This window comes from Balaenoptera acutorostrata, chromosome 7 (assembly GCF_949987535.1).
Source record: "Balaenoptera acutorostrata chromosome 7, mBalAcu1.1, whole genome shotgun sequence".
Classification (NCBI taxonomy): Eukaryota; Metazoa; Chordata; class Mammalia; order Artiodactyla; family Balaenopteridae; genus Balaenoptera; species Balaenoptera acutorostrata.
Window position 1 is genome coordinate 45766846 of NC_080070.1, and position 144179 is coordinate 45911024.

At 41.4% G+C, this 144179-nt stretch overlaps 2 protein-coding genes across 2 annotated transcripts; one reads left to right on the forward strand and one right to left on the reverse strand.

The window, feature by feature from the left end:
- Positions 1 to 16550: 16550 nt before the first annotated feature.
- Positions 16551 to 80362, reverse strand: AVL9 (AVL9 cell migration associated). The gene is made up of 16 exons (XM_057549691.1): positions 80031 to 80362; positions 62020 to 62140; positions 60222 to 60307; positions 57533 to 57604; positions 54332 to 54421; positions 53570 to 53636; positions 52054 to 52094; positions 50884 to 50922; positions 46326 to 46395; positions 38186 to 38724; positions 30958 to 31096; positions 29167 to 29382; positions 26792 to 26909; positions 24454 to 24507; positions 23867 to 23955; positions 16551 to 21549 (listed from the first exon to the last, which is right to left on the reverse strand). Exons 1-16 carry the CDS (start codon positions 80121 to 80123, stop codon positions 21434 to 21436), a joined length of 1950 nt encoding a protein of 649 aa, XP_057405674.1. The 5' UTR covers positions 80124 to 80362; the 3' UTR covers positions 16551 to 21433.
- Positions 80363 to 86667: 6305 nt separating this feature from the next.
- Positions 86668 to 89851, forward strand: LSM5 (LSM5 homolog, U6 small nuclear RNA and mRNA degradation associated). Its single transcript, XM_007175233.3, has 5 exons — positions 86668 to 86823; positions 88013 to 88108; positions 88394 to 88421; positions 89115 to 89187; positions 89588 to 89851. The coding sequence occupies exons 1-5, from the start codon at positions 86778 to 86780 to the stop codon at positions 89618 to 89620; spliced, it is 276 nt and encodes a 91-aa protein (XP_007175295.1). The 5' UTR covers positions 86668 to 86777; the 3' UTR covers positions 89621 to 89851.
- Positions 89852 to 144179: the final 54328 nt, after the last annotated feature.

Below are 144179 nucleotides of genomic sequence, written 5' to 3' on the forward strand. Positions count from 1 at the left end.
CAAACGATTTAACTGAAGCCAATGTTAACCCAGCAAAAACCATGGATACAACTCAAACTGCTCTTTGGCTAAGGAAATTTCTTTAAAAGTTAACTATTCTTTAAAAACTCAAACCCAAGCTGCACAGGTGTAACTTTAAGAACCAACAACTGACCCTTCCAGAAACCACAGCAGTAGTTCCAAGTGTTTTGAAGCTGGGGAACATACACAGAATCCCTGTAAATCGCACATACACATCAGTAACTTCCTGATAAAACTGTACTAATAGTTTGCTCTACTATGACTAAAAAAATAAATCAAGCAGGTACTACAGTTCAGCATTTAAAAGACTTCTATGCCTATTTTTACAAAGATGCTTGGGCTGAGACATACATTTGGATACGTGAAAACAAACAAGGCTTGAAATGTGGTTTTATGTGAAACCACTTAGAAGAACTCAGTTAACCAAAAACTAAAAATACACAACAGATAAATAGGAATTTATTAAAACCACTGTCTCTAACAATATAAAAATTAAATATTAAGGCATCTTTTACTCTCATCTTGGTGTATGCAGCAAAGAGAAGTGTTTTAAATAGGAACCAGCACTTCTATTTCAAATGCTTTCTAACACATTTGGCAGATTTTTTTTCTTTCTCCTATTCCACATTCCATTGAAAGCTCTCATGATCAAACACCATGACCCAAACCAAGAGAAAAGTATAAACAGACATTGACTTATTAAAAAGCAGTTCACCCTTGAAAAATAAAAAGGAACTACAAAGAATATTCTGTATAGGGAATTTCCTGGCGGCCCAGTGGTTAGGACTCAGCGCTCTCACTGCCAAGGGCCCGGGTTTGATCCCTGGTCAGGGAACTAGGATCCCGCACGCTGCGCGGTGTGGGGTAAAAAAAGAATTATGCATAAAGTTCAAATACTAGTATTTAAATTTCTCTGAAGCAATTTGCCCTTCAGTAATTAAGAGAAAGAAGGGATGAAGACTTAAAGACGAGAAGCCTATTAATATGGATCACGCTGTGGACTCGTTCACTCGTAGTCTGCTCTGTTGAGATGAGAATTTGAAAAGGGCTTCATACTCCCTTAAAAAAAAAAAAATCACATTCACCAGAATAAGATCATTTAAATTAACACTGATTATATATAATTCCCCATATTTGTCCACTTATGAAGCTCAATTTCTTCATAAAATATACTAAACAGTAACATTTTCACCTTTTATTAAGGCAAGTTTGGGACTTTATGTTTGTAGAGTAACAGGCCATAGCATGTAATCTTGCCAGCCCTCCTGCCCCCATCAAGTGTGAATGTGATCAAGCCTCTACACCCAGCTACCAACCTATGAAACTACAGATGTTAGAAGAACATGTTAAATTATTTATGCCTAAAGGATCCAATCAGCAAAATCCAGATCTTGGAAAACTGTACAGGACAAATGACCCAGTTTCTTCAACAAATTGGAAAAAAATACAGAGTTGTAGAGGAGGAACCTATGGTGACTTGAAAGATTTATCAACTAATGGCATTGTGTAGACTTTAGTTCAGTACCAATTCAAACAAACTAAAAATAAACATGGCTCCACACAAACACTTGTACATAAGCAATTATTCATAATAGCCAAAAAAATGGATAAACAAAGCCTGGTAAATCCATACAAAGGAATATTATTCGGCCACAACAAGGAATGAAGTCCTTATTCATGTTACAACAGATCAACCTTAAAAACTTTATACTAAGTGAGGGTGTTACCGAACCAGGTTTGTTCTGCCGGATGCGCAGAAAGTCAAAATGGTGAGACGCCGATGTTTGCAGCAAAGCGAGGAGACGGGAAGACAAATCTCAAACCTGCCGTCCCAAAGGCAAGGGGCTCAGGTATTTATGGGAAAAAGAACAAAGAAGCAGGGCAGTCCGAGGCGTGGAGGAAGAGGAAAGGTTATTGGAAAAAGGTGTGATAATTGTTCTGGGCAGGCCTCTGCACGTTCAATATGTCACAAGCAGATGCTCCCGCATGCCCAGTTGAAGGGTCAGTGGTCCTATCCAGTCCTAAGCAGCTCGGCTCAAACCAGACAGAGCTGACTCTTGGCTCAACTTGAAGCAGAGGCAGCTGACTCCAAGTTCCTGGAAAACACCTTGGGCAAACATATTGTTTAGGCTACATGCTGCTTGGAGGACCTGAAAGTCTTAAAACCTTGATTAGTGAAGGCAGGTGACGTGGATTGCACCACGGTTTCAAATGAAGCCAAACATAAAAGACCACATATTGTAATTATTCCACTTATATGAAATATCCAGAAGAGGCATACCCACAGAAATTAATTTGGAAATGGGTAGTGACTGCTAATGGATACAGGGTTTCTTCTTGGTGTGATGAAACTAGTGGTGATGATTGTACAACTTTGTGAAAATACTATAAACCACTGGACTGTACACTTTAAAAGGGTGAATTTTATGGCATGTGAATTGTATCTCAGAAAATACAGCATTCATGGGACAAATGGAAATTTGAATAATGACTTGCTACTTGATAATATTATCAATTTATATATTAAAAAATATTTATTTTTTGAGATACATTCTCAAAAATTTACAGATGAAATACGATGCTAGAATTCGCTTTAAAAATAATACAGAATAGGTGGGAAATCATTATTTTGAGTAAGGATTACATCAGGCAAGAATCATCAATGGATTCTGTAATGGTCCTAACATATGCCCACCAATTCTTTGATATTCTCCCTTCAAGAGTTGGAACTTTAGGGAATTCCCTGGCAGTCCAGTGGTTAGGACTCAGCACTTTCACTGCCAAGGGCACGGGTTCAATCCCTGGTCGGGGAACTAAGATCCCACAAGCCGCGTGGTGTGGCCATAAAAAAAAAAAAAAAAAAAGAGTTGTAACTTAAAAAAAAAAAAAAATTGGAGCTAAATTTCCCTTCCCTGGAATGTGGGCTGGACTTGGTTCCTCACTTCTAATGAGCTGACTGTAGTGGAGGTGACAGTGTGTGACTTCTAAGACTAGGTCACAAGGCTTTGCCCTCTCCTTGCCCTCTCAGGGATCACTTGCTCTAGATGAGGCCAGTACCATGCTATGAGGACACACAAGCAACCCCAGGGAGAGGCCCGTGTGGCAAGGAACCAAGGCCTCCTCAGTTCCCACTAACTAAGATCCCATAGGCTGTACGGTGCGGCATTGAAAAAAAAAAAAAAAACGCTCTGAAGAACACAATTGACAAAACTGGAATAAGAATGGTACAGTAGATAAAATTATTGAGTCAATGTTCAATTTACTGAGGTTGATAATTATACTATGGTCTATAAGAGAATATCCTTATTCTTAGGAAATACACAATGAAGTATTTAGGGATAAAGGATTGTGATGTATGTTGCCCTCAAATCATTCCCCCAAAAGAGTGTGTGTGTGTGTGTGTGTGAGAGAGAGACCTACAAATGAAGCAACTGGAATAAATGTTAATAATAGATGAAAGTAAAGGGTAATGGGTATTTGGTTTTTTACTATTTTCATTTTTGCAACTTATATGTAGGTTTGAAATTATTTCCAAATAAAAACTTTAGAAAATCATATGGAGGGCTTCCCTGGTGGCACAGTGGTTAAGAATCCGCCTGCCAGGGGACACGGGTTCGAGCCCTGGTCTGGGAGGATCCCACATGCCGCGGAGCAACTAGGCCCGTGAGCCACAACTACTGAGCCTGCGCGTCTGGAGCCTGTGCTCCGCAACGAGAGGCCGCAATAGTGAGAGGCCCGCGCACCGCGATGAAGAGTGGTCCCTGCTTGCTGCAACTGGAGAAAGCCCTCGCACAGAAATGAAGACCCAACACAGCCAAAAATAAATAAATAAGTAAATAAAATTAAAAAAAAAAAAAAGAAAAAAAAGAATCCGCCTGCCAATGCAGGAGACACAGGTTCGAGCCCTGGTCCAGGAAGATCCCGCATGCCGCAGAGCAACTAAGCCCATGCACCACAACTACTGACCTGCGCTCTAGAGCCTGAAAGCCACAACTACTGAGCCCTTGTGTCACAACTGCTAAAGCCTGCACGCCCTAGAGCCTGTGCCCTGCAAACAAGAGAAGCCACCACAATGAGAAGCCTGTGCACCGGAACAAAGAGTAGCCCCCGCTCACTGCAACTGGAGAAAGCCCGTGCACGGCAACAAGACCCAACGCAGACAAAAAAAAAAAAAAGAAAAAGAAAAAAAATCACATGGCAAAAATATTCTATGGGAGGGAGGAAAATAAGTGAGGGTAAAGATGAAATAAGATTGACTATAGGGGACTTCCCTAGCGGTCCAGTGGTTAAGGTTTCCAACGAATGGGTTGTGGGTTCGATCCCTGGTCGGGGAGCTAAGATCCCACATGTCTCAGGGCCAAAAAACCAAAACATAAAACAGAAGCAATACTGTAACAAGTTCAATAAAGACTTTAAAAATGATCCACATAAAAGAATCTTAAAAAAAAAAAAAGATTGACTATAAATTGATGAGTACTGAAGCTGAGTGGTTTATTATAAAAAGCTTAGGAACTTCCCTGGTGGTCCAGCGGTTAAGACTGTGCTACACCCAATGCAGGGGGCCTGGGTTTGATCCCTAGTCAGGGAACTAGATTCTGCAGACCTGGCACAGCCAAATAAATAAAAAAAATTTTTTTAAGAAAGGAAGTTTATTATCTTTCCTGACTACTTTTGTATGTATTTGAAAATTTCCGTAATGAAGGTAAACAACAATGAAGCGACTGAACTTGAAGATCCCCTATGTCTCTCGGAGTTCAATGGTCTTTTTGAGCGTGGTGGGTTATGGATGATGTGAATTTGAGTTTCACCTTCGTTCAAGTTTTTCCTCCAAAAATTGGGGATAATAATTTCTACTAATAGGATTATTAACTTTATATTACACATGTCAAAGTTGTTAGCACATTTTCTAGCATATCCAATTGTTCAATATGTGTCAGTAATAATTATTACTATTGGATGAATAAGTGAAATATAAAGATTAATTTCCACTTGAGGTTAAAAGAAGTATTGTCTTCGGAGTTTGCTGTTAAGGGATTAGACCTGCATAACCACGATCATTATAGGCATGAGGTATTGGAATAGGTTCACCCTGGGTGCTGCGGAAAGAACAATGTCCTTATAATTAATTAGGTTGACTCCTATGTGTTAAGAAATTTTTTTTTTAACAGGATGTAACAGAGTCCTCTATTTACCCAAAATATCTTGTACAGAGCCCCCAGTAAAAGTACAAGACATAAAACTAGGCTTTTCCATCATTAAACAAAGGACTGGTGGAATCAAGCCTGCATTAAAAGTTGTGGTAAAACACACATAAAATTTACCATGTTAAGTATTTTTAAGTATACAGTTCGGTGGCATTAAGTACATTCAAACTGTTGTACAACCATCACCACCATACACCTCCAGAACTTTTTATCTTGAAAAACTGAAACTCTGTACCTATTAAGCAATATAGCTCCCCATTCCTCCCTCCCCCCAGCCTCCGGCAACCACCCTTCTAATTTCAGTCTCTGTGAGTTTGACTATTCCAGGTAACTCACACCAGGGGAATCAATAGAGTAGTTGCCCTTTTGTGACTGGCTTATTTCACTGAATGTAATGTTCTCATGGTTCATCCACACTGCAGCATGTATCAGGTTTCTTTCCTTTTTAAGGCTGAATAATATTCCATTGTACGTATATGTATCCACCACATTTTGTTTATCCAGTGATGGACACTTGGGTTGTGCACACCCCGTGATGACTGTGAAAAATGCTGCTATGAACCTGGGTGTACATATATCTCCGCCAGTCCCAGCTTTCAATTTCAAGCTTGGATGTTTACAATCTGTGGGAGAAAGTTATATTTTAAATTCCTCTTACCATCTGGCATTTAATTTGTTTGTTTGATGTGTTTAAGTGACCTGTAAGGGGACAATGATAATGCTTTTCCTGATAAAATACTAACATGAATGGTCTTGACCTATTCATAATAGCTAAGCTTCCGTTTCATTTCAGGTGAGTTCCTTCATGTGCAACACTACTCACATGACTACTGGAAAGTTATTTCTATTGGAGGGATTTGAAATAGCAACCTTGTTTTAGGCTTTGGATGCTGGGTGAGGATGGGGAAAACTGAAGCTGGTCAAGTTCATGGGAAAGGGCCTGGTTTCTCTTCAGCAAAAAAGTCTTCCTCTTTGAGGCCTGAGAACTGTTACTTGCTCACATTTGATTTTCCCCGTGCACCCCTGTACAATGCAACTTCTTCCCTCTTTCCTGGAGGGTTACATAATTATGCAGCTCGACATCGTGGGTCTTTTTCCTCCGGACAGTACTTTCTGGAACTGTTAGATTTCCAGATGAGAACTGTTTATTCTGGATCAGACTTAATTTGGTCATCTGAATTCTCTTGGGTATGGAGAGTTTTTCTTACCCTTGGCCTACTTTTTGTGGTGCTAAATATCCTCTTACAGTTTCACCAAGCACTTTGTAAGACAGAAAGAGTTGAAAGCACTGCTTCTTTTGCTTTCTCAGTTCCTCTGGCTGTTTCAGTGCGTCAGTTACATGGTGCTTCTCCGTAAGCCACAACCACAGAGGAAGGAAAGGAAGGTTTTGTTCATGTCACAATGCAAATCAAGTGCCTACTATGTGCCGTGCTCCAGTCCTCATAGTTCATTACAAAACCGGAACAGTAAGGATGGTGATGGAAATACATTCAGGGTCCAGCTGGGGGAAAAAAGGCACTGAAGGCCTGAGAGGCTCTAATTCCCATGCAGTGTGCTTGTATTCTGTGCCCTGGCACAGTTCAGAAGCAGAAAATCACCATTGTGTTATTGACCTCATATATCAACTCATTTTTCCATGTTCCCATAGCAACGTGGGAGAAACTGAGAAAAGACATAGGAAAGAGGAAGAAGAAACGCAGGGGAAGCAAGCTGGCCTCCTGCTTCCTCTGTATACTTCAGTAGGTTCTGCATTCTCCTCTTCTCCTCGTTACCCCAGTTTCCACAGTGATTGTTCTGACAGCTGTCAAATGTGACAATGAGCGTCGCACTCACTAGTATAACACTGAAGCATCATAACTCAGTCCTCCTCTGTTGGTTGTTCCCGGTTTTTCATTTTTCACTATAATGAAAAATGCTATGACAAAGAACTCCATGCACATGGCTTTTTTTTTTTTGCCTTTTGGATTATTTCCTTGATATTAACTCTTAGGAATGGAATGCCAATCAGGCTTGGGGGGGATTAAGTCCGTTTACACTGAGTTGGACGCTCTCCTGATGAAGGTACAGGGTCATAAAAATGTTCATGCCTGCGTTTTTGACACTCCTTAAAAGTGCATCTCGTTGAAAGCAATGAAATAAGCGTTAGCTTAACATTCAAACACACTCAAAAAAGAACTCAGCTGGAGTGTGCAGGAACTCGATACAGTACAGGAAGCACTGCGTCATGGAGACCTAAATAAGGAAGGAATAAACAGTCAAGTGCTGGGGAAGGAATCCTCTTCAGTCAGTCATCATCCGGGAGGATTTTGTTGGAGCAGCTTCCCACCTAAGAGAGGATGTGAAAACCACCAATCTACCTCCTTTCTTTTATTCAGAACATAGGCCCAGAGAAGTCTTTTTTTAACATGCCCAAGGTCACATAACAGTCTAGGACTGTATTCTGCCTTCAGCTTTTGGGGTTCTCTGTACAGAAATGCTGTCCTAGTAAGTAAGGGAAACTGAGGTAGCGACTGGAACCCAGGGGAGGAGGCCCTGAGGGAGGCGGCCCACATGCTTCCTCGGGCCTTTCCTCTCTCCTCTTCCCGTCTCTTTCCCAGCCTAGAGGGATGAGAAACACCATCTTACATCGGCTGGTGGAGTGTTCATTTTATTGTTATCCTTTATACCCTACACATTGGATAAAAATTCATTTGAATCTCTTCAGTTGTTGATTTGTAAAGAATTAAAAATTGTTGAAAGCAAATGTGTATTCAAAGCTAACTGCGTATCAGATACACTGCCCGTGGGTGTGCTTAGGAAATTCACACTTTCCTTTTATATCCAATTATGCTGTTCATTTCTGGTCCCCCCTCCTCGAACCCTAGGAATTCACACCATTTTCTTCAATTTCCTTTCATCTGTCTGTGGATTGTGACCTTGCAGCTTCCAGTTACATATATCTTCTCCCTTCTCCGAAAGTCACAAATCAGAACTGTCCGTGCATCCAGTGTTTACTAAGGGCTTACTACGTCCCAGGCACTGTTCTAGTCCCTGACGACACAGCAGTGAATAAATCAGAAAGAAATCCCTCCTCACTTTCTATGGGGGAAGATGGACAATAAACCAATACGAACACAAATAAATGCATCGACAACCCATTCATCATCTAAACCCACCGCACCCATGGGAAACCCAAGCTTCAGAGATGGTGAGTAATAAGCAAGTGTGGGTATTGATTTCAAACCCAGGCCTGTCTACATCCAATTTATGAGATCCTAACTTGTAAGCTACAAAGCCCTGAGCAAAAGCAAAGACTGATGCTGATTACTGTTGCCAAAGTCTAGCAAAATGAAAATGCAGGCACTTTTTTTGGTAATTTTCACTTGTCAGAGACACCAGCCTTTTTGGGTTTGCAGTTTTCTTGCAAGATGTGCCTGAAAAATGGAAACCATACTCCTTCCATTGACCATGCCTACCTAACTCCAGAAACAAATTACAGTTTGAAATGGTTGGGGTTTTTTATGATTAAAAATTTTAAAAATGTGTCTTATGTGTACAATTTGATTTTAACTATGTACAGACTTATGAAACCACATAGATCAAGTGAAATAGTTGATTTTAATCAACACTATGCTTGGCCTTGATATCTGTCACAGCTTGAAAGTGGATAAAGTATCTTTTGGTCCCCAAAGAAAACAACTTGATGTTTCTGTTTGAAATGCTTTGTTTTGTGAAGTTGATATAAAAGCAATTGCACTTTCCAAAACTTTCCAGCCTACTTGATGGAAAGTAGTTCATACTCCTGACCCTGGGAATGCAGCCACCTCATCCAACAGAAGTCCTCAACATACAGATGACCCCTTACAGGTACTTCTTTTCCTTCCTGTATCGGCGGGGATTTCCCCCCTCCTCACTCTTTTCCTTAATCCTTGTATTCTCACCAAGAGTGATCTCCGGTGGTTTCTATACTTCTCAGGTTCCTTCTGGCTTTAGCATCCCCAAAGACTGTTCTCTTCCTTCTTTCTCCTCTGTCATCACCCCATAACCCTTCCTAGGCCTATACTCACTGACCTGCTCTTCTGCATCACAGGCCACAGGCCCCCCTAGGGTGGACTGAAAATCTGCTCTTATCTTTACTGTCTCTACTCAAAGTCTTACCATCTTCACTCAAGGAGCAGTGTGAATGCCACCTCCTACAGGAAGCCTTCTCTGATTGTCCTAGCTGAAAGGACTGCCACGGCACTTTACTGGACCTCTCAAGACACTCATCACATTTTTCACTATCAAATTTTTTTATCAGATCTCCTCTTGTCTCCTGGAGCCCCGACAGCATCTCACACACAGCAAGTGGTTTTGTGACTGAATCTTGACTTACTCCTGCTGGGGCTGTGCAGACAGGAGCTATGTTTTCAGCTGTCAAGTTGTAAGTTACATTCTTCTGTCTGTTGTGTGGAGCATTTCAGTTCTCTAGCACCTTCTACTATACTTCGGTACATACTCTGGCTCTCTGACATTCAGGCTTTTATGAGCTGAGACACAGCTCCCACAAACAACATTGTCCATTTAGGAAACCTGTTCTGCATTCCCTAAGAATTGTATCAGAAACCTGGGAAATACAATCTGCTCTTCAAGTGAGAAAAGTCACAGAATTTAACCTGATAACTTAAAAGGAAACAAAAAAAACGTTTTCCAACCAGGAGTAGTGACTAGTATCCTTCATTTCCAAGGAGACCCAAGAAGAAAAATTCTAAGGATTCATTAAGCCCAGATGCTCAAAGGAGTGGAATTAATGGCACACAAAATAAAAATGTTTTAAACTTCGAGTCCCAAAATGCAGGATCTATCACTAATAGAAAAACACACTTTAAAAGTTGTAAAATATAAGATTTTAAAATTTCAGGGACTTCACTGGTGGCACAGCGGTTAGAATCTGCCCGCCAATGCAGGGGACACGGGTTCGAGCCCTGGTCCGGGAAGATCCCACATGCCGCAGACAAACTAAGCCCGTGGGCCACAATGACTGAGCCTGCGTTCTAGAACCCACGAGCCACAACTACTGAACCTGCACGCCACAACTACTGAGCCCACGTGCCACAACTACTGAAGCCCACGTGCCTAGAGCCCGTCCTCTGCAACAAGAGAAGCCACCACAATGAGAAGCCTGCGCACCGCAACGAAGAGTAGCCCCCGCTCGCCACAACTAGAGAAAGCCCGCACACAGCAACCAAGACCCAACACAGCCAAAAATAAATAAATAAATTTATATGTATTAAAAAAAAGATTTTAGGGGCTTCCCTGGTGGTGCAGTGGTTGAGAATCTGCCTGCCAATGCAGGGGACACGGGTTCGAGCCCTGGTCTGGGAAGATCCCACATGCCACGGAGCAACTGGGCCCGTGAGCCACAACTACTGAGCCTGCGCGTCTGGAGCCTGTGCCCCGCAACGGGAGGGGCCGCGATAGTGAAAGGCCCGCGCACCGCGATGAAGAGCGGCCCCCGCACCGCGATGAAGAGTGGCCCCCACTTGCCACAACTAGAGAAAGCCCTCACACGAAAGAAATAAAAAAAAAAAAAAAAATTTAAAAAAAAAAAAAAAAAAAGATTTTAAAATTTCAGTCCTTGAGCTTTTAAATGACCATAAAGTGGGTGACACACAAAAAATACTAATTTATCTTCATCTGTTAAAACCTTACCTGGAATTTCCATTTGTAAGGCATTTAGTGGGAGTGAATGATCTATCGAGGGCACTGAGGCTTTGGCGTTTAACAGATGATCTTGTCCGAAGAACCAATTCAGGATTCCTGCAGCTGAAGATGGTGCAGCGTAACTTCTGTCTCCGTGGTTTCTAGGAAGTGCTGCTGACTGACTGTTTTCTAGGGCAGAGCCAGGGGGCAGGTGGAAAGGCTACTTTTCAGATTATCTTCTGTCCTACTTTGGGCTAATCATTCCTCAGCGCACATGGCTCATCTGGTAACGTTGATCAGAATAAACATTTCATGGATTAGATCACATATAAATGAAAGTCCGGATGTTAACTGCAGATGGACTTTTGAACATACGAAGTATTCCCTTCCTGCTTGTAAACTTCAGGAAGAAAAAGTGAGTTTCACCCAGGTTTATCAACATGGTGGTGGCGGCACGGGTGTCTTGTGTCTCCCCTTTGCCAAAAAGAGTAACTTCAGCAGATGCTGAAGTGTCCTCCATGCTCTCCCAGCACCGCCCACAATCACTTTAGAGCCGCTCCTCGTCCACAAGCCCCTGCTAGTCTAATGGCTGGGAAAATCAAAGGAAAACAGTTCTCAGGGTGACATCAGGGTGACTGGTTTTTGACTGAGGGCTGGGTCCATAGGAGTTTTGTTGTTGGGCCCATTGTTTGGGGCAAATGGGATTGAAAGCTGTACAAAGCTAAGAGATTGGGCCCTTGAGGAAAAGGAAGGCAGTGATTGCTGAGTTCAGAGAAACATCACTAGAGCTAATGGTTGTGCAAATACAGTGGCGCCCAACCCAGAATGAACTCTCTCGAATGCAGCACCCAACCTGCCACTTGCCCTTGGAGAGCCCTTTAAGGTTTTCCCCTGACCTTTTAGATCAAGTCCACCCCCCTCTGCCAGGCTGACAGGGATCTCTTTTTCCAAACCTGGCCATATCTTACAGCCTCATCTCTTGCCCATCCCCCCTTGCCATTTAGGTTCCAGCCACACCAAAGAACATTCACTGCTTCCCAGTCTTTGCCTATGTTGTTCTCCTAGGCCCTGGAGCCCTCTGTATCTAAACCCACCTCACTCCTAAAACTATCACTTAGCCTTCAGGGGAAGAGACATCTACTCACCCCTGTCAAAAAGGAGCTGGCCAACATGCTGTGCTCAAACACACTGGGCTGACCTTTGACCCAGCCTCTTTACCCTCTATGGTAACCATCCATTCTCCCCCTGCTATGTGGGTGGCATGTAGAGTGGCATGTACTGTGTGTGTACACAGTAGGCACTCAAATACTTGATGGGAAGAAGGTAGGGTTTAAAATGCAGTGTGAGGGACTTGGGTTAGTTTTGAAAGTGACTTCCCAGGGCAAGTAGCCAAAGATGTATACATCTTGGATCTCTGGAGGCCAGTGTGAGTCTCTGCTTCGGTGTTAGAAGTCCTTAGGGCTTGTGGCTGCCCAGGACAGTTCTGGACATACCGGACATTTATGTGATTGCTAGACTTGGAGAACATCAGCCCTTCAAAGTAAAAAAAATTGGGTTCCTTCCTCTGTCTTCAAAAACTCATGCTGAGGCAAAGTTTTGCACAGGATCTGTAACAAAATGAGAAAAATAGGGACAAATTAAACTCATACAACACAAAGAGTTACTAATTTGATTTAAAGGATTCTCCTTTACTCTGACCCTATGCTCTTCCCATGTTTTGGTATTAAAACGTCTTTGTAAAAAGTGACAGTGATAGAGAAAGACAAATATCATATGATATGGTTTATATATGGAATCTAAAAAACTGATACAAATGAACTTATTTACAAAACAGAAATAGACTCACAGACATAGAAAACAAACTTACGGTTACCAAAGGGGCAAGGGGACAGGGGAGGGATAAATTAGGAGTTTGGGATTAAAATATACACACTACTATATATAAAATAGATAACCAACAAGAACCTACTGTATAGCACAGGGAACTCTACTCAATTATCTTGTAATAACCTATAATGGAAAATAATCTAAAAAACAGTGCATGTATATATATATTATATATATATATATATAAAACTGAATCACTTTGCTGTACACCTGAAACTAACACAACATTGTAAATCAACTATATTTCAATAAAAGGTTTTTAAAAACCAATAATAAATAAATAAAATAAAAATAAATAAATAGAGTCCTTACTTGGCAAAATAAGAAGTGCCAAAACTTTCTAGCCATGTTGGGTAGGGGAGGAGGGGAGTGGGGACTGGGAAAGAAATTTCACGTGAAGAAAGCCCTAAATGTGAAAGGCAAAACTGAAAAACTCCTAGAAGATTATACAGAATATCCTTATGACCTTGAGGTAGACAAAAGTTTCTTAAATAAAACACAAAAAGATATGATTTCCTCTGATCATAAGAGGAAAGATAAATTTGACTACATTAAGAACTCTATTCATCAAGAGACCATAAAGAATGAAGGTAAGTCACAGAATGAGTATTTGCAACACACATAATTGACAAAGAAATAGTATCCAGAAATCTATCTACCTATCTATATCTATCTATATATATAGAGATTGATGTATACACACATACATACACACTCATAAAATTAAAACTCAACCAAATAAGAAACAGATAACCTAACAGAAAAATGGGTAAAAGACGAATAGGCATTTCACAGAAGTGGAAATCTAAATAGTCAATAAGTAAATTAAAAAGTACTCAATTTTATTTGTACACAGGGAAATGCAAATTAAAACCCACCACGAGATACCATCTTATACCCATCAAATCAGGAAAAATTTAAATTCCTGGTGATACCAAAGCACTGGAGACAAAGTGGAACAATGCTGTTCTCATTCCCTGCTGGTGGGAGGGTGAAATGGTATCATCCCTTTGAAAAACAGGTTGGCATTAACTAACAAGTTCGAAGAGACACATATTCCCATGACCCTGCAGTTTCATTCCCACATTTATACCCTAGAGGAAACGTGCACAGGTGCACTGGGAGATGCATACTAGAAGGGTCAGAGCGGCACGGCTCTTCACATTAGCTTCAAACCAGAAACAGCCGATGCCCACCCATAGCAGACTGGATAAACCGTGGCGCAGTCGTACAGTGGAACAGCTTATAAAGCAGTGAAAGAGAATGATCTCCTACAACCAAAATTAAGCAGAAAAAGACAATACGAATGGTGTGATACCGTTTATACAAGTTTAAACACAGACAAAAAATAACAATGCTGTTTGGGATACATACGCAGGAAGGAGGAGGTCGAATTATAAGGAAAGGATTATCTCAAAAATCAGAAAACCAAACACATCTGGAGAAGGAAGAATTATGATCTGGGAGAGACACAAGGGGCGGGGCATTTTAGGTGCGGGCAATATCCTATTTCTTGCCTGGGTACTAGTTGTGTGATTGGTTAAGCTTAATGTATACGTTTCTTTTCTGTATGTGTATTTCGCACTTAAGTTGCCCATCCCTTTCTTAGAGTTTTACTGGTTGAAAATTTCCAAGACGGAAGCACCTATTTGCGAGGTGCTCAATAAAAGCTGAGTCCAAGTATTTTAGAAAGAACTCAGAGTAGCCCCAGGGGAGACTTTGAGAAGCAAGGGAGGCTAGAGCTGACCTTCAGTTAAGTGTCTATCAGGGGTTCTCTCAATAATGCTTCTCCAACAACTACAGGGGTGGGAAAGCGTGACCACAGCAAAGGTGTCACTTAGCCAGGGGGCTTGTGGAGGTCAGGGTGTCAGGGGAGAAGTTTGGGATGTTACTGTGTGGTGGACCCTGAGTGCCTGATTTAGGAATCTGGATTTAATTCTGTAGACAGTAGGTAGACTTGGAGGATTACCATGCAGCAAAGGGGCAATTAAAAATACCCTAATGTCTTAGGGAGATGATTCTGGGTGTGAGGGGTAGGGCGGACTGAGAGTAGAGAAACCAATAAAGGCTCAGGCGTAATGGACCAGGAATGACGCAAGTGAAGTCAGAAAGAGATGGAACGAAGACGAGTTACTGAGGAAGAACAGTAAGAACTTAGTGACTGAACAGACTTTTTCAAAAACTTATTTTCTGTTCTTTCCCAGCCCTTCCATTCTAAAGCTAACTCAGGAGAGACTCTGCTTTACAAGGACAAGTGGCTGGAACCACACAAGGTCAGAAGAGGACGAGCAGACACACTGATTTGATGCCGAGAACCCGAGTGAAGGCTTCAAAATTCCCTGCAACTACCTGAGAGTATTGCCGGGGCGGGGCGGGGCGGGCGGCGGGGGCGGGCAGGGAGGACACAGAGGGTGGAGCCTTTTCAGCAGCAGCAGAGTTGTTTAATGGCAAGCAAGGAGTTTTTAACTTTTCATTATGGAAATTCTCAAACATACGTGACACCAGAATAGTCTAGCGAACCCCTGTGTACTCATCTCCTGGCTTCAACAATGATCAATATTTTATCGAGTGGCTTTCGCCATTTTCCCACCCTCCACATCAATGTGCCCCAGGAGGGAAGCCAGGTCTGGTGAAGGGTAAAACATATACACATTTAGAAACATCTGAATCTTAGTTTTTGTGTTATGCTGGGATGTCAGTGGTTCCACAGCAGGTATACATGGGATCAAGAGCAAAGAGCACGACCATCTGGCTTTCCTGCCCCGGACACTGCCTGGCCTCTGACTCCACAGCCACACGAAGCGTGTTACCTGTGCTGGATGACTAGACCTTAGCCGCCTCGACTGCAGTCGGCTGTCAGTCACGCGACTGGAGGGTCATCTGGGGATTTGTCGACTGTGAACTTGGACAGATCAGTCCTGCTGCAGAGAGGTTCCCCAAGCCTGTGATGACCACAGGAGGAGATGAGCCCTTCACAAAGTGTCGTTCCTGGGAAGAAACTGGCTCTATAATCATGCTCCTTCCAGATGTGGCCAGGTTTGATCACTGCAACTCCCATCCTATCAGAATGAAGAGCAGGCAGCTCTGACCTGGGAGACGATGAGGGACCATCCCCTCACCACGGCAGAGCCTGAAGCGCAGCTGGAACAGGTCCTCGGAAAAGGGAGATGTTGGCGGCGTCCAGCTCTACTGCCCGAGTCACCTTGTCAGCTCCAGGCAGCAACAATCCACGCTGTAAGAACACTGGAACCTTAAATTTAACCCTGTACTCAAGGCAGCGCACATTCCTGGGAGCAAAGACATTTGTCTCCTTCTTCTGTGAAGCTGTTTTGCAAAACAGCTCTAAGGAAACCATGGTACATGGAAATACATATGTGAAAATGTGCTAGGAGTCCTCAGTGGAAATGTCAAGGTTATTTTGAAGCTCACCAGTACGGATGGAAAAATGGGTTGCTTGGGACAACATCCTAGTCCCCTGGGGATTTCTGTCCGTGAGCATGTGACAAGACGTTACTGCACGACCAAACTCCGTTTGGTTGTACTTTGTGCAGCCCCAGGCACTAAACATTCTTGCTGCAAGGGTCACCACCTCACAAACTGAAGCACCACCACAAGTATTTTCAAAATGAGAGAGTAAAAAGAACGAGCAATGAGTCCTTTAGTTCCGCTGGTTTCCTAATAAACGAGGCTGGCCCTTCTGTCCAACTGTGAAGCAGGCCAGAAACCACACTGACAACATGAAGGGTACTTCTAGAAAAACAGGCCAAGTCCACTGTATGCAGGACAAACAGCATAATTTTATTCTCATTTTTCCTTAAAATAAAGATACAGTAGAAGTTTTACAGTTCAGTATGATTGGATGTCATTTATAATTTTAACATTTTTTAAAAAACAAATGACAACAGAAACAAAAGACTAGTACAAATTATAAAACTACTAGAGCAAAGAGAAACTACCTTTCTGATCAAAATATGTACCACAGCTCTAAACTTCCTAAGAAAACTTTCTAAGATTTCTAAGCTAAACTTTCTTAGAAAGGGGTTTGTGGAAAGCCTTTAATCTCAAGTATTTAAACTATTCCCGTACCCACTAAATGCTTTCACCAACTTGTTAATCATATGCTTCCTAAATTTAGGAACCAGTGATCAAGTGGCCTGAAACAAGTCTTGATCCTATATTTCCAGCTATAAATTATTAATATTTCAAGAAAACAATATATTTCCTAAGCACGTAAGTTTTCTAAAAACTTCAATTACCTTTTCTGGCTCAGTACCTGACTGAAATGTTCAAATATTCATATTGCACACAAAAAAATTTGAGCAGCATACTATATGAGTGTGAGAAGCTGATGAAAAATAAGATTGAGGAAAATCCCTAAGTTGTGTCCCATTTAACATGATTTAAATATATAGTTTCTATATCTTTAATTAATATTAAGTAAAAAGGTAATCTTTAGAACAACACAGAAATACAAATGCATTAGCGTTTTACAAAATATATTCAACCCCTTATACGTGCAACAATCTTTTAGTCTTGGAGCTGCCATACAAGGGAGCTAGTTTGTTCTCCTTCATATGAAAGCAGGAAGTCATGTGTACAAAGTTATTTATATGAGAAGAATAAAGATCCACATTCCTTTTCTTTGTCCTTGACAAATATTTATGGAATGTTGGAAATGATGAAAAAACAATTCCAATGTTATGAAGTCCAAAGACTTGGAATGAAAAAACTCGTAGTGGCACGCTGAGCTACACGGAATGACAATCATCTTCTGGAAACTAGGGTTGCGTTCTCTACCGTGTTTAGAGGCTACCACAGAACTGGGTGGAAAGCCCATGAATGCTGTGCCACCTCTGGTCAAACAATCAAAGCATGCAAATGTCAATGCCATCTCAAGAGTCCCAACCAACTCCCTGATAAAATAACAGGCAACACTTACCGGCTACCAGCCTAACAGGCTACTTTCCCAAACTGCTGAAGCAGATAAAAGTTCAAGGGGTTCAGGATAAGTCCACTGGCCCCTCACAGGGCTGTGCGCTCCTAAACTCATCACCAGGCCTCAGGGAAAAGGACCACTGGCTCTAACTTCCACAAAACAAATTAAAAACAAGAACTGCCTGCCAGGGAGATAAAGTTAAAGCCTCGTTTTAAAACTTGTAACTAGCAGATGAAAAATTTAAGTTCTTCATAAAAGAATTCTTATAACCTTTAGCATATTAAATACTGCTCTCGGGCTTCCCTGGTGGCACAGTGGTTAAGAATCAGCCTGCCAATGCAGGGGACATGGGTTTGAGCCCTGGTCCGGGAAGATCCCACATGCCGCAGAGCAACTAAGCCCGTGTGCCACAACTACTGAGCCTGCGCTCTAGAGCCTGCGAGCCACAACTACTCAGCCCACATGCCACAACTACTGAAGCCCGTGCTCCTAGAGCCCATGCTCCACAACAAAAGAAGCCACCATAATGAGAAGCCCGCGCACCGTAATGAAGAGTAGCCCCCGCACGCCGCAACTAGAGAAAGCCTGCGCGCAGCTACAAAGACCCAACACAGCCAAAAATAAATAAATTTATACCAAAAGAAAAAAAAAATACTGCTCTCAAAGTACTTTCATTCAGATTTTAAAGGACCTTGTCTCTCGGCTTTGCAACTTCTCACCTCTCCCTTCCTAATTTGTTTTCTCCTTGCCTTTCTAAGTAAATTATTCTAAAAAAACAACAACAACAAAAAAAACAAGCTTAATATAGGACTTGGAAAGCAAGATACGGTTGAGGAAATCACGTCATATGCTCTGGTTTGCTGCCCAAAGATATAGCTGCTGTGTTTCTTAAAGCAAAAAGTAGAAGAGAACAGTATTTTAGGGCCTGGGGGCTAGTAAATCACTAACAGATTTGGGGATAGACTATTCATACTGGCTATGTGAGCCAAATGCAGATGCAAAATAACCCTAAGCCATACTGTGACAGGCAACTTTGCCTATTCACTTAACTCAGGACACTTGGGCCAGCTCAACCCTCTTTCCTTTACCTATGTCATCGTCATTACAGTGCCTAGTAGGAATTAAAGCACACCAGGGACTTTTTCCAAACACTTTTTTTAAAGTCACCTGGCAGCAGCGAGGTCTCCACCAAGCTATGGATACAGTCTGTGTTGCCTGGCACACTCTGAAAAAGCCCGGCTGACCCTAGCTCCCTCGGGCCTATATAAACGCACTCAGTTCTCAGGCAAAAACACTGTGGCCAAGCAAAGCACACACCTTTTCCAGGGACTTGTCCGAAGACAGCCACACCAGTGTTGGCTCCTATTGCTCCCAGAGCCAGTGGCTGCAGGAGGCTACTGCTTCCGGGCTGGATGCTGGGCTGGAGCCCGGAACCCAAACTTGAAGCACGTAGGCTCCCGGGACCAGGGGCCAGGCTTCCTGCCTGCGACTGTGCTGGCTGCCCCAGGGCCCCCCACCAACAGTGCAATAGCCTGCACTCCCTGAAGACGCCCATACCTTCTAGAACCTGAAGGAAATAGAGTTATGGTCTTTTGACCGTTTCTATGACAAAAGTTCTATCTTCTGAAATACTCACTTTATGTTGAAAGCCAGTTAAAAATGACCTCTGTTAAAATAAGAGTTGAACTCTTAACCAGAAACATGAATAGAAAGTTCCATTAAGGTGTATATAAAATAGGGAGTGATACTAAAGCAAAGTTAAATTTTATGGAACTTGTTTTATTTCAGCGGGATTCCAAAGTGGATTGGACTTCTTTGAATAGTGAGAGATGAGAATTCACCCCAATCATACAAGCCATACAAACGAAAGGAGGAACCAGCAGCGTGCTGGCTGACCGCTCACAGCACTTTTAGCGCCGTGAACAGCCCCGCAGTCGAGAGTAGCAACTGCGCACCGATGCGCTATCACACTCTACCCAACAATGCGGTCTCACCAAACAATAAGATGTTAGTCTCAGTGCAACTTTAAAGTACCTTGTAAAGTTTTGCTTGGTACTACTTTCTTCTCTTCAAATAGTATTTCCTGAGAAAGCTAACTTTCCTAGCAGAAGTGGAATTAATAGAGTTCTCACAATAAGCCCTTTACCTTGAGTTATTATACTCAAAGGGAAGTATGCTTTTAGGTGTGCAGGACCTGTGTTAAAATACAAATTGGAAAATTTAGGGATATTTAGATTATGTCCCTATGTTTCATTTCACATGCCCTAGTAGTGCTTCTTACACAAACATTTCTTAAAGGATAAATCAAATATAATCAAGCGTCCTCCCTAATTAGGTCCCCGATTTTCTCTATACTCTTCATATCAAATGTAGATTATACTCATGATGTATTTTCCAAGTATCCTCTGTTACTGAAAAAGCAGTCTGTCGCCTGTAAGTACTCCCTGAGAACACCCATCCAAAGTCCCCTTGAAAAGCAAATGAGAGCTGAGCCTGGCAGCCACATGAGGTCTAGTTGTGTAAAAATCTTCAGTAGTGAGCACACCTGTGTCTAAAATGAACCCAGGTGTCCTTCATGAAACATGACTGATGTCATGGCTGTAGTTTTCTTCTCTTGCTTTTCTAAATGTGAGCCAAGATGAGATTTCTATTTAATATTTACAGATCATCTTGCTTTTCTTTCACAAATACTTTTGGAAGGGGGTAGAGATTGATTACATGAGGATTTTCTATCAGGGAAGTAGGAAGGCCAAGCGCCCTGAAAAGCTTTATGAAGATTAAGACAAAGAAAAAACCTGTAAGTCTGTAAACACCCAATGGAAAACTGTTCAAAAGAAGAAATAGAAGGCACAAACTCTGGGTTAAAAAAATGCATGTAAAGATTGCAACATTACTACAATCAATAGAACTAACACCTAGATCTTTAAAAGTCTTGCCCTAAATACACACTCAGTTAAACTGCTTGAACACCGCTATAACCGTCACCATGCTATTTCTTTGCACATCTACTTGAACAATTAGGAAAAGGAAGAAAGCACAGTGACACTCCTTGATACCTCAAAGCAAGTGCTTAGGATTGGGAATGAATAAATTAAAAGCACAAAACAAAACACTCCATCCTCAGAACTACCACCTCAGACTTCCACGGTTTCTAGGAGGAAGTGAAGTGATAAATGTGTTTTGTGGGTAGAAAACCAACAAACAAAAAATCCTCATATAACTCAGCAAGATAATAATGAAGGGCTGGATTATAGGGCCCCTTACTGTTAAATGTAAGCACATTTTAGGGCCCATTTTAGAGAAATTAAAATAGTAATATAACTTAATCTTAGCACATATGAATATCCATCTGGATATTCAAACAGCAACAACAGAACAAAATCTACACCAAGTAAAAACTTTTCTAAAGTAAACAAATGTATAATATCAGAACTCAAAATTCATTAGAACGTTCACTGTGTTTTAATCAGGCTCAGACTGAAATAAAAGTAGTCAATTTAAACCCCAACCTGGGAAGCCGTCCCTGCTACGGTTGTGGTTTCGTCTTTTCAGCATCCCGTGACATTCATTTACACAGAGGGCAACCGTCCATGTAAACAGTTCGACCTATCGGTCCCTGCTGTGGACCTGTGGTCGATGAAGAGGAACAGTCTGGGAGCAGCAGACAGACAGGGGACGCTTAAACCTAAGAAAGCGACAGCAGCTTCTGGGTGGCTTGCTCCGCTCAGGGTTTCCCGTCAGGCAGCTCAGTGAGACTCTGTGGAGTGGAACTGGTGAAAGTAGAAAGCCATGAAGACATGGCTGTCTTTGCACTGGAAAAAGCTCCTCCAACTGACTGGCCTGAATGGAAAGAAGGGGAAAAACAAAAGGAAAAATGTCTTCACTTTTGTTAAGAGACACTGAAAAACCAATGTTAATTAATAAATGTTAATTAACTGCAACCGACATGCTAATAGTTACTAAAATACCATTTACACTTCTAGTTTCAAAATAATCCCTTACCATGGGAATGTCTAAGAGGAACTTGGATAATGCCCGGGTGTAAGACCCTGCTCTCCTAAGCATTTTGAAAATCTTGAGCAAACTCCTTCCTTAATACCCACTGTGCCAGGCCAGTGGTTCTCGGCACTGGCTGTGCAGCAGAATGACTTGGAGAGCTGAAAAAGTCCTATGAGCTCTCTGTACCCTAAATCCAAGTTGATAACTAAAAACCACCTGCAGGGAAGAATTGTTAGGCTGCTTAGGGAAATTTGTTTTTGTCATCTAAAACGATGTTGCATCAAATGAAGACACACAGAGCTCTATCTGCCTGAGGTCTGTTTTGTTTTTAAAAGCGTTATCTCAAAAGCTGGTGTTAAAGTGAAATTATTTAAGTTGAATCATACATATTCACTATTCTTGAAGAAGGGAGTGTGGAAGAAGAGAATAGGCCTTAGAATTTAAATATCAGCAGCATCACTAAAAATTAACTAACAACTGACATCATATAACTATGATGTAGAGTTTTCCTACTTTTCCATAGTGATGGGGCTATGTGCCTTGTGTTTCTCTTCTAAGACGAGTGTGTGGAGTAGTTCTCTCACCCTGTCTATCTCTGGATATACAGGACGTTAGAGCTACGAGGACCCCTGCATAGAGATCACTTAGTTCTGGGGCTTTTGAATTGTGTCCAGTAAGGGTTAGCCAGGCTCTCTCAGGAGCTAAGAAAAGAGACGGGTCCTATTTTCAATACTGATATGACAAAGCAAACGTAGCCAAATGTAAATAATCAGTGAATCTGAGATAACTGGGAGTTCCTTGTACACTGTTGCACAATTTAAGTTTGAAATAATATAAAAATAAAAAGCTAAAAATATAGAAAAGAGGGAACAAGAAGTTTCTTTAGAAAGGATATGGAATAATCTTCAAAATATTTTAAGTGAAAAAAGGTACAGAAGGGTGTGTACAACAGCATGCTACCATTTGTCTGGCTTTGGTATCAGGGTAATACTAGGCTCAGTAAATGAGTTGGGGAGTATTACCTCAACCACTACTTTCTGAAAGAGTTGGTATAACAATAGCATTATTCCTTAAACGTTTGATAAAATTCATAAGTGAAGTCATCTGTGCTTAGATTATATTTAAAACCTTGTGGCAAGCTTTTAAATTTTAATTCAACTTATTTAATAGATATAGGGCTATTCAGATTTTCTATTTCTTTACTGCATTGGTTTTGGCGATTTGAGTTTTTCAAGGAAATTGTAGATTTTACCTAAGTTGTTGAAAAATTGACATAAAATTATTCACAATATTCTTATTATCCTTTTAACTTCTGTAAGATCTATAGTGGTGTCCCCTCTTTCATGCCCAATACTGGTCATTTGTATCTTCTTTTTCTCTTTATTAGTCTAAAAGGTTTCACTAATGTTGTTGATTTTTTCATAAAAACAACTGTTGGTTTCACTGATCTTCTTTATTGTGTGATACTACCTTAAAAGACGGCAGCTCCTAATGCCTACTTTATTATTATGGCTCTCTACTATTTATAAAGAACTGTTGGCTGGGACTTCCCTGGTGGCACAGTAGTTGGGAATCTGCCTGCCAATGCAGGGGACACGGGTTCGAGCCCTGGTCTGGGGAAGATCCCACATGCCACGGAGCAACTAAGCCTGTGTGCCACAACTACTGAGCCTGCACTCTAGAGCCCAGGAGTCACAACTACTGAGCCCGCGTGCCTAGAGCCCGTGCTCCACAACAAGAAGCCACCGCAATGAGAAGCCCGCACACTGCAACGAAGAGTAGTCAGTCCCTGCTGGCCGCAGCTAGAGAAAGCCCGTGCGCAGCCAAAAATAAATTAATTAATTAATTAAAAAAAAAAAAAAAAAAAAGAACTGTGGGCAGCTCAGGGAATGGAGGGAAAACTCCAGAGAAGATTGAATCCTGGTAACAGAACAGATAGGACAAAATTTGCTAAACTTGGTTTGACATTATCTAGTGCCACAAGAATTGTTTTAATGAATAAGACCAAAATTTAAAACAAAAACTTCTGTATTTGACCATCTTGCATTATTATGTGATACACAGATCTCTACAACTTTATGTTTTTATCAATGACATATTGAGCATAGAGAAGAGATGTGTTATGATTCCAATCTGTTCCTGCCTAAGACATCCTTACCAACAGCTTTTCCTGTTTGCACAACATTCCGACTCGTTGTGACCATGACGTTTCCAAGTTTTTTGCCACGTTCACTGTTTTGAACAGAACTGAGTAAAGGAGAGAAATGTTAAGTACAATATTAAAAAATCCCTCAGGTATACATTCACCACTCCATAACCACCCCTCAAATCAGTACTGAGGAAAGAAGCTAAATAATTCATTATTTGTTATGCATCAATTAATTTACTAACATTTTAAGCATGTGAATTTTCAGAAAACACTAAAAGAATATGCAGATGAGCCAAAAAGTGGTAAGGGCATAAGGATGTATGCTTAACTCTCCCTAGAGTCACAATATGCTAAAGTAACTTCACCAGAATAAAAATGGCAAATCCGGCTATTAGTTCACACCATTCTCCATGAAACAGCAGTGTTTTCACTTTGAAACATACACACTGCTGAGCTAGAGAATGTTATGCACATATTTGGTTACTATTTGAAGCACAAGTCTGTGAAGTAGAGAAAAACAATTCCCAATTAGCAATGAAACACATGGCATAAATTCAGACGTAAGAATGTTCCTAGTATTTTCCCTAAATACTCACTGTGAGAATCTTAACTTCATGTCTGACACTGAATACTGGCCTTGGAAAGGATGGCTGTAAAACAAAGTTTGAGTTTAGACTATGCGTATTTCACCAATAAAGCTGCAACACAGTTATCAAACGGAAGAATCAGGAAACCTCGCAGGGGTGACTCAGCTGGGTGGCAGTGCTCCAAATGCGATATAGGAAACAGGGCTTTGATCACAGCTCTCCACTTAGTTACGTAAGTCCCTCTGAGCTTATGTCCTTGCTTGTAAAATAGGTGTGCTTTTTTTCTTGGGTGGGGATGGTTTGTGTTAGTGCTGCCCTAATGTTCTGATTTACCTGGTCTGGGGTGGGGCCCAAGCACCGACATTTTAAAATCAGGCAATCTGATCAACTTTACACTATTAAACAAGGCATCAATAAATATTCAAATTCTTATCTCACACACAGGGGTCTCTCTGTCAATGTCTAACAAAGAAAGTGACCCTAGTGAAATTCGTAGCCAATTATTGAAATATCAAAATGCTATTTATGGCTTTTCAAATGACAACAAATTGATATATTGGCCATATTAAGCATATGTTAACAACTCCTCTTTTTCTGGATTTCTGAATGACCGGTTGGAAAGAAGAGAGAGATTAGTTCATCATTTTCTATTCCTGCAAACGCTGTGCTTAAAGGATGAAACATGCCTGCTGCTTTTAAGGGAAGTCAGAGGACTACCTTCTCCGATCTTTAGGAGTTGAAGAAAGGGTTTCATAGATCTCAAACCTTACATTTAGTTTTGAATATTTCTAAATTATACCCCCTGGTGACAGCTGAAGACTATCATTTCTTGTTTTGAATTTGGTAAAAATATTGAAAATCTGCTGATGGTCATATCTGCATAATTTCCCTACCTTTTTTTTTTCTGGTCCTTTTCTTCAGCTTTCTCCTCAATGTAAGTAACCGCCATTTATTTACATATTTTTAAAAGTATTGTTTTTACATTCCTTTAAAACACATTCCAGCTAATCCTCATATGGACCTGCAACACAGTCTGTCGAGCTGCTTCAAGTTAAAGGCACTACAGCAGACGCAGGGGCTGAGTAAAGATCTGACCAGGCTAAAGGTCAGAGTACCGGGGAGGAGACCAAACTGTGAACGGTCACTCCCCCAGCACTGCCACAAGGAGCGCCGCCAGGCAAACAAACTCACATCTGTTTCCCCTCATTACTCTTTAGAACACAGACCTTGTGGTTAGTGAGGGAGAAAACTCTGAACTCTTAGTCCTTTCATTTAATACCATTAAAACGCTTGTGCCTTTTAATTCTCTATGTTTTTACCACACCCAAATGGCAACATAGGTTTCTGCTACAGCCCAGTATGAGGATTAAATTCCCCCAAATCGGTCCTGAACCTACTCATTGTTCTTGATAGGTACAAAGCATTGGCAGACATGTTCTCCCAAACCCTGCTTCCTTACAGATGCTTCTGCAAGTTACTATGACATAATTCCTGGTTTTTGTGTTTGTAGCACCACTTAAATCACATCCCCAGTTGAGCTAAGTTTACCCTAGTTCCCAAATAATATGGTAATCAATACTAAGTTGATTTTTGTCAGATTCTCACCGAGAAGTAAAGTTTAGAATACAAATGAAAACAAACGTTCAGCGTATACTTGTATTGTAAATAAAAAATTAAATTTTTTAACTTAGAAAAGAAGTTCCCAAGATGTACGCATTATATTAATTGATCTCCTTAGACGCTACTCTGCCATTCACATAGTATTATTTCTTAATGGCCCCACTCCCCAGCATGTTTAAATGTCTTTTACACGGGATAAAGTCTTTGCCCAGCAGTCGACACTGTGACAGGTATTAAATTTTGTTGGATCTTAGAATCTGACGTGGAAACTGCATCAGATTTGACTGCAAATCTAGGAGTTCAAATATTAACTTTAGTTGTTCACACTTCATATTATAAAATAATCTCTCAGTTTTAACCAGTGCTATTTCCCTCAAGGCTTCTGTCTCGCTTGACCATTCTGCTGAGGCACAGATCCAGGGAAAGGGAGGGAAGAATCATGAGGTAGGATCATCCTCACAGGCCAGGACTTCGTCTCCAAATCACGCTGGAAGCTGGGAGAAATGTTAGTGCTTCCAAAATGCCCTGTGCTTTGTGGGTAAGAAGTGTGAATAGGGAAGCAGTTTTCAGCTGCTTCTCTGTACTTGGGAGCCTTTTTATACAAATCTACTCAGGGAGATTCTTGAAGATATTCACAATATCATCAGAGTTAAGATATGATTTTCTTTATGTTGGGCCACACTTACTAAGTGAACCACCTCTATCAACCTTCAGAGGATGTGCTTACTTCGGATTTATTTCTGCAAGTGCTGGATGCTTGTTGCTGTTCCAGACCCTGTAGTTGTGAGTGTTCTTCCATGCTGTAACAAAGGTCGTCCCATAGTCTGATAAGATCTTTTCATTATCTGTCAAGTAAATATTTGAAAGTTGAGCTGGACTGTAGCCAGTCAGGGATGTAAAGATTAATAACCAAAACCAGTAAAGAAATGGCTTTAGCCTCCCTGTCCCCCTGCTTTCTTGGGGAGACAGCCTACCAGATGTCAGGAATCTTGGGTCTAATTCCAGAAATCCTGTTAAGAAGCAATGTGGCCTTTGGTAAGTCGCTTACTCACTTAGAATTTCATTTTTCTTACTAGAAAATAAGGGGGTTGAGCCAAATATTTTCTAAGGTTCCTTAAAACTCCAAAATATTTCCAAGTTCTCCTTACCAAGGTAAGGAGGCATCGTATTATTTATTAAAATCTATAGGCTCGACAGTGGGTTAAACATACTGATGTATACACATGGAGCAGGCAATTAGGGTATCTTTTCATCTTTTCACAAATGCCATTTTGCTAAGAAAGGCAATTAGAAAGAATACATTAATTGGTTCTTTTTAGACACTATTTACTTTTCTTTGCCTCACTATTAAGTGAAACTTACTCTTGAGTTTCCATGCATTTCACAGTCAAAATACTTAAAATAACAAGGGGATTTTCATATATTTAATGCTTAAAACTTTTTGGCTTTATCACCATCGAGGGGAAGCTTCAATGCGGAGCGTTTCTTCTACTTGGAAGAATAGAAAAGGTTTCGAGGACTGATTCAAATGGCTATTGCTTCCTATGTTAACTTCAAGTTGCTTGCTTTGAGGGTGAAACGTGACTTTTTTGCTGGGAGAGGAAGAGAAGGACTAACACGGTTCTGTATGCAGCATAAGGAAGTTCTTTTAAGAACTTACTCCTCAAACAGCTCACTGGACTGAATTTCCGTTAAGAGCTTGGGCCTGAGCCAGACTTCTTGGGCTGAAGTCCCAGCTCAGCCTCTTACCAGGTGGAAGAGCAAGCTATTTAACCTCTCTATGCCTCACTTTCTCATCTGTAAAATGAGGATGACACAGTATCTACCTCTAGGATTGCTGGGAAGATGAAATGAGTTAGCAGATGTTAAGTGTTCAAAAAAGGGGGTGCTGCATATGTTACACGTTCCCCCCAAAAGTTAGCTACTATGTATTATTCAGTGCTCACAGCTACCGGGGCAAATATTTTTAAGAAGTAAATTAATTACTCAGGAAGCTACATGGCTGGTGGAGACTTGGGTTTTCTTACTAGATAAACTGAATGATTCTGGGTTAGAGGATTTAATTTTGGGGTCTCAGCTGCTACAACTATAGAAGAGACAGACATTAAAAAAAAAATCCCATTAGCAAATAAGGAGTCGCTCTGTTAGCTTTCCTAACGAATGAAGAACATGCCCGAAGCTTAGGTTTAAAACTATATATACTATGTGAAGAACTAACCTGGAAGGTGGCAGTGGTGAGGTTGATTTAAAAATACTAACACAACAATGTGAAGGTACTTAATGTCACTGTGGAATGATACACTCATAAATGGTTATGATGGTAAATTTTAGGTTATGTGGATTCCACTACATTTTTTTAAAAAGCAACTGCAAAATAGTTGGATAACTGAAGAGAAGGAAAAACAAAAGCTCTATACTCCTTTAACACCACCACCACTAAAGCTACTGAATATATGCTAAGTGTCCAGAGTGATAGGTGTCCATGGTGTGAGAGCTCATTGCAGAGCTTCCTTTTCTCCTTGTATATATTCTTTTCTATGGGGAATGAGATAATTTTAACTCAGGAGTGCTCCTATGTTTGCCTGTTCCATTTTAACCACTTAATAGGGATAAAATTTCTCAGAATGGGGGATAAATTTGAAGGTCTAATCACTCAGAATGTGATTTTCAATGATTTCTATTTTTTATTTCTCTTTTCACCCATTATATATCTTAACATGTAAGCAGTGTTTATAAATAGCACTCAAATACTGATATATCCTTCCATATGGTGGAACACTAAGGGGCCATGTAAAAAGTGATGAAGATCTGTACTTACTCTCTTCATAATATGTTTATGTTTCTATTATAAAGAAAAACTAAGTTATAAAAAACATGAAAAATGGGATCCATGTTTGTAAAAGGACTACCACAAACACCACAAAACTAAAATCCAAAACACAGGCTTAGAAAAAGGTCTAGAAGGATATAAAGTACTCAAAATGCAAAGAGTAGTTAAGTCTGTATAAGGGAGTGACAGGTAATTTATCATAAACTTGTTTCTTATGAAATTCAAAACATCGTAAGAGTTACAAAATGAGAAAGAGGCTGTGAGCTCCTTACCTAACTGCAGTGTGGCGGCCAGCAGTGCATGGATGTAGACTGCAAACTGGGCTCGAATCCATTCGTCGCCTCCCTCCCAGCCCGTGCCATCCAGGAAGACATCATCCCGGTTCTCGGTCACATGCCTCACTAGGTAATCTGAGAACCTTAGGTCTGCAGTGGTTGGGTTAAGCAGCTTCCTGAGTTCTGGATCATGGATCTGGATCAGAGCTTCTTCTACCTAGAGGGTACCCAGGTATAAGTCAGTGTCTGGGCATTCACGCAGATATCCATGCCACACTTTAAAGAGTAACTACTGGGGAGTTGGAGCTGGAAATAAAAAATATGAATAACAGCATTCTCAAAAGGTGAGCCTAAGAAAGAGACAGGTTTTTTACACTGAAGTTTTTTTTTTTCTTTCACTATTTTAAAAATGCTCATTTTCTGTTCTTAGAAAATATATGCATAAATATTTAATCTTGAATTATAAAAGTAATTCATGTTGACTAAATATTTTGGAAAATATAGAAATGTATAGTTAAAATCACCTTTATCATACAAACAGAAATGAATACAATTAAATATAATTCCTAAAAATTTTTCCTTTGATTGCACAGATACTTTGGAATATTTTTATTATGTAATACTTGATACAGAAAGAAATATATGTAACTTACAGGTTAGTTTTAAAGTATAATAATAAAACAAATACCCATGAACTTGCCAACCAACTTCAGAGCTAGAATGTAACCAATAATGTTGAGAAAACTCTGTGGTCCTCCCATCTGTATCCTCCTGCCTTGGAAAGTATATGTATTTTTCTCCCTCAAAATTGGGATACATATAGCTTTGAATCCCAGATTTTTCATTTATTGTATTATAAACGTTTTCCCAGGAAGCACATTCTGGTACTTTCTGTTAGAAACTACAAAAACCTTAGGGTGGCCGAAATCACCCTCACACATTTGTAAAAATTAATTGTAAAATTGAACAAATTATTTAAATTTCTTATATATTAATAAGATGTCAAATATTTATCTCTAGTTCCTTCCTTTTGATAGCGGGGCATATTAAACAAGCTAGAAGTATTTAAAATATTTATACGATAAACACATTTTAATTGTGAGACTGTAGTAGGACCAGATTGCCTAGGTAGGAATCCTGGCTCATCCAGTTAGTAGCTGTCTGATCTCTCTGTTCCTTACAGACAGTAACAATGCCTATTTCAAAGGCTGTTATGAAAACCAGACCAGTTCATACACCTAAGGCGCTTAGGATGCCTGGCAAAGGAAGCAATTATTACCACGATTAGTATTATTACTATGCCCCAAATTCCAATTAAGAAAGAAGAATCAGAAAGAGAAAAACAAATACCATATGCTAACACATATATATGGAATCTAAAGAAAAAAACAAAGATTCTGAAGAACCTAGGGGCAGGACAGGAATAAAGACACAGACGTAGAGAATGGACTTGAGGACATGGGGAGGGGGAAGGGTAAGCTTGGACAAAGTGAGAGAGTGGCATGGACTTATATACACTACCAAATGCAAAATAGATAGCTAGTGAGAAGCAGTTGCATAGCACAGGGAGATCAGCTCGGTGCTTTGTGACCACCTAGAGGGGCGGGATAGGGAGGGTGGGAGGGAGGAGAAATGGGAATATATGTATATATATAGCTGATTCACTTTGTTGTACAGCAGAAACTAACACACCATTGTGGAGCAATTATACTCCAATAAAAATGTTAAAAAAAAAAGAAAGAAGGAAAACAGACCAGCGGTGTCAAGGACCCACACTCATATGTAAACCTACTTCCACAATGGCATCACTGAGGTGCTTCTGTTGTCGAAAAAGGATGTTAGTAGCTCCAGCAACAAATCCTCGAATGGTGACATCAGAGAGAAGATGATGCTGCTGCAATGCCATATAAGGCAAACACAGGTACCCCTATGAATTACAAGAGTAACAGAAAATATTAGAAAAGTAAAGGAACAGCCACGTCTCTCGTCAAGCCTAGAGAGCTAATAGTAGGAAAAAAAACTCCCCATCTTTCCCCAACCCCACACCATTCCTAACACAGCTGATCTTTGACTCAATACAATAATATTCCAATAATAACAACCATAGGTCCTGACTGTATTAAGGCCAGTTAATTGCTAAGCTTCTCCATGAATGGTCAATCTTGGCAAAGTGGTCTACCATGAAGGTTGTCTTACTTGACCACTTGTTCCTCAGCTCAACTTAAAAGCCTCCACTGTAACTAACAAACCGAATTTTTTTTCATTTAGGAAATGAAGTATTAAGCCCATTAAAAAGTATGTTGGGGCTTCCCTGGTGGCGCAGTGGTTGAGAATCTGCCTGCCAATGCAGAGAACACAGGTTCGAGCCCTGGTCTGGGAAGATCCCACATGCCACGGAGCAACTAAGCCCATGAGCCACTACTACTGAGCCTGCGTGTCTGGAGCCTGTGCTCCGCAACAAGAGAGGCCGCGACAGTGAGAGGCCCGCGCACCGCGATGAAGAGTGGCCCCTGCTTGCCACAACTAGAGAAAGCCCTCGCACAGAAACGAAGACCCAACGCAGCCATAAATAAATAAATAAATACTTTAAAAAAAAAAAGTATGTTGTTTAGTAGAAAGCTGTTTGTTCTTCCAGTAAAATTTTAAAACACATGCATTTGCACATAACCAGCAAAGTACTATTATAAGAATAGCAAACACTGCATAGCAATTATTTTATTGTCCTATTGTTTAAAATTATGCAACAGTATTTTAAGACACTTGCTACTAAATGTTTAAAGCACAAATGACAGTGGCAGTAGTGTATTTAATTAATTTCCATTTGAATTGCATTTGAAAATACCATTGCCCTGAAAATTATACTTTAACCACCAAGCCACAGCAGGGAGTTAAGTGTACAGAAAGCAGCCTATATCCTGAAAATAAAGGTGTTAGCACTGGAGTGATGCACTGAAGGAGGAAATGGAATTTCTGCTGAAAGATTCTGTATCAAGATAGATTTCCAACTAGTGGCACAATTTGCATGTGAAGGCAGGAGGGAGGACTTGCTGAAACCCTGAATTTGTTTCAATCAAGTTTGATGACAGTTTTATTCATTTATTTTTTACTCTCACCTTTTTTTAAGAAACACTGACTATAGTTATCTGGATAGTGTCTTGTTTCCCTCACGAGACGAATTTCTCGGAGGGCAGGGGGCACCCCTTCTGCTACTGCATGTCCTTCCGTGCATCTACCATCTGCCTTGTACCTCACAGCTGGTTGTTATATACTTAACATGAGAGAAGACTTCCAAAAGTTGGAATATATGTCTAGAAACCTGGTTTTATTCTTCTTCTTGACAGTGTCTTCCTCTGCTCTATAATATGCCAACTAATAGAAGCAGCAAAAATAAATCTATGTCTATGCATTAGACATATTCAGTATATAGTGCTTCTCAACCCACACCCTCTTGTGACTAAAGGTGGAAAGTAGCCCTGGTCCTTATGCCAAATCACTCAAACAGCTGGTGCAAGGCTCACAGGTCATGCTTTACTTTGTGTGCTATGTATTAAAAACAACAGGCTCCCTGCTCCCCAACTACCTGTTTCTAAACATAAATACTACAGTATTGAATGCTCTTTCAAACGTGATATGGACCCCAGAACACCCTACTCCCCCAACTAGGCCTGAGAATCCTTCTGATAAAGGCACTCTCAGAACTGCCAATTTTTACAAAGATTGATTTAATTGCTCATAGTATTGCATTTCATAACTGATTCTGTTAGAGAAGAAAAGTCTACTGTCAACAGCGGAATTCTTGGCTAAGTCTATAACAGCATGAAAACTAAGAATGTGTTTTTTTAAAAAAAATCAATAGTTCAAAGCTTTTTTAAAAAATGAAACAAATATTCCCTAAAATATTATACATATATATATTCTTTGACCCAGCATTTTACTTCTCATAATTTATCCTACAGATATACCCGTTCATGTGTGAGATTTGTAAAAAGTTATTTATTGCAGCATTGCTTATCATTGCAAAAGACAGGAACCCTAACTATTCATGAACAGGGCAATGAATAAATGTTCTTCTATATGATGGAACACACTGCAGCAAGTGATGAAGTTCATCTCCAAGGAATATTTTGCTTAAAAAAAAAAAAAAAAAAAAAGACATAGATAAGGTTGGTTGCCACTGGAGAGAGCAACTGAATAGCAGGGGATGGAATGAGAGAGACTTTTTATTATAGATGCTTTGGAACCTTTTGAATATTGAACCATGTGAAAGTATTACATATTTATAAAGTTATTTTAAAGAGTAGATCAAAACGGCCTTAAAATTTTGCCATCATTACTTTTAACGATGGTCAATTTAGCCTAAATCTTTTAAAGGTCTTCAGCGTCTGGTGGCAGCAAGAGCCTGGGTACTTTCACATAGAGCAGCCTCTACACCCAAACTCACCATGGCTTTCCACTTTTCTAGAATGCTTTAACTTCCACATTTGGAGCTGCAGTATATAATGGTTTAAAAAAAAAAAAAGAAAATTGAAGAGATATTTGCACACCTATGTTCACAGCCACACTACTCAAAATAGCCAAAATGTAGAAGCAACCCATATGTCCATCGATGGATAAATGGATAAAGAAAATGTGGTATATACATACAACGGAATATTATTCAGCCTTGAGAAGGAAGGAAATCCTATCATATGCTACAACATGGATGAACCTTGAGGACATTATGTTAACTGAAACAGGACAGTAACAAAAAGATACATGCTGTATTATGATTCCACTTATGTAAGGTATTTTAAAGTAGTCAAGTTCATGGAAACAATGATGGGTGCCAAGGGCTGGGGTGAGGGCAGAATGGGGAGTTGTGGTTTAAAGGTTATAGAGTTTCAGTTTTGCAAGATGAGAAACTTCTAGACATCTGTAGTACAACCATGAGAATACACTTAACACCACTGAATTGTGCACTTAAAAATGGTAGAGATGGGGCTTCCCTCGTGGCGCAGTGGTTAAGAATCCGCCGGCCAATGCAGGGGACATGGGTTCGAGCCCTGGTCTGGGAAGATCCCACATGCCGCAAAGCAACTAAGCCTGTGTACCACAACTACTAAAGCCTGAGCTCTAGAGCCTGTGAGCCACAACTACTGAGCCCACGTGCCACAACAACTGAAGCCCGTGTCCCTAGAGCCCGTGCTCCACAACAAGAGAAGCCACTGCAATGCGAAGCCCACGCACCACAATGAAGAGTAGCCCCCGCTCGCCGCAACTAAAGAAAGCCTGCGCACAGCAACAAAGACCCAACGCAGCCAAAAATAAATTTAAAAATAAAAATAAATCTTAAAAAAATGGTAAAGATAAATCTTATGTTGTTTTTTTTGAACCACAATTAAAACTAAAAAACAAATAACATCAAAAAACACACCTCAGCTTGGTAAATCTGGCAAACCTGTTGTGAGCTGATCTGCTAGAGAGCTGCAAAAGCATAGTGCCTTCTCCATTGCGACTTGGGAAGGGCTACAATGCCATCAGGACCAACTGCCATTTTCTTATCTCTCCTCTGTTCAGGGATGACAAGCATGTTCATGAACTGGAAGCCTCCATACTGCAGGGATGTCAGTTCTCTCCAAAATTTTATCGAGCGTTTAAAGGTAATCTCTCAAAATCTCAACCTGTGTGAGTGAGAACTTAAGTTGATCCTAAAATTAATGTGGAAATGCAAAGGGCTAAGAAACTCTTAAAGAACAACAGCAAGAGGGGAAGCCTTTTCTCTGCCTGACACGACATACATGGTAATTAACACAGTGCAGGACTGACACAGGGATAGACAGATACACCAATGAAACAACAAAAAACACAGAGACAGACTCCCTTTCTCAACCACACACAAAAATTAATTCCAGGTAGATAAAACCCAAAATGTGAAAGTCAAAACTACAAAGCTTTATGTCCCACAAATCAGTGACGACAAGGGAAACAATCCAGAAGCTTTGAAGAATGAGTACACAAAGGGAAATCCAAATGGTTAAGAAGAACATGAAAAGATGCTCAACCTCAATAGTGACTACTGAAAAAAAATTACAAACTAAGAGCCAGAAGATACTATCAGATTGGCTAAATATTAGGAACTTTGACAATAACAAGTGTTGGTAAGAATGTGAAACAATGGGAACTCTTAACCACTGCTATGGGAATGTAAACTGTCACAACCACTTTAGAAAACAGTTTGGAATTATTCTAGTAAAGCTAGCATACCCATACCCTGTAATCCAGTATTCCCACTTCTAGGTACTGAATCCTAAAGAAATGCTTGCATGTATACAGCCAAGATTTCTGAATAAGAATTTCATAGAAGCATTATTTGTAGTAGCCAGAAATTGGAAACAATGTAGATCTCCATCCACAGAATTCGTAAGCTGCAGAATAGCTGAAAACAGAAAACTACAGAGGAATAGTAATACACAACTTCATGCAAAATTACAGATGAAACTAAGAACAATGTTGAGAGGAAAAAGAAAAAGTATAGTGCCACTTAAATAAAACTAAAAAACATGCATCCATTACTTTTTAGCTAGTCACGAGTTATTTGTAGGTTCCCTAAATCTGAATATGATACTCTGTAAGCAAGCAAACCAAATATAAACTCAGAAGCAATACATAAAGCAGTTTAATACATGTGGCAGAAAAAAATTTTGGTTTCCAACTACATATACTTTTAATTCTTTCATATATTTGTTTTACTAAAACAGTTACAAATTGTGGGCTTCCCTGGTGGTGCAGTGATTAAGAATCCTCCTGCCAATGCAGGGGACACGGGTTTGAGCCCTGGTCCAGGAAGATCCCGCATGCCGTGGAGCAGCTAAGCCCGTGCACCACAACTACTGAGCCTGCACTCCAGAGCCCGTGAGCAACTACTGAGCCCACATGCCACAACTACTGAAGCCCACACGCCTAGAGCCCGTGCTCCTCAACAAGAGAAGCCACTGCAATGAGAAGCCCACGCACCACAACAAAGAGTAGCCCCCGCTCGCCACAAATAGAGAAACCCCATGTGCGGCAATGAAGACCCAACACAGCCAAAAATAAATAAATAAATAAATAAATTTTTTTAAGATGCTTTTTAACCTAGTTCTTCTGTACAAGTATTTTTAACATCTTCAAGAGAAAAAAAAGAAAAAGCCTAAAGGCAATTCACTTTTCAGTATATTCTGTATTTGAAGGCTACTGACATGAAAGAATCAACAATTGTATTTGAAACTGGGATTAAACAAGTTAGATTTGAATCATTACACAATAAAACATAAAACCAAAAAAAAAGTTTAATTTACCATAATGATGGTGGTAAGCCCATCATATACGCAGTACTGGTATAATGGACACAAAAAGAATATTCTGCCAAACAGTTTATTAACAGCACACAGAACACGTTACCATTGCTTTAACTCAGCAACCTGGCAGACAAAAACAAAATCCCTCCCTCTTGATATCTCCACAGTGATAAAAATTAGAGTGGGTGGGTGAAGCAGCAAAGTAAGGGCTCCAAAACGTACAGGCAGTCATGACACTCACATATGAGTTCAGAAAACCCACAGTTTGTGGCTATTGATTATACTCAGTAGTTTGAGAGCCCTGAGTTTTCTCCCCAGGCTCCTGAATCCCAGTTTTAAGAAAATGTGCATTAGTTCAATCATGAAACCAATTAAGATAATTTCAGCATCCCCTAACAGGTCACAAAATGAACAAAGACAGCATTTTCTGTTAACTATTCAGCCAACACTGACTTGGGGCAACTACTTATTTGTAAAACTGAATAAACCCAGAAAGAATTTATCATATAGTGGAAATACATGTTCACGTCAATACTATCCATTTTCTTTTACTTCAGGCATAAAGCAAGGTATTTACAGAAAACATAAAACATTGCTCTAGTTGCTGGACAGATGTATCTGTCTTTCATGGTAGATTGCAAGACCATGGTTGCAAGAATTTAGAACCTAGTACGAGCCTAGCACATAGGAAGGCAATAAATACTTTTTGACTAAAAAATGAAACGGGGGACTTTGCTGGTGGCACAGTGGTAAAGAATCTGCTTGCCAATACAGGGGACACTGGTTCGATCCCTGGTCCGAGAAGATTCCACATAGCGTGGAGCAACTAAGCCCGTCTGCCACAACTACTGAAGGTCGTGTGCTTATAGCCCGTGCTCCACAGCAAGAGAACCCACTGCAATGAGAAACCCACACACCACAATGAAGAATAGCCCCTGCTCGCTGCAACTAGAGAAAGCCTGCGCACATTAGTGAAGACCCAATGCAGCCAAAAATAAATAAATAAATAAATAAATTTTACTTAAAAAAAAAAAAAAGGGATTTTTTTTCTTCTGCTCCATTTTGAAAAATAATTCATGAACGGCAATAAAATAAGGAGTTTCTCCTGAGAAACTCCTGAGTAGGATGAAAAATAAAAAAAACCCAAATGTCGCTTCCAGAATCCTAAAATATTCCTGACATTAAGAAATGATATCCTAGGACATAAGATGCTGGCTCAAAGATTCAATTTGATTTACTACGTTGTGTTTAAGTTAAATCACAAATACATTTTGAATGTTTTTTCATAAAAAGATTAAAAAATAGTTTTTAGGGCAAGTTAACCAAAACACTATATTATATCTACGAGGGGTACTAATATTTAAGTTAGCCACCTAAGCTTTCTTGTTCTTACAAAATTGTAGTTTTTGGAATTGTCATATTTTAATATACATTCATTTAATGTAATCAAGACTGCCTCCTCCCCCACCAAAGATAAACCTGAATAATTAAAAACAGACCAAATACAGTGATTGGTGACCTCAAAATCCCCTGAATTAATTCTCTGTAGCCTTACACTATGGTCACAGATGCCACAGCACTGTGTATTTTACAGTCAAAGAAAAATTTTCAGACTGAAAATGTGTTTAACACTAAAAGTTAAATTCTAAAAGGATTTTGTTATATCCTTAAGGGCCTTAATAAAGGATTTTAAACCCTACCTTTGTGAAGATGGCCAGGGGCATGCCATACCGGTCCTCTTCCAAACCGGAAATTAGCCCTGGTATCAGGACTACCTGGCCTGTGTTAGCTTGAGGTTGTACAGTAATCGGAGGACTGTCTGAGGGCAAAGACTCCTTTGGAAATGAGTTTGTCTGTTCCGATCCCACCTGTTCTCTTTCTTTCAAGGAGGAGTCCTCTAAGACACTAGGATCCAAGGTCTCCCAGTCACTTTCTGAAGACTCTGGAGATGGGCGAGAAGGAGGTTTCAAATATTGATTGCTGTCATTGGGTTCCTGTCCTTCACTGCTGTCATCGTCTACCTGGAACAAAGGTTCTTCAGTCTTGATGGCAGCATCTCTTCCATGGTTTCCCATCATGATTTTCTCGACAGTTCCCAAGTTGGTATTTGAAATGTCAGGAGCAGGCATAGAAACAAATTCATCTTCAGGGGGATTACTTTCTTGAAGCCCAACATCTTCAGACATACTCTTTCGGGGTCTATACTGAGAACTATCACTGAGACCATGTTCAATCATGCCTAAAACATACAATATTGGAGAACAGTTTGGCTTATAATAAGGTAAAGGAAAAACAAGAGTTGTATATTCTGCTTTAAATAGTGGAACTCCCTTGAAGTAAGTCAGAAAGGGAAATACAAATATCGTATATTAACGCATATATGTGGAATCTAGAAAAATGGTACACATGAACTGGTTTGCAAGGCAGAAGTAGAGACACAGATGTAGACAACAAATGTATGGACACCAAGGGGGGAACGTGGGACATTGGGGTGGTGGTGGGATGAATTGGGAGATTGGGATTGACATGTATACACTAATAATGTACAAAGTAGATAACTAATAAGAACCTGCTGTATAAAAAAATAAAATAAAATTTTAAAAAATACAAACAAGAGTGGAACTCTCCCATAAAAATTTTAATAAGCTATGCTCGCACAAATTTCAATGAGAAAAAAAGAGAACAGAGAGCAGAAGCAAGAAGAACTACAATCCTGCAGCCTGTGGAACAAAAACTACATTCATAGATAGACAAGATGAAAAGGCAGAGGGCTATGTACCACATGAAGGAACAAAATAAAACCCCAGAAAAACAACTAAATGAAGTGGAGATAGGCAACCTTCCAGAAAAAGAATTCAGAATAATGATAGTGAAGGTGATCCAGGACCTCAGAAAAAGAATGGAGGCAAAGATCAAGAAGATGCAAGAAATGGTTAACAAAGATCTAGAAGAATTAAGGAGCAAACAGAGATGAACAATACAATAACTGAAATGAAAAGTACACTAGAAGGAATCAATAGCAGAATAACTGAGGCAGAAGAACGGATAAGTGACATGGAAGATGGAATGGTGGAATTCACTGCTGTGGAACAGAATAAAGAAAAAAGAATGAAAAGAAATGAAGACAGCCTAAGAGACCTCTGGGACATTAAACGCAATAACATTTTCATAATAGGGGTCCCAGAAGGAGAAGAGAGAGAGAAGGACCCGAAAAAATATTTGAAGAGATTATAGTCGAAAACTTCCCTAACATGGGAAAGGAAATAGCCACCCAAGTCCAGGAAGCACAGAGAGTCCCATACAGGATAAACCCAAAGAGAAACATGCCGAGACAAATAGTAATCAAATTGGCAAAAATTAAAGACAAAGACAAATTATTGAAAGCAGCAAGGGAAAAACGACAAATAACATACAAGGGAACTCCCATAAGGTTAACAGCTGATTTCTCAGAAGAAACTCCACAAGCCAGAAGGGAGTGGCATGACATATTTAAAGTGATGAAAGTGAAGAACCTACAACCAAGATTACTCTACCTGGCAAGGATCTCATTCAGATTCAATGGAGAAATCAAAAGCTTTACAGACAAGCAAAAGCTAAGAGATTTCAGCACCACCAAACCAGCTCAACAACAAATGCTAAAGGAACTTCTCTAAGTGGGAAACAACAAACCCAAAACAATTAAGAAAATGGTCATAGGAACATACATATCGATAATTACCTTAAATGTGGATGGATTAAATGCCCAACCAAAAGACAAAGGCTTGCTGGATGGATACAAAAACAAGACCCATATATATGATGTCTACAAGAGACCCACTTCAGACCTAGGGACACATACAGACTGAAAGTGAGGGGATGGAAAAAGATATTCCATGCAAATGGAAATCAAAAGAAAGCTGGAGTAGCAATACTCATATCAGATAAGATAGACTTTAAAATAAAGAATGTTACAAGAGACAAGGAAGGACACTACATAATGATCAAGGGACAAATCCAAGAAGAAGATATAATAATTATAAATATATATGCACCCAATATAGGAGCACCTCAATACATAAGGCAACTGCTAACAGCTATAAAAGAGGAAATCGACAGTAACACAATAATAGTGGGGGACTTTAAAACCTCACTTACACCAATGGACAGATCATCCAGACAGAAAATTAATAAGGAAACACAAGCTTTAAATGACACAATAGACCAGATAGATTTAATTGATATTTATAGGACATTCCATCCAAAAACAGCAGATTACACTTTCTTCTCAAGTGCGGATGGAACATTCTCCAGGATAGATCACATCTTGGCTCACAAATCAAGCCTCAGTAAATTTAAGAAAATTGAAATCATATCAAGCATCTTTTCTGACCACAATGCTATGAGATTAGAAATTAATAAAAGGGAAAAAAGCGTAAAAAACACAAACACGTGGAGGCTAAACAATACGTTACTAAATAACCAAGAGATCACTGAAGAAATCAAAGAGGAAATCAAAAGACACCTAGAGACACATGACAATGAAAACACAATGATCCAAAACCCATGGTATGCAGCAAAAGCAGTTGTAAGAGTGAAGTTTATAGCAATACAAGCCTACCTCAAGAAACAAGAAACGGGCTTCCCTGGTGGCACAGTGGTTGAGAGTCCGCCTCCCAGTGCAGGGGACATGGGTTCAAGCCCTGGTCCGGGAAGACCCACATGCCACAGAATAACTAAACCCGTGTGCCACAATTACTGAGGCTGCGCTCTAGAGCCCACAAGCCAGAACTACTGAAGCCTGTGCACCTAGAGCCTGTGCTCTGCAACAAGAGAAGCCACCGCAATGAGAAGCCCGCGCACCACAACGACGAGTAGGCCACACTCACCGCAACTAGAGGAAGCCCACGTGCAGCAACGAAGACCCAACGCAGCCAAAAATAAATAAATTTATTAAAAAAAAGAAACAAGAAACATCTCAAATACAAAATCTAACCTTACACCTAAAGGAATTAGAGAAAGAAGAACAAACAAAACCCAAAGTTAGCAGAAGGAAAGAAATCATAAAGATCAGAGCAGAAATAAATGAAATAGAAACAAAGAAAACAACAGCAAAGATCAAAAAAACTAAAAGCTCGTTCTTTGAGAAGATAAACAAAATTGATAAGCCATTAGCCAGACTCATCAAGAAAAAGAGAGGACTCAAATCAATAAAATCAGAAATGAAAAAGGAGATGTTACAACAGACACTGCAGAAATACAAAGCATCCTAAGACACTACTACAAGCAACTCTATGCCAATAAAATGGACAACCTGGAAGAAATGGACAAATTCTTAGAAAGGTATAACCTTCCAAGACTGAACCAGGAAGAAGCAGAAAATATGAACAGACCAATCACAAGTAATGAAATTGAAAGTGTGATTAAAACTCTTCCAACAAACAAAAGTCCAGGACCGGATGGCTTCACAGGTGAATTCTATCAAACATTTAGAGAAGAGCTAACACCTACCCTTCTCAAACTCTTCCAAAAAATTGCAGAGGAAGGAACACTCCCAAACTCATTCTATGAGGCCACCATCACCCTGATACCAAAACCAGACAAAGATACTACAAAAAAAGAAAATTACAGACCAATATCACTGATGAATATAGATGCAAAAATCCTCAACAAAATACTAGCAAACAGAATCCAACAACACATTAAAAGGATGTTAAGTGATCAACACCCCCATGATCAAGTGGGATTTATCCCAGGGATGCAAGGATTCTTCAATATATGCAAATCAATCAATGTGATACACCACATTAACAAGTTGAAGAATAAAAACCATATGATCATCTCAATAGATCATCTCAAAAGCTTTTGACAAAATTCAACACCCATTTATGATAAAAACTCTCCAGAAAGTGGGCATAGAGGGAACCTACCTCAACATAATAAAGTCCATATATGACAAACCCACAGCAAACATCATTCTCAATGGTGAGAAACTGAAAGCATTTCCTCTAAGATCAGGAACAGGACAAGGATGTCCACTCTCGCCACTATTATTCAACATAGTTTTGGAAGTCCTAGCCATGGCAATCAGAGAAGAAAAAGAAATTAAAGGAATACAAATTGGAAAAGAAGTAAGACTGTCACTGTTTGCAGATGACATGATACTATACATAGAGAATCCTAAAGATGGTACCAGAAAACTACTAGAGCTAATCAATGAATTTGGTAAAGTTGCAGGATACAAAATTAATGCACAGAAATCTCTTGCATTCCTATACACTAATTATGAAAAACCTGAAAGAGAAATTATGGAAACACTCCCATTTACCACTGCAACAAAAAGAATAAAATACCTAGGAATAAACCTACCTAAGGACACAAAAGACCTGTATGCAGAAAACTATAAGACAATGATGAAAGAAATTAAAGATGATACAAACAGATGGAGAGATATACCATGTTCTTGGATTGGAAGAATCAATAATATGTAAATGACTATACTCCCCAAAGCAATCTACAGATTCAATGCAATACCTATCAAATTACTAATGGCATTTTTTACAGAACTAGAACAAAAAAATCTTAAAATTTGTATGGAGACACAAAAGACCCCGAATAGCCAAAGCAGTCTTGAGGGGAAAAAAAACGGAGCTGGAGGAATCAGACTCCCTGACTTCAGACTGTACTACAAGCTACAGTAATCAAGACAATATGGTACTGGCACAGAAACAGAAATATAGATCAATGGAACAGGATAGAAAGCCCAGAGATAAATCCATGCAGCTATAGTCAACTCATCTATGACAAAGGAGGCAAGGATATTCAATGGAGAAAAGAGTCTCTTCAATAAGTGGTGCTGGGAAAACTGGGCAGCTGAATGTAAAAGAATGAAATTAGAACACTCCCTAACACCATACACAAAAATAAACTCAAAATGGATTAGAGACCTAAATGTAAGACCGGACACTATAAAACTCTCAGAGGAAAACATAGGAAGAACACTCTTTGACATAAATCACAGCAAGATCTTTTTTTGATCCACCTCCTAGAGTAATGGAAATAAAAACAAAAATAAATAAATGGGACCTAATGAAACTTAAAAGCTTTTGCACAGCAAAGGAAACCACAAGCAAGACGAAGAGACAACCCTCAGAATGGGAGAAAATATTTGCAAATGAATCAATGGACAAAGGATTAATCTCTAAAATATATAAATAGTTCATGCAGCTCAATATTAAAAATACGAACAACCCAATCCAAAAATGGGCAGAAGATCTAAATAGCCATTTCTCCAAAGAAGACATACAGATGGCCAAGAAGCACATGAAAAGCTGCTCAACATCACTTATTATTAGAGAAATGCAAATCCAAACTACAATGAGGTATCACCTCACATCAGTTAGAATGGGCATCATCAGAAAAACTACAAACAACAAATGCTGGAGAGGGTGTGGAGAAAAGGGAACCCTCTTGCACTGTTGCTGGGAATGTAAATTGATACAGCCACTATGGAGAACAGTACGGAGGTTCCTTTAAAAATTAAGAATAGAATTACCATATGACCCAGCAATCCCACTCCTGGGCATATACCCAGAGAAAACCATAATTCAAAAAGACACATGCACCCCAATGTTCACTGCAGCACTATTTACAATAGCCAGTACACGGAAGCAACCTAAATGCCCATCGACAGACGAATGGATAAAGAAGATGTGGTACATATATATAACAGAATATTACTAAGCCATAAAACGGCATATTACTAAGCCATAAAAAGGAATGAAATTGGGTCATTTGTAGAGATGTGGATGGACCTAGAGACTGTCATACAGAGTGAAGTAAGTCAGAAAAAGAAAAACAAATATTGTATATTAATGCATATATGTGGAACCTAGAAAAATGGTGCAGATGAACCGGTTTGCAGGGCAGAAATAGAGACACAGTTGTAGAGGACAAACATATGGACACCAAGGGGGGAAAGTGGCGGGGTGGTGGGGTGGTGGTGTGATGAATTGGGCGATTGAGATTGACATGTATACACTGATGTGTATAAAACGGATAACTAATAAGAAACTGCTGTATAAAAAAATAAATTCCAGGGCTTCCCTGGTGGCGCAGTGGTTGAGAGTCTGCCTGCTAATGCAGGGGACACGGGTTCGAGCCCTGGTCTGGGAGGATCCCACATGCCGCGGAGCAACTGGGCCCGTGAGCCACAACTGCTGAGCCTGCGCGTCTGGAGCCTGTGCTCCGCAACAAGAGAGGCTGCGATAGTGAGAGGCCCGCGCGCCGCGATAAGGAGTGGCCCCCACTTGCCGCAACTGGGGAAAGCCCTCGCGCGGAAACGGGGACCCAACACAGCCAAAGATAAAAAATATTAAATAAGTAATAAATAAAAAATTAAAAAATAAATAAATAAATAAATAAATTCCAAAAAAATGGAGAGAGAAAAGAAAATCTCAGACAAAAGAGAAACCTACATTGCCAAAGTGAAAATGTCAGGGAACTAGATCCCACATGCCACAGCTAATAGATTCCCCCATGTCGCTTCCCTGGTGCCACAGTGGTTAAGAATCCGCCTGCCAATGCAGGGGACGCGGGTTTGAGCCCTGGTCCAGGAAGATCCCACATGCCATGGAGCAACTAAGCCCATGCGCCACAAGTACTGAGCCTGCACTCTAGAACCCGTGAGCCACAACTACTGAAGCCTGTGTACCTAGAGACTGTGCTCTGCAACAAGAGATGCCACCGCAATGAGAAGCCCGTGCACCACAACGAATAGTAGCCCCCGCTCGCCACAACTAGAGAAAGCCCATGCGCAGCAACGAAGACCCAACACAGCCAAAAATAAAATAAATAAAGAAAAAATAAATTTATTAAAAAAAAAAAAAGATTACCCCATGTCGCAACTAAAAGATCCCGTGTGCCGCAACAAAGATCCAACGTGACGCAACTAAGACCCAGTGCAGCCGAATATATAAATAAATATTTTTTTAAAAAATAAAAAATAAACTTCTGGAGAAGAAAAAAATAGAATGGTAACCCTAACCACTTTTTCCTTGAAAATTTTTATCATTCAAAGGTCCAGGGACTTCTCTGGTGGAGCAGTGGTTAAAAATCCGCCTGCCAATGCAGGGGACATGGGGTTGAGCCCTGGTCAAGGAAGATCCCACATGCCGTGGATCAACTAAGCCCGTGTGCCACAACTACTGAAGCCCGTGTGCCTAAAGCCAATGCTCTGCAATAAGAGAAGCCACTGCAATGAGAAGCCTGCGCACCACAACAAAGATTAACCCCTGCTCACCACAACTAGAGAAAGCCCACAGGTAGCAACAAAGACCCAATGCAGTCAAAAATAAATAAGTATATACACTAATATGTATAAAATAGATAACTAATAAGAACCTGCTGTATAAAAAATAAAATTCAAAAAAATAAAAATAAATTAATATTAAAAAAAAAAAGTCCAGGACAGGGTTTCCTTGGTGGTACAGTGGTTAAGAATCCGCCTGCTAATGCAGGGGACACAGGTTCAAGCCCTGGTCCAGAAAGATCCCCCATGCTGCCGAGCAACTAAGCCCGGCGCCACAACTACTGAGTCCATGTGCCACAACTACTGAAGCTCGTGCGCCTAGAGCCGTGCTCTGCAACAAGAGAAGCCACCACAATGATAAGCCCACGCACCGCAATGAAGCATAGCCCCCGCTCACCGCAACAAAGCGTAGCCCCCGCTCGCCGCAACTAAAGAAAGGTCGTGTGCAGCAACAAAGACCCAATGCAGCCGAAAATAAACAAATAAATTAATTTCAAAAAAAAAGGTCCAGGACAAATTAAAAAAAGAAAGAGTAGAAACTGCTAAGCTCTTACCTGGAAAAAGGGATAACACCGTCATCAGGGCACCCACCAATTTATTCACTGGAGAAATATAAAAGAGAACCTGAAATGGAGTCAATCAAAATTAAATCAGAAAATCCATGAGTCCACAATGATACTTTAAAACAAGAAAAAAGAAAAGAAGGGAGAGGGGAAAACTCTTCTTACAGAAGTATAACAGCTAATGCATACAGAATTTATGATAGAATCAAAAAATCACCAAGCATCTATCATGGTTCAGGTAAAAATTACCAATGGATGCTAAAACTACTGTGAAAGGTTGTTGGGTAACAGGATATCCACATACCTTCAAATTTATCAACCCACAGTTTACCTATTAATTGCAAAGAGAAAAAACAAGTACCTAATTTGAAGAAACCCGGCAACCACCACCTGAATCAGATCATCAAATTTCACATTGCCAATAATAATACAAACAGTTATGGGGCTCCTGTTGTGATGCCCTGAGAAGGATACACCACCACCTGTATTCTTGCCAAAAAAGTTTAATCTGAAACTAGTGACAAGACAACAATCAGACAAATCTAATATTATAATGCAACTAATCTGGATTCTTAAAAAAAAAAAAAAATTAAAAGGCCAACGTCATAAAAACAAAAACACAGCGCGGTGGTGCCACTGTTTGAGATTAAAGGAAGCTAACAATGCAATAAATGATCCTTGGTCCCCAGATTAAGAAAAGCAACCAGCTTATAGGACATTATTATGACATCTGGGGAAATCTGAAAATGGACTACACATTAGATAGCACTTATTATATCAATCTTAAATTTCTTGAATGTGAAAATGGTATTTTGTCTATGTAGGAATGTACCCTTATTCTTAACAAATATATCCTAAAGCAGGTGTCCCCAACCCCGGGGCCACGGACTGGTGCCCGTCCAGGGCCTGTTAGGAACCGGGCCGCACAGCAGGAGGTGAGCGGCCGGCGAGTGAGCAAAGCTTCATGTGCTGCTCCCCATCGCTTGCATTACCGCCTGAACCATCCCCCCTGCCCCGCCCCCGATCCATGGAAATACCGTCTTCCACGAAACTGGCCCCTGGTGCCAAAAAGGTTGGGGACTGCTGTCCCAAAGTATTTAGGGATGAAGTACCATGGAGTCTACAAATTAGTTTAAAAGTATTTTGATTCAGGGAGAAAAATGAACACGTATAAAGCAATGTAATACAAAAGCAAAATGTTAACAACTCATAAATACAAATGAAGGGTATAAAAGTGTTCATTATATATTACTCTATCAGCTTTCCTGTAGGTTTGACATTTTTCAGAATAAAAATTGAGAAAAATTAAACTGGAACAGGGTTCAGTTAGATATTGCACTAAAACTAACGCTGGTGAAAATTAGAGGAAAAAAACAAGCATATAGTTGCTCAGGTGAGATTTTTTTCTTTTTTTAAACAATTAAATCATTTAGTGGCACTAAGTGATATCCGGTAAAGCATAGCACCCACAATCTCCTGTGCTCTCCTTACACATTGCTTATTTGAGTGCTTTGTAAGTATAGAGAAACCAAGACTGCATTAAAAGATGTCCTTACTTTATCAAACCAATATAAAAAGTGTGTACCTGTGATTTGCCACATTAAATAAAGTCTACTTGATCATAAATGTCACTGCATGTGGCTAGGCTAAATATTATTTTGCAAAATTTTATTTCAGATACATGTATCTACATGGGCTCTAGGTTGCAACGAAAAACATTTTTTATTATGGGTTGCAATAAAAAGTTTGAAACCTACAACTCAACAACAAAAAAACAAACCTGATTAAAAATGGGCAAAGGATTTGGATACACATTTCTCCAAGGAAGATATGCAAGTGGCCAAAAAGCACATGAAAAGGTGCTCAACATAACTAATCATTAGGAAAATGCAAATCAAACCCAGGAGATATCACCTCATACCTATTAGGGATGGCTACTATCAAAACACCTGAAAATAACAAGTGTTGGAGAGGATGTGGATAAATCGGAACACTTATGCACTGTTGGTAGGAATGTAAAATGATGTAGCTACTGTGGAAAAGATGGCAGTTCCTCAAAAAATTAAAAATAGAACTAACGTGATCCAGCAATACCACTTCTGGGTATACACTCAAAAAACTGAAAGCAAGGTCTTGAAGAGACATACATAGACCCATGTTCATAGCAGCATTATTCATGACAGCCAAAATGTGGTATGTACATACATGGAATATTATTCATCCTTAAAAAGGGAGGAAATTCGGACATCTGTTGTACATGGATGAACCTTGAGGACACTATGCTAAGTGAAATAAGCCAGTCACAAAAAGAAACACCTATGATTTCATTTATATGAGGAACCTAGAGTAGCCCAATTCATAGAGACAGAAAGTAGAAGGGTGGTTGCCAGCAGGTGGGAGAAGGGGAGAACGAGGAGTTAGTGTTTAATGGGTACAGAGTTTCAGTTTTGCACAATGAAAAGTTTTACAGATGGATGATAATAGTACAACATGAACATACTTAACACCACGAAACTGTACACTTAAAAATAGTTAAGATGGTTAATTATATGTTATGTGTATTTTACAAGTATAAACTTTTTTTAAAGGTTGAAACACTGTACTAGTACGTGTTAGTTTCATTCACTTTTTAAAAATTTACTTTTTTTCTGTTTGAAGAAAGAATACATATTCATCCAGAAAGCTAGAATAAAGAAAAGTGTATTTCCTTCTTAAAAATATAGCCGATATTCTCACCAAACTGTTGCTGTCTTTCCTCCTACTCTCTTTTCAATGAATATATATTTATTTATAAAATTGGAATCATGGGCTTGATATGTAGCTGGGCAAACTTTTTTCACTTAACATGCCATGAAACATCTTTACAACAATAAAAAAACCCGCCCAGAATCTTTTTTGTTGTTTGGAAATTATATACAAAATAAATCAATACTTACTTAGTCACTGATAATTCATTATTAAAAATGACTGAAAGAGGGCTTCCCTGGTGGCGCAGCGGTTGAGAATCTGCCTGCCAATGCAGGGGACACGGGTTCGAGCCCTGGTCCGGGAAGATCCCACATGCCACGGAGCAACTGGGCCCGTGAGCCACAATTACTGAGCCTGCGCGTCTGGAGCCTGTGCTCCGCAACAAGAGAGGCCGCGATAGTGACAGGCCCGAGCACCGCGATGAAGAATGGCCCCCGCTTGCCGCAATGGGAGGAAGTCCTCGCACAGAAACGAAGACCCAACACAGCCATAAGTAAATAAATAAATAAATAAATAAAAAATTAAAAAAAATGACTGAAAGAATCTCTTAGATAGAGCTTTGCATCAACTAAGATTAATTCTGGAAAATAAACCTCTAAGAGGACAATTACTGGGCCAAACAGATAAACATTTTTATGGAAACAAAATATACTGGATATTGTGAATGGCTGACTCTCCAATATCCATTCCACCCTACTCTACTGAGCACAGTAATACAGTGTATACAACTGGCCACAGATTCAGGAATGGCTCCTCATTACTCTAAACCAGAAGTCAGCAAACTTTTCTATAGAGGGTCAGATAGTAAGCATTTTTCATTTGTGGGCCATTTGGTCTCTGTCCCAACTACTCAACTGTCCCACTGTAATACAAAAGCAGCCATAAACAATAAGAAAAAGAATGGCCTTAACTATGTTCCAAAAAAACTTTATTTACAACATAGGTGGTAGACCAGATTTGGCCCTGGGGCCTAGTGTGTAGACTCTTGGTCTAAAATCCCTCATCTAAATCTTTGATCTAAAATCATTGCAATCCCATCCCTTTGTACTAGAGAGTGGTCTGGAACCCAGGTTTAAGCCAATCAGTACAGGCATTTCTTTGACAACAATTACTGGTTCTGGGTAGGCACATGGCCTCATAGGCCCAAAGGAATTGACAGGAAGAATCTTTACTAAATGGTTTGGGAAGAGGTATTATCTCTGCCACCAGTTATAGCTAAGGAAGCACATAGTTCAATTACTGTTGGCAGTTATCCTACACTACAAGGGAAGTTAGGCTCAAGATAAAGCAAGCACTGTGGACCATAGAACAAAGAGATGGAAAAAATCTAGGTATTTAATTATATTGTCAAACCATGCAGTCAATCCACTCTGAAGTCTGAAGCGAGCCAATACATTTCCTTATTTTTTAAGTCAATTTAAGTTGAGTTTTCGGGACTTCCTGGGTGGTCCAGTGGTTAAGACTCTGCGCTTCCACTCTAGGGGGCATGGGTTTGATCCCTGGTAGAGTAACTAAGATCCCTCATGCCGCACCGCATGGCAACCAATCAATCAATCAAAAGAACTTTGTTATCTATAGTCAAAACCATTCTGATAACTGAATACTATCAAACTGCCCCCAAAAAAGACTGCACGAATTTACACTTCTATAGTAGTCGACAAAAATATGTGCTTTAGCTCACTGTACTTTTATAGCCAAAAAAGTCTTAATTTTTATTTTACCATTAGTTTCAATTTTATATAGTATTTAAGAAATGTCAATAAATATTAAATATTAAATATTCCAAACATTCAAATCTCACCTTTTTTTCAAGAAGAATTAGTTTAAACAGGATTAGGACCTGAAGAAAGAAAAAAAAATTGTATTAAAATAAGAAACTCAAGCCTATTTTTCATTTGCCTTTGCCTCTCCTCAAACATAACCATGTATCATTGAATCAAAAATATTAAATAATTCTAGTGCTTTAAACACTACATTGAAAATTATGAACTTATACTGAGAAATTCCTGTGTCCTCTAAAAATGTGAATACCGCTAAAATTGCTATTGAATTGCACTTTTTGGAATAAGTTGCGCCAGTTTTTCTTGAAATATCTGCAAGCTCCTTAAAGGTAAGGTACTATTCATTTACTTCTGGATGTCCAGGGCATTCACAGAGCAGATACTCATTACAGCTGTTAAGTTAATGATCAATGTGTGTATGTCCCAGTCAACAGACGCCTTAAGAATAGAGATCAAAAGATATAAGTGTAGATATTTTACTGGAAAATGTTTCACTCTCAGGGCAACATATAAAATATTCTGCAAGATAAAAACATGCTTCTTGCAGATGTGGTATATATATACAATTGAATACTACTCAGTCATAAAAAAGAATGAAATAATGCCATTTGCAGCAACATGGATGGACCTAGAGATTATCATACTAAGTGAAGTAAGTCAGAAAGAGAAAGACAAATGCCACAGGTATCACTTATATGTGGAATCTAAAATATGACATAAATGAACTTATCCATGAAAGACTCACAGATGTAGAGAACAGACATGTAGTTGCCACGTGTGTATGGGGGGGGTGTGGGGGAGGAGTGAATTGGGAGTCTGGGATTGGTAGATGCAAGCTATTATATAGAGAATGGATAAACAACAAGGTTCTATAGCACGGGGAATGATACTCAACATCCTGTGAAAAAAAGAAAAGTTTCTTTCCACTCTGATTTCATGATATCCAAAATTACAAAAACCATAGAAAAAAGTATCCTATCCTGCACAGAAATAAACAGACACTATTTGTATACTTTTAGAAATTTCTATCATATAAGCACTACCAACACTTTCAACTTTGTATCACTATGACAGCTGTCTCAGAAAAACTAAAACATGGTTATGCCACAATCTGCATTAGACCATGCAGCTCATGGAATTTGCCCAGTTAAATAATTTTAGTACATCATAAATTAAATAACGTATCATACCTTGTGTCGAAAATGAAGTACAAGATCTCGAGGAGACAGACCTATAATGTTAAAAAAAAAAGCTAATCTGTCACTACAACCTACTGTTTTTGTCAAAGAAAGTTTTAACCTCCTCAAAAGAAAGGCAGGTAAAAGTAGGAATATGCAAATATTTAAATATTTATGTAATATCTCGTTGTGCACACGCATAATCAGAATTTATCAAATACTGTTAACAGTCAAACAGCACTGCGATAGAACTTTCTGCAATAATGAAAATGTTCTAAATCTTCACTGTCCAATAGAGTAGCCATATGTGGTCACTGAGCACTTGAAATATGGCAAGTGTGACTGACAAACTGATTTTTAAATTTTATTTAATTTCTATTAATTCTAATCTAAATGTAAACAGTCACATGTGGCTAGTGGCTCGTGTTGTGGTCATGCAGCTCTAACACCTCCCCATTTTCCAGCCATCTTACAAATTACCCAAGTTTAGAAATTATAAAGCTTGTACTACTGTGGCAGTCAATCATTTAAACATGGTTTTTGGTCACTACACCCCATAGGCTACTATTTCTGAATCACAATCTTCTCTGATCATCTGCCATAAGACAAGATAAATTAATTTAGAGAAAAACATATTCTCAGAATAGGAGCTTCGTAACCAGCTTACATTACACACAGGATTGCAAAAGTGAAGTTCCAGGGTTTGGCTACATCATGCTAAAATGGGAATTGAGCAAGCATAAACCACTATGTGATCAACAATTTTTTTAAAACATGAAAAGAACATTTATTGAGTGCCTAACACATGAACGAATGTTCTGGGTTGTCAAAATAGCATAAAACCCTCAACTTGAAAAATCTTAGAATAGAAAAGAGCTAATAAGCAGATCTCTCTCTCTTGCTCTCCCTCTGTTATGACAGGGAATTGACCTGGTCAGCATTAATGTAAGGAAAAGAAAAAACTTCCATTATTACTCTGAAAAGCAGAAATTTTCCTTATACAATAATAGTTGTAAATTTTGTATTTAAGTATGTTACAACCCTTCTTAATGTAAATACTGCCTAAGAAGATATTTAAGGAAGCAGCAGCATCAAATGTTGGAGAATTTAGATCCCATATAGAAACGTAATTCTTATCATGAAGTTTTACATGCAACTCAGCATGCCAAACAAAAAGAAATGAGGGCATTTCTTCTGACTTGTAAAAAAGTGACTTACCGGGCTTCCCTGGTGGTGCAGCAGTTGAGAATCTGCCTGCCAATGCAGGGGACACGGGTTCGAGCCCTGGTCTGGGAAGATCCCACATGCCGCGGAGCAACTAAGCCCGTGAGCCACAACTACTGAGCCTGCGCGTCTGGAGCCTGTGCTCCGCAAGAAGAGAGGCCGCGACAGTGAGAGGCCCGCGCACTGCGATGAAGAGTGGCCCCCGCTCACCGCAACTGGAGAAAGCCCTCACACAGAAACGAAGACCCAACACAGCCAAAAATAAATGAATAAATAAATAAATTTATAAAAAAAAGTGACTTACCAAGATATACCTGGGATCCTTCTAATGAAGTTCCTCCCAGGGAACTATTCATATGTTCATAGAGCTCCTATAAAATACAAATTCAGTTTAGAACACTTTACTATCATTTTAGACACTGAATTAGAAATGGGATGACCAAGGGAAAATTGGTTCTTTAACTGAGGCAATTTTGTCTCTCTGAAACTTGCCAGTTTCCAGCAATCCTTCCTTCTCTTCCTCTACATATTAGAGCTTGATTCATTCCCATGGTGGTACGGATTCCTAGGATAAATTTCCTCTACTTCCTTGCTAAATAACTAACTGTCCTACTCTCACTAGAATCCAGGAGAGATCCATGTTCTATACATCCATGGCAGCCTCAAGAAAAACATATTATCCATCTTCAGTAAAATAGAAATGTGGTTTTTCTGTGTTTTTTAGTATGGGAGTTAGGATCCAGAAATGTGATATATAAACATACTGTTCAGTGTATTATTAAGATAACAAATGTAGAGAAGCAATGCCGTAGCGAAAGGGCTATTATCCATTAACAGAAACATTTATGTTATAGTCAACTGTCAATCATTATTTTCTAATAAAAGATATTTCATTAAGTTTAATAAGTATGAACTGTACAGTTTGGGATGATCATTGGCCCTTCAATATTATTTTCAAAGAAGAACGTCCTTCTTAAGCTAATAAATGATTAGCTCACACAATATTAAAAATCTACTTGATTCATGAATCTGTCTTCACACACATCTGTGGGGGGGATAAAGTTACCTTTAGAATGGAAATTTGGGAAAAATCCTTCTCTTCAAAATATGCATGCGTAATGAGTTGAAGTTTTGCTTGAAGTAAGCCATAGAGAGGCTTAAAGAAAAAGAGAAATTACCATTAGTTTGATAATAGTGAAAAAACAAACACCCCACAACTTTTTAACTTGAAAAGACCAAGAAGGAAAAAGTTACTGACAACTTTAGCATCTTATTATTCAGAGCTGAATGTTGTTAAGTCACCGTTCTAGCTCCTGTACTGCAGCTGCAAAGTGCCTGACCCACTCAGAGCACCGGGGCTGAGAGTGAGCACAGACCTCCTGGGTCTTGCTCCAGTCACTCAGCCGCGTAACTCTGGGCACTTAACCTCTCCACGTCTGCTGGCTGATGTGAACATGGGTATATGAAAAGACAGTACATCTTATGGGGCTTTCTCATATTAACACAGGTAAAAGCACTTTCTAGAGTATCTGGCATATAGAAAGCACTTAAATGCTAGCCATCATTATCATAAAATTTAAAACATATCGTAATCCTGCACACTGTTCTGCTAGCTTGTAGTAACGTTTAATCATCCTTATAGCACTAATTCTTATATTCAGTTGAACATTCATGATTAAATTTAATTTCATTTCCCCTTTTTTTGCCCTCTATAGAGGCTTAAAACAACTAGTCTGTGTCCTTTATAATATCCTATATAATATTCTTTTCTGTATCTGAAAAAAGTTACTCCTTAATTCTTATTTCTCTATTTAAAACCTTCTTCCTACCATTTCCATCCTTTTATGTTCTGTTCTAGATGTTTTCTGGTTTCTGTGTCCTTTTTAGGATGCAGAGACTAATGCTAAATATATACTCTAATTAGTTAAAACAAGTAATACTGGAATAGTTTTCTCCCCCAATATCCTGGTTAATATATCATTATTTCTAACTAAATATATTTTTATATATAGACTAAAATGCACTATGAACCACCAAACATTTTTGTGTGAGCTGGCTCTCACCATCCCCCTTGCCTGTTTTATCTGTCTGATAAAACTGGATTTTCATCCCAATTTTATCATATAGCAGTTACATGTTCATGAGAGTTAGACATTTTTTCTCTGAGATATATCTTTATTTGTGAAATGAGAACAATAAATACTTAGATCTCTCTTCTTATGAGGATTAAAATGACAACTATATCTAAAAAGTGCCTGGTATAGAACACTTGACATATAGGCACTTGATAAATGGCACTTATTATTACTGTTCTTTGAAGAATTATTCAGGAAGCCTTTCAACATGTTGTGTTTATTCAATATCCAGCACTCCTATACTTTGGTCATCTGGTCCAGTATTAAAAAACAATAATTCACTGATGTGTATTTTTTCAGGCTACCCTTCTAGAAACTGTGTACAGGAATCAGATTAGCAATTTACCAATTTTCTGATATTGAAGTGTTTTATAACCATTCCTTTTCTAGGAGACTATTCTTGCCCTATATTTAAAATTACTTGGGACTTCCCTGGTGGCGCAGTGGTTAAGAATCCGCCCGCCATGCAGGGGACATGGGTTCAAGCCCTGGTCTGGGAAGATCCCATATGCCGCAGAGCAACTAAGCCCACGCACACAACTACTGAGCCTGCGCTCTAGAGCCCACAACCCACAACTACTGAGCCCGCGTGCCTAGAGCGTGTGCTCCACAAAAAGAGAAGCCACTGCAGTGAGAAGCCCGTGCACCGCACGGAAGAGCAGCCCCCGCTCGCTGAAAACTAGAGAAAGCCCGCGCACAGCAATGGAGACCCAACACAGCCAAAAAACAGAAAAAAAAAAAAATTACTATCTTGGAACAAATATCCTGATCCTCAAAATCTTATTAGTAAGGTCCATAGTACTAAATTATTCTCACTCAGGTTTTGTTTTGTTTTTTTAAAGCTTAGTACTAAGCAAGCTACATTTAAATTGTCTGTGAATATAAGAAATTGCAACAATTGGAGACAAAATAATTAAATAAAACCATAGTTTTGTTGGTGATTAGGCTAATGAAATATTCTCAGTTTTGCACTAGGTTAACTGCAGAAACATCTGTACTCAGTAATCATATAGATCTAAGATAATTAATATGATAGCTATCTAGATATTTTTTCCCACAAACAGAATTGGGGGGACTATATTTTACATGTAGAACTAGGTATCTGGTGTTACTGGTAAAGGTGTTATTACCCCATTAATAATACAAATGAGACATCACAAATGATTTAATAGAGACAGCTATGAAAAATAAGAAATGCTATATATTTTCTTTTGAAAACTAAAAAGTTAAAATGATTATAAACTTGCATCTGATCAACCTGTACAGAGAAGAAACAATTTTAAAGTGTTGTTATAGTACAATTCATTATGTCATTTCCTTTCCTCAAACATTTTTAGTTTTTTTTTTTTTTTTTTTTTTTTTTTAACGTTCCAACTACTGTGCTAGGGCTGGTACTTTATAATTTTATTATTTTTATTTATTTATTTATTTTTGGCTATGTTGGGTCTTCGTTTCTGTGCGTGGGCTTTCTCTAGTTGCGGCAAGTGGGGGCCACTCCTCATCACGGTGCGCGGGCCTCTCACTGTCGCGGCCTCTCTTGTTGCGGAGCACAAGCTCCAGACGCGCAGGCTCAGTAGTTGTGGCTCATGGGCCTAGTTGCTCCGTGGCATGTGGGATCTTCCCAGACCAGGGCTCGAACCCGTGTCCCCTGCATTGGCAGGGAGATTCTCAACCACTGCACCACCAGGGAAGCCCCATTTTTAGTTTTTAAAGAGCAAGCTAGGGATACAATTTTTCACTGCAAAGAGCCACGCACTTTTGTATCATCAATAAAATCTGAGTAATTATGATACTTTGAATATTAGTAAAATATTACTTATCCACAGTCTCGAGAACAAAACAAAGCTGGATAAATTAAATATATCAGATGCCTCATTTTGCTCACATATCAACCTCCTTCCCCAAAACTGATCTATTAGATTTCCTCCCTCTTAACTAGTTTTGGGCAGAGGGGAAATGAGAGTGAACCTGCTGAAAGGCAAAGAGGAGATTCAAGAGCATCAACAATAAGCCTCTGACTAATTTTAATGTATCACTGTTTTCATAAATCTCTCCTCATTCTAATAATGCTTTATCATCAAATAAAAAGCTGCCATGAGTGTTTAACATTAACAGGTTATTTGCTCTCTTACCAGCTTGCTTAGAACACAGACACTTTTCTGAACGGTCTCTCTGGTGATATCTGCTTGCCGTACTTTCAATGCCTGTTATAAACAAATAGTCATTATTAAAAATATTTCATGGAAATATTTAAAAATAATTATTTTTCAATATAAAACAGCAATCAGAAAAAGTATCTTGCACTTAATTAAAAGTACTTATTGAGAATCTCAGAAGATATTTATTGAATGAGTAAGTGTCAGCCAGAGCACTCTGCCAGAATCTGGCAGGCAATGGGAATATTAACAGTGAGAGACAATCTCTACTCTCAAGGAATTTACAGTCTGGTGGAGATTACTTTATGTGTAAATTGCCACATCCATAATGCAAATCAGCCATCCCTGGTTCTGGTTTTAAAATGGACACCCCTTTCAGAGACTAATGTTTCTGGTGAGAAAGGGACAGTTTAACAGCTTGTTTCTCCAGAGATGGAAGAATTGTCAGCAGTTTTGTTAAGCTGGTTATTCTACGTTACTGGAGTCTATCCTGGCACACCTGTATTGTATTGTAGCCCAGCCCTGAGCCGTAACTCAAGCCTCAGTGATTCTGAAGATGACTACATGAGATATCTGCAGTTCTCTGCTAGTAGGAAACAGGACTTGATCAACCTCAGGTAAGGTTGTGAGGGCAGTAAGAACGACTCTTCCCCCTCTAGTGTACTGCCTGACGTCTCCTTGCATCTGTCCTGAGGAACATGGGGTCTCAGTGTCTTCAACTGCCTGAGGACTGATGATTTGTCATTAGATTACATCAAGAATAGAGCCTTTCCTCAATCTGTTTCTACCTCTTTACCTTGATTGGATTCATCCATCGGGTCTCAGCTTTGTTCAAAAGGAAAGGAAAGGCTTTCTTCTAGGCTCTAGGGCTCTCTGATGTCTGGTTTATCTGTCTGGTTATCAGATGAGGTGAGAACAACCTGGAGAAATGGGCAACCCCAGTATACTCTGGAGTGCGTCAGACTCAGGAGGTGAGGGAGACAGGCAGTATGAAATGCCACTTAAAGGCTGTCTACGTAGAGCATGAGAACTGTTGTCAATGACAACAGCATCGGAGGAATAATTTTACTAGTGGTTATATAATCTACAGGGGATAAGAGGTAGTGAAAGGAACAGATTTCCAAGAAAGGGCAGCAGCTCAATTCATCTCATCTAATAAGATGTAAGGTACATGAAGAAATCAAATGCGTAATTATTCACAGGTTTCTTTATCTTTAAACTCAGTTATTCATTTGAACCACAAACATTTACTGGGTGTGTCCTATGTTCCAGGTCCTGTGCATGGAGGGTTATTTCACGGTAGTTAACTACTTTGCGTATGCTGGGATTTATTCGTGCAGTTTACTTTTAAATGCTTCAGGGAAACACACACACACACAGAGCAAATGTGGTAGAACATTAACAACTGTTGAATGTAGATGGTGGGTATACAGGTGTTTATTGTGCAATTCTTTTAATTTATCTGCGTGTTTGAAACGTTCATTATAAAAGTTGAAAGAAAATTTTTAAAGACTTACTAAGTTAATTACCCACCTGAGGAAGCTTTTAAAACTTTGTAATTGCCTAGGATCTACTACCAGAGATTCTACCTCAGTCTGTAGAAGGAAAGGCCCGGCAAGTATACTTAAATTAAAAAAAAAGTCTCTGGGGCTTCCCTGGCAGTCCAGTGGTTGGGACTCTGTGCTTCCACTGTAGGAGGCACAGGTTCGATCCCTGGTCAGGGAACTAAGATCCCGCATGCTGTGGCCAAAAAAAAAAAAGAAAAGAGTCTCCATGTAGTTCTGGTTAAAAATCATTGTTTTAGAGCAGTGGTTCACAGTCTTGCCTACATGGTTTATAGTCTTGCCTACATATTAGAATCACCTGGGGAACTTTTAATACTCCTGCTGCCCGGAACATTAAATCAGAATCTCTGGGGTTGGGCCCTAGTCATCCCAAGTATCTAAAGCTCACCAGGTGATTCCAACGTGAAGCTGAAGTTGAAAAGCGCTCACTACTCCAGAGTATTAATGATTTCATAAGAGGAAAGAGATCTTTACTCAGAAAGGGTATCCCCACCACAAAAAGAACGGTGCTGCTCAGAAGCAAACCAGGAAAGGGGAAACTACCCATCTTGGTTTATTTAAATTTATTAATTAGAGATATTATAGTAAGTTAGGCATTAAGCGGGAAGGTAAGTTTAAGAATGATCAAAATCTTAGTTATATATAATTAAGATAACTTGTAAGTAGTTTGCAGCTACTATAAGTACTTTCCATTACTTCTAGAATGTTCCTTAAAAAAAAAAAATACAACACTCATTACCATTCCATTTTTTAAAGTTACATACCAAACACTAGAAATAGAAAACTCAAGGACACCATGAAATTGACATACAGTATTTTGAAGACAAATGGATAATTTTGGTATCACTATCTAAAAACAATGTACAAAATATTATACAATACAAATATAATTAGTCGCCAATGTCAATTTAGAAAAACATTCATGTGAATAAACTGGTACTATAGAGAAAACAGCTACATAGTTTATAAAAATTTAAAACAATATCACAGGTACCACATGAAACATAAAGACTGTGTATTTCCCCAAATTCTACATCTGAAGTGGCCAACAATTAAACAATTTTTTAGCGTTTTTTAGTGTTAATTCATTTTAACTGTACCTTGGCTTCAATTTGTCGATAGCAAGAGATACCATATACAGTGGCCCCATTTCCATTTCTGGGCGGCAAGTGAAAAAACACAGTATCTAAGAGATATACAGAAAAAGGTAAATACCAAAGTGGACTACCTGTATTAATAATGAACTCTGACGTTATTATAATGCAGTCACTTAAACAAAAACGATGAAGTAACAAGGAACCCAGGTCAGACTTATTTCTAGCACCACAACCACTGGTTTCTTAGAATTCCTCTCACTGCCTTCCAGTGTACACTCATCACAAAAAGCCCAAGAGGCTGAATCATAACAGGTCGAATTGAGACTACAATCACTTTTCTCAGAAAATACTTTATTATACAGGATTATTCCAGATAAAAAGAAAGTAAAGAATCATACAAACCAAAGGCAACACATAAATTTTGAATAGACCCAAGAAATTCTTGGGACAATTGGGGAAATTTGAACATAGATTAGATATCAGATGGTATTATGGAATTACTGTTAAATCTCTTAGCTGTGGTAAAAGTCAGAATCGAAAGTCATCCCGGGGAATGATCTTATTTTTACAAGATGCAGGCTGAAGTATTTAAAGTGTCATGATGTTTGCAACTGACTTTCAAACAGTATAGGCAAAACCATACACATAAATAAAGAAAGTTTGTGGGATATTTACTATTCTTCCAACTTTTCTGTATGTTTAAAAGCTTTCATGATAAAAAGGTTAAAAAAAAAAAAGATTTGTGAGGTTAAAAGTACAGCATTTAAATTTTATGTTAGGGACTTCCCTGGTGGCGCAGTGGTTAAGAATCCGCCTGCCAATGCGGGGGACACGAGTTTGAGTCCTTGTCTGGGAAAATCCCACATGCCGCGGAGAAACTAAGGCCATGCGCTACGACTACTGAGCCTGCGCTCTAGAGCCCGTGAGCCACAACTACTGAAGCCCGCACACCTAGAGCCCGTGCTCTGCAACAAGAGAAGCCACAGCAATGAGAAGCCCGCGCACTGAAACGAAGAGTAGCCCCCTCTCTCTGCAACTAGAGAAAGCCTGCGCACAGCAACGAGGACCCAATGCAGCCAAAAATAAATAAAAAAATAAATTTTAAAAATTAATTTTATGTTAAACTGCAGACTAATATTTGCTTCGTTTCATACAAAAATTAGTAAATATTAGAAAAACAAGTAGCCAAACCAAGTTTAATCTGTGTCTTGGTAGAGCCTCTAATACCATAATCAAGTATAGTATATTTCTTCATTAAGCCATTCAAAGCATACGGTGATAGGAACTCAGTACTAACTTCACAGCACTGCTTTATTTGAGGGTGTTAACATGCTCCCCACGCATGCAAGCAAACTTTTAAGCAGAGCACTGTGATGGCAGTGCTCCAGAGGTGGAGAAGCAATCCCAGCTGTTTTCAGGTGGGCACTGGAGGACGAAGCTAGAGCTCCAATCAATCTGCAGCTGGTGCAGGTAAAGCTCCTTAGTTTGTCTCTGAGAGGAGTCTGAAGTTTAAATGCAGAAAGTGCTACCAGTAGCAGATGTCCTAATATGGCTAATCACTTACTTTGGCCAGAGCTCTTGGCAAAGGAGTGGCCAGTGTTCACCAACCATTACCAATATAAGCCTGGCACTTCTCTGCAGATCCTCTAGTATATGACTAACTAGTCATCTCCAAAGAAGCATTTAAATATTTTATGAATAGTCACAATAGGCCAAAGGTCTTTCATTACCAAAGTACTCAGACTCGTGGCAAATTTTTAAAAAAGCCACCTACTGATTGCTCCACTGTCTGTTTACGTACCTTCTTGGTAGTTGTGTGCGCCATCTGGTAAGGCAAGGAAGGGCAAATACTTCCATTCTTCAGGTAGACTGTGACTGTCATGTCCATCTCCTGGAATCAGGGGCGGGTAAGAGAATTCAACCTAAAATGGTAAGGAATGTTAGCCAACAGGTTGATGATCAAAGGGAGCATTATACCCTGGCAGACAAAAATGCTTTCAAATTCTCAATGACAGAACTAAGGATAAGCCATACTTCTTGATGCCATTTTCAGCAAACCTATGGTATAGAAGAGGAAAAAGAAAAAGGGAGGAAAGCCACGGAGCAACTAAGCCCGTGTGCCACAACTACTGAAGCCCGCGTGCCTAGAGCCCCTGATCCGCAACAAGAGGAGCCACCGCAATGAGAAGCCCGTGCACCGCAACGAAGAGTAGCCCCTGCTCGCCGCAACTAGAGAAAGCGCGTGAGCAGCAATGAAGACCCAAAGCAGCCATAAATAAATAAATAGATACATAAAGTTTAAGAAAAAAACCCTAAAGAAAAGAAAGAAAAAATGAGGAAAAAGAAAAAATTTGTAAGCCTTTTCCCCCTTTTTTATTTAAAGGAGTTTAACTTTGATGTGCACGAGGGTAGGGGGTAGTGGTGGTGGTGACTGGATTGGAGATGTACATTTGGGAGCTGTTATCAAATAGACAGTAACTGAAGACATGGAGCCCTGAGAAAAACCAATATCCTCCTGAACTAAGTAGGAGAGATCCAACAAAGGAGCCTAAGAAGTTGAGCCAAGTTCTAGATTTGCTTCCCATCAATTGGCTCCCTTGCTCCCAATACTTGAAGCTTTGAGTTCATGGTTTCGATGGGTTGTTAGGGAGGTGAATGGGCATTAGCCACCACTTCAGGTTATTTTTTTTCCCCAAGACTGAGAACTGATCAATGAAGTCTCTCTAATACTGTTTGTCTTGTAGAAATAACAAAGTTTTTAGTATAAGCCCCCAGTTTCTGGCATTCCCTAGGTTTACTAACATTTTCCCTTTGCTTATGGGTTTTTTTGTCGTTATTTCAATGAGACTTTTGGAGAGGAAGGCAGAATTAAATGCTGAGAACTTGGGTTATCATACTGACGTAAGTTCTAAGTGTCTTATGTTTAATTTTCTTTCAAAGTATATTTAAGCAGGAATTTCCATTGCATTAGTAATAAATACACTGAAGTTGGAACAACATAGGGATAAGAATCACTTTTAGATTCCATCTTTAATGTGGAAAGACGTGAGGGCTCATTTCCCCACATCTCAAGGTAATCAAGGTGCCACCAGTCACATGAGAGCCGATTATAAAAGGGCTTTAATAATGATTATTTTTAACAGGTGATCTAGTTCTATATTGAAAATGTTTAAATTTCCCTGTGCCCACCTCCAGAAGCAATCAACATTTCAATTTGAAAGGATCAGTTACTTAACATAAATTAACTGAAGGCTGGGCATAAATAATCTCAAGCTATATTTCACATTTCTCTGTATCTTCTCTATCATAGCAGTTTTATATTGGCAAATCTTAAAAGTGTAAGGGAAGGCATGGTGTGCTATAGAGGGAAAGACATAAATTCAAAGCTGATGCTATGAAGCTGGTAGTTACAGAGCTAAAAAAAATTCCCAACTCAGAATTCTTGCTTTAACAAGGAAAAAAAAAAAAAAAAAGAAACAAAAAAATAAATTATTGTATTTTATGTAAACACTGAAGTCCAATATATAACACATAAGAAGTCTTGGTAATTATTACAAAATAATTTCTTTTGGAAAACCACTAATTTTTATGTATAGTATTTATTTTAAAAGCATTTAGTATGGAATAAACATGCTTTTAAATAAATATAAACATCATGGACTCAAATTCTCACAAATGCATCATGAAGTATGTTGCTCTTCAGGATCCAAAAAGTTTGCCAACTAAAAATTATCACTTGCGATCTGCCTCTACAAGGATTAGGTCACTAGCCACTGCAGTCACTGACCTTCAACACACCCTGAAAGGAGTTCAGGGCGGAGATCAGGAATGAGGCACTCTGTGCTCTGGGAAAAACTGGCAGAACAGGCCTTCAGATAGTTAGATCTTTTCAGAAGATTTGAGCCCAATTTCTTGCATCTTCTCATATCTAGAAAAGCACTAGAATCATTAACGGAGACATCTGCTCCTCGTGACTAGCAGCAACCCTCTGCCAAAATGTGTGCTTGATTGCACACATCCCCCTTCACCAACTCACACATATACTGGGACTTCCATGGTGGTCCAGCGGTTAAGAATCTGCCTTCAGGGACTTCCCTGGTGGCGCAGTGGTTAAGAATCCGCCTGCCAATGCAGGGGACACGGGTTCAAGCCCTGGTCCGGGAAGATCCCACATGCCGTGGAGCAACTAAGCCCGTGCATCACAACTACTGAGCCTGCGCTCTGGAGCCCGTGTGCCACAACTGCTGAGGCCTGTGCGCCTAGAGCCGGTACTCTGCAGGGAGAGAGGCCACTGCAATGAGAAGCCCGCTCACCGCAACTGGTAAAAACTCATGGGCAGCAACGAGGACCCAATGCAGCCGAAAGTAAAGTAAATAAATAAAATAATAATAGATTTAGGATATTTCCTTAAAAAAAAAAAAAAAAGAAAAATCTGCCTTCCAATGCAGGGGATGCAGGTTCGATCCCTGGTCGGGGAACTAAGATCCCACATGTCAAGGGGCAACTAAGCCCGAGTGCCGCAACTACTGAGCCCACACGCCGCAACGAACAGCCCACACACCACAACGAAGACCCAGCGCAGCAATCAATCAATCAATCAATCAATCAATCAATAAATATCTCCATTAAAAAAAAAATCACACATATACTAACCTCTCCTGCTACCTCTTCAGAGCAGTTCCTCAGAGGTTTCTGAGAGGCTGTCTCCTGGGCTATAGTTCTCATTTTGCCCCAAATAAAACTTAACTCACAACTCTCACGTTGTGTGTGTTTTTTTGTTTGTATTCATTTGACAAGTTTAATGTAGAAAATTCCAAAAGTAAGTAGTATGCCAACGCTCAACCTCTTATTTAATACTTATTTATTTATTTTATTTATTTATTTTGGCTGAGCCAGGTCTTAGTTGCAGCAGGTGGGATCTTCGTTGGGGCATGCGGACTTCTTAGTTGCAGCATGTGAACTCTTAGTTGCGGCATGCGTGTGGGATCTAGTTCCCCAATCAGGGCTCAAACCCAGGCCCCCTGCATTGGGAGCACGGAGTCTTACCCACTGGACCACCACGGAAGTCCCTCAACCTCTTATTTAAACATGGAAATGCAATTTGAAATAATAAAGTTTTTACTCATATATTGAAAAACATGAAAAAGATTATTCATATTTTGTGTTGACAAAAGTATGGGGCTTGGCTGTGGGACTGTAAATTGGTACAGTAGTTTGGATGACTATTTGGCAGTATTATCAAATCAACAATACATTGACTCAGCAATTTCAGTTTTAGGAATTTATCCCACGAATACACAGATATTCACACAGATATGTACAAAAATATTCACAGAAACATGACTTATTGAAGCATAAAAATCGGAAACCTAAATATTCGTCAGAAGATTGGTCAAATAAATTTTACATCAGTTCTATCCAGCTGTAAAAAAGAATCATAGATTTATAATATATTGATAAAGCAAGATAGGTATGGTACACTGTATAGTAGGTAAAATAAGAGCCCTCCAGACATGTCCATCTCCTAACCCCTAGAATCTGTCAATGTTACCTTACAATGCAAAAGGGACATTGCACATAAGATTATCTCCAGATGGGGATTATCCAGGCGGTCCCAATGTAATCACAAGGGTCCTTAGAAGAGAGAGGCAGAAGAAACAGAGTCAGAGATATTTGAAGATGCTATGCTTCAAGATGCTTTGAAGATGGAGAAAGGGGCCATGAGCTAAGGAATGCAGGCAACCTCTAGAAGCTGGAAAAGGCAAGAAAACTGATTCTCCCTTAGAGCATCCTGAAGAAATGCAGAGCTGCCAACACCTTGATTTTAGCCTAGTGAAACCCATTTCAGATTTCTGACTTCCAGAATGCTAATAAATTTGTGTTGTTTAAGTGTGTTGTTTGTGGTAACAGAAGCAATAGAAAATTAATACGTACTGTTAAATTTGAAAAGCAAGCAGGATATCAGTAAATATAGTATAATCCTACTTATACTGTGATTCCATTTATGCAAACAATTATACATCTTTGTAAATGGATTAAAAAACATACTTGAAAAAACCTTTAATAGAGGTTTTATCTCTGGAGAGGTGAAAAGAGTTGGGGATTGGAGCCAAAGGAATATTCCTGTTAATTTTTTTCCATTTTTTTTTTTTTTAATTTCAAACTTACAGAAAATTTGAAAGAGTTCAAAAATCTTGTAACTTTCATCTATATTCACAAACTGCTAATTTTTTGGCCATATGTGCTTTATTTGTGTTGCACGTGTATACAAATACTTTCTAAACCATTTGACAATTAAGTTGAAGATATTATCATTTACTTTTAAGTAAACTGGTATTTATTTTTAAATGATTGCTTTTTAAAAATTAATTAATTAATTAATTAATTTACTTTTGGCTGTGCTGGGTCTTCGTTGCTGTGCGCGGGCTTTCTCTAGCTGTGGTGAGCGGAGGCTACTCTTCCTTGCTGTGCGCGGGCTTCAGTAGTTGTGGTGGCTTAGTTGCTCCGCAGCATGTGGAATCTTCCCAGACCAGGAATCGAACCTGTGTCCCCTGCATTGGCAGGCGGATTCTTAACCACTGTGCCACCAGGGAAGTCCCTAACTGATTGCTTAAAAAAAATTTTTTTTTTGACGTGGACAATTTTTAAAGTCCTCATTGAATTTGTTACAATATTGCTTCTGTTTTATGTTTTGGTCTTTTGGCCGCGAGGCACGTGGGATCTTAGCTCGAACCAGGGATGGAGCTAACCCGCACCCCCTGCGAAATCTTAACCACTGGACCGCCAGGGAAGTCCCTAAATGACTGCTTCTAGAATAATAATTTTTAAAAAAGCAAATGATAACCACAAGCAGTTCCTAACTTCTGAAGGAAGTATTTCCATCCTATCCTTTTGGAGGCAAAGGGACATGGAGAGATCCATTTCCTTTTCTGAAGATTTAGTTATCAAATTACCAAAGGCCAGAGTCTAATATCTGATGCTATGTTATGTTCAATATATGATCCTGATTCTATTAAAGGAAGATCTGTTTTGAGTGACTCTAGTTTGAACTTAAAATGCAATCAACTCATAAAATTATTATAAATATAAGTTAAGTGTAGATACTACATATGTTTGAAGAATTCCGTTGGGTAAAATAAGGCGGCTTTAGACTGACTTGCATCCAGAATACTTGTAACATTGATTCTTCAGGAAAACGTATTCAGAATTTCAAACAGCCAACTTTTTTGTGACACAACTTTTTCATAAATTGTACACTGCCTATACTGTGTTGGCAACTTTCTAGAATTCTTCTGCTAGTTTATTTGCTACAAACAAATCCTTGCATTTGGAGACTGCTAAACTTGCTAATCAAATTTACAATAGTTCACACAAACTCCTTTCTGTGTCTACACACATACAACAATTTCAATGGCTATATGGTGTTGTTTCATTATTTAATCAAACCTTTACTGTTGAACATTTTAAGTTTTTTAAAATTATTATAAGCTATTCAGTACAGTTAAATGTAATAAAACAAAAATAGATTTTTATTTGGTCTTTGTCCCTGGTCCTGACCCAAAGCTCCTAAAACCCTTGGAATTTCCTAAGTGATAGGAGCAGCCTTTGTTATTCATAACAAGCTGCTTTCAACCATACCTGGGTTTATGCTAATGAGGGGACTCTTGGTGGGCATGGGCTAAATGGCTCCAGGATGGGGCCTGGTCACCAGAACCATCACGCCTTGATTTGAAGCTAGGAACTTTCAGCGCCACCCCTAAACCTCCGGGGAGGGGAGAGGGGCTAGAGATTGAGTTCAATCACCGATGGCTAATGATTTAATACATTATGCTTATGTAATGAAACCTCCATAAAATCCCCAAATGATGAGGTTCAGGGAGCTTCCCAGTTGGTAAAGACACTGAGGTGCTGGGAGGATGCTGTGTCCAGGGACGGCATAGAAGTCCCATGTCCCTTCCCACCTACTTTTTGTCCTATGCATCTCTTCCATTTGGCTACTCCAGAGTAGTAGCCTTTAATAAACCAGTAAAGGTAAGCAGTGTTTTCCTGAGTTTTACGAGTTGTTCTAGGAAATTTTAGAACCTGAGGGGTAGACACGTAGCGTAGAATAGAATTGGATTGTAGGATATCCGGTCAGTGTGTGGGGAAAAACAAAATAACAATGAATCTGGTATCTCCCAAATAATGGGATTTATAAACCTTAAGTTGTACATTCTTCATATTTTGAATACAGACTCAACACTCTGTATGCCCCTTTTCAATATGTCCAAAATAATCCAGACGCACAATTCATGGCATATAGGCTTAAGAGGAATTCTCTTGGAGGTTACCTGAGAGTCTCACATAATACTCAGTTGAATCAAAATGCAATTTAAACAATAATGCCAATAAAACTAAGCAGTACCACAGAAAGTGGCTGCCTCACTGTCCAACTCTAGGGGAAACCACCAACACTGCAGTTTACAAGAAGGGCTCTCCCTGCAGCTGTGCTGTGCAGGGTCTGCACACTGTACAGGGTAGCCCTCAGTATATGTGAGAAATCACTGACAAAACCCAAAGTAAACCTTCAGAGATAAGCAACATTTAGAATGATTATCATCCAGTAAGGTTACTATTTTACAGTGAAAGTTCACAGCCCCAAATCTAAGTTAAATTTGGGGAGCAAAGATGGTATCTGGGAGGGCATTAGCACAGACAATATATAACAGATACATCAAATGTTCCCCTATGATTAACTCACACAAATTTTAAGTAGCTCTCTTTCTATGTCAACCAACACTCATATGGCAAAATCTATTTTGATCTCAATTAGTAGTAATAATTTACATACTTAACTACAAAAGAAGATAAGAGGAGGGAAAAAGAAGACAATGGCTGATTGCTAACAAGGGAAAGCTGAATAAAGATGCTCTAATCACAAGGAATAAAAGGCAATTTTTCTTACTGCTAAATGAACTATGTAAGAAATGGTGACATATATATATATATATTTTTAAATTTTTGGCTGCTTTGGGTCTTCGTTGCTGTGCGCGTGCTCTAGGTGCGTGGACTTCAGTAGTTGTGGCTCACGGGCTTAGTTGCTCTGCGGCATGTGGGATCTTCCCGGACCAGGGTTCGAACCTGTGTCCCCTGCATTGGCAGGTGGACTCCCAACCACTGCGCCACCAGGTTAAGTCCTGTGACGTATGTTTATCCTCCAGGAATGGTAAAAATTACAACCCCTTTCCACAGTTCACAAGTCAAATTGGGGTGCTCTAATCAGATTCCATCTACTTTGTCTTCAGAAGCAAAAGACTGAAAAAACAATGAAAAACTACAAAAACAAAACAATTAACATAGTGTCCTGGTGTGGACTTTGATTACTTCAAAAGTACCCTTTGTTCACTGTCTAACAATCCACCCCACTGTCAAGAGAACCATAAAAGCCACAATGCTAAACAGCACACAAATTAAATACATCCTTGGACCCCACAGATATGGCTACAACAGGGCTTACTAAGGGAAGGAGAGGGCTTCCTGAAATTCTGAAGCAACTGCTCCACCTCTCCACTCCCTTCCTAAGTACCTCAGGGATTTTACCTCCTTTATCAGAAGCACGGGGTACTTGTTTTCTTAACAGTCAAAACATTTTAGGCACCAAGGCTCTGTCATGATGTTTTTCAATTTAAATGAAACTTTGGACGTGGAAGACACATCTTCTCTGAGTTATATTTTCCCTAAAGTTCCTCTAATACAGGAGAGCTAGGAAGAGGATTTATAAAAAACATAGGGTGGAATGATGAAGACTGGTCTTCTGGATGAGATGATATAAATAGAACATTATTTATCTCTAGGCTATTGAGAATATATACAAAGATGATTATCAAAGCTACAAAATTTATTTTCTTGCAGGAAAAAAAATTAGAAACTTCCTAACAAATGATTTAAATCAATTTGTTTTAGGGACTTCCCTGGTGGTCCAGTGGGTTCCCAATACAGGGGGCCCAGGTTCGATCCCTGGTCGGGGAACTAGCTCCCACACGCATGCTGCAACTAAGAGTTCACATGCCGCAACTAAGGAGTTCGCATGCCGCAACTAAGACCCGGCACAGCCAAAAAAAATCAATTTGTTTTAATGGACTCTACCCTAGCAATCTTTTACACATCAATTTATTTTTAATGTATTTATTTTGGCTGCGTTGGGTCTTCGTCGCTGCACACAGGCTTTCTCTAGTTGTGGTGAGCGGGGGCTACTCTTCGTTGCGGTGCGCGGTCTTCTCATTGTGGTGGCTTCTCTTGCTGTGGAGCACGGGCTCTAGGCAAGTGGGCTTCAGTAGTTGTGGCTCGCGGGCTTAGTCGCTCTGCAGCATGTAGGATCTTCCCGGACCAGGGCTCGAACCCGTGTCCCCTGCGTCGGCAGATGGATTCTTAACCACTGCGCCACCAGGGAAATCCCACACATCAATTTATTTTTAATATTTCAATATTGAACTTTTACATGGCAAAAAAGATTCCAATTTCTGGGCATGCACCACACCCACAAAATAGAATCTAACAAATTACTAATATCACCCGTGAAAGCCATGGGGTCAGGAACAGGTTTCATTAACAACCCTGCAGTGATTTCCTCATATATTAATAAATAGCTAGCATACCCTGTGACGAGTTGGATGAAGAAAACACAAGTGCAGAGGGCCATATTTCTAAATCTAACTGGACACCCAAACATAGTTTATTCTGAAGTCAGACTTCTGACAATTTAATTACCTAGAACATTGCCAACTAGGAACAAGTAAGAAAAGCATCTATCAGCCTAACCAGCTGTCATGCAGCCCTGGATAATATACTAAGGAGAAGTCTTTAGGTCTTCTTTCAAAACCCATGACTGAGTCAATTTATTTCATACACATTTAGTAGATGTGCCCTCCCAGTCCACTGAAGAAAAGAAGCAACATACGAGAAAGCAGGGAGGGGAAGCTGAAAACTACAACATTATGTTTCTGGTCAACACTGAGAAGTAACTGCTCACTGCTCCATCATCTCCCTCTCTCTGACTGGCTATCAAAAGCCCAGCTGAGTCAGAGGCATGTGCAAATCACTTTGTGTTAAAATAAACCAGTAATGCCATAGTACAATGAGTGACATTTGTTATGAAGGCAGAATCATCCAGACTAACTTAAACTGTGTTCAGTATATGCTGCTACAAAATCTATTTAAAAAAGATCCCAATTAAAAAAAAAAAAGAACGAAAAGAAAAGATGACTTAGTCTCCACACTTAGAAAAATGGTGCAAAGTCACAAGGATGTTCTTTGCTGCACTCTTCAAAATAGCAAAAAATTGGAATGCCACCTAAGTGTCTAAAAAGGAGACCAGTTAAAGATTTCTACAAAATACTATTTAGCTATTTTTAAAATGCTATAATTCAATACTTATCAAAATGGAAGATGTTAATGGTAAAATATTACATTAAAAAAGGCAGGTCCTAAAATTTGTTTATAGTATGATACATTTTTTGGAAAAAGTTTATATTTATAAAACATATTCCTCCAGGAATATTCAAGGCAGGTTTCTCTAGGATATAGGATTTTAAGTGCTAGTTTTCTTTTTTTTCCCCCTCTCTATATTTTCTCACTTTTCTACCACAGTGAGTACATATTACTTCTGAAAAGAAATGTCATTTTTTGGGACTTCCCTGGTGGTGCAGTGGTTAAGAATCCGCCTGCCAATGCAGGGGACACGGGTTTGAGCCCTGCTCCAGGAAGATCCCACATGTCGCAGAGCAACTAAGCCCACAAGCCACAACTACTGAGCCCGCGTGCCACAACTACTGAAGCCCGCGCACCTAGAGCCCATGCTCCACAACAAGAGAAGCCACCACAATGAGAAGCCCATGCACCGCAATGAAGAGTAGCCCTGCTCGCCGCAACTAGAGAAAGCCCGTGCACAGCAATGAAGACCCAATGCAGCCAAAAATAAATAAATAAATTTACTTTTTTTGAAGTCACTTTTTAAAACAGCGGAAATATGATTTTAAAAATTGTCAAAAATATCAATTTAAATAACATCCTCTAAAAATATCTTAGGGAGAAACTGAGTTTTTAATCTGGTGGCATCTTTTTTTTTTGGCCGCGCTGCATGGCATGCAGGATCTTAGTTCACCATCGTGCCCCTTGCAGTGGAAGGGGGGAGTCCTAACCACGGTACTGCCAGGGAATTCCCTCTGATGGCACTGTAACCAAAGAATATAATAGGACCAGTCTTTCTCAAAATTATGAGGTAAGTAGGTCTTCATCTTCCTCTTGTAGAGCCCATCCATGATAGACCAGGGCCCTTCTGCAGTCTTCCCTTGTCTAGCAAAATCTGTGCTCAGCGAAGGATCTGCACCACACTGATAACAAGGAGAAGGCTACCCATGATATGTATTTTACTGGGGATCAAAGACTTAGGCAAAGAAAGAAATTTATGCCTGCTGTATAAAAAAATAAAATTCAAAAAAAAGAAATTTATGTACTGTTAGGCACTTTCTAGCTACCTGGGAAGAATTATAAGAGGACAAAAGAAGCTTCCTGATATTTCTAAATTTCCATTACACAGGTTGACCTCCCACCCTGTTTAGCTGTGATGTCAAGGCCTAAAAGAAAACCATTCCACCGCTATTAAGTGTTAATGTTGCAGCCCTGCAAAGTCAGAGATTTTCATCGTTTCAGCATAGAAAAAGCATGGCTAAAATCAGCAAAAAAACTCCACCCAAAAATAAAAGTGCTATGGAGGGCCAGAAAATGCAATCTTCTTTCAGGAGTTTTTCTGCATAGCTAAAAAAAAAAAATCCTTAAATTTTCCCATAATCAGCCCACTCAGACTTTTATTCTTCCCTAACCTCTAATTCTCCAAAAATTTGTTTTTTCTGTTCCAAAGACCTACTTATTCCAACAAGAATCACAAACAATACCTCCCCAACATTTCATCATTGTCACCACAAGATTCCATCAATAGCAGGTACATAAACTTTGTATCTGTCAGCCAGCCTTCTGTGACCAAAACCTGAATGGGTCAGGGCTTGACACTATCACCCTAACATAAACCAACCGTCCCCTCAAATCTCCTCAACCCATTCCTGAATTTACAATGCTACATTCTGCTACTCATGGAGATTTCCCCATCATCAGCCCACTCAGACCAAAAGGAAAATATACTGTTCTCTTCACTGCTTCTAGTTGCTTTATTCATTTTTGTAACTACTCATGTAAACGTGAGTTCTAGTGCTTTAATAATTCTACTTTTTAAAGAAGTACAGTCTGGTAAAACCAGTTTATCCAAGAATTAAAACTGCTAGTTATGTTTACAAAACCATGAACTCTATCAGAATAGTGGTCAAAATTCAAGTAATAATTCCAACTTTTTATGACATCACTTTGGAAAATAACTATTCCCTATTAATTTGAGTGTTTTAAAAAGTTCCACTCTATCTATGAAAGAACCAAAAAGTTTGATATAGATTGATTATACTATTTTGCCAAACATTATGCAAATCTGACAAATACAGTTTATATATTTACTTCCACAAAGCAAATAAGGAACAAGCAAAACTCTGGGACACACAATCTGTAACAAGCAAACTACTATATAGAAAACATCCATAAATTACCTCATGTCAATGAGTCTAATTGCAGGTGAATAAGAAGGAAGAAGAATTCTTTGCTAAGTGCTAAAGTTTTAAAAATTTCAGGGAAAGAGTTGGAATGGATAAATATTTCAAAACCGTTTGAATTGTCCTGGTAGTACTTTAGCTCACTTAAAATGTTCTAAATGTTAAGTAGATCAATAAACTAGAATAATGACCACTAGAAATTAACATGGTATCTATAGAAGAATTCATTCTCATGAATTACCCAAATAAAAATGAAAAAATAATCAAATGATAAACAAATATTCATTTTAATTTAAAAGAAGGCATTTTTCATTTAAAATACATCTGAAGGCCTCAAAGGTAGAAAAAATAGGAAACAAAGTGAAGGAATCAAAAAATAAAAAAAAAATAAAAAAAAAAAGTGAAGGAATCAACATCTACATGCCTAGTTTGAGGATCTTCAACATAGATGGCTTTCATCTTGCCCATGTAAACCGACCTCTTTATCACAGCACTGCAGAGCACCTTTATAAGGGAAGAGTCTACAAAGATTTAGTACATTCCCCTAAATAATCATGTTCAACCCAGCACACTCCTGAAAGGAGTTACTTTTTTTTTTTTAAAGAAATATATTGGCTTTTTAAAAAAATAATTAATTCATCTTTTTATTTTTGGCTGCGTTGGGTCTTCGTTGCTACGTGCGGGCTTTCTCTAGTTGTGGCGAGCGGGGGCTACCCTTCGTTGCAGTGTGCGGGCTTCTCATTGTGGTGGCTTCTCTTGTTGTGGAGCACGGGCTCTAGGAGCACGGGGTTCAGTAGTTGTGGCATTTGGGCTGAGTAGTTGTGGCTCCCGGGCTCTAGGGTGCAGGCTCAGTAGTTGTGGCGCACGGGCTTAGTTGCTCCATGGCACGTGGGATCTTCCTCGACCAGGGCTCGAACCCGTGTCCCCTGCACTGGCAGGCGGATTCTTAACCACTGCGCCACCAGGGAAATCCTAAGAATTACTTTTTTAAGCAAAGGTTTTACTTCAGCTCACTTGAATCTAAATTTTACAAATTACAACCAAGTATGGGAATTTTCTCTATGAATAATCTCAGTGTGTGGAATGAACTTGTGATCAACATGACCTGCTGCATTTTGAGTACTTGGAAGAGCAGTCTAACAAAGCACCCTCAAACCACCTAAAACAATCCGAAGTCAGTTACAATTCAATGAGCCATGTACTTTTAATCCTTTACACCTGGAAGTAAAATCTTAACGGTGGAGAAGGTAGCTGATTAATCCAACCTGACGGAAATCTTACATAATTAGAAAGTCTGAAACACCTGATACACTACTGATTAACAATGAACGGCAGTCTCTAGAACAGTCCTTCTGCCTAAGACTTAATATGCATGTACTTTACAGAACATCAAATATATTTGGATTTTGAAGGGTTAAGAAAGCAGAGTTGGATACATGCACCACAATGTCCATTGCAGCACTATTCACAATAGCCAGGACATGGAAGCAACCTAAATGTCTATCAACAGAGGAATGGATAAAGAAGATGTGGCACATATATACAATGTAATATTACTCAGCCATAAAAAAGGACGAAATAATCCCACTTGCAGCAACATGGATGGACCTAGAGGTTGTCATACTGAGTGAAGTAAGTCAAAGACAAACACCGTATGATATCGCTTATATGTGGAATCTAAAAAAAATGGTACAAATGAACTTATTTACAAAACAGAAATAGAGTCACAGATGTAGAAAACAAACTTAGTTACCAGGGGGGAAAGCGTGGGGCGGGGGGGGGGGATAGATTGGGAGACTGGGATTGACATATACACAATACTATATAAAAAATAGAGGACCTACTGTATAGCACGGGGAACTGTACTCAATACTCTGTAATGGCCTATATGGGAAAAGAATCTAAAAAAGAGTGGATATACGTAAATGTATAACTGATTCACTTTGCTGTACACCTGAAACTAACACAACATTGTAAATCAACTATACTCCAATAAAAATTTTTAAAAAAAGAGTTGTAGGTCATCCAAAATCTTTTGCAGAAGTGAAGAACATCCTTTAAGAACTAATATGACATATACTGGCATTTTTAGTACACTTTGATATTTTATAAAAACTAAGACAAAAAAGGGAGAAAGTAGGGCAACCAAAAATGAGAAATGTAGATGAACAAACTATTTTCCCATCTTTTCCTGTACTAGTATACATTAATTGAACATCCTATTCCAGCTGGATGAACTTCCATGAATTTACACAAATTACGTCTCCAGCAAAAGTGTTTTTCACTGCAATGACGTGTCAATTTTACCAATCAACTCAGTGTGAGAGCCTTTCATTCATTTGCTCTGTTGGCTGAGTGGAGTGGTTATGTTAGCAGCCCCCTGACACAACCTGACTACCACCACAGAGGGTTCCAAAGGTTTTTCAGATTATCAACTCACCAACCTTAGCTCTCTTTAGAGTCCAGAAATCAGTGTCATCTCTCCAGCTAACCTCCATTAAAGGAGTAACAGAAACCGGATTACTAGTAAGCCAAAATGTTTCTCTGAGAAATAGTAATAGTTCTATTAAAATTATAAGTGTTTGGGGCTTCCCTGGTGGCGCAGTGGTTGAGAATCTGCCTGCCAATGCAGGGGACACGGGTTCGAGCCCTGGTCTGGGAAGATCCCACATGCCGCGGAGCAATTGGGCCCGTGAGCCACAACTACTGAGCCTGCGCGTCTGGAGCCTGTGCTCCGCAAACAAGAGAGGCCGTGATAGTGAGAGGCCCACGCACCGCGATGAAGAGTGGCCCCTGCTTGCCACAACTAGAGAAAGCCCTCGCACAGAAACGAGGACCCAACACAGCCATAAATAAATAAATAAATAAATAAATAAAAATTAAAAAAAAAAATTGTAAGTGTTTGACTCTTGCAAAAACTACAGAATACACACTAGTTCAATCTAAAAATCACCTACATTTTGACTTTGACAAATTCTAACAAATTCTTGTTTGATTTGCAAAACCAGGTTCTTAGCTCTTCATTTTCTGCTATGAGATGTAATTATAATTTTAAATATTTATGTATGTATGTGCGTATGTATTTATTTAGGCTGGGAATGGTCTGAGTTGCAGCATGCTGGATCTTCGTTGCGGCACGCACGTGGGATCTTGCCTTCCGACCAGGGATCGAACCTGGGCCCCCTGCATTGGGAGCGCGAAGTGAGGTAAGTATAATTTTCAAAAGCTGCTTTCAGCCAGCAATAAGAAAATAACCCTGGGACTTCCCTGGTGGTCCAGTGGTTAAGACTCCGCGCTCCCAATGCAGGGGGCCCGGGTTCGATCCCTGGTCAGGGAACTAGAGCCTACACATGGCATGCGCCACAACTAAGACCAGGCACAGCCAAATCATCTTTCATTGCATTGTGGCAGAACCCTATGCATTCTCTTCAGTTCTATCAACAACCCAGGTGAGCAGACACTCAACAAGTGTATGTATTCAAAAATAATTGCCTTAGTCTCCCTGAAGCACCTTGTGGATTACAAAAATATATATAAAAGGCATGTATTTTTTCCACTCTACTAAAAGCCTACAACCTAAAGTGCTACTAAAAGAGATGCAGTTACAAAGACCAGGGACATCTGGGCTTTAATGTTAGTGCTGACAAAGAGGCTCTCCTTAACCAAACTTTAGTCAGGCTCCTCTGAACTCTCTTCTCAATTAGGCCCTGACTTCTGGGCTTCTGGGTTCATCTCTGCATTGTCCAATTTTAGCAAGAATCCTGTTAGACCGGTTTAGCTAGAAACCCCTGTTACCCCTGAGGTACTATTTTCCATCCACTGGCCCCCACTCTGCTTCCTGGCTATAAATTCTCACTTTTCCTTGTTATTTTCGGAATCGAGTCCAGCTCTATACTGAGGTCTCTTTTTCAATGTTGCAATTGCTTTTCTGAATAAAATCTGCTTTTACCACTAACTAGCTGTGTAAGTATGTTTAAGTCACTTAACCTTTCTGGGTTTCAGTTTACTCATCTGTAAATTTAACGAAGGTAGAGTAGATGACCTCTAAGGATCCCTGCCAGGTCTAAAATTCTCATGACGAAATCTGGTAGAGGAAAATGAGGTACAGAAAAAATTAAGCAATTTGGACTTGCTGGAGGTCATAAAGCTGTGAAGCCAGGACATCATCCAGGTCTTCTGACTCCCACCCAGCACAATGTCCATTTTACAAAACCAGTCACCGGGAATTCCCTGGTGGTCCAGTGGTTAGGACTTTCACTGCCAGGGCCTGGGTTCGAACCCTGGTTGGGGAATTAAGATCCTGCAAGCCATGCAGCACGGTCAAAAAAAAAAAAAAAAAAATCAATCTCAATGCTGAAACCAAAAGCCAGAACAAATCCAGAGAAAGGGCATACCCAGGGTGCTATTTCACCCCAGAGTTCTGCTTCATCTTACAATCTGTTGTTCAGTACTCTTTAATCCCTAAGCAGCATTACATTTTTTTTCCATAAGATAAATCATTTTTCCTTTTGGAAACATCAATTATACTACTTTTACCAATAAAACACGTAGAACACGTAATAATTAATCTTGACTTTAGATGACAGCAACGATTAAAAGATTTTATTCTATTTCCTACCAATATTTCCTTCTGTTTTGTCACTAAAAGTTCCATTCAGTTTGGTTGTGAAGTGGGCCCCAGTTCTTACTTTACTGTAAAAGACTCCTAAATGCCACGGGGCTCAGCTGAATGAACACACATGGTGCCCAGGCAATTCTAACTCCAGCGTGACCTCAGTAAGATCATTTTACTTCCTCCAAGTTTCAGTTACTTCGCCCATATCCAAGGTAAGTTATAAAAGACAACATCAAAGATGTGAAGTTTTAAAGTATTAAAAATCTGATGATGAACACTGTGTTTACATGCCATCGTACAATTATCTCAAATATCTATTTTCGTACCTCTAAATATGAGGCCACATTTTTTTAAATTTATTTTTTAAAATTAATTTTTATTGGAGTATAATTGCTTTACAACATTGTGTTAGTTTCTGCTGTGAGGGCCACATTTTAAAAACTTATATTCTACTGCTGCTGCTTTGAATTTTTTAAAATACTATACTGAATAATGCCACTTCCTCCTTGGTATCTTTCTATACCATTTTTACCTGAGGGACAAGGAATATGATATATTTTAAAGTTAAACAGTCTTTAAAACACATACAAACACAACTATCTTTCCACTCCATCACTTTTCTGTTATCATCCTCTAACGAACTTAAATTTTGCCAATAAAAGTCTTCTAAAATGTTACATTTTCTGTGAAATGCAAGAAACAAAATGTTACATTACCTAGTGGTAGCAATCCGTATTTTTAATACTTTAAGAATTTCAATTTGCCGTTCACTAGCACATTATGACATCACTGCCTTCCAGCGTTTGCTCTCATTAAATAATCCTGTTTCTATCTTTGTTCCCTTGCCTTCCATACATAGACTGCAAATGTTCTATTGTTCCCGTTCACCATTTCAGTGAAGAAGCTTAAAAATGACTTTACATTTGCACGTTTCTTTGCTCGGTGAAATACACGTCCTCTCACTGCAATTGAGCTGGAGAGGTCGATCTCTCACCAAAAGGCAAGATCTGGACAAAACTAAACAGCAAAACCAACGCCGAATGGGAAGGGGGGGTGGAGTCAGTACACCAGCCTAACAGGGGTTCTAGGGCTTCCACAGATAAACAAAGGAAGTTGATTTCCCCACGGCGCCGCGTGTGCTTCATTCGTGTGGAGTCCCAGAGCTCATTACCTCGAAAACGCAGCCCAAGTGCTGAATTTTTCTAAAGGATCCCATTATAGGTGGACACCCAGAAAGTCAGCGGAGGCAGAGCTGGATGGGGAAGAGAGTGGGCCGACCTTCGATTCCTTCCTCCCACCCCACCAAAGAACCTAAATACCTACCAACCCCAATATACCGACACATAGCTCCTCCGCTGCTCAAGATACAATTTTCAGGGGCAGGAGAAAAAAGGGAGCGTGGGGGGGTGGGCTTCAGGTGGGGTGAGTGCGAGGAGCTGGAGAGAGGAATCAAGTTCAGGGGCAAAGCCGAGGGCACTAGAGGGAGGTCTAAGCAGAGCGGAGCAGCTTGGGTGCCGGCAGCGCGCGAACGCCCGAACGGCCGGGGGCGGGCACAGGCCCCTTCCTCACCTGGCAGCCCTTCTTGTGATGAAAGCCGACCACCGCGATGTGCAGTACGGGCCCCCGGGGGGCGCTATCGCCGCCCCGCCCGTTCTTCTCCATGGGCGACCGCCGCAGGCCCGCACGACGACGACTGAAACCGCCGAGGGCGGCAAGCCGAGCAACCCCGTGATCCCCAGGAGGACGGCGAGCAGTGGATTTCAGGTGTCAGCGAAGGCGCCGCATGAGAGCCGCGCAGGGAGCGGGGAGGAGGCCGAGGCTCCTGCAGCTCTGCACCGCCCCCTCGGGCCGCGGCCGAGCTTCCCTCATCCGCTTCCGCTGCTTCCGGGCTGTCATCTGATGCGGCGGCAGCCGCCGGTAAGGCGGGACTGGGCAGGATCGGGAGGCACCTGATGGGGCGGGGCCTGGCGGGGCCTGGAGAGGGGGCGGGGCGCCGGGATGGGGCGGGGCCTGGTGGGGTCGCCTGGCACACCTGTACCCCGGTCACACCCTCTAGGTGAGATCTCATCCCGCTTCCTACTCCTCTGTCCTCGTTTCTTCCCCCTTAAAATCTCCGCCCCTTCCCATCTCTTCCCTCAGCTTTCCTTTTTTTTTTTCTTCACTTTCGGAGTATCCAGTTCTTTCACTTCCTTTCCTTCGCCTCTCTGGCCTACAGCCTCTCTGCTCTTTACTCTTAAATTTTGATAACACGGAGACATATTGGTGCGGCTGTACATCTGTGTATTCAACCTTTAAATTACCTGCTTACCCAGAGTTTCTCTTTTGCTTCGTTCTATGTTTTTTTCCTTATTTAAATATTATGTATAGGAGTTTGGAAGTGTTTTAAGGCCTGATGCAGAATGTCCTTGAAAGTAAATTTACAGTGAGACCTGTAAAATGATCCTTCTAGTCCTATTTTATTTATTTATTTATTTATTATTTTAGTCCTGATATTTAAAAAAAAAAATCATTCTATCTTTCTGGGTTTAGTACTCTGGTCAGCACAGAGTACTAAAATACATGGGGTCTGTTGTCACCAGGATTTTTTATTTCCTTGATGATTGTACTAGTTCAATTAAAAAAAAATTGAATCTCATTTTGTGTCAATTTAAAGTGAATAATGGAAATACTAATAGATTTAACAAGTCTTATCCAGGGCAGTTTGAGGATAGGTACCTGCTTCAAATGACATTCACAATTATTACAGTAACGAGCTGTGAAGTTTATCATTACAAATTGCACATCCCTTAGTTTAGACAACCTTAGCAGCTGATTCCACTTCTGGCCTTGAAATTTAAGGACATTCATTCTAATCTAAGTATGGCTGAGAAAAATATACTCTTCTTAGAATATACTTTCTATGATTCAGTTGAACTGTTTTAATGCTAAGAAAAATACTGTAGAAAACTTTCAAGATGTTGCTACTATTTCTTTTCTGTATTACAAAATTCTTGGCATTGGCTCAAAACTGTGTGTGAAACTATAATATTGCCTGTATACAGAATATGTTACTGTTTTCTTCCATCTGCTTACAGGGAAAATTGGAAGAGAAAGTAAACAAGCGGATTTCCAGAATTCTTTCCATCTCTAAATATACAGACTGGTCCATTTAACAATTTAGAATAACAACTTTTACGGTAGTTTGTTTAAAAATATTTTAAAATTAATTAATTTATTTTTGGCTGCGTTGGGTCTCCGTTGCTGCGCGCGGGCTTTCTCTAGTTGCAGCAAGCGGGGCCTACTCTTCGTTGCGGTGCGCGGGCTTCTCATTGTGGTGGCTTCTCTTGTTGTGGAGCACAGGCTCTAGGAGCGCAGGCTTCAGTAGTGGTGGCACATGGGCTCTAGAGCGCAGCCTCAGTAGTTGTGGCACACGGGCTTAGTTGCTCCGCGGCCTGTGGGATCTTCCTGGACCAGGGATCAAACCCATGTCCCCTGCATTGGCAGGCGGATTCTGAACCACTGGTCCACCAGGGAAGTCCTACAGTGGTTGTAGGACTTGTATAATGAGTTGTATTAATATAAAATAAATTCATTAACAACATATTGTCTACAAGGACAAATATCTATTGAGGGGAAAATAGAAATTTCTCCTTTATTTTAAAAAGTATTGTAAGGAACAAGATTGGAAATAACAATTTGAGATAATGGAATACTTCCTGAACATTGTTTTGTTTTTATTTTTTTAAACTTTTAATTTTATATTGGAGTATAGCCAATGAACAATGTTGTGATAGTTTCAGGTGCACAGCCAAGTGACTCAGCCATACATATACATGTATCCATTCTCCCCCAGACTCCTCTCCCATCCAGGCTGCCACATAACATTGAGCAGAGTTCCCTGTGCTATCCTTTTTAAATATAGTTGTGTGTACATGTCAGTCAACTCCCTAACTATCCCTTCCCTCCCCCCTCGCCCCCCTGCAACCATAAATTCATTCTCTAATCTCTAAGTCTGTGAGTCCGTTTCTGTTCTGAACATTATTTTGAAAGGAAACTTTATTTTTTTTATTTTTTTAATTTTGGCTGTGTTGGGTCTTCGTTTCTGTGCGAGGGCTTTCTCTAGTTGCGGCAAGCGGGGACCACTCTTCATCGCGGTGCGCGGGACTCTCACTATCGTGGCCTCTCTTGTTGCGGAGCACAGGCTCCAGACGCGCAGGCTCAGTAGTTGTGGCTCACGGCCCCAGTCGCTCCGCGGCATGTGGGATCTTCCCAGACCAGGGCTCGAACCCGTGTCCCCTGCATTAGCAGGCAGATTCTCAACCACTGCGCCACCAGGGAAGCCCGAAAGGAAACTTTTGCTTGTATTTTTATGATGACATTTATCTCCAGGGAAATAATTAGAAATGCTTTTCTGAACATACAATACATTGAAGAGCTTCTTTTAATTATATATATTTTATGGTGAATTATAAATTCTATTTTATATCTGCTCTGTAAGTAAGAGCTAATGGGAGAAAAACCCTGGAGACATAGAGCTGTGACATGTTTTCAAATTCATTAAAAATGAACTCTCCATCTGGAATTGCGTATTTCTTTTTGTCTCTTGCCTCAGGAAAGTACTCAATAAAATAAAACCACTCTCTTCCTGCAATCCCCGTTAACTCTACTCTGTAAACAAATTGTATCTCCTTTTTCAGAGTATAAAGAGACTTTCTTTATTCGTCATCAATAGTATTGAATATTGCTTATGTTAATTTGGTTTCTGTAATGGAATACAAAGTATTGACTTTCTTAAAGCATATTTTTCTGAATTTTAAACTCTATCAAGTAGCAACAATGCCTTGAATTTGGTCCCTACTCATATTATGGTATGGTGAAAATGAAACAAGAATAGAGATAGGAAAACAAACAAACAAACAAAAAGAAAAGGGTTTCACAACAAATTTGGCATTACTTTGTCTTTAGAAAAATGTGAAGATTAAGGAGGTTTTTGATGGATATGAATGAAATAGAATGAGAATCAACTTAAAGAACATTAGACCATACAGTACGCTTGGAACTGTGGTAGGAACAGTACATACACACACACACACACACACACACACACACACGCACACACTCACACACACACACACACACACGAAAGAAAGAAAGAAAGAAGGAAAGGAAAGGAAAGGAAGGAAAGGAAAGGAAAGGAAAGGAAAAAATTGTAAGCAGAGAGGGTAGGGGGTCCCTGGAGGAAAAGAACCAGATATAGCTTTTTGATATAAGGGAAGCCATTTTAGGCTTAAGGGATTCTGTGATCTAAGCCTGGCCACAATGCTTGCCCTTGAACAGGTGTCAGTAATAATGATCTTAATGGAACAAAAGATGTTATCAGACAAGAGAAGTAACAATAGCAAAGATAAATCTGTCATAAAGACTGCCAGTTCTGTTTCAATGATAAAGATTAGCCTGAAGCACTTTCTTGAGCTGTTTTGCTCAACCATAACCTGAGGTTTGATGTTGACCTTTTGTGACCCTCCTGCCTTCAACCAACAAAAACTTTGACTCTGTCAACCTTTGCCCCAATTCTGTGCTGAATTTTCTGCTCAAGCCCCCTCATGAATATGCATGTACCCTTAGCTTAAAACTTCCCCAATTTTCCTGTTCAGGGAGACACTGTTCTGGGAAAGATCCCTCGTGTTTCTCCTTACTTGCTGCAAGTAAGAAATCCTGCCTTCTCTGGATCTTTGGCTTGGTTGTGTCTTTCAACTGGACACCCACAAAGAGGCAAACCCAGTTTTCCCGTAACAAAATTGCTGCCTTAAAATGGCTTATGTCTTTAAAAGTAAGATAAATGTGAAACTAGCTAGCTAGCAATGCTAGCTTTTGTAACACAAACCGTCATATTAAATATTAGGAAACAAAAATAAATAAGTAATAATAGCTCATATTTAATGAGTCCTCTGCTAGCTACTTTTCATGGATTATCTCATTTAATCTTCACAACAGTCCTGTAAGTAGACACTATTATTCTGTTCTTTCCAATGGGTAACATGGGACTTGCAAAGTTTGAATAGGTCAAATAACTAGAAGGAATTGTGGTGGTGATGAGGTTTGAATCAAAGTAATTTAACTTCAGAACTAATGGATTTAATCATTATGCTGCTTCCCAAAATTCTTGACTTTGAGGAACCCACAGTCTTTTGCAGGAATGGGGTGGGGTGGGATGTGTGTTACCCCCTGGGTAGATAATTATAAGAGAATGTTACCGAACACAAGTTTGTGTGCCCAATGCACAGTGAGGCCAAACAGACCAAAACGTTGGAGTTTGGAGCAGAGAAAGATTTATTGTAGGGCCAAGTAAGGAGAATGGGTGGCTCATGCCCCCCAAAACCCCAAACTCCCTGATGGTTTTGGGGAAGGAGATTTTATAGGCAAAATTTGGGGTGAGGACTGCAGGGTGTGTGACTTTCTGCTGATTGATTGGTGGTTAGGTAACAGGGTGGTGCTCTAGGAATCTTACGCTCAACCTTAAGTTACTATCCTCCACCTGGGTGGGGGCCTTAGTTCCTGCAGAATTCAAAGATATTGTTATGTATGTTCCTTGAGCAAGAACCAGGACCCTGCCCCAAGGCTGCACCATTGTTTCTTGATTGCTCCCCCCTTACTTCTGCATCCCCTCCCTTCCCTAATTAGAAACTGTTTGAATCTGCCCTTTGGAACTCAGGGAAGGTCAAGGAGGCTGAATGAAGCCTATTTAACTGGATTCTTTTATTTTCTTTTAAACTGGATTGTTTTCTTGAATGGTCATTAGTTTACAACAGTCTCCTGAACTCCCTTAAAATTCTCTTTCTCTCTTTAATCCTCTAGTGGGATTTATAAACTAACTATTTAATTATCCTACTCTATCTCTATTAAAAGAATAAAGATTAGGAGTAAGTGTATTTGTAAGTTTCCTGATACATACTAGGTACTCAATATTTATGAAATGCAAAAAAGCCAGGATTGGCTTAGTATTTAGAAGGAGGCTGAATCCTAGGGGGCTTTGAACTCAAGGGCCCACCTGTAAGGGCTTCTGAACCTCCTCACCGATGTTTGCCTTAAATCATACCTACTTCTCTAGGATCCCTGAAGCTAAAAGAGGACTTTTTGCTTTATGTATTAAATTTCATATGCCTTCCACATAATGTTTGATAATCGTCTTTCTCCCCTATTTATCCTCTGGCTCCTATAAGGACAGAAGACGTTGTAGTTCTGTTCTTTACACTGTTTTATACTCAGCAAAATGCCAGTGTGCAACTAAAGTATTTGTTCAATGAATGAATGATGGGTGCTTTACAACCATTTGTTGTATGAATGAAGGATGTTCTTTCTGGCCTCTCCTGCTTAGGCTCTTTAGTTTTAAGTTCCTCAGATACAAACATAAAATAGACTAAGGCAGAAAATTTGTTTGCTTTCTCTTTTCAAAAAAGAAGTGTAAAAGCATCAAGGTTTCCTAAATGTGATGTCATTAACATAGAGTGACATCTGGTGGTTGCCTGTTGGACAATGTGTTTGTGGAAGAAATAGTGAATACAAAAAGTCTAGAGTAGACTCCTAGATATAACAGGATTTAAGAACGATAGTAGAAAATAGGAAACATATTTAAAATCTCCCCCTCGCCCAGAAAAGTTTTTTAAAGATGCTAGTTGTGGGTTTTATTTATTTACTTATTTATTTTTGGCCACACCATGCGGTAGGCGGGATCTTAATTCCCTGACCTGGGATCGAACCGATACCCCCGCCATGGAAGCACAGAGTCCTAACCACTGGACCACCAGGGAAGTCCCTTGCTGTGGGTTTTCAATCCGCCGAACTTTTAAAAGAAGCGGTAGATTCCTTAAAAGAAACAAAAACAAGAACAACAACAACAAAAAATTTTACGAAAATTACAACACAACGAATCGGTGGCGGGAAAATCAAATTTATTTATACTGGTCTGAAGAAAGATCCTGGGTTGAAATGAGATACAACTTGGGGAAGATAAAACGACTCAAAGGTTTCCGTTTGGCAAAGTCTTCCGGGTTAGAGGAATAATTTATTTACAAGGCGGGATAGCTTTAAAGTCTCTTGGAAATTTGGAGAGGAAAGTGAGTGTCTGTCGAGACCGCAGAACGTTCAGTGAACGGAAATATTTCCCAGGATCTCACTGCCGGGGAAGGAGTGAGTGGGAGCGATCCCCGTGGACCGACCCGATCGCACTCTCGGCCTCGGATTGGTCGAGCCTGTCCGGGCTGCTGGAAAAAGCGGAAGCGCGCTCTTTAAATCTCGCCTTCCCAACTTCGAGAGACGCAGACCATTTCCGGCGTAGCCATGGCGGCTAACGCTACTACCAACCCGTCGCAGCTTCTCCCTCTAGGTAACCGTTGTCCTGTTGGGGTGCCGGGGCGGGGAGCTGAAGGTTAGGGTCGGGGCCCGAGGGGCAGCGCAGCCCCTGGCTGAGTGTTAGAAGAATGTATATGACCAATTGCTTTCTTTCTCCGCGGCTCTCCTCTAGGCTCCAAGTCTCTGCGGCCTCAGGCCGCCCACGTCTCTTCGGCGTGGTGGGGTTTTCTCGAGGCAGGGACTTTTGACTCCCCAGACCAAACCGTCACTGGAAGAGGTTCACGCTTAGTGAATAAGTCGTTGGCCTTCTTTGTTGTGAGCTTGCCTTTCAATAGTGGATAGCAGTCCCGTTCCTCAACCTAGCATTTAAAATCCCCAGATTAGGCCCTGTTGCCTGTCTGGCCAGTTGTTGAGAGAGGCATCAGGATCTGGACTGCGCCTTAAAAGAGGACTCCGGAAACTAGTTTTTATTGCCGTTCATTTATTCAACAGTTATCGCGCCTCTGTGTACTGGACACCGTGATTGGGCACTGTTGAACAAACTAAAATCACGGCCGTTGCCTTCAGATAGCATACAAACCAGTGTAGGAGACAGGATACCGGGCAAATAAACATCGTACCAAATAACGCTAAGCCTGCTGAAGAGATGTTCACGCTGCTGTCAGACTACAGAGGATAGACTTTTGGGGGGTGGGGGAGACGTAGTGACAAGAAGGGATCTCTGGTGAAAACAGGCCTCTCTCTTAATATTTTGTATCTGAAGGGTGATTGAGCTAGTGGATGTGGCCGTGATTGTCAAGTGTCATGGAACAAACTCTTTTTGAATGATCAGTGTATGCCAGGCAGTGTCCATTGGGGATACACTGATGAGTAAAAAAACCACCGTCTCTGCTCTCATGGACCTTAGAGTCTGGGGGGCGGGGGTGGGGTTCATATGTCAATAAGGTAACCTAAAATAATATTAAGCCACAACCATGATAAATTGTTACAAAGGAGGGGTAAGTCGAGAACAGGGAAAACTTTCCTGTTCATAGAATGATGAACGGAGACATGTAGTGTAAGACCTAAAGTTTTCGAGTGAATACTTTTCCTGGTTTATCTTTCACCATATACAAGTAATACGTGCCAGTAGGCACTCACATATTTGTTGAAATAACGAATGGGCAAAATAATCTTTTCTCTCCTCTCCCCCCCCCTTTTTTTTGTTAAAAAAAAATCCATAGAGCTTGTGGACAAGTGTATAGGATCAAGGATTCACATTGTGATGAAGAGTGATAAGGAGATTGTTGGCACACTTCTGGGATTTGATGACTTTGTCAGTATCCTTTTAAAAGTTGGTAGTATGGGTTTTTTTTCAGTATTTTAAAAAAAGAACTGTAGACAATCAGTACTTACGGATTATTATAATAAAAATTAATTTATTCTCATGGAAACTGTGATAGTGTTTTAAGAGGTGCGTGTACTGAAAGAAGATGAAATTCTTACCAATCACAAGCATTTTGAATTTGAGCCATTGTGTTCAATGTTATAATTAAAACTGAACAAAGGCAGAAGCGAGAGTGAATTTAACTTGGTATATTTATTTTCTTAACACCAAATTTCAGATATGGTACTGGAAGATGTCACTGAGTTGTGAGTAGTGTTAAAAATTAAGGAATTGGTCAGGGGAATCTCTTTTTAATTTAAGGCAGTTTTAGTACTGTTGAGTCAGTAAAATGATCTGTTGAATCAGAGAACACTGCCTATTCGAACTACTCTAAAGATAGAAGTTTTACCTACTCATGTTAGTAAAATTGGATTAGAGGATTATTAACTTTATGTAACTGTCACTAAATTGCTAGGAAATTAGTAGAGACAAAGCTTTAAGGTAAAAGGTACTAAAAACAGCCAGAGATCTTAGGGCTCAGGTCAAATAAAGGAACTGATAATAAGAGCATTTAATGCTTTAAATTAATTATTCTACAACTTATATATAATAGAAAATGTAAATGATGCTTCAGTTATATTAATTATAAAGATCGTGACCAGTAGCTCTGCTTTCAGATTTGAATTAATTACAGATTGGTATAATGGATAGGAATCAGTAGTAAATAATAGTAAAAAGAATGAGGATAGTAAACATTTTATTTCATATTTGATCTCCTTGGCAAGTTTCACCTTTTTAGATGAAGATCAGCCCTAGTGGATGTGGATCTTAGGCCAGTCAGTCCACTCTGTTGCCTTTGGGGAAGAATTTACATCACCCACTTTGTCTCTGAAGTGTTGATACAATTGCCTGACCTCATGTTCATTTATATATAATTAACCTTTAATCTATTTGTTTAGTGAAATCACACCAGAAGGAAGAAGAATTACTAAATTAGATCAAATTTTGCTAAATGGAAATAACATAACAATGGTAAGACACAGTAAAGCTATTTTATTTAGATGTTAAGCCATTTTTGTGGGGCAGGGATTACAGAACTAACTTGCTTGACTAAATGTTCATGGTCTAGTGGTGCTTAAGATGGGAAAGGGGTGCTCTGGTGGTCAGGGCTCTATGGCCAAACTGTTGAAGATGACATTAGGCCTAAGATTAGTTTGCTTGTGCTTTCTAATCATTTATTTTGCCAAGAATCATTGTTGAGACACTAAGTATTAATTGATGATGTTGGAATTGTAAACAGCAGTGACATGGAGAAAATGGAAATATGGGGGAGGGGCAAAGAGGCGTGACTCCGATCAATGAGGAGCTCTCAGTAGGGGTTTTTAGATTATGTAGTACTAAACTAAATATTAAACTTTTTCCTCCTTTGCAGCTGGTTCCTGGAGGAGAAGGACCTGAAGTATGAATGGATTTCCTTGACTTATGCTAGATTCTGTTTCGTCTTATAATGACAACAAAATAGAATTTTTTTTAAAAACTTTTTAACGTTTGTATTCTGTGAAGCCAAGTTTTCCGTTAAAGGGAAATGCTTTGAAGATGCATTGTAAATGCCTGTTTTTGTAAGTTAATCATGATTATGTTGGAAAAAGAAGAACAGTTTGTTCTTTGAAGACAAAAATAAAGGTGTTTTTGTTAACCGTCATTTTATTTATTATACTGCAATAGCCAGTGGTTGTAGTTACTTTGTCACTTGCTTTCCTGTCATTTTATGATTATTTGCTTCCTCATTTAGGTGACCATTTGATTCTCAAAGAAAAATTGTTCCAAACAAAATGATGAGCTTTTGATTTTGAACAGGTGCATTAAAAAAACCTGAAATGATCACTTACAAAATTCAGTTCAAACTCTGATGCTTTGAAATGACGATTTTTCTACTGAACTCAAGTTCCATTAACTCCTATTAAAAACAAACAAGCAAAATACACAGGTAATATATGCACATTGTAGAAGTGCAGATAAAGGAAAAAGGAAAATATTAATCACTTTGCTGTATATTCTCTTAGACTTTCTTAATATACTCTCAGTACACATTTTATTTTTACAAAAACTTACTCTTCCTGAATGTAGTGTTTTGTAGCCTCCATATAAGACTTTTTTTTGAATTTAAATGGGGAGAATCTTTCCATGTCAAATATTTTGGCAACATTAATGTGTGCATAGTATTTTATTAAATGGGTTTACCATAACTTATTTAGCCTGTTCTTTATTACTGGCCACAGCAGTCTAACTAAATCTTTATACATTTTTATTTTTCTTAGAATAAATTCATAAATATGTAAGGTCAAAGGATAGATATTGTCATGTTGCCAACAAAAAGTTTGTGCCAACCTACATACAGTTGTAGTTTTTCATAGTACCCTTCACACACTTACCAACATTGGCTATGTTCTATTTTCTCCTCCCTTTGCCATTGTGATAGGCAAAACCTGGTATGTTTAAATATTTAAAGATTAATTTTGAACTGATTAGTATTTCGTGAATTACTTATATGAGGGTTTTGCCATTGAGATACTGTTCTTTTTCTTACTAATCTGTAAGAATTCTTAATAGGTTACTCTTAATCATGCATTTTGCAATAACTTCCCCAGTTTGTAGTTTGCCTGTTGGTACTTTTGTTTGTTTGTTTGTTTTTATTTTTGGCTTTGTTGGGTCTTTGTTGCTCCGCGTGGGCTTTCTCTAGTTGCAGCGAGTGGGGGCTACTCTTGGTTGTGGTGCGTGGGCTTCTCATTGCGGTGGCTTGTTGTGGAGCATGGGCTCTAGGCACGCGGGCTTCAGTAGTTGTCGCGCAGGCTCAGTAGCTGTGGCTCGCGAGCTCTAGAGCGCAGGCTCAGTAGTTGTGGCGCACGGGCTTAGTTGCTCCGCTGCATGTGGGATCTTCCTGGACCAGGGCTCGAACCCGTGTCCCCTGCATTGGCAGTGCTGTGTTCTCAACCAAGTGGGAGAGAGTTCCGGTGCTTTTTTGATGCATAGCTTACACACTTTCCTTTTTCAGGAAGGTGAGACTAAGCCAGAAGACTATACCAGATGTCCCAGGCAATGAACATGCCAGGGAATTTCTGGCCCATGCACCAACCAAAGGACTTTGGATGTCACTGGGGAGAGAAGTCAAAGTCATGCAGTGAGTGTGGAAGGGTTTCAAGTAGCACCCTCAATACGTGCAAGTTATAGACCACCGTTTACAAAAAAGTTCACTTATTTAATTTGTTCTCACCACTGCACTGTTAAAGTCAGGGTACGATCTCTATTCTATAGAGGAAGCCGCCTAACATGTTATTAAGTGATACAAGGTAAGAGGCAGAGCAGTGCTTTGACTCCAGGGCTTCTGGCTGCAAGGGCAATGGACTTCCACAGGGCTGTAGCTGCCTGCAGAGTATATGCTTCAGTAATATGCCTGTAATAGAAAGGATGTTCCGTGTTAAGGTTTTATCCAGGTAACCTGAGAGGAGCTCTGGGCCACAGAGGGCGGGTCTGGAACAGGTAGAGCTCTGTGTGCACACCCGCCACCGCACCAGAGCAGCAGCACCTTCATCCAGCGTAAGACGGCGTTTGAAGAAGGGGTACTGCTGCCTTTAAAGACATTTGTTTGTACAAAGATTTTTCACGCACACAATTAAAATAGTGTTTCCCAGCCCCTTCCCTTCATTCCCCTCACCTCCAAGGGACCACCTCAACCTCTTTTAAGAAGGTTACTTTGAAGTTTAGCTCTGGACTAAAGGACTAAACATAGCAAAGGCAAAAAATTTGCTCATAAATTCACCTTGTTTTTAAAAATCCCTTCCAAATCACTGAGCGTGAATCAAAGTCATAACAGCCAAGAGTTAAGATGTGACAGTACCCCAACCTTTAAGTGGAAATGGTAGGCTTAAATATTTCTTGAGTCTAATGGTTTTAGGACTAAGACTGGAACTTACTTAAACTTCCCTGGGGCCCTTATGCATCCCATTCTTCACTTACCTGCTTTGCTTCATTCTTTGCACCCCAGAGGTAATCATCTCCCAAAGCTCTCCTTTGGGCCCTCCCTCCCTCCCCACTCCTGTCAGCTGTGCCCCCGCCAGTCACAGGACGGTCCAAACTCAAGCTTCAACCAGGTGTGGGGAGGCTGCTAGTCTAGTCCCTCAATCTCACCATTTTATGCCCCTCCCACCGTAACCCCACACAGCAAAGCAAAACAACTTCTCTTCCCAACTTCTGACTCCAGCCTTTTATTTAAGATTCAGTTCTGTTAGTCCTCTCACATATCTTTTACTCCCATGTGAATCAAAACCCTCACCACTTGGTTTTGTTGAATAAAACTGGTTTTCAGCCATATAGGCACTCTTCACTCTAATTTCTCCTATAAAATGCTGCTGGTAGAAATTCCTATGGCACATGTGTCTCATTTCTCTACTCAGTCTGGATTAGCCCCTTGCCTACAGGACAATAATCTACAAGTGAAGAGAAACACTACTTCTTTACCCCATTCTCCTATTTCTCAATTCCTCTGCCAGTCTTCCCTTCTCTGGCAGGATGGTCTCAAGAGGAATCCTGCACTGGCTGCCCATTTGAGCTCACGCTACTGTCTCCATTCCCACTCCGAACTTGCTCCTCTTTTGTCTCCAGACCACAGAACGTAAAACTGTGTCGAAATGCTCTGCCTCCACATGGACTGCCCATTCTCAGCAATCCAGCTAGGCTGATGTCCTCCTGACTATCTCAGCCCAACTCTCCTTACTGCTATCACCCAGCTCTCTATCACCTTCTACTAGAGCACTTCGTTTCACATTACATTGCAATTTCCTAGAATGCAGGAATTCTAACTTGGGATTCCCTTTGCAAATCCTATGAATGTGGGCACCTACAGCTTAGGTGACAACATACCTTCAAATCAGAGAATTGCTGTTGATTCACAGCTGCCTTTGCATCCAGGACCCAGTATGGAACTGCCACAGACAACCAGATAGGATGAACCCACTAGTCACTTACATTTCAATGATTTGTGAGAGGCTCTCCTGGACTCCAGTCCCTCTGGCTTGAGCATAGTATGTTTTCTTCGGAGGCTGACACCAGTGCTTTCATAGCCATCCTGTTGTTTCAACTGGTAAACCACAGGGATGTGCTCAAATTCACCACCAGCTTGTAATAATCTGTACTTATTTCTGGTGGTCCAGACCATAAGTTGGGGAGGGACAGAGCACTCAGGTGGCATCCTCATTATCCTTCCAGCCTTCAGTTAAGACCTTCCTTTGGAAGATGTCAGAGGGCCCTGTGGACTCGCTTCTTCAAGGAGGCATTCTACCTCATGCATTACATCTTCAACTTCCAACTCAGAGTCTTCTGAATCCTCAGGAAGCACAATGGTCAAGGCAGCACTTTTCTTCAACAGATAGGCTGTCTTAACATTTGAGAAGCTGCTCAGGTCTTTCAGCTTCCTGCCTTTCACAGTCTTTTTAATCTCTGCACACCTTTTCAAGTTCTCTTTATGCACCTCCCCAATCTCATCATTCACCATCACTTCATCTTTGTCTGCACTTAATTTCCTATTTGTGACTGGCTTTTTCCATGACCCCTTGGTTTTGCAGTCTGGTGAGGTCCCTTCATCTCTGGAGGGTATTTGCTGGGGGGATTTCTCTACCTGTGCTTCATACCAACTCATGTCGCACTGGATGCCCTCATCTACTTTGGTAAACTGGGCCAACCAGGTAGGGGAGGAACTGTGCCCCTCATTGTTCTCTACCTCACCTTCATCTTCATCTACTTACTGGTACCTACTCTCCAGCTGCTCTGCTCCCTTTCTCATTTCCCACTGGATGCCCTCATCTACTTTGTTCAGGGTGGAAGGAGGGGAGGAATAATGACACCCCTCATAGAGGCTATGAGAGTCACCTCCAGAGGGCGTTTGCTGGGGGAATTCCTCGAGCTGTATGCCCTCACCTACTTCATTCGGCAGGGGGGCAGGGGGGCAGGGGACAGTATAGGGGAATAAAAATACTGCTCATAACAGAATAATCATCATCATCATCAAAGAGGTCCCTATACTTCCACCGTGGTCCTTCACTGCTTTCTGATGATGGCTCAGGCTGTGCATCACAGCACTGACCCATGGCACCCTGAGTGGCCTCATCTACTTTGTTGACCTGAGCCAACCAGGTCAGGGAGGCAATACCTCCCTCAGGATAGCTAATGTTCTCTACCTCTTCCTTTTCACCCACATTCTCAGGGGAGAATGTATTCACAGGGATACTGGTCACCCTTACTATGTCATGGCTGTCGCCTTCTCAGTTAATATCTTGTTTTTCATTCAAGTTTTCAGCCTGTTGAGGTTCAGTTTCTGTTTGTGTGTCTTTTGTTTTCGTTTCTTCCCAGTAGCCACCATATTGTTGGAATTGTGCCGTGTTATAAAACATAGGAACCATGGGTGTTTGGTTGAGAGTAGTGGGCAATGGGGACTGAAGGACGAGGAAGCTAGGATACTCACGAAGCACCACAGGATATGGAAAATACAGACTTGCATTTGTGAAACCCAGAAAGAATGGAATAGTTAGCTATTTTGTCTACTGCAGCTGGTCACTACGTTCAGCCAGTACACACCACACCTGTACAGCCACAACTGTTCAAATCCACCACAGGACTACCACCCAGTCTTCTGTTACCTCTTCTGTTACCAATGCAAAGGACTGAAAAGTCCTCCCCAAGTTCTTACATGAATAACTACTAACAACTTTCTTAACCCATCTCCCACACATCTCACAGGCCTGTAATCCATTTTTCTTCCAGAACAATCTTTCTGAGCAATCTGTGATCCTCACTTCAGTTACAGTATTTGAATGGCTTATCATTGCCTGTCAGGATAATGAGGAACAATGACCACATTTCTTAGGATGGCATAAAGCACCTCATTATCTAGTTTCTCATGGTATCATCTCATTAAGATGTAGGTGGTCCAATAAGGACCTTGCCATAGATGGGTTTTTCCACATAAGGCAACTCCTCTTTTCCTCCTTTCCCTGCTACCAAACTGCTACCAAAGCCTAATCATTTTACAAAGGGAATCCTGCCAACACATGGACCCTGAGGCATTTTGCTAAGAAAAATCAGTTGGACAGAAAAAGGCAAATGCTGTATGATCACTTATGTAAATATATAGAAAAAGTGGAATCACAGAAATAGAATGGTGGTTGACAGGCACGGGGTGTGGGGGAACGGGGAAACATTGGCCGATGGCAAAAACTCCTCTAATTCAGCTTATTATTCAGAAGACAACACTGAGGCAAAGAGAAGTTAAATATTTACTAAAATCAGCCCATTTTTAAGAACATAATTCAGGGAATTCTGTGGCGGTCCAGTGGTTAGGACTCTGCACTTTCACTGTCGAGGGCGTGGGTTTGATCCCTGGTTGCAGAACTAAGATCCCACAAGCCTCAGGACGTGGCCAAAAACAAAAACAAAAACAAAAAAACAACCCCCGTCCCCCATAATTCAGCCCTCTCTTTCAATTCTACAGCACTGTATACTCCATGTCTTAAATATTTAAAAGGTGGTAGACATTCTGGATATGTAAAATGCTTGGAAGTCACTTACTCCCAAAACAGTAAAAAAGCTAATATATCACAAACTCTTTTCAGATCATTCACAGCAGTGAGTGTACAGGGAAAACTGCTACCCCCAGTATTGGAGAGACGTGAACAGACAATCACAACATACACACAAACCCTGTAGGGGATCTCATCCCCATCTAGCCAACCGGAAGTGGCTTCACTCCTGGAATTCCAGGTTTCACAAGACAATACATCCTATAAATTTCTTCTCACTAAAATCTGAGTCATATTGCAATTAAGAAAAACCGAGTACAAATCTTATTCCTACTTCCAGCACTTACCCCTTTAATTCTCCTAAACCACAACTCTAAAGGACAAATAAAATACTGTAGACCTTAAGAGTGTAGAAAAACCAGGGGTATATAGCAGCTCAGCCTGTGAATTCCAAGAATGTTTAAGATAAAATATGGGGACTTCCCTGGTGGCGTAGTGGATAAGAATCCGCCTGCAAATGCAGGGAACACGGGTTCGAGCCCTGGTCTGGGAAGATCCTACATGCCGCGGAGCAACTAAGCCCGCGTGCCACAGCTACTGAGCCTGCGCTCTAGAGCCCGAGAGCCACAACTACTGAGCCTGCGCTCTAGAGCCCAAGAGCCACAGCTACTGAGTGTGCGCTCTAGAGCCCGAGAGCCACAGCTACTGAGCCCGTGCACCAGAGCTACTGAAGCAGGGTGTGGCAGTCGCGGGAACAGACTGGCCTGCGGGGAGGGGGGTGTTAGGAGACGCGGAGCCGGAGGCCTGGACTCCCGCACTGAGGAGGGGTTCGGCCCGGGTGGAGGCTGGCGGGCAGGCTGGAGAGGCTGCGGACAAGGGCGGTGCAGCTGAGGCCTAGGCCGCGTCTCCCAGTGCAGCCGCGGGGCGCGGCCCCTGGCGTTTTGCGCCCGGCACTAGGTACCCCGCGCCTCCAAGGCCTCATCTCCCCACGGTGCTCCTGCCTGGGGAGCCAGACTTGCTGAGCACGACGCGGGCCCGGGCCTCTGGGCGCTGCTGCCCTGGTCGAAACGCAGGCAGGGCAGCCCCCGCGTGTCCCCATCGCAGGCGAGCGGGGAGAGAAGGTAAGGGACCTCCACCCAGGCTCCCCGTTCTGATGGGGGACAAGGACGACTTTCTTCCTTCGCAGCACTTTACAGGGCAGAGTGCGGCTGTCCTTTCCTAACTACAAACACCTGCTTTTCAGCCTGGGCAATGAACTCTTCAGGAAACAACGAAACTTTTGAGGGCAGTAACTCCAGACCTTTCTTTTATGTGCACCCCGTGGCCCAGCAGCTTCACCTGGGTCCCTGGTACCAGAATCCTGTCTATAATCCATTCTCCATTCCTGGGGCAGGTAAGGAATCTGAATCCCCAAAGAGGTTCAGTGGGATTAGGGACCCTCCCTGTAAACCAAAGCCTGAAGGTTTCTAACACCTGTGTCCATTACCTCCCTTTCCTCACCCTGTGCTCACACCAAAGAGACTGCAGCAGCGCATGGGGCAGTGTTTGTTGTTCAGGTTAATAGGAAACATTCGAATTCTAGCTATATGCCAGTTACTCTGCTAAACGCTAGAAATAGGTTCTCTCATTGACCTCAACAGCCCAGGAGCTAGGTATTGTTGCTCTCCTTGCTCCCCAAATGAGGGAACTGAGGCTCCTAGTCGGTGACTGGCCCAGGGTCACAGAGTAATCCAACCAAAGTCTCCTCATGTTGTGAGACCAGTCTGGCTGGAAGAGGTACCTTAGTGCTCCTAGTCCCTGTACTGTTTTTGACAAGGCCTAAAGGTTCTAAAACCTATTATGGTGAAGTCAGAAAAGTCCTCTGGAGGAAGAATGACAAGCAAGACTTGAAAATGTTTGGAAGGTAGACATCTAGCGTTTCATTCAGTACATGGGGGAAGGGCTTTAGGCAGGCAGGAGGATCCATGGGGTGATTCTCCCATCTCACCTCTCCAAGTAGGAAAGATAACATTAAACTTGCTCTTCTGAGTATCCTGCTGGAGATAAAGCGTGTTGTAAATATTACGCAACTTTTCCAAGTAGAAAACTAGGTGTGATAAGGAGAGCTTCTGAATTCAGCACTGTTGCCAGCTGAATAGTAGTCTCAATCTGAGCAAGAGGGACCTGTGCCAGCGTATGGCCTGTGACCTACAATTCTTCACTGTGTCTCTACCTGGCAGATGTTGGACTAGCACCTCCGCATGAGCCAGCTCCTTCAAGAAATCTTACCGTATATAAACTCTTGGCTCTGTTTCTTTGGAGATTCCCTAATTAGTACAGATGTTGAAATGCTGTTTTGAACTGGTGCAGAGACAGGAATTGTGTGAGGAAAAGTACAGCGTACAGAGGGGGGGGAGGTTTCTGAGAGGAAGAATTCATATTGTACCTTTTTTATTTATTTATTTATTTATTTATATTTTTGTCTGTGTTGGGTCTCCGTTTCTGTGCGAGGGCTTTCTCTAGTTGCGGCAAGCGGGGGCCACTCTTCATCGCGGTGCGCGGGCCTCTCACTATCGCGGTGCGCGGGCCTCTCACTATCGCGGCGCGCGAGCCTCTCACTATCGCGGTGCGCGGGGCCTCACTATCGCGGCCTTTCGTTGCGGAGCACAGGCTCCAGACGCGCATGCTCAGTAGTTGTGGCGCACGGGCCTAGTTGCTCGGCGGCATGTGGGATCTTCCCAGACCAGGGCTCGAACCCGTGTTCCCTGCATTGGCAGGCAGATTCTCAACCACTGCGCCACCAGGGAAGCCCTGTATCTTCTTTTTTTTTTTTTTTTTTTTTTTAAGATTTTAAATTTTATTTATTTATTTATTTATTTCTGGCTGCGTTGGGTCTTCGTTGCTGTGCGCCTGGGCTTTCTCTAGTTGTGTCGAGCGGGGGCTACTCTTCGCTGCGGTGCGCGGGCTTCTCATTGTGGTGGCTTCTCTTGTTGCGGAGCCCGGGCTCTAGGTGCGCAGGCTTCAGTAGTTGTGGTGCACGGTCTCTAGAGCGCAGACTCAATAGTTGCGCTGCATGGGCTTAGTTGCTCCGCGGCATGTGGGATCTTCCTGGACCAGGGCTTTGCATTTGGCGGGCGGATCCTTAACCACTGCGCCACCAGGGAAGTCCCCAAAATATGTTATTGATAAGCATTGAAAACAGTGATGCCCATTAAAAAATAAATGGATAAAGGTCTCACCTCTTTGACTAAGGACATATAGATTCTGATAAGGAAGAGTGAATTTTATTGTTCTGGGTCAGTTTCAAGATTGAGTTTTTCCTTTCGTAAAGATAAAAATTATACCTATTAAGAAAAAATAATCCATACCTAAATACTGAGTCAATGAAATATATAAAGCAAGGATTAATGGTGATTAGGTGACCAGCATGGTCCTGGTGCCCTGTGCTTCCCACTCACTGACTTCTCTAAGTGGTGAAGCTGGCAGTTGGTCTCAGGTCAGCCTCATGCCCAAATCTGCTGCCCTCTGTCTGCTCCAGTCACAGGAGTGTGAGGTCATTTGGCATGAGGCTGGAACAGAGAATGGCTGGAAAAGACTGCGTCTACTTTTTTCAAGGTTGACCCTGACTGAATCTTACGCTGTTAAAACATTTCGTTCCTGAACCTAAGAAGAAAAATCATGCGTGACATCAACTGGCCGCTGGAGGGCACTGTGGAACAGGCTACGAGTTGCTGAAGCCATGGGTGTTTCGTTTTCCCCAGATCCTGCATTCCAAATCAGGTTCTGGTCTTCTACTCTGCTGTACTTACTTTGGGATCACACCACAAGGGCAGGTAAAGGGTTGAATCCATACTATTTTACACTTATTTTTGAAAAGGAGGAATCTTTTCCTTCATATTTTCTACATGAGGTGCTGTAAAAAACTGTCTCTAATTATATAACGTTGTAGATGAAAACATGGGCTCTAGAATCAGACTCACCTCGACTCTAGTCCCAATCAATCATTTATTAGTTGTGTGAGTTTAGGTGGCTACTTAATGTCTCTGGTTTCAATCCCCTCATTTGTAAATTGGGAAAAATAACCACCTCTCAGGGTTGTAAAAACTAAGATAATACATGTAAAGCATCCAGTATAGCTTTCAGTCATATAGTAAGTGCTCAATAAATGGCAGTAGTCATTACTACTATTTTTAAGAGACCCTGGATCAACTTATTTTTATGGTTTTCCTGTCACAGCAATTCCATTTCAACAATTCAAGCTGTCACTTAGTCCACAACATTTCCCCAAAGAATTGAGCCCTTTGTCCTCTTTGAATCTTCTACCACAAAGCTCAGTGCCTGGGCACAAGGGTTCATGTGATTTGTTGAACTAAGTGGCATCAATAAAGCTATCTTTTAAGACAAGCCCGAGAAAGTGGGCTTTATTACTTGGAAAATGGCTGAACTTGCAGAGCAGTTAGCTTTAAGGTTAGCAGAGGGAGTAAAATAAAGAGACAGGGAGATTTAAAAATGTTCATGTTTATCATGAATAATGCAATCATTTACTGAGCACCTACTTTGTGCCTGCCCTCCGGAAGCTCACTGCCTGGCCGGGAGACACATTTCCCTAGCTGTGATACAGTGTGATGAGTAGGTTAGCTTTTGGAGCACATGGAGAGAGAGGAATGGGTTCTGCTTGTGGTGGGAGTGGGAAGCTGGAATACAGAGTACTGCTGAAAATCGGATCTGGCTCAGAACTGAGCCCTGGCAACATCCAGACGGTGGGGTTAAGGTATTCCCTTCTCTAAAGAATCTGTTTGTACCCTCCAGTTTACAAGGAGGATGGGGAGTCTTTTGGAGGTTGTAGGTTCAGACCCATTCAGGCTTATCTGATGCATTTGGAAGAGAGGGGCTACATATTGGGTCAACCAAAAAGTTCGTTCGGGTTTTTCTGGTGAAATATGGAAAAACCCGAACGAACTTTTTGGCCAACCAAATACCAATACAGGTTGAAGGGAGGGATTTCAGAGGTCTTGGAATTTCATCACAGGGGAACAAAGAGTCATAAGTATGAGGAAGTGGCTTCAGAAAGAAGCTGAGGATCAGCAAGGAGTGAAGGTCCTAGGAAAGCGACTATGCTCGAACTCATCCTAACCCATGCCCACAGGGGTGCATGTCCTGAGGAGGAAAGGGAGTGTCTAAGAGAATGGTAAGAGCTGTCTCCCCAAACTCTGTATACATTGAGGGCCTGACTTTTTCCCTTGAGCACTTTGATAGGAGTCCTGTGTCACTAGGACTATCTCAGTCACACGCAGGCAAAGTGGGCGGGTGAACAGTTCAGAAAGAGGCATGAAAAGGCAATCAGGAAACCTGAGTTTGTCTCCAAGTGGCTGTGTAATCTCAGGCAAGTCACCTCTTTTTTTTAGGACTTCCGTTTTCTCATCCGTAAAACAGGAGTTGAATTGGATGTTTGGGTTTCCTTCCAGCACTCAACTCTCCACCTTTGGTTGTCTTCATTTCAGCGGAAGAGAAAATCAGTCAAGGGCCTGAGGTCCAAGTGGGGAGGAGGGGTGGTTAACCATAAGTGACAGGTCACGTCTGCAAAGCCCAGGCATGCTCATTCTTCCCTCCTATCAACAGCCACCCCATCACTGCCAGCTGTGGTGTGTTTGGAATCTGTTCTGTGTTGGTAGCCATTGGGAATTGAGGGCATGTTCCCACATCTGCGGATTTTCCCATGACTTCTTGTCCCATGGGAATCTAGTGGTTTTTTGGATACTGTGGCTAATCTTTTAAAGCTATGATGCTTCCTGTTCTCCTTGCTGCCTCTTCCTTTTCTGTTCAATGAGAGTGAACCTGAAAACTGTCAGAGTGGAAACCACATGGAGAGGAATCATGGTCTGGTGTAGAAGCTCTATCACTTATTTACTGAGTGAGCTCAGGCAGGCCATTTATCTTCTTTGGGTCTTGGTTTCCTCATCTTTTAAACCAAGACAAGAACTCATGCCTTTCCCATTCTACACAGGTGTTCTGAAGATGCAGGGGTCTCACAGGTGTGAAATGCTTTAACTTGGCCAACTGTATGTATTGACATGGGGTCCGGTTCTGGATCCCTATTCATTCATCATTGGACACCAGCTGGTAACATCCTGGTTGACTTTCGAATCTATACCGCACAGCTTTCCAAAAAGAACTGTGGCATCGACCAGAATGCCTGCAAAATAATTGATCACTCTATTTTCTATAAAATAGAGAAATAGAGTAGAAGATCATAACCATGGAGTGTGGTGAATCATAGATATGTGGGTCATGGGCTCACATGCTTCCCCTGATCTCTGGGAAGGAGTCTATTTACTTCCTTTTAAGTATTTCCTTTTGTCTCCTAATTGCAACTTCTTGGGCCGTGGGCCCCATTAACACTTCTTCAGAGCAGCCCTGTTATTTGTCATTAGTTTTAGCCATCTTCATGGTCACCGTCTCATAGGGGTAGTAAGAAATGAGAAGGACCTTACTTTTCCCTCTGCTGAAGTGCCTGGAGAGCATCTCTTAGTGATTGCAGCTGGAAGTGTGACATTTAGTTAGTGGAGAAAATTGAGTCAGAGAAGATGCAGGCTGTGCCGGCAAGAGGGTGAGAAAAGGCTGGGGAAGACGTGATATGCTCAGTGGGGCAGTTTGGCCCAGGTGTTCTCCCAGATCCAGGTTGGGTGTTCACATCACCACAGGTGGAGATTACAGAAGCTTCAGGAATTTTCCATAGTGATGGAAACCACAAATGAGCCCCCAGGAATGCCTAGTTTCTTCTATCCCACCCTTGCTTTATTTGGGACAGCAAATGATGACTCCCCCCCCACCCCGAGAGGTGAGGACCTCACCCAATGAAGCCTGGCCTCCTGCTGGCCTAGTGACTGGTGCTTGGAGATGACACAAGCTTGCACTGAGAGCTGTGGTCTCTTAGAGCACAGGATCCAGAGTGTGATGAGTTGGAAAGGAGCTTCAGCACCTCTATGCCCAGTCCTGCACCTTATAGAAGAGGAAACCTAGGTCCAGAGAGGGGCATTGACTTGCCTACGGGACTTAGGGGCTGAGCTGGAACCGGTGCTTAGGTCATTGACACCTGGTTCAGAGCTCTTGGCTATGCCACTCCATCTCCATGACTGGATGGTGATGTTTGGGTTACACTGGATAAAATTACCCCCCTCTCTCCCAGAAGCTGATCGAAATCGCTTGTGTCTGAGCACCTGCACTTCTCCATGTGTGTCTTAGAGATATGCATTCCCAGTTTATTTCAAAAGTACCATTTCTTCCCTGCAGGCGCAGGATTACTTGTAGTAATGCCTCATCTGCCTCTGGGCCCCTGGTACCTTGTAAAAGGCTGACAATCTGCAGCAGGAGCTAAAGGGTGCAGGGGGACCAGGAGGAGGGGCTTAGATGGAACAGGAGGCAGAAAGGAAGAGGGCCCAGTATGGAACTTAAAGGAAATGTGGGGATCTGGCTTCTAATACTTGCTCTGTTGTGTGCAAATTTGGCAAATTCCAAAATTCCATTTCCCTTTCAGTCCCCCTTTACCATTTCCCAGTCTGTTTTCTTAGGCTAAGCAAGATAAAACCAAAAGATAATGCTAAAAATATCTCCATTCTTACAAAAAAAGCAAACTCTTAATAAATTACTTTTAACCTTTATGATTTTGATTATCTATTCCTCATGGGTCAATGACACTTGATAGAAAAGTGAACTCCCCACCTGTGGCGTAAAGCCAAACCCAGGTTTCAGCTTTGAGGGGATTCTTGAGGGTATCCCATTAATAACCCTGAAGCCCTTAGGGAAGAACGAGATGCAGATTCTAGTCGGGATCGCCATCACTCAAGCAGGGGAACCCAGCCGTTTTGTAAATCAACTAAGAGAGTAGGTGGCCAGGAATTCGGGAAATGTGTGCTCACCTTTTCACTCGAGTGGTTCTGCAGGGCAGGACAGATGGGCACAACTCTCTACGCATTGGCAGATGATATAGAGGGTGTGGTGTAAACGTCCTGCCCTTGCGGACTTGTCCTAGCTCACAGCCACCAGCCAAGTGATCTTGAGTAGGTGACATCTAGTGTGGTTTTTGCTTTGTGTCAGGCACTTTCCTAAGCACACTGCTCCTCACAATGACCCAGTGACAGGGGATGTATTATTGTCCCCTGTATCAGTCAGGGTTCTCCAGAGAAACTGAACCAATATGAGATCTCTATCTCTCTTCGTCTCTCTATCTCTATAGATCAATTATCTATCCATCGTCTATCTATCTATCTATCTACCTACCTACCTACCTATCTATCTATCTATCTATCTATCTATCTATCTATCTATCTGGCTACCTACCTACCTATCTATCTCAAGGAATTGGCTTACACAACTGGGAAGTCCTGGGTCCGTAGGGCAGATCATTAGGCTTGGGCAGGAGCCTATGTTGCCAGAGACAGAATTTCTTTCTCTGAGAAACCTCAGTTTTGGCTCCTAAGGCTGTTCACCTAATTGGATGAGACCCGCCCACAATACTGAGAGTAGTCTCTCTCATTTAAAGTCAATTGATTATAGCTGTTAACCACATCTACAGAATATCTTCACAGCAACACCTAGATTAGTGTTTGATTAAATAGCCAGGCACTACAGCCTAGCCAAGTTGACACATGCAGCTAACCATCACAAACCCTTTTACACATGAGCAAACTGAGGCAGAAGTTCATGCCCAAGGTCTGGGCTGGGATGTGACAGGGTTAGAATTTCAACCCAGGCTCCTCAGCTGTGCCCTTCCCCGCTGTGCTGCTCCATGGCCTAACTGATTGCGATTTCCTCAAGTACAGATGAAGCTAATACTGCCTGCCTCTTTCTGCTCACAGGATTCCTGTACTTATTTATGTGCTTTTATTCTGTCTCATTCCAAATTGGATTCGAGGAAGCTCTGAGAAATCAACAAGTGAATTCCCATAAAGGTATTTTGAAGACTATGATGAGAAAGAAAAAATAAACCAACACTGACCGTGAGCCTATATGTGCCAGACACAATGCCAGCATCTGCACATTTGTTGTCTAATTTAATACTCACAAAAAATGCAAATCTTCCATTCCTCAATGTTCTTTGAGGGCAACTAGACCTTGCTCGTATCCTTGTTGCTTTTCACAGGGCAGGGAGCATTTAATACCCATTAAATACCTATGAATCAATGGAATTATTGCCCAGTGGTGAAACATGAGACCACGGTGATGGTTGCTAAGAGCTTCTTGGGCGGGGCAAAGGATTTTATATGGGATCCAGTCTCTTGCAGGAGCTGAAAGAATAATCCCAGCTCATGTTGCCCTGAGAGGGAAGGAGGAGTCTTCTCCAGAGACTCATTGGGGAAATCATCTGCAGGTGAACTTGCTAAAATTATCCACTCCTTTGGTGCAACACACTCCCAGGCTGGAAAACACTGCCACATATGTCACCTGGACTCTTTAAAGCTTGCTTGTCCTGTAGGCAAAGTCTCTCCACTTAATGAGTACTGAATTCCTTTAATCCCCAGCCTTGGAAAGTGTTCCCCTGGAGGGATGTAACATGAGTAGGTTTCTTCTCTGGTTTGTTCTACATCAATCCCTCCTCATATAAACCCAAAGCAGCAAAATAGCTGGCCTGACATGAAAAGGGCTTTGTGTTAAGTGGATGTGTCTTAAGGAGAGGTTTACCTGTAGGCAGGGTTTAGGTACTAATATCTTAGTATCAGTAGAAGATATCCTGGCAAACAATCAGGTTTATTTTACCTTTGGCTCTGGGAGGACTGGGGCTTTCTGAAGTTCCCAAGAATGTAAACTTGGGTCTTTTGATCTAAGGGAAATGTGCTGAGAGGTGAAGAGGCACTGGCTTCTCGTCATGTGTTAGGAGGAAAGGGTGTGAGGTTTTGGAGTTAACCATGCGTGGTTTGAGTCTTGGCTGTGTCAATTCCTAGACATTTGAGATGGAGCAAGTTACTACCCTTTCCAGGTCTGTTTCCATATATATATGTATGTGTATATGTATATGTGTATATATAAGTATATGGATATGTGTATGGATATGTACAATATATAGCATTGGGAGGACATTGTGAAAAACATAGGGCTGTTTTGAGCATCACCATGAGACAATATATGTACAGAACTGGGCCTGTAGTAGGTACTCAGTACATGTCGAGTCTTACCCTTTCCAGAACCACTGCTGGGGGCTGGCCCAAGCCATGCCTCCCCTGTTGCTGATTGAATCTAGATGAAATCTAGTTAGAATGGACACCAGGAACATCTGAGAGGAGAGACTGTGGTTGAGGTGTGGAAACTGAGGGGCCTGCCTGGGGAGTGGGTTCTGGGAAATGTAGTGGATGCTGTCAATGCCCCTTGTAATGATCCCCTTGGACCTGGAGGTCACTTGAAACTTGGGCGGAGTTTTCCATATCACACCAATGACCTCCTACCTCAAGCACATGATTCTTTCTGTTTAAAGGTTTTGTCTGGCCTGGTGAGCATCCTGGTGAGCATGCTTTGTTCTTCTTTCTCAGGGCTTTGTTATGTGTGGGGGTGAGGCTGGCACCTGCTGTAGCTTGTCTCCTTGCCAGTCTGAGAATGAAGCTAAGACATGGAGGAGGCCAAAGAAATGGAGAAAGAGCCACCCTACTTCTGGTCTTGCAGTTTAGTGGAAGGAATGCATTCCTTATAATAATTTAATCTAATTTGGGTTGGAATTTTCTATTTTATTGTTGTTTTGCTGCTGCAAGTATGCTAATCAATACAGAACTCTCAACCAATGAACCACAAGAATAATCTTGTTCAGATCAAGTCTTCTGTATCCAGAATCTGTCACCCCTCTTCCATTTGTCCTATGTTTTTCTCATTCTGTTGGGATTAATCCCAGTAGATGGTATTCTCATATCAAGGCCTCTGACTCTACTTTTGCAGTTGTTTGCAAAAAGTTCATGTTTACTGCGATTTTCATCAATCGATTTCTATTAAGGGTTGTTTCCTCCAATCTGTTTTGCAAAATGCTGAGGTCGTTCTGTTTTTGCTTTTCCGGGAGAGGCTCTTATCTTTTTGCTTTGCTGAGAAGCACTCTCCATCTGATGCTTCGTCAGTGACTGTTCTCAACCTCAGTGAACTTTCTCTGCTTTACTGCTGTACTCTCTGTGGCAAGAAGAGATCCTTTCTGATGGGAGTCTTGTCTGGGCACAGAATGACATCCCCACCCCATTGCATAACACTGTGACATTTCCTGTAATATGGTCTACATCCTCTCTGGCAGGAGTAGCACAAGGATGTGCCTGAACTTGAGGGCTCTTGGTACAGGGGCTAAATAAACACACAGGCCTTTTTTGTGTTAAAGGTTTTCCTGCTAATCATAGGGAAGGAGCGGCCAAAGTAACACATATGGGGAAATTACAGTGGTTCAAGAAATCTCAGAAAAGTTCCAACAGTAGTGGTTTTATCGTCTGTACTAAATTATTCTCAGATCATTTTCTTTTTATGTTGTAGTCCTTTTCTTTGCTACTACGAATTATACTCTGAATTAAAAAAATTTTTTGACTTTAGAACTCAATAAAAAACAGAAGGATGAATATTAAAGCATCAGATCTCTGTTTTAAACCTTGGAAAAAGGAATTCCCTGGTGGTCCAATGGTTAGGACTCGGCACTTTCACTTCTGTGGCTCAGGTTCAATCCCTGGTCAGGGAACTAAGATCCCGCTAGCTGCACGGCATGGCCAGAAAAAAAAAAAAAAAAAAAATTAAGCCTTGGAACATATCTTTATGGGTTTAGGAGAATGAATAGGGATAGAGGACCATTTGTGTTGTTTTTAATTGAATTATCTTGAATAAGAAATGTCTGTGTTATTTTCCCTTGTTGTGACAGGTAACTTTTACCTTTGCTCTTACAGTACTTTGAGATGACAATCATATAATATAATTGTATATAATTATATAATTTCCTTATGTAACATAAACCCCCCTTGTGTAAATTCAGAGTTTACATATTTCTGAGATTGTCAAAGATAACATCCTATCGGGCTTCCCTGGTGGCGCAGTGGTTAAGAATCCACCTGCCACTGCAGGGCACATGGGTTCGAGCCCTGGTCCCGGAAGTTCCCATATGCCGCAGAGCAACTAAGCCTGTGTACCATAACTACTGAGCCTGCGCTCTAGAGCCTGCGAGCCACAACTACTGAGCCCGCGAGCCACAACTACTGAAGTCCGCACGCCTAGAGCCCGTGCTCCGCAACAAGAGAAGCCACCACAATGAGAACCCTGCGCACCGCAACGAAGAGTAGCCCCCGCTCACCGCAACTAGAGAAAGCCTGCATGCAGCAACAAAGACCCAACACAGCCAAAAATAAATAAAAGAAAAGAAAAGAAAGATTACTTCCTATTAAAGCACTTTGTGTACTAGTTTACATGTTATGAACATTTGAATAATTAACCCTTTATTTTGAGTGAACATTAGGAAATCATGAAATACCTTGAATGTTGACTTTCAGGGTCAAATAAACCAGTTTAGCTATTTTGCTTAATTTGAACCAAACTTTATTTAGCTAAAAATGGCCAGTGACTCATTTATTTTCTCATATGAATTAGAAAAATCAGGTGTGATGTAATTATAAGTAAATGCAGTTTTATGAATTGCCTCTAATTCAACTGGGAAATCATCATAACTTTTAAACCACCACTTCTTAAAACATGTGATAACTACTCTCACTTACTTGAACTTCTAAATCTTAAAATTCCAGTTATGTACAGCAGTAGAGCTACTTGCTTTAAACTTATCATCAAATTGATGAGCAAATTCTGACTGTCTTAGTGAGTTGCAAATGGAAGTTGGAAGATGTACAGTATTTCCTAGTTCTTTGAGATGCATTTTAATATATCCTTCCATTTTGTTCATTTACGTTGTATTTTTAGCTTCTACCCTTCCTTTTTCCCTCTGTAATTTTATGTTGTGGATTTCCCTCAAAATGAAGACTATTAAAATCCATTAGAATTTATCCAGTCTGATGCTTTATTTTGCTTTTTCATATAAGAAATAGATGACTTTGTTATGAGTGTCTCCAAATGCATAAACACTATCCCTTTTCTTTGTTTCTTTCTGTGTCTGATTAGTTCATTCATATTAAATATGCTTTTGCTTTTTGTATTATGAAGTGGCAAGTCTCTTAGGAAAATGATTGTTTTAGCTACCAGATTTTACCTGAAAAATACAGGTTGGAGAATGTCAAGAAAAAAGTACTAATAAGTAAGCCTTAATTGTTTCATTAGGAAAATGTTCAAGAATTGCCCAAAGTAAAGGTGATGGTAGGGAAAAGCTCACTGAAGATTTTGTTATTCACAAGCTGGCAGTTTACAACTTTTTCCTAAGTGAGACGCCATACTGCCTACACAGCTGAAGAGAAGGTTGAATTTTATATACAGATTGGCTGGACCTCCAACCTGAATAATTCAGATCAGAAAGAGAGGAGGGGATTTGCCTGGGTAGACAAAGCCTAGGAACTTTCATTCTGCCGAATCTTAAAAAAGGGAGAGAATACATCCTGATCTAAATTCTGTGAATTGGGGGCTTCCCTGGTGGCGCAGTGGTTGAGAGTCTGCCTGCCAATGCAGGGGACACGGGTTCAAGCCCTGGTCTGGGAGGATCCCGCATGCCGCGGAGCAACTAGGCCCGTGAGCCACAACTACTGAGCCTGCGCGTCTGGAGCTTGTGCTCCACAACAAGAGAGGCCGCGACAGTGAGAGGCCCGCGCACCGTGATGAAGAGTGGCCCCTGCTTGCCGCAACTAGAGAAAGCCCTCGCACAGAAACGAAGACCCAACACAGCCAAAAATAAAAATATAAATAAAATTTTTTTAAAAATTAAAAATAAATAAATAAATAAATTCTGTGAGTTGAAAATCAAAACTATTGATCAAACAGATTTGAATAGCATTTAGAGTTTTAGACTCATATAGTAAGAGGTTAAAATTGAAGCTAGCAAATAACATTTAGTTATTTTGGCAGAACTGGTGTACTTTACTGCACCTTAAAAAAAGTTTTCAAATGAGAACTTTATTTTAGTCTGATAAGCATTACAGTACAATGACTTATATCTAGAAAGAATTGACTTAGCATGATAAAAGGACCATGTTTTAAAGCTATGTGGGGACTTCACTGGTGGTCCAGTGGCTAAGACTCCTCGCTCCCAATGCAGGGGGCCCAGGTTCAATCCCTGGTAGGGGAACTAGATCCCACATGCCACAACTAAAAGATCCCGCATGCTGCAACTAAGACCTGGGGCAGCCAAATAAATAAATTTTTAAAAAAAACCTCACAAAAACCAAATATTTCTTTCAAAAAAAGAAGCTATGTAATAGTTATTATTTTTGAGAAATATATGAATTCTGTATTTGAATTTCTTTCCTTGAAGAAATGGAAATGTAGTTTTTGACCTGTTTATGAAGACATCTTGACATGCAAATACAGACATGTTGGTGTGGCTAAAACCAGTTCATTTAGAGGTAAACGTTTTGCTTTGAGATATTTAGAGTCTAAGAATATACTGAACTAGTTTTAAAATAATAATCCTTGGGAGGGGTAGCTGCATATGTTGAAGGATACAGCCTGTGGAATTTGTGCCTTTTGCAAGGCTGAAATTATGGCAGGTCCAAAAACTGATGCCCAATTCCATTTCACTGGTGTTAAAAAATATTTCATTGCTTTGATGGTCTTATCCTTCAAGTCAATATTTAAAAAGCCTCCTGTATGTATATGTATAGCTGATTCACTTTGTTATAAAGCAGAAACTAACACACCATTGTAAAGCAATTATACTCCAATAAAGATGTTTAAAAAAAAAAAGCCTCCAGCTGTGAAAGCAACATAAACAGGTTCTAAATGTACTCATCTAAGTTCCTTTGTCTGGGGAAGCTATGTTAACTCATCATGTGATACTCAGTTTGTACAATAAATTATGAACTTGGAAAAAAAATGATCCTCAGGCAGAATATATGACAACCATCTGTATTGTCTTTCCCTGGCTTGAATTTATTGTTCTATCATTACTTAACATTACTTTTGTGTTTTAAAGTATTTTATACACATTTGTCAATTAATTAGGCTAGATTTAGCATACTCAGGGTCCAAATTTTTAAGGAGATTTGAGGGTTGCAATCCAATCCAGTTGATAAAGATTGTAAGCAGCAGGTCTCAGTGCTTCCCCATCTCTTGCTCCTCACTGATCCAGAATCTGTGAGACCGACCACATTTTCTGGTCACATCTAACTCTGTTGAATGCAAAGAGACTCAACTTTTATCTAGTCAAATAAGGGAGTCAGGAAAATATGAACATGCAAAAGTCATTGAACCCAAACTTACATTACATCAACGAACTTACAGGTATTCATATTAGATTATATTATATGCCAACAATATCCAGGAATAGTGGTACTGTCATGTCTGTTTGGAATACAATGTTCCTCCAATACCATGCTAAACATTTTCAATAAAATCATGTAGCAAACTGAAAACAAAACGACAAAGAAGAACATCCCTTTCTTCTTAAGAATATCTTATTCTTACTGGGGGTTTCTTGGAGGTTGTTCTAGTCAAGTGATCTCTGTGAGCTGAAGGAGCAAAGAAGTATATCAAAAACAGTTGGGATTCACAGAAATTTATACAAGAATGTTCATAGAGCATTATCCATAATAACCAAAAGGTGGAAACGATCCAAATGCCCATCAATAGATGAACAGAAAATTAATGGTATATCCATACAATGGAATATTATTCAGCCATGAAAAGGAAAGAAGTATTGATACATGCTACAGCATGGATGAACCTTGAAAACATCATGTGAAGTAAAAGAAGCCAGGCACAAAAGGCACATATTGCATGATTTCTTTTATATGATACATCCAGAATAGGCAAATCCATAGATTTGGGAAAACCCATAGAGATTAGAGGTTATCAGGGATGGGGTAGGGGAGAATGGGGAGTGACTACCTAATGGGTACAGGGTGTTTTTTATGGGGTGATGAAAACGTTTTGAAACTAGAGAGAGCTGGTGGTTGCACAATGTTGTGAATATACAAAATACCACTGAACTGTATACTTTAAAATGGTTAATTGTATGTTTTGTGAATTTCCTCTCCATTAAAAAAAAATGAGCAGGGAAGGTTTCTAAAAAATCTGAGCCCCTAGTTTTCTCAGCTCCATATTTTTTTTTTAATGCTTACTTTTCTTTTTTAATTTATTTTTAATTTTTTTTTGGCTGCGTTGGGTCTTCATTGCTGCGTGAGGCTTTCTCTAGTTGTGGTGAGCGGGGGCTACTCTTCGTTGCGATGCGCAGGCTTCTCATTGCAGTGGCTTCTCTTGTTGTGGCAGACCACAGGCTCTAGGCGCGTGGGCTTCAGTAATTGTGGCTCGCGGGCTGTAGAGCGCAGGCTCAGTAGTTGTGGTGCACGGGCTTAGTTGCTCCGCAGCATGTGGGATCTTCCCGGACCAGGGCTCGAACCCGTGTCCCCTGCACTGGCAGGCGGATTCTTAACCACTGTGCCACCAGGGAAGTCCCAGATGCTCTCTTTTTAAAAAAAAAATTATTTATTTTTTTTGGCTGCATTGGGTCTTCGTTGCTGCGCCGGCTTTCTCTAATTGCGGCGAGCGGGGGCTACTCTTTGTTGCAGTGCGGGGGCTTCTCATTGTGGTGGCTTCTCTTGTTGCAGAGCACGGGCTCTAGGCACGCAAGCTTCAGTAGTTGTGGCATGCGGGCTCTAGAGCACAGGCTCAGTAGTTGTGGCTTGTGGGCCCTAGAGCACAAGCTCAATAGTTGTGGCACACAGGCTTAGTTGCTCCGTGGCATGTGAGATCTTCCCGGACCAGGGCTCGAACATTTTGTCCCCTTCATTGGCAGGCGGATTCTTAACCACTGTGCCACCAGGGAAGTCATCAGCCCCATATTTTGATTTGCATCCTAGGGAGCATATCGATGTGAAAGCTCACATTTTAAGAGATGTGTGTGAGGTGACTATCTGGCTTAGGGTGACTCATCATCGTTTATTAAGCAACCTGGGAGCTTGAGAGCAGTGCATTTCGGGCAGTTTGATGATTCCTTAAGGCAATCTTAATGCTGAGCTCCGTGAGCAGCAAGAACTATCATGTGATTAGAGCAGAAGCAATTACTCTTAGAAAAGCATCATTAATTTCAAAAGCTCTTGTCCTGAGCTATGTAGCTAAGTGGAGACAAATTAGGATGCTGTCTAGAGGAGAGAAAGTGAAGTTGTTTTCCCCTCTTTAGGACAGAAGAGAAACCTAAACTCATCTGTTCCAAGTAGTTAATTCTTCCTCTGGGGGGTGGGAGTGGTGGGTTTGGGAGAGGGTGGTGGGTGGAATGTTAGTCATAGGAGGCATGGGGTTTGTATCAATTCTACCGCAAGATGCTTTGGTTCTTTGTTGCTTTGTCTCCTTGGTGATAAAAGGAAGCTGTTCATATTTCCCATTCGAGTCCATCACAGAATCTTTCTGGGGTCTAATTAGTAAGGTGGAAAGGGCAGTGGACAATTCTCAGGAGACCTGGTTTCTAGGGTCTGCACTGGGATCTCTTTCTTGGGCCTTGCTCTTCAGTAAGGTAAATCAGAGCAAAGCAGGATCATCTCCCAGGTCCTTATTTAGAAACAGATCCTGAAACAAACTCTTATTAACAAAGTGTTCAAAGCATTTGGACAGTGTGCTCTTTTACTCTTCACTTTTAAAAAAAATTTTATTTATTTATTTATTTATTTATTTATTTATTTTTGGCTGTGTTGGGTCTTCGTTGCTGTGCACGGGCTTTCTCTAATTGTGGCGAGCGGGGGCTACTCTTGGTTGCGGTGCACAGGCTTCTCATTGCAGTGGCTTCTCTTGTTGTGGAGCACGGGTTCTAGGCACGTGGGCTTCAGTAGTTGTGGTGCACGGGCTTAGTTGCTCCGTGGCATGTGGGATCTTTCCCGGACTAGGGCTAGAACACGTGTCCCCTGCATTGGCAGGTGGATTCTAAACCACTGCACCACCAGCAAAATCCCTTACTCTTCACTTCTGAAACCCCACTCAGACAGGATATAAAAACAAAACAAAACAAAAACCTCAAGGAATGCAATGGGTATTTGTCAAGATTATTGACCTGATTACCTAGGGTAGTAGTTGCTCTCTTGTTGAGGCTTAAAATAACACACATTGGGCAGATAAGATGTATTAAGCTTTGTACTATGTTCTTTTTTTTTTTAAATTAATTAATCAATTTATTTTTGGCCGTGTTGGGTCTTCGTTTCTGTGCAAGGGCTTCCTCTAGTTGCGGCGAGCGGGGGCCACTCTTCATCACGGTGCGCGGGCCTCTCACTGTCGCGGCCTCTTTTGTTGCGGAGCACAAGCTCCAGACGCGCAGGCTCAGTAGATGTGGCTGACGGGCCCGGTTGCTCCGCGGCATGTGGGATCTTCCCAGACCAGGGCTCGAACCCATGCCCCCTGCATTAGCAGGCAGATTCTCAACCACTGCGCCACCAGGGAAGCCCCTGTACTATGTTCTTTTATAAAGATTATGTCATCGAAAGATATTTCGAGGTATTACTATTCCAATTTTACTAAGGTCTAAAGAGATTGCAAAACAAGCCCCGAATCTTGTAACCAGGGTTTGAATGTAAGTTTTTGCCTCCATATCCAGTGCTTTTTCTCTATCTCAACGTAGCTGATTTTCTTTGGGGGATGACTTAGCCTACACTACACTTCCTCTTCCCATGATCCTCCACTTTCTAGCTCCACAGTAGAATCCGTATTCCTTCGAAAGAAAAAACCACAGCCAATCTCTAAAATTCTATACCCCAATTTCATTTTATAGCCAGAGTAATATGATTTCTGCTTCCATCTTTCCATTGAAACACTGTGCAAAGGGCAGTTTCTAGAACACATGGGCATATTTAATCATATTCTTATTGGACCTCTCCATGGTGGTTGCGTTGTTGACCACCATCCGACTTCCTCTGGTTGCCTGTCCTGGTCTCTCCTGATCCTACTCCTTCTCTGAATGTTCCTCCTCAGTCTCCTTTGAGGGCTCCTCTTAACTCAGAATGATCAACAGCGGAAATGTCTATGTACTGCAAGGGAAGCCCCATCACCACTCACAGTTACACAATGGTTAGACATCAGAGTATTTCCTGAAGTTCGGATGATTCAAGGTAAACAGCAACACCCAAAGTACAATTCCCAGTCTAGGCTGGGACCTCGTCTGTTTTCTTCACTTCTGAATCCTCACTGCTTGGCCTATTATTGGTGTAGAAGGAAGTATATGCGGAATTAAAAAAAAATTATGGATAGATCTCCAAATAAAGATGGGTCCACTCCATGCAGAGGATGCAGAAAATGCCCAGGAATGTGGTCAGAATTGCTTGGGGCTTTCCAGAGTGATTATGAGGAGCACAGTATGGCTACAGTTTAGAGTGAAGGGCTAGAGGCACTGCTGCCAAGGCTGGAAAGTGTAAAAAAATTGTCAAAGGCTTTGAAATAGGAAAGGAAAAGAAAAGATTACGAGGTGTCATATCAATAGAATGCTGGGCATTGACTTGTGCCCTCTTCCATACCATCTGGTTCTATAGTGGTCTGCACATTTCAGTGTCTTTGACCTTTTTTACACATTGTAAGTTATGCAACTCTGATAGCAATGCAAATGATTCTTGTCTATAGAAATGAAAACGAATTTTGTCTGGCAGAGTTGCAATTGATTCCCTACCTCCTCAACACCCCAAACCCTACAGCTGGAAGCATCTAGTTTTGCACCTGTTAACGAACTCCTTTCAGCATTTCTGAGTGCCTGTGTATGTGTCTGCTCTGTGGACACTCCTTTTTTTTTTTTTTTGAATGTTATGGCTGTATGTCAGTCTCTTCAAGCTATTCTTACTTAAGGAGACAGGGCAGTGACTAGAAAGAAGTTGTGAATTTTAAGAAATCTTTCTTTTCTTTTTTTTAAACGCATTGTTTACTTTATTTATTTATTTATTTATTTTTGGCTGTGTTGGGTCTTCGCTTCTGTGTGAGGGCTCTCTCCAGTTGCGGCAAGCAGGGGCCACTCTTCATCGCGGTGCGCGGGCCTCTCACTATCGCGGCCTCTCTTGTTGCGGAGCACAGGCTCCAGGCGCGCAGGCTCAGTAATTGTGGCTCACGGGCCTAGTTGCTCCGTGGCATGTGGGATCCTCCCAGACCAGGGCTCGAACCCATGTCCCCTGCATTGGCAGGCAGATTCCCAACCACTGCACCACCAGGGAAGCCCCATGTGGGCACTCCTTTGAATTGGGTTTTAATGCCTTGTAAGTTCCTCATTAATTCATGGCTAAGTAAAATCTTTGACATGTGCTTACTTTATATTTGTCTGAGTCATGATTTTATCCTTTATGAAAAATGATACTTTAACAGAAAATACATGAGAATTCAGTTCTGAAGGGCCTTGAAATCCACTTTAGAGGGTTTAAATTTTAATAGTGTCAGAGGTTTTCAAAGCACAAACAAAATGGGTTTAGATTTGTGTTTTCAAACAAACACATGTGGTTGGGGTAGAGACCAGCTGTTGGGCCACTGCCAGAGTCCAGGTAGGAGAAGGTGGGAGATGGAGTAGGGCCCAGCCCAAAGCCTTAACATGTAGTGATGCCAGGTGCTTCATAAACACTTAAAGATTAACAAAATGGACGAATTAAGTACTAACTTAAGGAAAGAGGAGATCAGAGAAGCATTTCTGAAGACAAGTTTCAATTAGGCACACCCACTACCTTCCAGACTCAATAATTTAAAACTTTCTGGGACTTCCCTGGTGGCACAGTGGTTAAGAATACGCCTGCCAATGCAGGGGACATGGGTTCGAGCCCTGGTCCGGGAAGATCCCACATGCTGCGTAGCAACGAAGTCCGTGCACCACAAGTACTGAGCCTGAGCTCTAGAGCCCACGAGCCACAACTACTGAGCCCATGTGCCGCAACTACTGAAGCCTGTGTGCCTAGAGCCTGTGCTCCGCAACAAGAAAAGCCACTGCAACAAAGAGTAGCCCCCGCTCACTGCAACTAGAGAAAGCCCGTGAACAGCAACGAAGACCCAACACAGCCCCCCAAAAAATTTTTTTTTAACTCTCTGATTAAATGCTTTCAATTTATATTTTCACTGACCCTTATTAATATGATTTTTTTTTGGTAGCACCGAGTACCAAATCTTAACACGTATTCTAAAATCCTCTTTCTGTACTCATTGTTACAGCGTTGCTTCTGTTGACTCAGAATCTCTAGCTCATAGGGTCTCACAATTGTCCTGTCTAAAGAATATTATGCTTCAAAGAGAGGTAAGTTCAGAAATTGGTGCTTTAAGGTTGTGGTAGACAGTTTCCACAGGGCCTCCAGTGAACCACTTGTGGAGTCTCCTCCCACTCTGGCCCTGTGACTTTTTTGGTCAATGGGACATTATCAGGCATGGTATAAGCAGAGGCTGGATACACAGTTGTGTGTTGGGGTTTGTCTTCTGGAACATTCTCTCTTGGAACCCAACTACCATGCTCTATTGACGTCTAGGTTTCCCTGTTGGAGAGAGGCCACCTGGGAGGAGCCAGAGTTGGAGATAGCACATGAAAAGAAAGGCCATGTAGAGGAGAACTGGGGTTCCTGCCAGCTCCCAGCTGAATGTAGGCTGCATGAGTGACCTGAGACACAGTCTTCCAGACTTAGGAGAAAGGATAAATTGTTATAATTTTAAGCTGCTAAGTTTTGCTGCATGTGTGCATGTGTGTGTTTCATACAGCAAAGGGAAACTGAAACTGAAATAGGGTGAGAGCAGCTTTCCTAGAGGGCAACCAGGAAGGGTACATCTGAACCAAATTCACTGTTTGAAAAATCCTCAATCAATGGCCCCAGCGATTCTGTTCAACCACAGTTCCTATCTTCAGTGAGGTAGCAAGTGCACCCCCTTTGTGAGCTGTCTTAGCCTCAGCTCTCAGCTGACTAAAGTCAATAGTTCTTTGAGCACCTCATATACTTTATCCCCTGCCTGTTCTGCCTGAATCTCACCAGAGGGAAAGGAAACATGGCAAGCCCTAAGGTACAATTGGGATTCTAGAGAGATCCCAATAATTGGCTGTCTATGTAAGACAGACGCCTGTAAAATTGGTTTCACCATAGCAAGCTCTTGAGAGGTTTGGGGAATTGGGTCCATTTGGCTAATTTTTCTTTATATTTAACACACACACACACACACACACACACACACACACACACGTATAAAAAAAGTTTGAACATGAAATTAGGGCTAATGAAAATAAGGTATGACAACCCTAATTGACTTTGATTTGTTCTTGCTTTGGGTATATTTTTTCATCTCACAGAGACAGGAAATTTTTTTCATTTTTATTTTTTATATATTTATTTATTTATTTATTTATTTATTTATTTATTTATTTATTTATTTATGGCTGCGTTGGGTCTTTGTTGCTGCGTGCAGGCTCTCTCTCTAGTTGCAGCGAGCAGGAGCCACTCTGTTGTGGTGCGTGGGCTTCTCTTGTTGCAGAGCATGGGCTCTAGGCACATGGGCTTCACTAGTTGTGGCACTCGGGCTCAGTAGTTGTGGCTTGCGGGCTCTAGAGCTCAGGCCCAGTAGTTGTGGTGCATGGGCCTAGCTGCTCCACAGCATGAGGGATCCTCCTGGACCAGGGCTCGAACCCACATCCCTCACATCGGCAGGCGGATTCCCAACCACTGCACCACCAGGGAAGTCCCAGGAATTTTAATTGTAGAACTTAGCTACTTTTAGGTGACCTAAAAAACAAACACCTGCTGGAAGATATAACAATAAATACTCTCTTTGCAATATTGTCTATCAGAAATTACTCGGCTTAATCTCCACCCTTTATCCCTTGCTCTCCTACTGATCCTACTTATCAACATCTATAATATTGAATAATTTTAATTGCTTTGCTTGAGGAATAATATTTGGTTCCAAACCCAGGAATGGCTGTTGGGCCTTTGGCTGAGTGGATAAAGTGGGCTGAAGGCAAGAGAGACTACTCAGGGCGATTTCTGTGGAGGGTGTGTGAAGGAAGGGCAGAGGGGAGGTGGTGAGTTACCAGGGAGGTAGGTCTGGAGGGGTGTTTCAAGGGAGAATTGTTGGGGTGAAGGGCTGTGCACTGAGGTTCTCCACTCCTCTGTGTCTGCTTCTATGGACTCTTCAGTGAAATGTCCATGGCCAGTAAATTTGCTGAGGAACTGGTCTGTTTTGAGATGTATCAAAGTGCTGAGTTCTTGGGTATGAGGGAAGCAGAGCCTTCCCATGGAGAGCCACACCACCTGGGTGCCATTGGTAATGTTTGTGGCAAGAACTTCCGTGGTATAGTTAGCAGAAAGTGGCCTTCACACAAAGTGCCTCCCCACTCATTAAGAAGAGCTCTCTTCTTTTCTTCTGTGAGTAGGCCAAATGGATTTGATAAATCAAGGACTGACTTCTTGGAGAGGGGTAAAGGGTAGTAGGGGATGGAGCCCCTGCTGCTGGCCTAGTCTTGTTAAAAGAAGCCCGATTTTGTTTGGGAGGCGATTCCCAGCCCCAGGTGAGGAATCAGGATTGGCTTAAGCTAATCATGGGATCTCATTTCTCTTTGCTAGTGTTTTAGGGAGCTGGGCATATGACCTGGTGCTGGCCAGTGAGATGTAGGAGGGGACATTTGCTAGGTGATTTCTAGGGACAAGTTTTTTGCCTAACAAAAAAGAGGTATGTACTAAGAGAAGGCTCTTTCCCACCAGTCCTCTTCCTTCCTGCTTGGATTGTTATTATGTGACTATGCAATGCTTGGCGTTTTCGCAGCCATCTTGTGATCCTGAGAAGGCCAACACAAGTGCAGAAAAGCTGAACAATCTTGGAACTACCTATCTCCAGATATTTTCTTAGATGAGATAAATAAATACGTTTGTGGTTTTGCTTTACTTTTCTACATTTAAAAAAAATAAATTCATTTGTTTATTTTTTTTAGTTTTGGCTGTGTTGGGTCTTCATTGCTGCACGCAGGCTTTCTCTAGTTGTGGCCAGTGGGGGCTACTCTTCGTTGCAGTGCACAGGCTTCTCATTGCAGTGGCTTCTTTTTGTTGTGGAGCACGGACTCTAGGCACGAGGGCTTCAGTAGTTGTGGCACGTGGGCTCAGTAGTTGTGGCTTCCAGGCTCTAGAGCACAGGCTCAGTAGCTGTGGCACAAGGGCTTAAGTTGCTCCAAGGCATGTTGGATCTTCCTGGACTAGAGATCCAACCCGTGTCCCCTGCATTGGCAGGAAGATTCTTAACCATTGCGCCACCAGGGGAGTCTCTACATTTTTTTTAAATTAAAGAAAAATTCTTAAAAGGTGGTGGGAGATGAGACAGTTGCAGCCAGTGACAGCCTGTTCTTGGATGAAACTTTGTTACGTAGGGAAGTAGGAACCCAGAGCTGCAATTACAAGGAGGTGCGGGGTGAAAGGGGACTTTTCCTTAAGAGGGGAGGAAACTTGCTTTGTCTGTAGTCGGATTGCCAGGGCCTAGCATAATGCTGGCCACTCCCAGGGGGTCAGTGAAGCTTCGAGGCGCCAGGCTCGCAAGACGCTGGAGCCTTTCCTTTTGGATAAGGCAGGGACAGGAAGGCTTAGCCTGATGGCCAACAGCGTAGCACCCTCCCCCTAAGCTCACCCACCCGGGCTGCGTGGGAACCTGGGCCGGGAGGACGGGATACTCCTGTGCCCCAGAGCTGGGGGTGGGTGGAGAAAGCAAAGCCCCGCCCGCTGACAAGCTTTTATCTCCAGTCTCTCGGTTCAATGCATTTGTGGTTAAGCAAGCCGCTGTTGGTCAGGTTTTCCTGTTATGCGCAGCTGATACAGAACCCAAGTATTTCCCCCTACTCTGTTCATGGGCTTAATGAAGTTGGATGCTTCACTGTCTTCACCTGCAGTGCGGAGTTGGAGTTTCCAAGTTGCAGCCTGAGACAGCTGCGGAATTGAGGTCGTGCTCTGGGGTCATGTTGGGTTTGCTCTGATTGCTAGTCATCACACTGGGGTCTGGTCCCCACAGAGCTGTCTCTCTCCTTACTTTACCTTCATTTGCACTCCCTTCCTCCTTCCTCTAAGAACTGCATTTGCCGGCTGGGGCAGCAGCCCCTAGCTTGGAGGGAGACCCCAGAGGCAGCTCATGCTCCAGCTGGACCCCGGTGTGTTCCACTTTGGCTGAGATCCTTTCAACCTAGACAAGGCTCCAGGAGTTCCCCACAGCTCATGGGTGTAGACGCAGTACTCCACCTGCAACCACCTCGGTCACCTCTGAGGTGTTCTCTGTTGTGTGGTCTGCCCCTTCCTTTCTTCCACTCCATGCCCCACGCCTTAAGCTCTAGTACAAGTCCTGCTGCAGCGTTTACTTAAAGGGTAAGTCATTTAACATGTCTATCTCACGGTTTCCAAGTTGCTGGATAATCACACATGCGTTTAATTGTTACTGTGGGGACCAGAGGAAGTGTAAACGCCCTGGTCTCAGGTGGGCACTGCTGCTTCTCCTGCTTTCACCTCCTGTCCTGGTTAGGATGCCACTGGGCACCCCCTGGTTGCTGGGGCCCAGCCCCCCTTCATACAGCAGAACCGGTGACTGGTCCTTCGTTTGTCAGGCCATGGCTTCATAGTCTGTTGTGACCCTAGTTCCATTTTGAATAAATAGCCCTTTGGACAAACTGGCAAAAAAAGTTCTTCAAATGTTAAAAAATAGACAAAGTAAATGCACACGGATCTAAAACAATTCTGTCATTTTCAAAATGCTCAGATTTGATAAATGGTGGGAGTTTGACATAGCACAGTGGTTAAGAACATGCGTGGGTCTGAGTCAGAAAGACCTAGATTTGAACCTGCATAAACTTGGACAGCTAGCTTAACCTCCCTGAACATAAAATGGGATTAATCCAAGCTTGACCTCGCTGTTATAATGATGACATGACTATACAGTGATGACATGCTAACAGGTGTTGATAATTTACTAGGGCCAGCATTTTATATAGAGATTTCGATGGCAAATTTCTTATTATCTTCACCCATTTCACAGATGAAGAACCTAAAAAATAGGTGAGATAATCTCCCAACATCATACAGCTATTAATTGTGCAGCTGGGCTTTGAATCTAGGACATCATCAGAAGCTCTGCCCTGAACAGTCAGCTAAGTGCTGCATTTAACATATCCTCCAACACAAAGAAAGTGCTTAAGGAAGGCTATCTATGATAATAATTGTTATTAAGCACATTGTCTGAAGACTCATTAGATGAATTTGTTTAAAATTCCTTAAAATGCTCCAAAGATGGTAAAATAAGAATAATACGGGCTTCGCTGGTGGCGCAGTGGTTGAGAGTCTGCCTGCCAATGCAGGGGACGCGGGTTCAAGCCCTGGTCTGGGAAGATCCCACATGCCGCGGAGCAACTAGGCCCGTGAGCCACAATTACTGAGCCTGCGCGTCTGGAGCCTGTGCTCCGCAACAAGAGAGGCCGCGATAGTGAGAGGCCTGCGCACCGCGATGAAGAGTGGCCCCCGCTTGCCACAACTGGAGAAAGCCCTCGCACAGAAACGAAGACCCAACACAGCCAAAAATAAATAAATAAATAAAAATAAATGTACTAAAAAAAAAAAAAAGAATAATACAAGCTAACAGATGCAAAGACATTGCAGAATGTCAAAAGTTAGTTTTAGTCTATAACATAACTTGTAATCATATAAATTATTTTAGAGGAGAAGAGGCCCAACTTCCTGTTGTCAGATGTGGCCTGCCGACTTGTCCTTGTTATGTATCAGCTTCTTATAGCCTCCTGGTCACTATTTTTGCCTTCCTGCTGGGGCCCATTCATGCCCTTGATGAAGCCTAGACAGGCCCCGGGAACTAGGCTCCTCCACCTGGTTTCTCTCTCTCCTAAGGCTGGGCACTGGGCCTGCCCCACACTGGCCATGTGTAATGTCCCTCCTAGTTTTGTTTGTTCCACTTTCTGAGTTTCTGTTCTAATGCACGGGTGCACAAACTTAATTTGAGAGTTCGATAGCCAGTCTGGAATAAGTGAGTTTATTATGTGTAATCGTTAACTACTTCCCAGGCATTAGCCCATTTAATTTTCATAATGAGACAGATACTATTATGAATTCTAATCTTGACACAGACATTAAAACTCTTTAAATAAAAAAAAAAAAATCTAGCCAGAGTCATAGGTTTGATTTTAGCTTGTGCATGTGGGAGGAAAGTGCCATCAATCTTTTCCCAGCTTAAAGAAAATTTCCAAATATTTGTACCTTCCAGAAAACAAAATATCAGTTTAAATATCATTACAAGGGCAATACATTATTAAGAAAGGAGATCAGACTTTAAGAGGTGAAAGTAAAATGACAGACTTTAAGAGGTGAAAGTTTTCTTTCATAGTCGGGGTGTCTTAGGTGACTTCTTTGGTAGAAAAACCACCTGCAAGGGCAATTTTGTGACAGAGTCTTTGCTGCTTTTCTGCAGCTGGAGGAGAGGCCTAGCTTGTGGAGATTTCTGTCATCAGCAGGTGGGACGGCATTTCTTTTTCATGGCCATGACTGGTATTTTTCTCTAGTTAGTACTTATAGAAACAAAAGCTGACCTGAGAAACTCAGAACCAACAAGGAGAAAGGGAAACCGGTAGAATAGGATTATTAACAAAAGGCACATGCGCGCTGTTCTGAAGAGTCTTATTTTGTGGCCCCCTCTCTCCCCACCCCGGCCATCCACCTCCATTCTTTTTTTTTTTTTTTTTTTTAACTTTGCTTTTAGTTTATCACCCCTAAGCAGACACCGGGAATCAGGGCTCAGGCTGGGGCTGCCCGGCTCAGCCAGCGAGTCTATACAGTGTGTGCAGGGGTGCCGTTCACCCCCTCCAAGTAAATGCAAGGACATGGTTGGCCAGGTCCTGGGGGATTTGGGTGAGATGGGGCCAGGCTGCAGGGCTAGTGCGTTCCATCAGGCAGCTGTCAGACGTCGAGAGAGGAAGTAGGAGACAGGGAGGGGGTTCGAGAGGGCGTAGTGGGCGCCGGCCCCAAGCCCCCAGCACCCAGCACTTCTCCTTGGAAACTGCTGGTGCCCTTGGTGCCCAGCGAGGCGAGGTGCGAGTCGTTGTGCGTGAACCGGACGCTGGTCACGTGGCTGCCGTGACCCCAGTCCACAAGGCTCGGCTCCTTGGCGCACGCGCACAGGTACTGGAAGAGGTCTGCTTGGCAGAAGTCGTCGGAAAGAGTCACCGTGCGCTTGTTGTGGGAGCAGCACAGGGAATTGATGTCGGTTCCGTCCGAGCCATCTGGCCACATGCCATAGACATGGAAGCCCAGCACGCAGGTGTAGGTGGCCCACTCCCGGTCTCAGCTCTCATAGTGATTCCTCAGCAGCTTACAGCCTCCAGCCACGTCCCAGTAAAGGATCTCATAGTCCCCGGGATTGGACATGATGAAGTTCCTATCCTTGGACCAGTCAGGGTGAGTGATGAAGCTGCAGTGACCCACACAGTGGCCAAAGTGGCTGGACTTGGTACCATTACTGGAAGCTCTACTCTTCTTTATCCTGCTCTGTGCCCTGGGATGTAGATGAAATACAGGAGGCCCAGTTTAATTTGAATTTGAACTTTAGTAAACAAACAGGTTTTTAGTATAAGTGTGTCTCATGCAATATTTGGGACATACTTATACCAGAAAGGTATTTGTTGTTTATCTGAAATTTAAATATATCTGGGCTCCTGTATTTTTTATTTATTTTTATTTTATATTGGAGTATAGTTGATTAACAATGTTGTGTTAGTTTCAGGTGTACAGCAAAGTGATTCAGTATACATATACATGGATCTGTTCTTTTTCAAATTCTTTTCTCATTTAGGTTATTATAGACTACTGAGCAGAGTTCCCTGTGCTACACAGTAGGCCTTGTTGGTTATCTGTTTTTTTTTTTTTTTTTGGCCACTCCACGAGGCTTGCGGTGTCTTAGTTCCCCGACCAGGGATCAAACCCGGGCCCCCTGCAGTGGAAGCGCGAGAGTGCTAACCACGGGACCTCCAGGGAATTCCCGAGGTTATGTGTTTTAAATATAGCAGTGTGTGCATGTCAATCCCAAACTTCCAATCTATCCCTCCCCCTTACCTTTCCCCCCGGTAACTATAAGTTCGGTTCTCTGAGTCTGTGAGTCTGTTTCTGTTTTGTAAATGAGTTAATTTGTATCTTTTTTTTTTTTTTTAGATTCCGCATATAAGTGATATCATATGATATTTGTCTCTCTCTGTGTGACTTACTTCTTCACTTAGTATGATAATCTCCAGGTCCATCCATGTTGCTGCAGATGGCATGATTTCATTCTTTTTAATGGCTAATATTCCATTGTATATTATTATATTATTATTATTATTAAACCTGGCAACCCTAGTTTGGGAGGCTGCGTCAACAGGCTCCTGTCCTCTGGCTTCCCATTGTGTTTGATCAGTGGGAGGCACTGGTGGGAGGAAGGGGGCTGGAAGAGGAGGAGGTGGAGGTATTATTCTCCTCAGGCTCACTGCAGATTGGCTGTGTCCATGTAGGCAACCGCTCTGGGGTTGGGTAGCTGCTCCTTTCCCTTACTCTTATTTATTTATTTATTTATGGCTGCATTGGGTCTTCGTTGCTGCGCGTGGGCTTTCTCTAGTTAACGGCAAGCGGAGGCTACTCTTCATTGCAGTGAGTAGGCTTCTCATTGCAGTGGCTTCTCTTGTTGTGGAGCACACGGGCTCTAGGCGCGTGGGCTTCAGAGTTGTGGTGCACGGGCTCTGTAGTTTCAGCATGTGGGCTCAGTAGTTGTGGCTCGCGGGCTCTAGAGCACAGGCTCAGTAGTTGTGGCGCACGGGCTTAGTTGCTCCGTGGCATGTGGGATCTTCCCGGACCAGGGATCAAACCCATGTCCCCTGCATTGGGAGGTGGAGTCTTAACCACTGCACCACCAGGGAAGTCCCTCCCTTACTCTTTTAGCCCTAGGATTGGTACCAGTCTCCTGCCCTTGCTATTCCTGGGATACTATGCTATCGCTTCTTGGTTTTTCTATACTCTGCCCACACCTTTATAGAAGAGACCCTTTGTTAAACTCTTGTCATATTTCCCAGTTTGTGGGTGCTGCCTGCTTCCTGTTGTATCCTGATAAAAACATGTCATGTTTTACATGTAAAGAAGAAGGCATTGTTGTTATCTCTATTTTGCAGATGAAACCAGTGAGGGTCAGAGAAAGGTTAAGTAACTTGCCCAAGGTTTTGATGGTGTAAATGGTGAGAACTAGGTAACAAACCCAAATCTGTCTATTCCCAAACTCAGTTTGCTACTGTGCTGTGCTTTTTTTTTTTTAATTTATTTATTTTATTTATTTGTTTTTGGCTGTGTTGGGTCTTTGTTGCTGCACGCGGGCTTTCTCTAGTTGCGGCGAGCGGGGGCTACTCTTCATTGCGGTGCGCGGGCTTCTCATTGCGGTGGCTTCTATTGGTGCGGAGCACGGGCTCTAGGCGCACGGGCTTCAGTAGTTGCAGCTCGTGGGCTCAGTAGTTGTGGCTTGCGGGCTCTAGAGTGCAGGCTCAGTAGTTGTGGCGCACGGGCTTAGTTGCTCCTCAGCAGGTGGGATCTTCCCGGACCAGGGCTCGAACCCGTGTCCCCTGCCTTGGCAGGCGGATTCTTAACCACTGCGCCACCAGGGAAGCCCTGTGCTGTGCTTTATTAATGAGTTTGAGGAGGCTTGAGGCTGGAGCTGCAGTACAGATGACACGAACTTTATTGCTTACGCTTTTACAACAGTGGGCAGAGGCAGAGACAGATGCTTGTGAGGTAGACTATGTCGTCAGCCCCGGTTCCTCACTCCTCCCTTTGGGTGGGGCCTACTTCCCTGACTTCTTTTTTTTTTTTTTCCATAACATTAATATTTATTGCTTCATATGAATACTGTATCGAAAGCCCATTCCCTGCCTTCTTTTTTTTTTTTTTTTTTTATTAAAGTTGTGTTTTTTTTTTTTAAATTTTTTTTTTTTTTATAGCTACTTTATTTATTTATTTTTGGCTGTGTTGGGTCTTCGGTTCGTGCGAGGGCTTTCTCTGGTTACGGCAAGTGGGGGCCACTCTTCATCGCGGTGCGCGGGCCTTTCACTATCGCGGCCCCTCCCGTTGCGGGGCACAGGCTCCAGAGGCGCAGGCTCAGTAGTTGTGGCTCACGGGCCCAGCTGCTCCGTGGCACGTGGGATCTTCCCAGACCAGGGCTCGAACCCGTGTCCCCTGCATTAGCAGGCAGATTCTCAACCACTGCGCCACCAGGGAAGCCCTCCCTGCCTTCTTGACTTGGGTTTGGCTGTGTGACTTGCTCTGGCCAATAAAATGAGGCAGAAGTGATGGATGCCACTGATAAGCCTCAGTGAACCCAGCAGGACTTGTAAGGTCCCAGAAGAACAGAGGAAGGGAGCAGCCCTAAATACAGTGAGGAGGGAGAAGCAGGGCTCTAGGTAGAAAATTGGGATTGGGACAGGGGGGTATAACAATTGCTGATTGGCTGGTGCCACTCAGTATTCAAGGGTATGTTTCTAAAAAGTCAACAGACTGGTTTTGGGAAGCTGGTGCCCCTTAGCGTAGTCTAATTTTTATAGAGTTTTCACTTTTCTGGTTTGTGAGAGTGGAAGCAACAGTGAATCAAAGACTTCATTGGAAAAAATGGCAGAACTTTAATTTTAAAAAATGTTAAGGAAAGAAATTTCATGGATTTCTCATTTTGCTGGGTGTAAGCTTTGAGAACATTGTCTTGACACCAAGACAGATATGAAAACCATTTCCTAACTCTAAGGGCCTTGCATTACCGTGAAGGCAGTGAAATTTCTTTTGGAGGGTTCGAGGTCAATAGTTCATTTAAGAAAAGCTTTAATTCATGTCTGCAAGAGATAAGGGGGATGGACTGTTCTCCTAATAGCTTCTTTTATAGGCCCTCCCCCACAGTGTAGGGCCGTGGCCATGTCCTCTTCATCTTTTTATTCCTGGCACTCGATGCAGTTCCTGGCATGTCGATGGTGGTTGTGTAAATGTTTGTGGGATTGAAGTGAATTTTAGTCTTTTGCATTTGACAGACTAATATACAAATAGACCATATATGAAAATATAACTCTGATTTTCTATCTACAGCAGCCAGTCCAGAAAATCAAACAACTCCCGTAGCAACTGGCCCAAAATGGTCAAAACTTGATTAATAACTGACAGCTTCTCTAATTTTTGCTCCTACTTTCAACTTCGGACCGATTGGAGAAAGCCAAATACGCTCCCCTAACTAATCACATAAGGTGCTCCACTTCTGGTTAGCCTGCCTGCAGCTTCCCATGCCAACAGCCTTCAGTCAAGGGCACGCCTCAGGTCTTCCTTGTTTTCCACCATAAAGCTTTTCCACTCCTCTGCCTGACTTTGAGTCTCTGCCAAAACATGAGTGATGGCGGCTGACTCCTTTGCTAGAGCAGGCTCTGAAAATAATAGCCTTTGGAATATCTGCTTTATTTAATGAATTGAAATAGAACATTTATTTTAATTAAATGCAGCAAACATTCATTGAATGCCCAGTATATGCCAGGTGTTAGGCTATTTGCTGTTTACTACTTAAAAAGAAAATGGTTGTTGTAATAATTTTCATTTAATAATTTTTAAAATTAAACACTTAAATGTAATATTTTAATTAATAAAATTTTAATATTTAATATATTAATTATAACAACAATTTGTATTTTGATAGTTTATCAAAACATTCAGACCAATCTATTATTTATTAAATTGTTTTAGATTAAGATGTATTATAATAAAATTACATGGGTAAGTACAAACCCCAGGTTGCTTGAAATCTTACTTACTTTTGGATCCAAAATCGAGGTTTCAATGCTGAATCTGTAAAAGAAACGAAGTCCTGGACATGATCATGGCCACTTTCCCTCAGAACTTTTTCTGTAAATGGCCAGACAGTGAATATTTTGGCTTTGTGGGCCATTCAGTCTTTGTCAAAATGACTTGACTTGAGGGTTGCAGAGCAAAAGCAACAAGAGATAACATGTAAAGGAATGAGTGTTGGTCTATTCCAGTACTAAAATTTGTTTGTGAACCCTGAAAATTGAATTTCATATACTTGTCACATATCATGAAAAATTCTTCTTTTTATTTTTTCCCAACAATTTAGGAGAAATAAAAAACACTCTTAGCTCACAGGCTGTATAAAAACAGGCGACAGACCAGATTTGGCTTGGGGGCCATTGTTTGCCTCATAACATAAAAATACTCTGAATATCTTTAAATATAACAGCTGGCAATACAGATGTTATTGAGACTATTCGGTCCTTTTCCTGTGTATTTCTGCTGTGATTTTATATGTCCTTGTATATGGTATATGGTACAAGGTATATGTCTTTCTATCTTAGTGAGCCTAGATTCATACACACACACACACACCCCCCACATACAAATTTCATATAAAATTGAAAGAATATTTTCACATACATATGTTTTATATATTATCGATAATTAAAAATAACATCGTGATGTCTTCTCTGTCTTTGGCTTCCTTTAGAATTATGTTTCCTGTTTCTGTTTTAGATTCTGGCTCAGAACTGGGTGGGAGGGAACAAAACAGAATAACCAGCCCAGTAGTGCAGATGTCCTTTAAAGTCTGAGGGAATTACAGATATTATGTTTCCTTTTCTAGCTTTATTTCCTACCACAGGGTAATGACAATTAAGAGCAATTGAACCACTCCCTGCTAACAGCCTCTAGATTTCTATCACAGGACCTTTGGCAGAAATTCAACCACAGTAAAACCCATGGCGCCTTGCTGGGAAATTAGTGGCATACTTGCCTCTCTCTCCCTACCTCTGTCTTGGACAGACACCTTAAATCTATCCCTGCATCTTCCCTGCTATGCCTTCACCGTGGCTCCAGATTCCTGCTAAACACAGGGCTGCAGGCAGCCACTGCCAGTCAAAGGCAGGCACGCTCAACAAAACTGATTGGCCACGTATGTGATATTTTTGTCTCAATCTTGATCTAGGAAAGCTCAGTTGTTGCAATTTATCATGTGAAGAACAGTTGAAAAGCTGGGAAGGGAGCTTCATGTGACTTTCAGATTTGGTCTTTTTTTACTTAGACCATGAAGTCTAGTGGTTTTTAATTTTTATTTTATTTTTATTCTTTGCTGGATTATATAGGAAGGAACAGTTCCAAAGTATTCATTCTATCCTGATTAGACCACACGTGGATCATGGTCTTCTGTCTTGGAATTCAGCACCCCCAACCCCCAGCAACAACAACAACTAGAGAGCATTAAAAGGAACACAATGGAGGGGAACAAAGGGTCTGAGCAGCCTGTCATATGGGGGCGAGCTGATGAAGCGGGCAGTTGGCTCGAAAGAGAGAAGGTTTGTGGGAGCACTATAGCTGTCTTCATATACTCACAGTTTTTTTTTTTTTTTAAAACAACAGCTCCTGTTTATTTTTTAATATTTATTTATTTATTTAACTTATGGCTGTGTTGGGTCTTCGTTTCTGTGCGAGGGCTTTCTCTAGTTGCGGCAAGCGGGGGCCACTCCTCATCGCGGTGCGCGGGCCTCTCACTATCGCGGCCTCTCTTGTTGCGGAGCACAGGCTCCAGACGCGCAGGCTCAGTAGTTGTGGCTCACGGGCCTAGTTGCTCTGCGGCATGTGGGATCCTCCCGGACCAGGGCTCGAACCCGTGTCCCCTGCATTGGCAGGCAGATTCTCAACCACTGCGCCACCAGGTAAGCCCTACTCACAGTTTTATCACCTAGAAGGCGGCACAGGTTGATTCTCTGTTACTCTAGGGGGCATCTTTCTTCGTTTGTTTCTTCCTTTTAAATAACTGGATTAAAAAATTGTGGTTGAATACACATAGCATAAAATTTACCATTGTAATCATTTATAAGTGTACGATTCAGTGGTGGTATGTATATTCACATTGCTGTGCAACCCATCTCCAGAACTTTTCATCTTGCAAAACTGACACTCTATACCCATGAAACAACTCCCTATCTCTCCTTCCCCTCAGCCCCTGTCAACTACCATTCTACTTTCTTTTTCTATCAGTTTGACAACTCTAGGTACTTCATAAAAGGGAAATTATACAGTATTTGTCTTTTGTGACTGACTTGTTTCATTTAGCATAATGTCCTCAAGATTCATCCCCATGATAGCGTGTGACAGAATTTCCTTCTTTTTAAAGACTGAATAATATTCCACTGTATGTGTTTACCACATTTTCTTTATCCATTCATCTACTGATGGACATTTGGGTTGCTTCTACCTTTTGGCTTTTGTGAATAATGCTGCTACGAACAGGGAAATCTCTTCGAGACCTTGCTTTCAATTCTTTCGGGTACATATCCAGAACTGGTATTGCTGAATCATATGATAATTCTATGCTTAACTTTTTGAGGAACTGCCATACTGTTTCCCACAGCAGCTGTGCCATTTTACATTCCTATCAACAGTGCACAGGGTTCCAATTTTTCCACATCCTTGCCAATACAAGGACATATTGTAAAATACAATATTTTATGGGTTTTTTTGGATAGTGGCCATCCTATTGGGTGTGAGGTGATTGTGGTGAGGAATGTTTCTCAACCTAAGGGAACCCATGCTCCTTTTGAAAAAAAAGAAAAATCTCAAGCCCTTTAAAAATGTTATTTGAAATTTTAAAAGAAACTGAATATCTTGTCCCCAAACAAATCTCAGCAATGGTAAATTTGCTTTCCCAATCACACAGATCCGAAAACTTCACCAGGGAGACTTTCTTCCTTTCCACAGTAAACTTTTTCATTAGAATATCTAGAGCAGGGGTTGGCAAACTATAGCTCACAGGTCAAATCTAGCCTGCTGCCTGCTTTTGTACACTCTTAAAGCTAAGAATGATTTTTTACATTTTTTAATGGTTGGGAAAAAAATCAAGAGAAGAATAATATTTTGTGACAAGTGAAAACTGTATGAAATTCAAATTTTAGTGTCCAATTCAGTTCTCAGGAAGGGCTGTATGCTGGCTCAGGCTGAGAGTGAGCCAAAGTTCAGAGGCCTGGAGGAAAGAGAGAAGCTTAACCACAGTTTGGTTAACAAGCATTTTGTCCAGTGGATCAGTGGGGATGAAACAGTTCAGCTAATCATTTATGAGGCAAAGAATGGGAATTTGTAGGGTCAGTGTCTACCCTTGTCATAGATAAGCAAAGGGACATCCTTGAGTGTTATCTAAGTCATCTGGGAAAGGGTGGTTTTTTTTTGTTGTAAGCTATTTTCCAGGACATGAAAGGACAGGGGATTTCTCCACCTTCACTGTTTCAGGTAATATTCAACACTGTCAATGGTAGAACCTCCAAGATCCAAAGTCACTCAACTTGTAGCATGGGTGAATCAGATCTTTCCAAGGCCCCTCAACGCACACTCTGCTGACCACCCACTGGTGGAAGTCTGGCTGGATAGGAGCGCTCCTGCCCTTGATGGAAAAGGTCGGTGGCCTGGAAGAGGAAAGGCAAGGGCATGAGAATGACATCATCTATAGCTGGCATATTTTCTAACAGCTTCCTCTAACCAAGCTCTAGCTTTAAATACATGGTTTGGTTTTTTTGGTTTGCTTTTCTTTTTTTTAATGCAAGTAGAAAAGGAAACAGGGAAGATTGTTTCAGGCTCACCTCTTCCCACTTACAGGAGAACTGGGGAGAATCTGATTATCAGCAGCAGTGTCAATAACCAAACTCTTAGTTGAGTTTAGCTTCCCTCCTGGAGGAGGGTATGTGTGTGTGTGTGTGTGTGTGTGTGTGTGTGTGTGCTGGGGAAAGGCATAGGTCAATCAGTGTGGCAGAGGGCACTCTGAAGGTTTAGGGTAGCAGCTCTTTACCATCCCATTCAAAAGTCTTATGTTTATGTAAATATTTTCCCAGTGGGTACAGTCAAGTGGAGTATGTACTCCTAAGTAGGTCCAAAATACCTCCTTCCTCACCTCCTCCCATGCCCACATTTACATTATTGCTAATGATGCCTATGTCAGGTTTGCAGGAAATTCAAGTCAAGGTACAAGAATAGGAAATGTCTGCCCAGGGAGCTCCCTTTCTAAAAGGTCCTTTGCCCAGAGAGAGGATTTCTACTTGTCCGTCAAGTGAGCAAGGAAAGAATAAAAAGCACTTAAAAATTATAAAGAAGTTAATGTAGCCATACACACAGATGGGTTGAGGGACACTGTTGCTTTCCTTTTGTGTGCCCTGAGAAGATGGGTTCCTGATGTTAGCAGAGGTGAGAGGACACTCCTGATGGTCCTTGCATGGCATGGGGATCATGGTGTGCATTTGCCTCCATGTAATGTTAGCTCAGGGCCTAGGACTTCAGCTTCTGCCCACTTCACAGGAAACAATGCCAAGCACAGAGAGCTGTGTTGGCCCTGCAGCTGTCCCACTTCAGTTAATCCTCTGGTTTAAATGCCCTTTGAGCATTCTAAAACCTTTTTTCCTCTTCCTCCTACCTTGGTGTTTGTCGATCTGGAAGCCACCTCTGTGATAGTACTACTTCCCGCATACTTATTTGTATGCCATTTCACAGATGACAGTGCCAAGAGTCATATCATTGCTGGGCACTGAGGGAGGAGGGGAGTTTGGATCCCAGGCCAGCTGAGGAATCCCTGATAAAGTCACTCTCCCTTCACACATTCCAACCTCATAGGCTGTGTATTTCACAATTGTCTTGCTTCATAATTCAATGCCTGAAACCTTCAGGATGGGGAGCAGGGAGGATAGGAGACTGAGTTTAGAAAGAGGAGTCCCAGACACAAGATCCACCTCCATTGCTACTAACTAACTGGCTGTGACCTTGGGCAAGACCTAATACCTCTCTGGGCAACAGGGTTTTTAGCTGGAACTTAATCCCAGGCTGCTCTTCCTGCTTCTGGTTCCACATTAGGTGTCCCCACCTTCTTATTGCAGTCAGAGAAGGGGTGGGGCCAGCAGGGCAGGCCCATTAATAGGGTCCCTGGCTGCTGTGGCTTCCCTTCATGGGAGCCCCCAGGGCTGCTTTCCTGAGGAGTACTAGCAGAGTTGCCTCCCCTTGCACCTTGGCTGCCCTCTCTGGCCTCAATCCCCCATGGGAAGGGTGGGCATCTTCTTGGTCCCCACAAGGGGGAGGCACCCAGGATGAGGGGCACGGGAGGAGGTACGCTGGGGAAGGGGATCGCCGAGCCTTCCTCAGGGACGGCCAGGAGCCCAGTCGGGCTCAGCGGGAAGGCACAGCCTGGAAGAGTAGTGATATTGGCCCTAAGAAGAGTAATTGAGAAGAATGTAGGCTCCTCCTCTGCCCTCGCTCAGCCCTCCATCCTCTCGGGGGACAGAGGCGGCCCAGATGTGTCGGAAGGAGCAGGAAGGACGTGCCAGTCCTTTGGCCCCAGGTGAACAAAGTGCAGAAAGTAGAGAAATAAACGGTATCCCTCACTTAATGCCACGCCGCTTCCCCCCACAATCCCCAGTAAAACCTCTGGACAATCTCTGCGCACTGACCCCTCCAAGTGTCCTCATCCACCCCGGATTATCGGACGGGCGCGGACACCGCCCGGGTTTTCCTCAGTCCCCGGCGTGGGCGCGCAGCCCTCCCTGCAGCCTTCTCCGCCTCCTCCGCCGAGGAGGGGCTGCAACCCGCGGAGTCATAGGAGGAGCACAGGCTGGGGGCGCTCCCGCGCGAGGAGAGAGTAAACCTTTGGCAGGCGAGGGGTGTGGGTCCCACCGGGAGCCTTGGCCGCTCCGCTGGGCCCAGCCCGGCCCTCCGAGATGGGCTCCGTCTCCTCGGCGCTGGCGCGGTCCCGCAGCGCCTCGGTGCAGTTGGGCTGGTCGCCGCCGCAGCCCGAGGCGCCACCCGCTGCTCGCAGAGACCCTGTCGCGCTCCCCAAGACCCGGAGGCTTGGACCAGGGCGTGGAGAGGCCGCCCTCCGGCCCGCAGCCGGGGAGGCACAGCGGGCCGCGCCGAGCTCGGAAGGGCGCGAGAAGTTAGAGAGTTCGGAACTGTCCCCGGTGCTGAAGCGTGCGGCAAGTATGTCCCGGCCCCATGTGTCCGGAAGCCCGCGCGCCGCGGGTAAGTCTCCTTCTCTTGCGTAAGGATCGCGGGGAGCTGCTCCGTGGAGACCTATGGGGGCCCTCTTTACCGTCAGGGGGAGACATGAAGGCTCTGTCTCCCAACAGGATTTCGGTTTTCTTGTCCTCTTGCCCATAACTTGCCCATAACCTCTTGCCCATAAAACTTGCCCATTAACTTTCACAGGTTAAGACTCATTTCTGACTCATGTCAATAAGGCGTTATTTCATAAGGATCATCTTTCACAGGGGTTTAAACAGAAGCTGGCAAGGCAGTTTACACCCTAAGGATCCCTTTCCCCGTCTTTGTACTGGTGTCGGCACCATGGGGAGACGTCTTCCTTGTTGTCTTGGAAAGACAAGGATAAAGGAGGTGCACATTTCTGCTAGGGGAAGTGGGAAAAGGGCAGGAGATTCCAGCTTGTCCAAGACTTATCCATGTGTGAAGAAGGAAACCAGTATTTGAGCTAGTCTCTTCTGAAGGGACTTGGGGGTTGTGTGGCTGGGGAGGACATTTTAAGGGTAGGCAGCAAGGGAGAAGTGAAAAGGGCACATGAGATTTGGAGTCGGTGGTGGGTCTGAGTCTCCATCTCCTGCTTTCATTGTGGTCTTGGGCAGGATACCCTCCTTGTGCCTCAGTTTTATCATCTCTGACATAGGGATGATAATAATACATTTCTCACTAGGTAGCTGGAAAATCTAACCAGACACAGTGCATGCAGTAGTACTTTGAAACTGTCAAGTGCTGTGCAAATACTGAGTATGATGCCTGAACCAGATCTCTAAAACTCTTCAGCTGAAACTGAAGGGGATTGTGAAATGTTTCAATTTTTAGTTTGAGATATTCAAAGGTCCATTTCATAGGGTAAGTCCTGTTTTGTGTAAGTGGGAGGAAAAGTTCTCAGTTGGTACATGTAATTAAAAAAATCACACTAGAAAAGTTACCAAATACATCAGCTGGGCTTTTGGTCTCATACATAAATCCCCACTTCATCCCAGGCAAGGTTGTGATGCTCATTGCTATTGTCTGTTGAGTGTTCAAGGATTCAGTAGATTCAGTGGGCAATATTAGTTCCCCTGAAGAGAAAGATGAGGTTAGTGGAGAGGGGGATTGGCTCACACTCTGACTCATGAGAGGTCAGTATATGTGTAACCTTATTCCCTTGAGAATTTCCTTTAAAAAAAAATAGTGTGAGGTTATCTATTAGCTTTTTTTTTTTTTTTTTTTTTTTAAGGATTTTCTTATTTATTTATTTATTTATTTATTTTATTTTTGGCTGTGTTGGGTCTTCGGTTCGTGCGAGGGCTTTCTCCAGTTGCGGCAAGCGGGGGCCACTCTTCATCGCGGTGCGGGGACCGCTCTTCATCGCGGTGCGCGGGCCTTTCTCTATCGCGGCCCCTCCCGTCGCGGGGCACAGGCTCCAGACGCGCAGGCTCAGCAATTGTGGCTCACGGGCCCAGCTGCTCCGTGGCATGTGGGATCTTCCCAGACCAGGGCTCGAACCCGTGTCCCCTGCATTAGCAGGCAGATTCTCAACCACTGCGCCACCAGGGAAGCCCTATCTATTAGCTTTTATTTGTTCTCATTTCACTCAAACAGCGTTTTAAAACAAAAATTAAAAGAAGATACATGTACATTATACTTGAAAGGGGGGATTTATCATTATAAAATGTTAGTTTTTTTGCATTCATAAGATATCTTGTGGTGTTAATGGAAAGAGAACCAGATTTGGAGTCAGGATATCTGGGTCCTGCTAAGGTCTGCATCCTAGGCTAGGAGACCTATATTTTCTAAGCCTGTACTATCAGCTCTTTTAAAATGAGTACAAATAGAGTTGTGCCATCTCCTATGCCATGAAGCTGAAAGGAAATTATGGAGATAAAATTGGTTTGTGAACTATAAGTACTATACAAGTGTAAGGCATTATTAAAGTATCTGGAGACAATATTTTCTAATGTGTAGGATGGAAATTTCATTTTTATATAATCTTATCATAGTTACATTGGATGAAACATGGACTTTGTTTATGAAACAATTCAATACTAGATTGTGTGTGTGTGATATCAGTTGAATTACAAATATATATATGTCTGTGGAAGAATATTACCATATTTTTTCCTCATGCTTTTGATGATGTGGACAAAAGAGTTGTATATTGCAGTTAATTCACACATTTGTAATTCCTGAAAACTAATTTCTAGGAATTTGCATTGAATTAATTTCTGTTCTGGATTTGATGAATACACCTTGGGAATACTTTTAACTTTAACTTTTTGATTGTACGAGAATTCCTTTTTTCCATTCCCTCCATTTTATTTCATAAAGAATATCTCAAATTAAAGATAACAGAGTTTTATGTCACCTAGGATACACAAAGTTATTCAATTGCTCTATTTTGCTCTTAAAAAAAAAAAGAATGGTATTTGAGCTTGAATCTTTGAAGTGTGGTGGGTTTAGATACTTGGAATTGCAGATGAGGCTCAGTTTTATCATCTTTAAAAGTGAGGTGAGTTGCCCTTACCTGTGAATCTGGGTGGCCCTTTGTTGGACTGGATTGGATTTCTCCAGATATTGGGTCGAATAGCACAGAACTTGTGAATCTGGGAGAAAAGTAGATATGCTGCAAACTAAAACTTGTACTTTACAAACCAAACTGAATATATACATGTGTGCTATGTGCCAGATGTTATTTTATGAGATGGTGGGATGGGTCCTTTAATTATCATTTTACAGATGAAGATATCAAGGCACAGAGAGGTTAAGTAACTGGTCACACAGCTAGTAAATGACAGCCAGAATTTAAACCTTGGTAGTCTAGTTCTGGAATTATATTCTTATCTACTTCTCTATACTACTTGTCTTAAGTGCTATGGGTTTATTTCCCATTTTCTAGTCCTTTACTTTACTAGTATTTAGTAACATCCTTTGAAAGCTTTGTCTTGTCTGAGCTATACTCAGGGGAACCAAGGGAAAGTACGTTGGTCCTGGGAGGGAGATGTCAGAGTATTAAGGAAGAAACAGTTACCTTGGATATTATTGTGGTGGTAATTAAAGTGAAAAAACTTTAAGTGGAAAGACTCTGCGCAGAGTCAGGGCAGTAAGGCCAGCTGTTTCTCCTCATCTTCATTAAAGGCGTTGAGCCTCTGAGATTTATTTTACTACGGATGGTGATAGTTCCCTACTCCTCTCTCATGATACTATTGTGAAGGTAAGGTATCAAAACCCAAGTGGGGACCTGGCTTATATTAAGCATGGGTGTTTTGTATGTTTGTATTTTAGAGCTTTGCGGCCCTGCTCACTGGTAGAAAGTAAGGATCAGGTTGATACATTTTCAATAAAAAGGTATCTCAGAATAAACCAATAACCAGATAAACAAAAAACCTTCCACAGCTACCTGTCTGTTGTGTAATAATCAGCAGTAGATTATCTGAGGCTCCTAGCTTTTGTCAGAAATTCCCCTGAATGGGGAGAGACTTTGACATTATTGATTAAGATGGTTTTTGGTTAATAATCTGTGTATTAAAATTATTGGGGCTTTTTCAATTTTCAGTTGTTATTTCCCCCTGCCTTTTTTTTGTCCTGCTGTTTTAACGTTTGGAAAAGGTGTATCCTACAAGAGGTAGTTTCATACTGCAACCGATATTTGTCAAATCATGGTCTTGGAACATTGTCTTGCTGAATTTTTTTTTTTTTTTGGCTACGCCTCACAGCTCGTGGGATCTTAGTTCCCCGACCAGGGACCAAACCCGGGCCCTGGCAGTGAAAGCACCGAGTCCTAACCACTGGACCACCAGGGAATTCCCTGTCTTGCTGAATTTTATTTTCTGGTTCTTGGTTTTCATCTAAATCCTCTGTGACTCCTGAAAAGATTACTGCCGTTGGGATGAAAAGTTTTCTTCTGCCCACATAGAATTATAGTCAGGAGCCTGCAAATTAACTGACAGTAGTTTAAGAGGAGAAAAGACAAGGTTTAATTATATTCACCTGAGGGAGTACTTAGTAATGAGTAACTTGCTGAATAGCTAGAGATAAAGGTTTGTATACCAACTTGACAAAAAAAGAGAGGCTGTTTAGGCCTTCAATGGGAAAATATGAAAGGTTTTATTGGGCTTTTTGATGCTAATGGACAGCTGAATTTGTGTACTTCCCAGTGCTAAGGGTTAGTCTTTTCCCAATCTGGAAACTCCCTCAGGGTGGGGGTGGTGGTCGAGGGCAGCTGTATTTTCGGGAGGCTCTGCTTAAATTTAGAAAGTGTTTCTTGCTGTTGCTGCTGATCAGATGTTCTCAGTTTAAAGTAAATGTCATACCACTTTGGTGGGCTATTAATCCCTTTATCCCTGTTTGCCTCTAACTTCAGTCCTCTCATATGCTAGGATCAGTGGTTTTCAAATCTTGGTGTTTATCTTAATCACTGGGAGAGCTCATTTCGAAGCCCAGGCTTGTGGGTATGAGATAGGGCTGGGGGTGTTAATTACTCTAACCAAATTTCCCAGGTGACTCAGTTACCACCAGTGTATGTATCATAGTCACCTGGAGGCTGGCCAGAACACAGGCTCCTGGGCCCCAACTCCAGAGTTTCTGATGAGTAAGTCTGGCAGGCAATCTGAGAATTTGCATTCATAACAAGTTCCGAAATGCTGTTGATGCTGCATGCAGGTCAAGGGATCACACTTTGAAAAACACTGGTCAATGCATAGAAACCACCTAGAAGGAACAATATTCTTAGATACATTGTGTTATAGCCATTACTGAATTCTTGATTTGGGATCTTGACAGATCCCCAGAAAGAGACTCTGGATCCTAGGCAGCTTTCATTTGCCCAGTCTCTTTGCTTCACCTGCCCAGCCCCTTAGCAACCACTATTGCTAATTTCTAAAATGACAGGATAATTATGATTCTTTACCAGTGATGCTTTTAATTTGGGATTAAATTTTTTGGAAATTTTTAGCCGAACTAAAAGGACTGATTAGTATAAAAATAAAACAAAAGGTTTTATCATTTTTAAAGACCAGAGGGTGGATGGTGATGCCACTAGTGTCTTAATCTTTAACACTCACAGCATCTTCTAAGGTATTTCCCTGTTCCAAGTTAATTTAAACAGACACAAATGGCCTTCTAAAAGCTTAGGTTAGTGACAGGCAATACTGATGATAACGGAGGTGTGATGGGCAAGTGCTGGACCCCTGTGGATTTGGCATTACCTGCAGGAACTGGCCCCACTTCCACACTGTCTTCCCGGTAGGGAGGCCAGCCCGGGTCCCAGTGCCCTATCAAGGCTGAAAAGTCTCTGAGTCACTTTTCTTTGATTCTCTTTCCTGGCAGTTGCTTGAGTCATTGCTTGCAAAGCCAGTCTCAGCTTAGGGCAGGGTTGAGTAACCTGTTTAGCTCTGAGCCACCAGTGGTGTATTTGCTCCTGTTGGGTGGAGAACTTGGGGAAGGATGCTTCACAGCTGTACAGCACTTTACAGCTTAGAAATCCCCTAGAGAGTCTCTTTATCTTTGATCTTCAGGACAGCTTTCTGTGGTAGGTGAGACACGTGGCCTTATTGCTGGCCTTTAATAAAGAAAGATTTAAATCAACTTTTATTTTTTATTGATGACATGCTTTACCCTAGATCACTTGCAGTTAGTTAGACTTTCAGGTGGCCCATTGTTAATTCTTCCAGCAAGTGGGTACCAGGAAAATAGGCTCTGGAATCTTAATCCTTGGCTCTGATACATCCTGGCTATAGGAACTTGCCTTCTCTGAGCCCATTTCCTTATCTGGGAAATGGAAATGGAAATGGTATTGGTATTGACCACACCTACACAAGGTAATTTATGCAAGGAACTTAGTACATGCCTTGGGACATTATACTCATTTAAATATTAATTACCTTTACAGATAAATAAACAATCAGAGATGTAGACTCTGTACATGTAGATGTACAGATATGGGACTCTCCCCTGGGGTCCCACAGTCCCACTGGCAGAGCTAGCGTAGAGATCTTTTGATTTCTAGTCCGGTTCTCTTTTCACAGTGTCATGGTGATTCTTCTGTGGAAATAAAACAATAACTGTAGTGAGAAAGATAGGACAGAGAAGGATGTAGAACCAGAGAAATACTGGAGACAAAGGGGAAGAAAGCAAGAAAACACAAAGCCTTTGGTGTTAGGGGGCTGGGGCCCTCGATCACCTACTTCTGGGGTAAGGACATAGATCCCACATACATATGTCACCCTTGATGTTACATTGTCTGTAATTTACTCAAACTCTTCAGCCTATGCAGTGGTGTGTGTGTGTGTGTGTGTGTGTGTGTGCGTGCGTGCGTGCGTGCGTGCGTGTGTGTGTGTGTGTGTGTGTGTTTCAATCTGCTTTCTAGGGGCAGGTAGTTAACACCCTATTCAGAAATATTCAATAAGAAGTGTATTCCTACATTCTTCATCTAGTCCTCCAACTGTTCCAATTATGTAATGCCTAATTGTGTTAAAGATTTTAAAATCAGAATAAAGGTAATTGGGAATAATTTTTCATTGGTCACAATGAGTGATGTTGAAGGTATGCCAGGGAACTTCTGCCCTTGCATGAGCGAGGAGTAAGAATCTGACGAGTCCAGTGTGCTATACCTGCCTGAGTGACGTCCTAATCCTACATCTCTGATTTGGGTGGGAGACAAAGGCTGAGGCTAGCTGATTAAGTTGTGCATATTGCTTATAATAACTGTTTTAAAAAACAGTTGGCCACATCAAAACAGCCATGTCAAAAAGAAAAAAAACAAAGACAAAAACCAAAAACAAGACAACCATGTCAAAATGGACATCAAAATGTCCCTTTGTTTCTAATGCACGGGTGTGGTGTGTTTCTTCGTAGAGAGTAACCACTTGGCCAAATCCCTCCAAGGTTATATTTTGAGTTTCCTAGTGGATCGGGGCAGGGGATGTCTCCACCTCTCTTTCCCTTCCAGACCACACACTGAGGGCAGGGATTTCCCAGAGGCCCTTCTCACCCCTGCCCCTGAATAAATATCTAGGTCATTCCCAAGCACACTCTGAGCCTCTGCATCCCAGAGGGAGGGAGAGAGGATGGGAGGAGGGTTCTGGGAAGATCCTGTGATCTTAGATTAAGATTCTCAATGTGTCCTGTCAGCTCGGCCCAGACCCCTATTTACATATCAGCACCCATCAGCCCTGAGCGCCCTGACCCACTCCAAGGCTCCAGTGGCAGGTACATCGGGTGTCATCACACCTGAAGGCTGCAGGGGTGGTGAGGGGGTCCCACGCAGCATGCAGCCCCTCTGCACTGCTGAGGGAGGGACGGAGGAAAGCTCTCAGCCCTCCGCCCACTGCCCTGGCTTTTCAGAATTCTGAGGTCCCTTCCCTAAGAACCAGCCCCTGCCCAACTCAGGGGAAAACTCTTCTTCTGCAGGGATTTTCACTCACCGTGTGGCCTTGGCAATGACTAGCCTGTAGGCCAGCCAGCAAGAGTTTTTGCTTTTTCTGCCCTGTCACTTTTTCCACAGCCATACTAATTGTGGCCTCCCCAGGGAGAAGGAAAGGAGGTGTGTGCTGTCTGCTCCAGCCCTCTCCAGCTTCCAGCCTTTTGCTTTGTTATTATGTCCTGAGATTTGGGCTCCACTGGGTTGGGAAAGGGAGAGAGGATGAGAGTGCCAGGTAAGTAGGGGCCCCAGATCACTGCCTGCACCCCACGTCGCTTTTCAAGCTGTCTCATAATGAAATGACCCCCAATACAAGGTGAGTTCTCTTTTTCCCCTTTGAGAAGATTCCTCAAAAAAATTTTTTAAAATGGCATACTTGAACATACAGACTTCGAGGGGACTAGAAAAAAAATCACATGTATTTTTAATATTTATTTTACTTTGTTATACCTATTTAAAAATCTCAAGAGGCAGAAAATACATTAGTTTAAAATATTCCTTTTTCCACTCTTACATTTCATAAAACACTTTTTTTTTTTTCCCGAGACCTGATTTATTCAATAACTTAACAGATATCTGCATGTTCGTTATGTGCCCCAAACACTTTTATTTGCTCTTCTTACATGCCTTTTTATCACTAGTATTATTGTTTTTACTGAAGTCATTTTGGGATCATCTGACAGTTTTGCAGAGCACATCATCTTCACCTGTGTCTAAGCTGTTTGTATGACAGCACTTTTGGAATCTGTGAGTAATGCTGTCCTGGAACTTTTACAAGGCATGGACTGACCAAGGTTTAGCTTTCAGACATTCAGATTCACTTCTCCTCCTCCTTTCGTGAAGTCTGACCTCTAACCTGCTAGAAAGGAGAGACTTGAGAGCTCAAGTTTCAGTGAGTCCTTCTTTCCTGAGGGCTAACTTGACGTGCGTGCGTGCACGCGCACAGACACACACACAGACACACGCACACAATCCTTGCTCGTCATTTGGGCATACATGGCATTAATGAATCTTCATAGCTGGAAGGGACCAAGGAGATCGTCTGGTAGCAGATAGTACCAACTTCTTTTAGTATTTTAGTATGAGTTGAAAATGGCTTTATTGTTGTTATAAAAATAATACAAACTTGTTGCAAAAATGTCAAAAAATGTAGAATAGTGCAAAGAATAAAGCAGTAACAAACTATCAGCCAAAGATAACCACTGTTAACATTTTGGTGAACATCCTTCCAAGTATCTCTTTAGGCGTGTGCACACGCACACACACACACACATTTTACATAAATGATATCATTTTATACATGCTATTTTATAATATGCTTTCCACTCAATAATATTTTGTGAGCATTATTCATATCAATATAAACATCATTGTTTTTAAAGGGTGCTCTTCTGTGTATATGGTGTAATTTACTTCTCACTCTCCAATTGATGAATTTTGGGGTTGTTTCCAGTTTTTTTAAAAATAAATTTATTTATTTATTTATTTATTTTTGGCTGCATTGGGTCTTCCCTGCTGTGCACGGGCTTTCTCTAATTGCAGCGAGTGGGGGCTACTCTTCGTTGCGTTGCGCGGGCTTCTCATTGCGGTGGCTTCTCTTATTGCGGAGCACGGGCTCTAGGTGTGTGGGCTTCAGTAGTTGTGGTACACGGGCTCTAGAGCGCATGCTCAGTAGTTGTGGTGCACGGGCTTAGTTGCTCCATGGCGTGTGGTATCTTTCTGGACCAGGGCTCGAACCTGTGTCCCCTACATTGGCAGGCGGATTCTTAACCTCTGCGCCACCAGGGAAGTCTCTCCAGTTTTTTTTTCTTTTTTTTTTTTTTCTTGTATCTCTTTTCTTATCACTACTTGCAGACTTAACCTTATTCTTTTTAATAGCTGCACAGTATTCCCGTAATTATATAGACTATTACCAGAGTCTTGTTATTTCAAAGAAGTCTGCAGTTTATTTTTACT

What these genes read in the sequence shown, in the direction of transcription:
- AVL9 (XM_057549691.1), bottom strand. Translation starts at nt 80,123, where the DNA reads ATGGAGAAGAACGGGCGGGGCGGCGATAGCGCCCCCCGGGGGCCCGTA. An exon ending in ATCGACAAATTGAAGCCAAG is followed by an intron (nt 57,605 to 60,221) that starts GTACAGTTAAAA and finishes TGTTTATAACAG; the next exon opens with GCATTGAAAGTACGGCAAGC. An exon ending in TCTGTGTTCTAAGCAAGCTG is followed by an intron (nt 54,422 to 57,532) that starts GTAAGAGAGCAA and finishes TTTTTCTTTAAG; the next exon opens with CCTCTCTATGGCTTACTTCA.
- LSM5 (XM_007175233.3), top strand. Translation starts at nt 86,778, where the DNA reads ATGGCGGCTAACGCTACTACCAACCCGTCGCAGCTTCTCCCTCTAG. An exon ending in GTCGCAGCTTCTCCCTCTAG is followed by an intron (nt 86,824 to 88,012) that starts GTAACCGTTGTC and finishes AAAAATCCATAG; the next exon opens with AGCTTGTGGACAAGTGTATA. An exon ending in CTGGAAGATGTCACTGAGTT is followed by an intron (nt 88,422 to 89,114) that starts GTGAGTAGTGTT and finishes CTATTTGTTTAG; the next exon opens with TGAAATCACACCAGAAGGAA.